The following is a 144,179-nucleotide window of genomic DNA, read 5'->3' as shown; positions in this document are numbered from 1 at the left end:
AAAGTTAGTGGTTGTCAGCCCCACTGGGTAGATCAGACCAGGATATTATCCATAGAAAGGCTATACCTTCTTTTATGAGATTGGCCTGGTAATAGTTATTGCATATTTCTATCAAGTCATCTTTCTTACTATCTATGGTACTTGACTCCAGCACATCAAGAAGAGTCCATTATAAAAAGCCTTTGAATGACAAAATCTTTGCTTGCTTCCTATGTTTTCACAAATAAAGGTAAGTCTGAAGGGATGGCTATGAAGTCTGGGGGGCGGGTATATGCTCCACTTTCCTCCATTACAAGTCCTACATCTCAAAAAGTAATTATTTCACTACTGAATTTCAGCAAAAAGAAATTAGGTTATTAGAAAAGGAAGGGCATTGAACATTGAAGTTGAAAAGATAATCCTAACTCTTAAAAACCTTAAACTTTCCAGGAAGAAAAAAATATTGGGAAAAAGAATCCTGCTTTTGTCATGGTGGGCATCCTGAAGGCACCTGAAAAGTTGGGGTTTGAGTTGCAGCTTATGATCTCTCAAAGATTGTTCATCCCTGGTTTATTGTTAAGCACCCTTCGTAAAACCTGGAAACTGTGACGTACTAAATAAACCATCATAAAGCCCAGTAAAGAAGACATGGTTTACTGTGTTGAATGAAATGTATATGATATGGAACAATTGAAACATAAAAGAAGAATAAAAGAAGATGCAATAGTACAAGCAGAAATCGATGTGTAGCGTAAACAGTGGAGGTGGTGATTTTTGTAAAAAATGTCCTTTTTTATGGGTATAACAGAGAGTCTTTTAATAGGACCATAGATCTACCACAGAGTCTTCTAATGTGGTGAAATCACTTTGTTGATGATAATACTATTTTTAACTTGAGCTGGCATGTGTTAACCATGTAGAGGAAGTGGCGGGGTCAGAAGAAAGGTCAAGGTTGGGATGGTAGAAGCAAGCCTCTTGGGACCTCCAATTTAGCAAGGATACATTTTACTTGGAAGCTGAAAGCAAAAGCCACTGCAATTATCTTGCTTTCAAAATCCACAGACAGGCTTCAAAGTTTATGATGCTTTTCAGAGCTACTGACATTCAAAGTTGAATTTTAACAGTGAATCCCAAAGTAATAGAATGGAAAATGAGTTGTTTATACTGATATTCCTAGTATTTTCTTTCCAAATTTTATTTCAGTTTCAAAATTAAATTTAGTACTTGCACCTTTTTACCAGTCACTAGTTCAGAAGTGTATATTATATATACATTTAAGTATATTTATGTGTCTGGTATGCAAAACCCATTTAAGCATGGAATCATAAATGAGTAAGTACAAATAAATAAAATTAAAATATATTTCTCTAGGAAGAAACTGATGTTGGATGCAAATAGATGTCATTCCATACATTCTGTCATTTGCCCTATACCTATGCACATCTATGGAGCTTTGTGCTGAAGAAGGGGCTCACCCTGGATCTTTCAGTTCTAGTCTAATATCTTAACAACTGCACAACAATGGTTCCACATTATAGTGGAATAAGGCAGTGAGCAAATGTATAGTTAAAATGGTTTGAATATTGCCATAGAGAGCACTTGATTCAGAAATTGATTGAGGACCCAGTTTGTGGAGGCAATAAGCTGACTTTGTATAAATATACAAAAGTATGAAGGCTATTGCTTAACGCATTGTAAGCTGCCCTGAGTCTCTGGAGAAGGGTGGCATATAAATCAAATTAAAAAAAAAATTATACACATACATAATTAGGTACAAGAATATAATCAATCACATTTTGTTATCTCCATCTGCTCAAGGTGAATACAATATATATTAAATATTTCTTGTTCCTAAACTTAAATCAAAATTCTTGTAAGATTTTATTTAACTAATATATCTTTCAAATGTCATAAAGATTTCCCTTGGAATCACATCTGGTTATGTTAGTTCTAAATTTCATGCTATAGCAAAAACCAACATCTAGAAGAAATTTGTTGAATTTGAAATTTGGTGGTAATGTACATCCTTCAGTATATTTCACTCATCTATAAAATGTTTCTTGTTTCAAGGGTCCTAGACATATTCCTTTGCTTTCTCAGTACCTGATAGTTTAAACCACATAAAATAGAATATACCCAACAGTTCTGAGTCTGAACTGTTCTAAGCATACTGCTACTATATTCATTTACTAAAAGAAAGGAACAAAAACCCCACAAAATTTGCTTCTGAGGCAATTTAAACCAGGGGTCAGCAACCTTTCGGGCCTCAGGGACCACTAAATTCATAACTTTCAATCTTGCGGATCACTAATATGAATTAGTGACAAGATGGGGTCCTTCAGGCACTTAGTCTGGCTGCCTGTTAGCAAAGAGAAGCACCCGGGGTCAACCCTAGCTTTGTTGTCCATTGCAGCTATGAATCTCAAATAAGACCAAGAATGAACGCTTGTCTTGTAGCCAGCCCGGGCGCTAGATGCCTGCCCCCTGAAAACTCTGTCTCTTGAGGAGCCCAGCTGAAGTTTTGTGCACCGCTCATTGAAGCACCTGGACTCCCAAGGAGGGAGGGAGGGACTGGAGCTACTAAACAGGCAGCCAAGCTAAATGCCTGAAGGACCCTATCCCATCAGCAAGTGGAATCACTTGCTTTGGCAGGCTGTATCCCGGCCCAAAGGCCATAGTTCGAGGATCCCTGACTTAGTGCAATATAAAAAATGCAAAAATGCAAAGATTTTTCTGCGGACCACCAAAATTTTCTTGTGGACCACCAGTGGTCCACGGACCACCAGTTGGTGACTGCTGATTTATACAGTCTGTAGCAAAATGCTCTTCCCACTTCTAACTTCATAAGTCAGATCTGGGACACATGTAGTGAGAGAGAGGCCCTGGTCATGAATAAATAATACTTTGATTCCGCTTGGAAAATAAGAATGATAGAACTAGCACAACATGGTGGTATTTTTCTCAACTGAAGTTACACAGTAAAGTAAACAAAAAGAGTCACTAAAATGAACAAATTAATATGGTTTGTTTAAATTTGGGTTAGCATATTAGCAGATTACAAATAAATAATTGTTTAATGCAATAAGCAAACCCAGTTACAACCTCCACCTGAAAATATTTAACAAAATCATTTTACTTGCATATCTATTTTTGTGATCCACACAAATCTTCTAGCTCACTATCATGCACATATCACCATTATGTACCTATACAGTCATAGTTGTGTATTTGAAGAGACTGTAATCCAGTGGTGAGTTGCCCCCAGTTCACAGCGGTTCTATAGAACCAGTAGTAAAACCGGTGGGAGGCCCCACCCACCAACCCCGACGTCACCAAAACACTTCTGCGCATGTGCAGAAGAATGTGCACGCAGCCCCGCTGCAAACCAGTAGTAAAGATAAGTAGAACCCACCCCTGCTGTAATCTCATCCCTTCTAATGATCTTGACTACAGTCCTGATCAGGTGAGATTATATTTGTGCTTCGCTCACCTAACAAATCAACCATTTCCTTTTAGCTGTTAGGAAAGAGTAAATAATTGTTGGGATTGCTTGCCACTATTCAGTTGATCAGCTGGGTGACTGGGAAAAGGGAATGAACAGTACCTCTCTATGCAATTCATGATGTACTTACACATGGTATAAATTAAGAAAAGTGATTTTCCAGAGAGTAGCTTATCTATTCCATGTTAATGCATAAAGGACCAATTATGATTTGAACAAGATGGTAAATAATTTGTTCTGATTTTTTACAAGAAGCACTATAAGGTATCATTAGAGATGGATTGATTGATTGATTTGTCCATTCTCCTAGCCATAAAACAAAATGCAATTCAGGAAAATGAGGAACTGCTGTGCCAGGCATATTGGAAATTCCTGATAGAAGCCTTGGTCCCAATACTATAGAGAGACTCGCCTACCAAACATCTCTGCTTTTGACATGTATATGACACAGGTGCAGACACAGTGCTAACATACGGGAACAATTTTCTGATTCATTATTTGATGCCCTGGAGGAGAGTTGGAAAAAGATGTCCATAATAATGTGACATTGGTAAGAATTAACATTTTTTCTTGAAGAACAAATATCACTCAAGAGTTTTTTCATAATATTCAATGATTAAGCTTGGGCAATGAGGAAATATAATTTTTATATTTTTTCTGTAATTTTTCTGTTCTTCTATTAGGTTTCACAGAATTTTAACTTTTATATCTCTAATGAAATTCCTAGGAATGCATTGGATTATTCTTATATTTAAGACTGCTCTTTAAAATGGGAAGCTAATTTGCAAAAGGAGCTAATTCTGACCAAGTTTAATTAGTTCCAAGCTATAAAGCTAGGGGGGAAATGTTTAAGAATATAGAGAATTGTAATCGATGGACAATGGGATTAGCAGATATGATAGTGGGACCACCAAGTTTCTATTTCAAGGATTGAATTTGCACATAACATTAAACCATTCTTGATCTGAGTTTGGGCTTAGTGTAAATATGAATCCAGTTGTTGTGGTTTACAACCATGCTTTGTAAATTAATACAATATATAATTAAGCTTACAAAGGTTTATTTGATATGAACTCAATCCATATAAGGCAGCTTTATGCCTGCTGACAAGTATTAATACCGTTATGCCTGATGGTGATGGAAGTCATTCAGCTATTCAGCTTTGAAAAAGATAAAATGCAGGTGCCAGCTCTCCCTTTTGCTTCTTCTTCAGCTCATATAATTCCAATGATGATGGCAAATAGTTATAATGGGTGGTTGGGATATCTGTGAAAGTGTATGTGTGTGTGTGTGTGTGTGTGTGTGTGTGTGTGTGTGTGTATAGCTCCTTTGGGTTTTCTCTCGCGTAAAATTGGAAGTGTCTTGGCGACGTTTCGACGAAGTCTCATTCGTCATCTTCAGGCTGTGTTTTCGGCTTCGTGCTTCTAGGAGCAATGTGTGATCGCAGCTGTTTCTTCCTTTTAACTATCAGTGGAGGTGTGAACTGATTGGGTGGGAGCTTGCCTGTGTTCTGATTGGGTGGAGGTGTGTTCTGATTGGGTGGGGGCTTGGCTGTGCTCTGATTGGATGGGGGGTTGGCTGTGCTCTGATTGGATGGGTGTGTGTTCTGTTTAGGTGGGGGTTTGGTTGTGCTCGGGTTAATCTGAGTTGTAGGGGGATTTGACCACTGACATATACATATACATATACATATACATATACATATACATATACATATACATATACATATACATATACATATACATATACATTACACAGATAGACAGACAGATATATAGATAGATAAATAAATAGATAGATATGGATAGATACAGATATAGATAAATTGGGTGAACAAATTTCTTTAGGGGAAAGCCAAACTATTCAATAATTTTTCAGGGATAGGACTTGTCTCAGAGGTGTCAGCAAGACTGCCACTAAAACGCCAAATAGAAAGAAACCCTAAATTTTGTATTCCTCTGGGATTTAAGAAGTGTGCGGGAGGTCAGGGAAGCTATAGACTACTAGACAGATTCTTGTTTAATGACAGACAAGACTATTGTATTTATTATTGTATTTATTAGACTATTGTTGTGAGGGGACAGTGGACTTTGGATCTTGGATTTTGGATGCTCCCATTTTATCTACTTCCTCTCCCCTGGACCTTTTTTTCCATCTGGACCTTTGGGCATGGCCACTCATCCTCTTGTAAGAAAATGTATTTGGCAGCTGAGCTTCTTGTTCTGTGAGATTCCCCCCTCTTGCAGGATTGGCCCTCTACTTTATCGAGGGCATACCTTGATGACGGGTTTTGGAACCCCGAGAGGTGGCACGCAGCGAGGAGGGGGTTGAGGGTTTTTTTTTTAAATTGTCATTATTTAATCTTTTAAGGGGTTTTAGGGGGAGAGGATTGTTGGGTGAGGGGGAGGGAGGGTGTTTTGGTAGGGGGGAGCCAGGCCCGGTACAGGATTGTGTCCGAGGAGGTGCGGAGCGGGGAGTGGAGGGTGTTAGTGTTGGTATGGAGGAGGGCGACTCCATCAGGACTATCGGTGGGAGGGGCAGATATGGTGGGAGCAGGGGGCCACATCATGTTGTGGAGACACGTGCCCACTGTCTTCAAGCGGTGATGTCCTCTGGCCCCTTATGCTCATCTCATTCCCTGGGTTGTCCAGAGTCTCAGAGCCCTGGTCTTAGGCTGATGTTGTGCAACGCCAGGTCCGTGGTCAACAAAGCCCCCCTCATTTGTGAGCTAATTCAGGAGGGGGGAGCAGACCTGACAGGTATTACAGAGACCTGGTTGGGCCAGGAGGGGGGAGTCCCCCTCATTGAGAGGTGCCCACTGGGTTTCCGCACATTTCATCAGCTGAGGGCTCAGGGTAGGGGTGGAAGAGTGGCGGTTATTGTAAAGGAAGGTCTCGATCCTATACCTCAGATAGCTGGATGTGAGTCTCTCCTTGTGAAGTGGGGCCATGGGATGCATGTGGGCTTGCTGATTGCGTACCTGGCTCCCTGCTGCGTGGCAGCAGCCCTGCCCGAACTCCTCAACATCATAGCCGGGGTGGCAGTTGAGACCCCCCAGGCTTATGGTCATGGGGGATTTCAACCTGCCGTCCATTGGTGAAACGTCTGAGGTGGCTCGGGAGTTCATGGCTTCCATGACATCCATGGACCTGACCCAGTTAATTCATGGCCCTACTCATATAGCAGGACACACTCTGGACCTGGTTTTTAACTCTGGTCAGTGGTTGAATGGTCTAGATACAGGGGATATAGTCAATGAACCCCTGTCATGGTCAGACCATTCTCTCCTTAGACTTGACTTTCTGACCACCACACCCTGCCGCAGGGAGGCGGAACCGACTAGGTGGTTCTGCCCCAGGCGCCTGATGGATCCTGATAGGTTCCAAATGGAGCTTGGGCCATTCCCTGAGACTCTAGTTCACGACTTGACGGAAGACCTGGTGGCCGCCTGGGATAGGGCAGCCGCTGGTTCTTTAGATCGGGTCATGCCTTTGCGGCCTCTGACCTGGCGCCAAATCGACCCAGGGAGATGAAGCACCAGAAAAGACGCCTAGAGAGTAGTTGGAGAGCTAGTCGTTCTGGATCTGACCGAGCACTAGTGAGGTCTTATATCAAGACCTACTTAGTGGCGATAAAAGCGGCGAAGTGTAACTACTTCTCCACTTTTATCGCATCGGCAGATAATCGCCCAGCGCCTTGTTTAGGGTGACCCACTCCCTTCTCCATCTGAGAGCGCGGGAAGACCCCTTGCAAAATCGCTCAGATTCGGGATGGCTTGGACTCCGACTGGGTGGGTTCAGGCGATGTGTCTGAGGCAGGTCTTGAGAATGTCATCTGGGAGGAGTTTGATCCTGTTACTCCTGAGGACATGGACAGGATGCTGGGGAGATTGAATGCAACCACATGTTTATTGGACCCGTGTCCCTCCTGGCTGGTGCTGGCTACCCGGGAGGTTACACGAGGCTGGCTCCAGAGGATTATTAATGCTTCTTTGAGTGAGGGCGTCTTACCTCCCGCCTTGAAAGAGGCGGTGGTGAGGCCCCTCCTCAAGAAGCCCTCTCTGGATCCGGCTGTTTTGGCAAACTACTGTTCTGTCTCCAATCTTCGCTTCGTGGTGAAGGTTGTTGAGAGTGTGGTTGCGCGACAACTCCCACACTACCTGGATGAAACTGTCTATCTGGATCCATTCAAGTCCGGCTTCAGGCCTGGGTACAGCATGGAAACAGCATTGGTCGCATTGGTCGATGATCTCTGGAGTGCTCGGGACAGGGGATGTTCCTCTGTTCTGGTCCTATTAGATCTCTCAGCGGCTTTTGATACCATTGACCATGGTATCATGCTGCGCCGGCTGGAGGGGTTGGGAGTGGGAGGCACCATTCTACGGTGGTTCTCCTCTTATCTATCTGACCGGTTGCAGTCCGTGTTGGCTGGGAGGCAGAGGTCGACCTCAAGGCGCCTTGTTTGTGGGGTGCCGCAAGGGTCGGTCCTCTCGCCTCTCCTGTTCAACATTTATGTGAAGCCGCTGGGTGAGATTTGGGGTGCGATGCCATCTGTACACTGATGATATTCAGCTGTACATTTCCACCCCAGACCACCCCAACTATGCCCTTGAAGTGATGTCCTGGTGCCTGGAGGCCGTGCGGGTCTGGATGGGGAGGAACAGGCTCCAACTCAACCCTTCCAAGACCGAGTGGCTGTGGCTGCCGGCGTCCTGATATAGCCAGCTGGTGCCATCACTGGCTATTGGGGATGAGTCATTGGCCCCCATGGAGAAGGCTTGTATTGGACGCCCAATCCATGGAGAGGGATTGGGCGTCCTCCTGGATGCACGACTGTCTTTAGAAGAGCATATGATGGCCGTGGCCAGGGGAGCTTTCTATCAGGTTCGCCTGATACGCCAGTTGCGTCCCTTTGTGGATCGGGACTCCCTATGCACGGTCACTCATGCCCTCGTCACCTCTTGCCTGGACTACTGCAATGCTCTCTACATGGGGCTCCCCTTGAGGAGCACTCGGAAGCTCCAGCTGGTCCAGAATGCGGCCGTGCGGGTAATTATGGGGGCGACATGGCACTCCCATGTGACACCTTGTCTGCGTGAGCTACACTGCTCCTGGTCGTCTTCCAGGTGCGCTTCAAGGTATTGGTTCTCACCTTTAAAGCGCTCCATGGCTTAGGGCTCGGTTATTTACGAGACCACCTCCTGCCACCGATAACCTCCCACCGGCCAATTCGCTCGCACAGAGAGGATGTTCCCTCCTCAGGGTGCTGTCGGTCAAGCAATGTCGACTGACGACCCCCAGGGGGAGAGCCTTCTCTGTGGGGGCACCCGCCCTCTGGAACGAGCTACCCCCAGGAATACGACTGATCCCGGACCTCTGGATCTTCCGTCGAGCTTTGAAGATCTTCCTATTTCAGCAAGCTGGGCTGGCTTAAAATTTTAATGGGTTATTTTAAGGGTAATGGGTTTTAATTTTTGGGAAGCCAATTCGATTTAATTCTGTTTTAAATTATTTTAAATTTTATATTGTATGTATTTTAATTTTGGCTGTTCACCGCCCTGAGTCCTTCGGGAGAAGGGCGGTATACAAATTTAAACAATAATAATAATAATAATAATAATAATAACAACAACAACAACAACAACAACAACAACAACAACAACAACTAAGCTTTGAATGTTGTTTGCCCATTACATTATAGCACTGTAACCTTTGCACTTCTAAAATATTTTTGAGCTACAGAATTGTGTATATTTTTAAGAGCAACATAGTTATAAGACAAAGATATTTGATGCCTTTGATTACTATCCTATGTTTTTGGCATATTTGTGTTTCAGAATAGATTTCATTTTGTTTGTTTATTTATTTTTTTGAATGAATGCAATATTCAGAGAAAATATAGAGCTAACATAAGTAAGCAGTGTACCTGTTTGGTTAAGAACAAGTCTTGACCTCCACCAACCAGCCTTTGTGCTTTTAATAGTCACGTGTTTCCTGATTCAGAGAATATTTCTAGAGAGGGCAAATTGGTCTGGGACTGAAGAAGTGTTGCAAGCGAGACAGAAATGGTCAGATGATAAATAGCTTTCCATAATACCCAAGGTTCATCCAGCTGCAGTTACCTACTTTTTTTTCTTTGATTGATGGTGTTGATGTTCTAAATAGGCTTAAGATATGCCAAGTACAAAACCTATAACAAAGTCCATCAAGCTGACATCACAGATAGGCAAACAAGCCTGTTCCCAACATATAGTTATTCTAAGAAGGGTATTGCTGTTTCATATAACCTTGCAAGTGTTCATCTGGTTTCTGTCCAAGTTAGACAAAAACTATTTTCTGTTCAAAAATAAATGAGGGTCACTTAGGGTCTGTCTAAAGCTTCCAATTACTATAGATTTGCACTGAAACGGGACACCCTTTGGAGTTACTCTACTTGATTTTTTAACAGAAATCAATACGATATTTTTCTTCTGTTGTGTCAATGAAGCAAAAACAAATATGCAGTCAGACATATGTTCCATTTTGCTTGAGAGAACTCTCATATTATCTAGCTTTTAAAACAACAATAATGAGTAGAAAAAACAATGAGACACAAAAACAAAATAGAAAATTGGTTCAGTCTTAAGTACTGTACCATCATATACATCTTCATTTACTGTTTCTCTAACAGATATTTAATGGAAAGCAGCAGAGAAATGTTTCAATTAATACTTGCATTTGTACAAGTTGTTCCTATTAGCAATAAATATTAGAAATAGTAACAGTAATGTCATGACAGATCTGAAGTCATAAATATTATATTAATAAAAAATGAGGAAAAACAAGACATGTACTTTCTACTACAGTTACATAGTTTTCCTTGACCCCGCCCTTTCTTTCTCCCCTTCTTCTACAAATTGTATCTTGTTTTCTTTGCTCCCTAAAGTTTCAGAACTGTTACCTATTTACCCGGTTGATTTAGGACAGAATTTCTGTTTAGAATCTTTGACTATGAGTGTTATATTTAGAACCTTTCCTTCATTCCCTGTGGCAAAATTATGCATTCCTCCCCCCCAAATTAATATTATATTTCATTCATTGAAGCCTCCTGTTAGCTGTTTACTCATTTCCTGATAAATAATTTCAGTTTATGTTGATGATCTTATTGAAATCAGTAGGACAAATTTAATTAAGAACAAGTTTTTATAATTTTACTTGAAAATGGAATTTGTTGAATTTAGGATTTATTTTCAAATAGAAATATTCAGTACTGTAACTTTGTTTTTAACAAGTAGACATAAGCTATGGTGTGATTTCATCCTTAAAATATTTTATCCTCTCATACAAATACTTTTTTTGCTGGTATGAAATTCTTTTCCAATGAAAGACAATGGAATATTTCTTGTTCTTAATTGAGAAGCTGATAATATTGTTTAACAATAATAAGTTCATGAATGTCACTGTCCATGGGAAAAACATTTATTTCTTAGAAACTATTGTTTCTGCTCAAATGGTGTTGCTGGGTTTTTTTGGCTGTACTAAAAAATCCTGAAAAACCTGTTTGAGCACAGATATAGTGAGACAAAGAAATGCATCTACCAAATGTGAACAATGATAATTTCTGTCATTTCAATTTCCAACACTGAAACAATTATTTTCTGTTTCCATCTGAGTTAATTGGGCTCTTCAAAAGGATTTTCTTGAAGAAAAGAGTGAATCAGAAATTTGGAGTACCAAATGTAGATAGGCTTACCCAGCTGTGTTTATGTCAGTGATTAAAGTCTTACTGTGTTCTGACCCCATGCATTGAGATGGCTAACCACCTGAGTATGCTTAGCAGCCATTTACATTTGAGAGGCTTAGTTTCCCCATTTGGGTTTACCAGATGTCCTTTACATGGAGATGCTCAGAGAATGTCAGTGATACAGAGCAAAATTCTTATTGTAAATCCACACGATCCTAAGCATTTCCTTAGGTTTCCAGTTTGGGTGTAAATTTGGAATTTAATCCCACCTATTAATTGATTTTCTTAAAGTAATGTAAAAAAGTTGGGTCCAAACCATGTCTGAAAGATTACAATAGGAGCAGTACAATCCTATACATTTCTCTGCAGGAATAAATATCACTAAATATAAGCACATTCATGCTTAACTGGGCAAGTGAATAGGATTTTAGGCTGTTATTTGCATTTTTCCTGAGAACACCTGTTCTCTTTCTCTTTCAGACAAAAAGGCATACAATATTTTCATCTAGTGTCAAAATTCAGAATGAAAGTTTCCAGCAGACTTAAAATTAGATTTAAATTTGCTTAGATTCAAGTACCTGCCTGAACTGCATGGGAACCAAGGGAAAATAATTTATTGTGTTTATGCATCATACTATTCACTCTGGTGAATAGTATAATTGAATCACACCCACCGGGTGTTGAAAGTCAAAAGACTTTGGCCATTGATTTCAATGAATATATTTCACTTTACATGTTTGTATATCTAGATCTATGAATCTTTACCTTCAACATCAGCTAGAGGATGTTAATTCTTGTAAAAACAAAAACAAGAGAATTATGAAGTACTATTCCAGATTAGCCTGAATAGATTTTTTCAATACGCTGTGCAATTAAATCATCACGATGGATATCATAGAATTCAAATTGCACTGCAAAGTTGTATTAATATGTAACAACTATACTATTGTAACTTAGCTCACTTGTACAATGACTTCTATGACTTCTGTCATAATACACACTGCTAGCCAAAAGTTAGGGATCACTAATTGCTCATGCTAATCCTTTGCCTTATTACAACTTGTTTAATAATAGGTAAAGTCCAGTAACATCCACCTCTAGGGCTCAGTGCTCATCTCTGTTTCTTGGCCGAGGGAGTCAGCATTGTCCAAAGGTACTTTCCATGATCACATAGCCAATATGGCTAGACACCAAAGGTATACGGAAGGCTGTTGCCTTCCACCAAAGTGGTATCTATTAATCTACTTTCATTTGCATTATTTCGAACTATTGGCGTGGAAGGAGCTGGGGAAGGAACGGGAGTTCAGCCCATTCGCAGTACTCAGGTCTTGAACCCTCTCTGTCAGCTTCCAATCCTTGTGACAGTTGGGAGATGCAGAGGTCGGGAGAGGGGGGGCTAGGAGGGCGCTGCCACTTCGTTCAAGCGGTGGCGCCCTCCTGCCCCCTCAGCTCATCCTGCTCCCCCGACGGCAACAGAGTGCGGAGCCCTGGACTCCGACTGGTGTACTTAAATGCCAGGTCCGTGGTGAACAAGACACTCCTTGTCCGAGATCTTACAGACGAGGAGGACGTGGACCTGGCTTGTATCACTGAGATCTGGCTGGGGCTGGAGGGCGGTGTCCCTCTCGTGGATTTGTGTCCCCCAGGTTTCCGGATACTACACCAGCCACGACTCCAGGGGAGGGGCGGAGGAGTGGCGGTAGTTATTAAGGAAAGTCTTAGGCCTAGGGAGGTCACTGTTCCTCAGGTTGGTGGGTGTGAATCCCTCCTTTTGAAATAGGACCCTGGAGTTCAGTCTGGGCTGTTGATCACGTACCTCTCCCCCAGCTGCGTGGCCTCAGCCCTGCCCGCACTACTAGATGTCTTAGCCGAATTGACGGTGGAACTCCCCAACCTTTTGGTTGTGGGAGATTTTAATCTGCCATCGGCCGGTGAGTCATCTGAGTTGGTGCGGGAGTTCATGACCTCCATGACGGCCATGGACCTGACTCAGATTGTACAGGGCCCAACTCATATTGGAGGACACATACTCGACCTTATTTTTCTCTCTGGACAGTGGATAAATGATCATGGGGAGGGGACTCTATCTATTGACCCTCTGTCATGGACCGATCATTCCCTCCTTAGACTCGACTTTTCCTCCACCATCTCCCGTCGCAGGGGTGCGGAACCAGTAAGATGGTTCCGCCCCAGGTGCCTGATGGAACCCGAAAGTTTCCTGATGGAGCTTGGGTCATTTCCTGCCTCCTTAGCCCACGATTCATCTGAGACCCTTGTCGCGGCCTGGGAACAGGCTGTGGTGGGGGGCCTGGATCGAATCGCACCTTTGCGGCCTCTGATCCGACGCAGATCCCGGGCGGCTCCTTGGTTTACCGCGGAGCTCAGGGAAATGAAGCATCGGAAAAGACGCCTGGAGGGTGGTTGGAGATCCTCCCAATCCGAGTCCGACTGAACACAACTAAGAACCCATATTAGGTCTTATCTTGTGGTGATGGAAGTGGCGAAACGTAACTATTTCGCCACTCTCATTGCATCTGCAGAATATCACCCAGCAGCCCTGTTTAGAGTGACCCGCTCCCTCCTTAATCAGGGAGCGAGGGAGGACCCCTTACAGGGCCGTGCTGAGGACTTTGCACAGTTTCTGCAAGATAAAATCACTCAGATTCGGACCAGTTTGGACTCCGACTGGACAGAGTCCGTTGAGGTGACAGGGCCTAGTCTCGGTGGAGACATCTGGGTTGAGTTTGAGCCTGTTTCATTGGATGACATGGACAGGATTATGGGTAGGCTGGGGTCTTCCACATGTTTACTGGACCCTTGTCCCTCCTGGCTTGTTTCGGCAGCCAGGGAGGTGACTGGAGACTGGATCCAGGCTATTGTCAATGCTTCACTAAAGGAAGGGGTCTTTCCCGCTGCGCTTAAAGAGGCGGGAAAGGTTCGACCCCTCCTTAAGAAGACTAACCTGGATCCTGATGTACTTAACAACTACCGTCCAGTCTCCAACCTTCGCTTTTTAGCGAAGGTTGTTGAGTCCGTGGTGGCACAGCAATTCCCTCAATTCCTGGAGGAAACTGACTACCTGGATCCTTACCAATCTGGTTTCAGGCGTGGCCACAGCACGGAAATGGCATTGGTTGCCCTAGTAAATGATCTCTGGCGGGCCAGGGATGGGGGTTGCTCCTCCATCCTGGTCCTTCTTGACCTCTCAGCGGTGTTTGATACAATCGACCATGGTACCCTGCTGCAGTGGCTCAGGGGGATAGGGTTAGGAGGCACTGTTTTACAGTGGTTCTCCTCCTATCTCTCAGGCCGTCTGCAGCCTGTTTGGGCGGGGGGTCAGGGATCCTCCCAGAGGCCTCTCACTTGTGGGATGCCTCAGGGCTTGGTTCTCTCTCCTCTGCTCTTTAATATCTATATGAAACCGCTGGGTGAGATCATCCGTGGTTTTGGGGTGAGGTATCATCAATATGCTGATGATACCCAGCTTTACATTTCCACCCCTGACCACCCTAGGGATGCCCTTTCCGTGATGTCCCACTGCCTGGAAGCGGTGCGGGTTTGGATGGGGAGGAACAGGCTTAGACTCAACCCTTCCAAGACTGAGTGGCTGTGGATGCCGGCATCCCGGGATCTGGAGGTTCCATCCTTAATGATCAGAGGTGAAACCCTTGCTCCCTCCGATAGGGTCCGCAACTTGGGTGTCCTCCTGGATTCTCGGCTGTCTTTAGATGACCATCTGATGGCCGTAACCAGGGGGGCCTTCGCACAGGTCCATCTTGTGCGCCAGTTGTGCCCGTTCCTAGACCGGGATGCCCTCGCCACGGTCATTCATGCCCTTGTGACCTCTAGGTTGGACTACTGTAACACCCTCTACATGGGGCTGCCCTTGGGATGTGTCCGGAGGCTTCAGCTAGTCCAAAATGCAGCCACGCGGATAGTTACGGGGGCATCTAGATACTCCCGTGTAACACCTCTCCTGCGTGAGCTGCACTGGCTACCGGTGGCACTCCGGATACGTTTCAAGGTGCTGGTGCTCACCTATAAAGCCCTTCATGGCTTAGGCCCAGGGTACTTGCAGGACCATCTCCAGCCGTTCTCCCATCGTCCTGTGCGCTCTCACAGAGTCGGCCTCCTCAGGGTGCCGTCAGCCAAACAATGTCGGCTGACGACCCCCAGGGGGAGGGCATTCTCTGTGGGAGCCCCGACCCTCTGGAATGGGTTGCCCACTGAGCTCAGGACAGCCCCCGACCTTCTTTCCTTCCGTCGCGAGCTGAAGACGTGGCTCTTCCACCAATTAAACTGATCAGTTTGGGGGTACACTGGTATAATTTTAAATCATTTTTTAATTGGGTTACTGATTTTAATTTGGTATTGTATTGTGATTTGTATTGAAATTGTCATTTTGTAAGCCGCCTTGAGTCCCTAGGGAGAAAGGCGGCATATAAATCTCAATAAATAAATAAATAAATAAATAAATAGCTGATAAACTCAGTGTCTTTAACAGCTGAGCCATTGTGCATGGGGTAGTTTCTACTTACCTTAACTACTGGTTTGCAATGGGAGGGCGCTTGCACACTCACTTCACTCTCACACTTCTGCGCATGCACAGATCGTCAATTATGACATCTGGGTGGGTGAGTGGAACCGCCTGCCACTTTTACTACTGGTTCTAAAGAACCGGACAGAACCGGGAGCAACCCACTACTGCATTGCACCCCAATAATAATAATAATAACATATTAAATTTATATGCTGCCTTACTTCCAGCAACTCCCAGCACAAATTATAAATTGTTAAAAGCATTTTAAAACAAAAAGTAACACAAAAATTGCAACAACCACGCAAAGCAAAGAAACATAGAGAAAACAAAAATGGATGAGAACAAAGAAAAGGAAGGAAAGGGACACACATTATCCTTGCCATAAGTGTAGACAAAGAGCAAGATCTTCAAGGCCCTTCAACACCGCATTAGTGTGGAGGCTGTTAGAATCTCAGGAGAAATCTGAATCTCAGATGTCAGAATAAAGCACAAATGGCTGTGCTCACAGACCTTCATAAATGAACCATATTTTGCAAGCCAAAAGAGGTACTGTAGTTCAGAGGATAGGCTAAGTGAAACCCAAACGCATTATGTGATGTTCTCTACTTAATAGGTGCAAAATATATCTTCCTCCTTATGTCCCAATTAGCATAGTTATAGCAACCCAGATTTGTGGGCATCAGTTTGGAGAAGATACATATTGCACAGGGTGGGCCAGGGTACTACAGCAGGTGAGGCTCTCCTCCCTGTACATTGATCCACCAGTATAACTGCAGAGGAGGAGGAAAAGGAATGCTTGGTTTATTGTGCCAAACCCTTTAACTGAGGTAAATGTGATGCCTTCCAATAGTTTACAGCCCTTGCTGCAGGCAAGGTAGCTAGAAGAATGGAAACTACATAGCTGTGACCTCAGACATGGAGGAATCCACCTTTTCACTCTCCACCATTCACCTACTACAAACAAAAGCTCCAAGTGTCAGGAGGAGAAGTCAGTTCAGAATTGCCCTTTACAAAAACATTGGCATAATAAGGGTTGGTTCCACTTTAATGGACACATCCAGAGCTTTTGTGCACGGAGCACAAAAGGTTCATCATTTATTCTAGGTCAGCCTTACCTTTACCAGATTTTCTCTTCGACTGGCATAAGAAAGCTGCCTAGAATTAAAAAAAAAATTAAAAAAGCTACAAGCGTCAGATTAAAATGACAATAAGAACAGCAAAAAGAAACAAAGAAGTATACATGTGTGAAGATGTGTTTGTGTGTGTGTGAGAGAGAGAGAGCGGGAGGGAGGGAGGGAAAGAGAAAGTGTGTGTGTGTATGTGTATGTGTGTGTGTATGTGTGATTTCATTTTGTTCAGGCAGCAAGAAAGTCTGTTGCCACTCAGAAGTGTCAGTGGCTCAGGTAGAAATAATTTAAATAAGGAAGATGGTAAAATATCAAGGAAGAAGGAGAGTGCGAATTTATCTGATTCACGAGAACCAGGTGTGAAATGAAAATGAAGTGGAACAACCAAAAATAAAAAAAGAAAAGAAAGAGAATTGTTCTGCATTCAAATACTCCCAGATTGTTATCAGCCTTGGTCAGCTGCTGCAGGGCTTCTGCCTCACCTTGCTAAACCTTTGATGCCAGACACCCACTGTGACCTGAGCATTTCTCCCTCTTGGTTTTCCCATTGAAAACATTGCACAGCAGGAAGAGAACTATGGATGTCAGGGGTGCCTTTGACGGATTCTTGTTTTTCAAAATGACCACTGTTGCATTGCCACAAAGTATCATTTTTTATCTTATTATAATTATTTTGTTATAATTCCGAAGGACTGCGGTTTGCCCATCATGCCTTTTTATCAATAGACCAATCTCTCCTTTCCCCACTGAATCCAAACGGAGGCACTCAAGACTGCGTATTACCTTGTTACTAAAAATATATTTACTGTATTTTGGTCTGATTGATGAAAAATGATCTCAGGAGTTTTCTTGATAAAAAGTAGCAATGAAGTACTGAGAATATTGCAGCATTTGCCCTGGACTTAATGATATTATAGGGACCATCTTTAAAATAAGCACACGTTGTGTTTGGGAATATTTGACATATTCTTGAGAAAATGAAACACATAATTAGAACAGTAAGTAGCATACTGCTTCACAGTGCTTTACAGTCCTCTCTAAGCAATTTACAGAATCAGCATATTGCCCCCAACAATCTGAGTCCCCATAATATAAATATATAATACATAATATATATATAATACATAATATAAATATAAATAAGCATTAGCAACAATGTATGTGCCTACCTACCTCACTCACAATTATAAAATAAGCTCAAAAATGAAGTGAGATTACTACTGTGGATAATTGTAGGATCTGATAAGCCATATTTGCCAAGTTACAGACTTTGCTCCATTCACTGCTACTGAACTCATGGTCATTTTGGAAATGTTTGCCCTGAAATACAGCCCGAGTTATACTTCTGAGCCTGACATCAACCATACAATTGACTAAATGCGTCATACTGCATTCATTAGAAAAGATCCTATCAAAGAATAGCTGGACAAATTAAAGACTGGCACCCAGGCAAAAATCTTCATTCCCAGATTCTGTAAAATAGCGCTGTAAAATAGTTTCACTTCATTCAATGTGAAAATATGACCACCATTTAATTATTACCTTGTTATGAATTGTCACACTATGCCACAGGTCCTGGAGTATCCAAAATCTCCTTACCCCTCCTTCACACAAAAGAAACTGAAAAGATATTGCTAGTAATGCCCCCATCCCATACATATTTCCTGTATAATCTGCTTTAATAATCTGAGTAGTTCCTATCAGAAGGGGATAATGTATTGACAAGCCACCTTTCTCCTTGAAAGAGCACTGTGGTAGCTTAAGCAAGGAGGCATGCCAAGAAAGAGTTTCTGAAAATAAGGAAATAGTCTATCTAACAGCTCTAACGAGTCAGAGAGTTTTAAGGAATGTAACATTTTGACTGGCATTTCAACTATATTGCAGCTAAATCAGAAATAAATGGACCCAACTATCAAGCACAGATAGTCCTGTTTAAAAGTTCCATAAACCAGTAAAGAGCATTAAGTGGTGGACATCCATGTGGTTGCTGCTGTGGTACTTACAGTTATTATGGGATATATTTTGCTGCAAAGAAAATTGCAGTTTTGAATTTAGCATTCTGTAGGATGCTAAACTCTGCTTTAGACGGCCTGAAAAAAGCTAAGTAGAAATTTAAAACTCAGTCCTTAATCAATCTGTCTTCTGCTTAGCAGTTTTCCAAATCTGCTCATATGATATAAAAAAGAGTTTTTCTAACTAAACTTAATTTTTTTTCCCTGAACAAACAAAATTAGTTGGATTCAGCAAATCATGTTTTAAAATATTTTACAGGGAAGTAAAACAGCAAAATGCTTTTATTTATAGAATATCTTAACACTGAAAATTAATGCATCCTCCTCCTTTATACTATTATCATACACACTTAACACTGACAATTACAAGACAGTACAAATCCCAACAATAGCTATCTAAAGGTACAAATATTAGAAGATAAATTAATTAGGTCATACCAATTCTCATACACATACACACACACAAAATATAAAATACAAATGGGAAAGTTGTAGGGGCAATATGTGTGTGTGTGTGTGTGTGTGTGTGTGTGTACTGCCCCTACATCTTTGACATTTTTATTTCAAACACAGTAGATAATTCTTTGCTGTTTGATTGCCAGATCACTCAAAGTCTTTGTTTTTCTCAACATGTGTGCAATTTTCACTATTTTTGTCCAGCAGTGACCTTTGGAATTCCAGAATAATTTTTCCTCCCCTTCCTGGTGCCCTCATGTGACCCAGGAAAACAAACATCTGAGAGACCTCTGGGCATCTTTCACATCTGCTGGGGGATATGATGAAGGCCATTGTGTGATGTGTTTTGAACAGCAGGTGTTGGAATCGGAAAAGAGTGGGTTGGTTTAGAGGGGATGGGCTGGATCTGTGCTTAATTCTTAGTTCCCAGGCTATTTAGGGAACAGCTTAAAACAAGCCTAATCTGCTTCTACAAATTTAACATAGTAAAACCCACAATGAAGAATTGCTAATCAGATGCTCATTCTTCTCCTTTTTTTTCCAGGCAGGTCAGTTTTAAATTGTTTTGGGGGGTGGGGCAGAGAATTCGGAAACTTTATTCTTAGGAATTCTATTCTTACTTGTTTTTGTTTTTGGTTTGTTTTGTTTTTAAGTAGAAGACAATAAAAATGTTTTGCCATTTGCCTAAAATCATCAACTACATGTAAGGCTTAGATGTGATTGTGACAAATATTTATTCAATGGCATGAGTTTCAAATAAATAGATTTGGAGTCACATCCTGATAGTCATTTGGTGAAAAGTGCAACCCCTTTCAGCAACACTGGAATAAGGAACTGGAAAAAGGATAAGGCTGAGGTCTTAGGTAGGATTGTACCTGTACATCATCTCTTGGCCCATCATTTCACTTGTGGTTTATAGAGGAGTTGAAGGAGTTGAAAAGGGTCAAAAGATGTCTAGAGCGCTAGTGGTGGAGGACAAGACATGAATCCAATCAGTTATAAGTTAGAGCTCCTATTAAGGCCTACTTTTTGACAGTAAGAGTGAGAAAATGTTAGTATTCCTCCACTCTTATTGCATCTGCAGAGTGCTGTGTTCCTGAATTGAGAAGCCCTTCTCTCAGTCACCCACACCCTGGTCATCTCTCCAGTGGATTACTGCAATGTGCTCTACTCTTTGAAGAGTTTCCAGAAGCTGCAACTTGTGCAAAATGTGGCAGTGAGAACAGTGCTGGCATTCCTAGATGTGCATGTAACACACCTGCTACAAGAGCTATGTTGGCTGTCAGTTTGCTTCCAGATCCAATTCAAGATATTGGTTGCCATCTTTAAAGCCATTCATGGCATGGGGCCAGGTTACCTGAGGATTAGTTTCATCCCGATCATATTGTCCCATTCTGTCCAGTCAGACAAGGAGAATATGTTGTGTATCCTGTTGGTTAAAGAATTTCAACTTGAGAAATCCAGGAAGAGACCCTTTTCTGCAATTGGAACACCTTATCCTCTAGAGGTGAGGTGCATCCCTCCTTCCATCTTATCACAGAAAGAATATTAAACCATTGGCTTAGATGTCCAAATGGGATATGCAGCTCTGGGGGTGGTTGGTGATATAAGGGTGCTCCCTCTATCTTTATAAATTTTGAGTAGCTCAATTGTTAATTTTGGTTTTCTTACAAATCAATAAATGAGACAAATAAACCATTATGATAAAGGTAACCACTTGGTCTCGTGGAAGGAGGCTTGTCCTCTCTGGGTTGGGATGGGATAGAAAAGAGAAATGATATAAATAGGGTGAAGAGGTTGTGACATTACACAACCAAAGAGATAAAGATCTGCCTTGAGTAATGTAAGCAAGGCAGCTTTTGTTTTTATTTTAATCTACCTATAATAGACATTCAGAGTATACGGATAAAAATGGACTCCTAAACTAGTTAGGTTCCCTTGTTGCATTACTGTTTTACTAGTTCTACTAACTAAAGCAATGAAGAAAACAACCATTTGTTGACATTAGTTGTGAAATCCAGAACTGAGTCTATGTTTGTTCATCCTACATTCCCGTTAGCTGAAAAGCTCTACAAGTTGCAAGTAACAAACAACAAATCCTTTGCTTCTCTTCCGAATAAAACTTGTCTGTAACAGAAATGAGTGTGAACTATGGTACTGCATAAACAATATTGCATAAATGTTATTTTCAGATTTCTTTATTGTTAACCATCTTTGTTGATGAGCTCAGTAAGAAACTCAGAAAAATCTCCTAACTATACCTCTTTATAATTAAAAGATTATATCAGACATTGTGAATATATGGAGAGAAATATTATATAATTTAACAATCCAGCAGCAACATTTGTTTCAGCATGCATTAATAGCAAATTAATAGCAAGTTAAGATGGAAGAAAGTATATGCCCACATTGTTTTCCCATAAACACCATACATATCTTATTTCTCTAGAATCTTTCTACTTCTTATCAAATTCTGTCAGGCAAGAAGAGCAAAGAATGCGGCTGTTCACACTTATCTGCCAGGCATAAATACTATAAATGGATGATTACTTTAAATGCATCTACTTTAAGAAGAGTGTTATGGGATTGCACAAAAGCATCATGCTGTTTCTACTTACAGTGAAGCACTTGGAAATAAATAAGTTGATATAATCATTGTTAGCAAACCCACAAAAATTCTTATTACCTTTTTAGCCAGATAAGTAACCACTCCTTGAATAGAACTGAAAATGGATTTTCATAGAGAAGGCAACATGAGCTGGTTCACTTGTATGATCATAAGAATAATACATGGATTATTCTTGATCTCGTAGCTTATGTGTCTTCTTTCATTCTTTTTTGACAACTTTGTTCATTTTTATACTCTTGTATTGATTCTCTACTTTGTAAGCATTCAATCTTTAAATCCAAAGATATCCCAATAAAATTTTGGTGCACAGCAAAGGAAAAGGCCTCCTTTCTGAAATGCTGTGGTTGGACATGTAGAAGGACAGAGTCTTCTTCTATGTCAGATCCAAGCTATGAACTGCAGTTTCCTGAGTTCTTCCTACTTTTAGGAAAGATATCAAGATTTTCCCTTCAGATAATCTCTTTCCATTTGATTTAGCTTTAACAGTGATTGTAACTTATAAGATTTTAAAATGTTTAATTATTTAATTGTTGCTAGAGACTTAAGTGGCCTATCGGGAGAAAAAATTATACAAATCTGACATGTAAGTAAAATCCAATAAATTAGCTTGGAGCATGAAAAGAAGCATGAAAGGAAGAGTTTCTTATGACTCTTCTTTCCTTTCTTGATATGTAGGAAGCTCTGGGCTCTGCCATAAAATGGTAAATGAACTGAAGTAACTTAGAAAATAGGAAAATTAATAAGGAAAGACAAAAATGCTGACATGTCATAATTCCTACATAGTTTAATACTTAATGAATAACTTTATAATTTTTATGAGGAAATCATTCAGTGCTTAAATTTAAAGTAAATGGAATGTAATCACTTTAAAATCTTGATTAGAAAAACATTCCTTTGTCAAATTAAAATTATAATGCAGGAAGAATTGTGGATTGCACATCACACATTGTCAGGGAACTGAGATTTAGTATACCAGATCCACACTGCAAAAATTCAGATGACCACCAGGGACAGCAGAGGGTTGGGGCTTTCTGGGTTTTCCATTGTTTTGTGGCCTAGCTATAGTTGCCCCAGTGCAAATTCAGAAGTGCCTATCTGTCATCAAGATTACCCTGACCAACCTTGGTCAGTGGAGGATAATGTTTTTGGGTGTTGTCAGTATATCATTATATTTTCAGCCTGCTGAATATCACAGAGGACTAATATAAGATTTTATCTATTAAACTTAGAACTTTAATTATAAGTATAAATAAAAGAGACTTCACATCTAGATCCCTTTCCTTCCTTTTCTCTTTTTTTTTTCACACTGATCAGTGAAAACACCACCTATTTTGCACACATACTGTATATTTTATGCACACATAATGTTATGCACACATAACATTATATATAGTGTCTCTATGTGTTTAATTCTGCTGTTTTCTGATACTGTGTACACTGGGAAGCCCAGAATGGCTCAATATGCTCTATTTGGATAGAATAGCAACAAAGGTTAAAAAAAAAAAAAGCATGTAAAACCTGTCCTAAAGATGCTTTTATTTTAAAGAAAACTGGACTGAACGAGAACATCTATAGACATGTAGAGCCTGGCTTTGGGGATTCATTCCAGTCCTTTAATTTTATTTTGGATGACATGATTGGGAAAAGAAGAAAGGGGGACTGAATGAAGAAGTCAACAACATTTGGATCCATTGCCAAACTGCTCTGTCACAGGGCCATCCTAAAGGTGCTTTTTCAAGAAGCAACTGGACTTCCTTTGTTTTTCTTTGAAGATATTTCGCTTCTCATCCAAGAAGCCGTAAAGCCGCTGGGCGAGATCATCCGTGGTTTCGGGGTGAAGTACCATCAATATGCTGATGACACTCAGCTGTACATCTCCACCCGGACCACCCCAATGATGCCCTTGAAGTGATGTCCCGGTGCCTGAAGGCCGTGCGGATCTGGATCGGGAGAAACAGGCTCAGGCTCAACCCATCCAAGACCGAGTGACTGTGGTTTCCGGCATCCCGATATAGTCAATTGGCGCCATCACTGACTATTGGGGGCGAGTCGTTGGCCCCCATGGAGAGGGCTCGCAACTTGGGTGTCCTCCTGGACTCACGGCTGTCTTTAGAAGAGCACCTGATGGCTGTGGCCAGGAGGACTTTTCGTCAGGTCCGCCTGATTCACCAGTTGTGTCCCTTTCTGGATCGGGACTCCTTACGCATGGTCACTCATGCCCTCGTCACTTCCCGCCTGGACTACTGCAATGCTCTCTACATGGGGCTCCCCTTGAGGAGCACCTGGAGGCTCCAACTGCAGAGTGCAGCTGCACGGGTGGTTATGGGAGCGACATGGCACTCCCATGTAACACCTCTCCTGCGCGAGCTGCACTGGCTTCCAGTGGTCTTCCGGGTGCGCTTCAAGGTTTTGGTTACCACCTTTAGAGCACTCCATGGCTTAGGACCTGGATACTTACAGGACCGCCTGCTGCCACCAATAGCCTCTCACTGGCCAGTACGCTCTCATAGAGAGGGGCTCCTCCGGGTGCCATCGGCCAAACAGTGTCAGCTGGCAGCCCCCAGGGGGAGAGCCTTCTCTGTGGGGACACCTGTTATTTGAATGAGCTCCCCCCAGAGATACGGAGGATCCCAGATTTACGCACCTTCCACCGCGCCCTCAAGATCTTTTTATTCCAGGAGAACAGAAAATGCAAGTACTAAACTTTAACTCTGTTTAAAAGAAAAAGAAAAAAGATGGTGCTTAAGGGCGTTAAAATGAAACTTACTAGTGAAAGTGATCGTTAAAGCTGCAACATTGTTAAAGCTACTGGATTACGAGGCAAGAAAAAGATTTAAAGTGCTGGTGGAATGGAAAAGACTATGGTATTGACCTCAACTACTATATACTTCTAAATTGTGTGGAAAATTATTGGACTTATTGACCTGATAGCTGAATAAATTTAAAGTGGAAATTGAAATATGGCTGACATCAAGGATGGAGGATCATTATTATATGAGCCAGCAAATTCACAAGTTGTAACTGTAAAGGTTTTACAAGAAGTTTTAAATTTTCATACTTCTGTTATATTAGAATCAATTGAAAGGACTGTTCAAAATCAAAATCTGGAGAACAACAATGATTTGCTGGCTGGAAAAAAGGAAAAAATTAATCAAGCTAATTTGACTTTGGAGCAGGGAAAAGAGGCTGTCAGGATCACGATGGAAGTTAGCACACTGAAAACAGAGGTTTTGGCAGAGGCTTCTATGCAGTTAACTGAAAAGCAGCAAATAGACTCTTTCCCGCAGACTGATAAACTTTATCATGACAATTTTTGGCTTTATAGACAGAATCAATTTTTAAGGAATGAAGTGACTGATTATATAAGCAAGAAGAGTCGAAATGGAGGTTTTAAATTAAAGGAGATAACTCTTAGAAGAGAACGATTTCCAAAGATGCATCAGCCTCAAATCTATATTCAAAAATTTTCGAAAATAAAAGCAGGGGGAGGATCAATGCTGAAGAAGAAAGTATTATTGAAGAAGAAGGATTGGAAAAAATATAGAAAGAAAGGAAGAATTTAAGATTAATTTCTTTTGGGGAGGATTTTAATAATAAATCTGAAAAGTTTACTGAAATTAGTATTTCTTTTTAAGTTTAAGTAAAAATGTTTAACTAAAAATGGATAGCTTTTTAAAAAATTACTGAGGTATTAAAATGGTTAACCTTAAAGTTAATGGATAGCTTTCTGAAAGTTTTGAAATTGATATTTTGAAGAATGAACTCAAGAGTTAGAAATAATTTAACTCAATGGATTAATAGTATCTTTAAGGTTATATTCTGAAGAATATTTTATTGAAGTGTTTTTTTAAAAACTTACTGAAGTATTAAAATGGTTAATTTAAAATTGAATGGACATAAAATAATATTTTTTTTTCTTCTAAAAAGATATGTTTTAAAGAAAGTTTTATAATGTTTAAATTAGAATTCTAAAAGGGGAGGCTGATGAACAATTTTTAAAAGAGGAGTTAAAGAGTGCGAGGGAGTTTTGAATCTTGTAGTAAGTTAATATATTTTAGCTTATGTTTGTTTAATCCTATACCCTGTTTTTGCTCTGGGAAGTCAGGGGTGGGGGTGGGGAAGGGGGTGGGTTGAAGCTTGCGTGGGGATAAAATGGTTGTCTAATTTTCAATAAAATTAAAAGATAGATAAATGTATTAATAGAGAAGTAAGAGAAGTGGGGGAAATGTTATAATAAAGGAAATGATAATATTAAGATATGATAAATATTGGCGGAGCAAAAAGAAGACACAAAAGATGTATTCAGAAGATATATTGACTGATTGATTATGTATTGTTTGTTTGTTTGTTTATAAAATAAAAAAACTTTTTGAATAAAAAAAAGGTCTTTTTATTCCAACAGGCTGGCCTGGCCTAACTTTCCCTTTTAAATGGCATATGAGAAATTTTAAATTTGTTTTAAATATGGGGATGTTTTTTTAATTCGTCTTGGGCCAAATTGTTTAATACGTTTTTATACTGTTTTAAATTTTATAAACTGTGTGTTTTATCTTTTTGGCTGTTCACCGCCCTGAGTCCTTTGGGAGTAGGGCGGTATATAAATCTAATAAAATAAATAAATAAAATAAATAAGCTTCTTCAGGATGGGACAATACACTATTGACAAGAAATTGAATTTTACTGTTGGAGAATAAAATTAATTCACCCACTCTAATACAAATTCTCAGAGAAAAATGTACAATCCATATAGTATCCTGTAGGTACAGTTTTGTGGACTGTTCTAATAATGGAATGTTTGGCTGGGAATATTGTAAGAGGAAGGGGAGACAAGAAACAGTAAGCTGAACTTTTTGCTATGTTTCTTTTATTTCAATTCTCCAGTTGATGTGTAGAGATATACAGAGCAAACAACAGTAAAATAATAACGCAGATTGTAACATCATATCACATCAGATACCTGTACAATTAGCACAGGGCCCCCCAAGGATGTGTGCTCTCTGCACTTCTCTCTATATACCAATGACTGAATCTCAAACGATCCATCTGTTAAAACTACTGAAGTTTGCAGATAATATAACAGTGATTGGTCTCATTAGAGACAATGATGATTCATTGTCTCTAATGAGCCTTCCATGCATACAGATGGAAGGTTGAACAACTAGCCTCGTGGTACGGCAGGAACAATCTGGAACTGAACACACTCAAAACCATAGAAATGGTGATAGACTTTAGGAGAAACCCTCCCATACTACCACATCTTACAATACTGTTGTAACACAGTATCAATAGTAAGACCTTAATTTTCTAGGTTCTATCATATCTCAAGACCTAAAATGGATACCTAACATCAAAAATGTCATCAAAAAAGCACAACAAAGAATGTTCTTTCTGTGCCAACTCAGGAAGCTCAAACTGTCCAAGGAACTGCTGATCCAGTTCTACAGAGAAATTATTGAGTCTGTCATCTGTACCTCTATAACTGTCTGGTTTGGTTCTGCAATCCAACAAGACAGACACAGACTTCAGAGGATAATTAGAACTGCAGAAAAAACAATTACTATCAATCTGCCTTCCATTGAGGACCTGTATACTGCACAAGTCAAAAAGAGGGCTGTGAAAATATTTGCAAACCCCTCACATCCTGGACATAAATTGTTTCAACTCCTACCCTCAAAACGACGCTATAGAGCACTGCACACCAGAACAACTAGACCCAAAAACAGGTTTTCCCCGAACACCATTACTCTGCTAAATAAATAATAGCACTTAGAATAGCACTTACACTTATATACCACTTCATAGTGCTTTTACAGCCCTCTCTAAGCAGTTTACAGAGTCAGCATATTTTCCCCAACAATCTGGGTCCTCATTTTACCCACCTCGGAAGGATGGAAGGTTGAGTCAACCTTGAGCCGGTGAGATTCAATCTGCTAAACTGCAGCTAGCAGTCAGCTGAAGTAGCCTGCAGTACTGCACTCTAATCACTGCGCCACCTCAGCTCTAATTCCCTCAACACTGTCAAACTATTCACTAAGTCTGCTTACTATTACTATTAGTCTTCTCATTGTTCCTACCACCCATCTCCTCCCACTTATGACTGCATGACTTTGTTGCTTGTATCCTTACAATTTATATTGATATTGTTTCCTAGTATGATTTGATTGCTTATTTGTACCCTATAACTATCATTAAGTGTTTTATCTATGATTCTTGATAAATGTATCTTGTCTTTTTAGGTACACTGAGAGCATATGCACCAAGGACAAATTCCTTGTGTGTTCAATCACACTTAGCCAATAAAGAATTCTGTTCTATATAACTTTCACAATTACATATTTGCATTCTGATGTATGACACAAATAACATGTTGTGACATTTTCATGATGATGCTCATGTTCTTCGTTTGCTCCCTGGCCAGCCCTCAGAAGCTCATTACTTTGAACCAGTGGTGAGTTGGTCCCAGTTCGCATATGCAGAAGAGTGCACGCATGCACGTGGCCCCATTGTGAACCGGTAGAAAAGGTAAGTAGAACCCATCTCTGCTTTGAACACAGTGAGAAAAAATAGGTCTTGATGGTATTATCATATTATCACACAACACAAAAAGGATTGACCTATTCCATATTAGAATGCGATCCAACCAACATACCAATAACCAAATAGGCAAACTCAAAGGTTAAGAGGTTTACTATTTTTAAATTCTACAAATGAACCACTACATGGTCTACTTTATTGTTATTAATTATTGTCTGAGTTGATTGTTAGTTTTTATAAATGTCACATTACAGAAGAGTGATTAAAACACTATTTGCTGACTTTTGCTATGCAACTGTTTCATATATAGGATATTGTTGTTAATGGGTCACTTTATGACTAGATTAAATAATCACTATTTATTATTTTGCAGCCTATGAATTTCCTTCGTGAAGTGGAGAGGTTAATAATTGTACATTTGCACATAAATATTGTTAATGCAGCCAGTGTGTTTTATATCCCAAATTTGTCAAGGAGCTCAAGATAGCATACATAACACTTTCACCTTCTGATATTTATTGACAACAACAATCTGTGAGCTAAACTGAGCTGAGGGAGAGTGACTAACCCAAAGTTACTCAATGACTTCTAAACCTGAAGAAAGTCGCTTTATTTGGATCTCTCCAGTAGAAGACCAACACTTTAACCACTACCACAATTGTTGATGATGGGTAACAATTGAACAAACTGATTATAAACAGCAGCATAGTAAAGTAACAACACTGGTGCATTAGAATATCTATAAGAAATACAACTTGCCTGCAAGCAAGAACTGGTGAGACCACAAAATAAACAATAGGAAAAAGGAAGCTTAAGTCATTTGGGACCCTACAATTCAAATAGATAAGGATCTGCCATACAACACCCAAGACTTAATTGTTGACAAGAAAGACAAAAAAGTCTGGATTGTGGTCATTGTGATACCTGGAGACAGCAGAATAAAAGAGAGGAAAATTGGAGAAAATCACAAACTATAAAGGCCTGCAAACAGGGGTAGAATAATTGTGTCAAAAGAACACAAAGATACTACAAACATTAATAGGTGCCTTAGGTATAATCTCAAAATAGCTAGAGCACCACTTGGGCACCATCAGCATTGACAAAATCATTATCGATCCATTTCAAAAGACAGCTTTACTTGGACCAGTGTACATCTGACAAAACCTTTTAACACCATCAAACATCAACATCTGCCTATCCCATGTCCTTGGGAAGTATTTGATAGATGGAGATAAATATCAAAACATCTGGTTTGTCAACTAACCAACAATTGTGTGACACCCACGGAAATGCACTCTGATGCCAGGATGTAACATAAAAGAAGGCCATCTCTTGTAGCTTATGGGAGAAGCAGTCTTTAGACAATCAGCCCCAAATGTTTAGACTTTAAAAGTCAATGCTAACATCTTAAACTATTTTCTTCCTTTGGTAAGCAGTGCAGATCTTTCAGTACATGCATCATATGATCCTGTGCACTTTGTACCAGATAGAAGCTTAATCATCACAGATCACAGCAATTGCATCTCCCAGACACTTTTCATGCAAAATGTACTATTCTCCCAGACTGAAAACCTGAATTTTCAGAAAAATTAAATGCATTATAGTGCCCTTAAATATAGATGAAGATCAAGTCCAAGCATGGTTTCTTTACACCATTGTCTTTTCTGGGTTCTTCTTCGTAAGACTAGTACAGTTCCAGATGTATTGAACTGTAATTCTAATTATTTTTCCCCTGTATGGGGAATGGCTGTGGTTGCTGAGATGGGTTAAGCTTCTTACGGTGCACTTGAAGTAAATCAAGCTGGAAAGATGGTTCAAGACTGGACAGTCTTCTGCCTTGATTCATAGTGGACTGTGCATGAAGCTCCTGGTTTAGACCAATGTTTGGAGTTACAGGAACAGGAATGTAAACACCTTAGAAAAGCAAAGAAGCATCAGATGATATGTTATAAGATCAAAATTTTTATTACGAATGTTAAATATAAATATAGCATGACTGAAAATTCTGCCTAATGCGATGAAGGAGAAGGGCTTTTTCCACTGTGGTCTCTGCCCTAGACAGTGGACATTGTGATACCCGGAGACAGCAGAATAAAAGAGAAAACTGGAGAAAATCACAAAATACAAAGGCCTGCAAACATTCTGCTACCAGTAAGCTGAGAACTGGGAGGCACTCTCTGCTAAATATGGTTGATGGGGTAAAAACAGGATTTTACCCACAAGCTGTGTATCTTTGTGGTTTTTTTTTTTATACAATTCCTCTTAATTTTAATTATTTTTATAGTTATCCTTTTATTGTTTGTAAACTGTCCAGAGTCACCTTCTTGGTGAGACAGACAGCATATAAATTTAATAACTCAATAAATAATACATCATGACAGAAAAATAGAATAGAATTAGTACTAAGAATAAATAATTTGGACAAATAAACAATCTACCCTTTTTATTATTTAAGATACAGGCTATGCCCCAGTGCCAATAGGAGGGAAAGATAGGAGAAGGATAACAGATTATTTAAGTCCCTGAGGTTTGTCAAATTTTATACTGTATTTTTAAAATCTCCAATTAATCCTAATTGATCATCTTGTCAACTCATTGGCTGCCTCTACAGGATCTAATTGGCTCTTGTGCATAGTAATTGTCATCTGTTGCAATTGCTGCAATAATTTCTTTAAAATGTTTCATTAATTCACTATTACAACAGAATTAGTTGACACCCTGAGAATCTAATTAATTTTCAATTCTGAATTACGTGCTTTTTTTTTTATCCATCTCAATCTATTTTTTCTTTGCACCTTATCCCTTCTAGAAAGAAGGACTTTTTTTCTTTTGCTGTCATGTCAATAATTAAATTTTCTGTCAACTTTTGAAAATGCTATCAGAGTTGTAACCAATTTTGGTCAATATATGTAGTCATGGGATCTCAAGATATGAGCCTCTGCCATAGAGGAATTGCTAAGAAGGAAAATAGGATAATCATCTAATATTAACATATTTGACCTTTAAGCAAGTTACTTTAGTCAACCATCTAGTCATAATTCTGCAGGGGTCATAATAAATCCATAGCAGAGATGTCTGGGGAAAAGGAGAATGAGTTTCTTCCCTTTTGTATGTTGTTGTAATGTTGTATGCACATTTGAAAACAGTGGACCTTGTGTTTCAGTGACACAAAATTGCTTTTATTGCTTTGATGAAAGCCTTCTGATCCATATGAAAGGAAAATGGATAGACATCTTACAAACCTGAATTGTGTGAGAGGTAATCAGCCCTGTTCTGTTTCTGGGCCTGTCTTATTTAAATCATATATGCTCCTGTTGCAAATAAGTTGGAGTAATTGTGTACCAGTGTATGATGCACTGGAAAAATGGAAGGAAGGAATGCAAGGCAGTATGTGCAAAGTTGACAGGAGAGGCGAAAGATAAGTTGGCTGAGAATTATAGGAAGTAAAATGCCAAGACTTCTTAAAGATATTGAGGAAAGCTACCGTTGATCCGAATCCTTTATTTTTGTTAAGAGAAGTAATTTATCCTGACTGAGGACACCGGTAGACAGGGGAAGCCACTATGATTTCATGCATGGCATATTGGCATCACACAAATGACATTAATTATGCTTTTGTACAATGACATTACACCACACATCATGTCATGACTTCCCTATCCATTGTAGATGCCTGTACTGAGAGATTGTTGTTCTCGTGACTTTCCTATTATTAAAGAACTATGGTAGATAGATATAATGGAATGTGTGAATCACTTTGAGGAGCAAGGGGAAAAGATGCTGCCTAAGAAACAAACAAGACAGGCAGAAGCAGCAGTGATTTAATGGTCAAAGAAAGAATCTTAGGAAGGACCTGTCTTTTGCAATTAGAAGTTTGTGCCTTCAGATTTCCAAGGTTCTATTAATATTTCCTTACAATAATATTATGATTAATAGAATTAATTCACCTAGTCCTGTTTCCTATCTGGTTTATCTTGCAATAAGGGCAGTGAAAGGAGCAGAGAGCAGGTTTTGCCACTTCCTTGCCTGCTCACAGAGGGTATCCCCCCTGCACACAGTTATGTCTACCTGTGTGGTCTGACAGGAAACATAAGAGCTGTGAGTGAAATCATAGTGTTACAGTCCAATGGAAGTATCCCACAAAATACTTCATTAAAAAAAAAAGTCTGTCTAGCAGCCAAAAAATAGTGTAGTTGTAAAATTCTATAAGCACCACTAGACATAAATGTGGTTACCCTAATACAGACACACGGAGTTTCCATTGCCCACAATATAAAGATTGGCAGAATAGCAAAAACCAAGCAGAGCAGAACACATTATCTAATTCTAATAAGTTTGCAAATGGGAGAAAATAAATTCAATTTTAAGTTTTCTGTTTCTTAGGCATCTTATCTCCCCCCACCTTAGTCAAGGCAACTCCGTTAATTTATGCCATTCAGAATCAAACGTGAAGATAGTCTTCCTACAAAAGTCTTGTTAGGAGGAATAGGAAAGGATAAAATAGCATTTTTAGGATTCATTCCTACTCTCTGAAGCAGAAAACCTCACCTTTTATTCAGTATATATAATCAACCCTTGTTTTAATGGATCAGTTGGGGAATAGGATTCCATTAAATGTAATATCTGCTATATATTAAAAGTGATATTTCTGGAATAAATTTTACAAATGGATAGAGACAAGAGGAAGAAATGAGAGGGAAGCTTATGAATGTTAGTACAACAAAGATGTATAAAACTATGGATATAATATGGAAAAATTTGTAAATAAGCTAATGTAAGTAGAAATTTAGGTGACATTTTATTTCCTTTTGAGGTTTTTTTTTTGTATTGTTGCAATTACTGTTAACATAGTACAGTTATAGTTATTAGCATGTATGTTATTTATCATTGATCTCTCTCTGGTTGTGCTTTATTTGCGTTGTTATCTTGACAAGGCACTGTCTTTTCAATAAAATAAAATAAAAAGAATAGGAAAAAAAGTGATATTTCAAGCTCCCAAATTCTCATACATGATAAAATTTGCTCTATTGATAAAAGGGAATGCCAGTTTAAAGGGAAAGACCAAACATTACATGAACTGATTTGTCGAAAAAAGAGACTTTGTCCTTCTTTTGGAGGAAATAAATTATTGCTTGAAATCTAAAGTCTGCTAAACCAAGGTTCATTAAATCTATGGTTTACTATGTTAATGAATGGGGGAAATGTAGTTTCTGACGCCTGGATTCAACTATTAAATTACTTAAGCCAGAAACAAGCAAGCTTTTAGAGTTCAGAGTAGGCAATGATATACTCTTTCTTTTCTTCTGAGATTCTATTTTTGCCTTTATTTCTACTCCAACCTCTCAAAATTAAACATTTGAAAATGAGTGTTTCATATTTATTTATTTGAATATTTATATAGCCACTATATATAGCATCCATCTTTAGCATTGATGATGTTACCTAGTTTGGGTAATGAAAGAAAACAACCAAGCTCAGAGAGCACCAAGGACCCTTTAGCATCCTTCTCCCTAGACAGTGGTGGGAAACTGCTGCCAATAGCTATTTGGGATGAACAATGATATCAGGATATCATTTAGAACCTGTCTATAAAGTGAACCTTTATTCTACTGATTGCCCTCTAGTCCCTCTGCTTTTTTCTCTAGGTCAGGGCTGGCCCATAGGCAGTAGCAATCTGTGAGTGAACAAAGATTTGTGCAGAATAGAATAAGTGAGGATAAAGAGACAATCCAGATTTCTCCACTGGGTAATCCTACCAACCAGAATTAAAGTACATCCAAGAGGACAACATAAGTACTCAAGGAATAAGCTAGAAATGAAAAGAGAGCCAAGAAATAGTGGATTTATCTTTGAAACAAAGAGTTAGCATCCTAGTGGCAATGCTTGTAGTCTTTAGAATGCTATTCATAAAGGTGGCTGCTGTATAATTACAATTAATCATCCCTAATAACTTCCAACTAATTGAAAATGGTCGTTAAAGTTCTCATTTAAAGCATATTTGAGTGTGCACATATTGGTTATTGATTAAAATGAAGCATCGGTTGACAGAACAGATACCCTTCTTGGTATCATTGCTAGAGATATTTTCTTTCCTTCCTGACTTGAATCGAGTTAAAGACATGCATTCATGAAAGTAGGTTTCTATTAACATAAACCTAGAAGAGAAATCATATATTTAAGTAGATCTCACCTCAATGAAGGAATGAAATGTTGGAAGTGGAAATGGAAATTAAAAGAATGAACTATTAACAAAAAGCTCCAGATATGGATACATTTTTTCACTTGACAGCAGAATAATTATGTCAATACCCTATAAGGAAATATTTCTGATATATGAAGATGGATCAGTGGTGGGTTGCTACAGGTTCACCCCAGAGCAGGTGAACCGGTAGTAGTGGCGGTGGGAGACTCCGCCCACCCACCTGGACGTCTTTGCGCATGCTCAGAAACTTCTGTGCATGCGCAAAAGCATTGCATGAGTGTGTGTGCGCCGATGAGCGAACTGGTAGCAACGGAATTTGAAACCCACTACTGAGATGGATGTGTGGCTTACATATTTATATGGCCATTTAAAATTTGAAGATGCCTTGCCTGAATATTGTACTTAAAATAATCATCCTGGGCCTCCTTAGGATGAAAAATGCTATATTAATTAAATAAATATTTATAATAGCAGCAGTACCAGCAGGAACAACAATCTCAAATCTTTTAAAGAATACTTATTCATGTAGAATATCACTTTTGCAGTGGGATATTCTCAGATATTTTACGGTAGACTTTGGAACCACCCCACCCACCTGCTGGAGTTGTGCATAAATTATTTTCAGCAGACAAAAAAACCCAGCAACAATCCATGAAGGAATTAGCCATGAGAGTGCTCTAGACATCTAGTGTTCAACTAATATATGAACAAGACCAAGAGACCAAACAGGATTGGCTTGGTAGGCTATTTTCTATGAAAGATAAAATCCTACAGCTTTTATTTTCTTGGTGAACTTAAGGATGAACTTTGATTTTTGACTCCATAGTCAGTCCTGTAATCTAGTCTCCCCCCAGGACATTAGAACCTGGGTCATGCCTGCTAAAATTGGCAGTGAAAGAGAAAATAATATCTCTAGGAAGTGTCAAAAAAAAAAGTAGTAAGCTTCTAGGGGAAACATATGTAATTAAGAGGAACAGAAAGTTTAATATCTCCCCCTCTTCTCAGTTAAATTCTCATTCTGACTATAAGTTTTCCTATTTAAATAATGTAATTAGTCTTGTTTTGACTGTTTTTTCCCTAGATTGAATTGGTAGTCATGGGGACACACATTTGCTGGAAAATAAATTCTGACATCATCATCATCACCCCCAAGGTTTAGCTTCACTAGAAAGCAGAAAATCTTACTTTCTAGTGGAGCTAAATCGCGTGGCACAGTTGTTCTCCCCCTCCCCCACTGTTCTACTTACCTAGTGAAGTCTTCTTTTTCTGCGCGAAGCATGGGTTTGGCAGCACCACACATGTACAGGCAGCGAACCGGTGGCGATCCAAGAAGGATTGGATCGCACAGCTCATCGTTGGAAATACCGGTTCGGATGAACCAGTAGCTTTTTTTTTACTACAGGTTCGCCTGAACCGGAAGTTTTTATCACTACTGGTTCATCCAAACTGGAGCGAACCGGTAGCATTTCACCCCTGAGATGGAGGTGGAAAACAGTTTAAGCAGTTTGCTTTCTAAAACAACTTGGCTCAGTACCTCTCTGAAGAATGGAAATCAATATTATTTTGCCCAACCAGCTGCAGTGAGTGAGGCCTGGAGTGAGGCCACTGGAAGGAGCAGGATCAATTTTTTGATACACTTAGGTAACTTTTTTTTTTCAAAAACTGGGAGAGAGTTATACTGGAAACGAAGGTAGAATGTCTTTGGCAGGCAAATTATTCTCATTTCCACTAGTAATAAGTCCCCAACCTCTCACAATGCCCCCAAATTGCACTAATAAGATTCAGTGACAAAGCGACCCATTGCAATGAACATGCAATTTGTTCAGATTTGAGGAGATTGAAAGGGAGTTAATAGGAAAATTAGAGCAGCTTGACTTTCAGAAGCTTTCTGCTCCATTTTCCTCATTTTGTAGGAAGGAAGGAAGCAAGCAACACTGCAGTTTTAACAATATTCCTTCTAAATTTTGGTGGCACAATCATGATCTGATAGAGGCTGAGAGCTTAAATGGGAGCATATTCTTGGGCTGTTGAGAGCAGAAATGGGGCACAGGTTTCTGCCCCCACTGTGGTGTAGAGTAAATGCATATTGTGTGATTGTTATCTCTTCTATGAAAGATATTTTATAAATAGATGTGTCCCACCCGAGCCATTTTGTAAGATAATTCAATACATTTTTTTAAAAAATTCAGATATGCCCACTAATTTCTGATATATGTATATGTAAACATAAGTGCACTCTTCATGTTTAAGATATAGTCGAAAATGCTGCAGATATCATAAAAGCAACAAAAGTCTCAAGCATCCTTCTGACTCAATTTCCCTCCCTCCTTCCTTCCTTCCTTCCTTCCTTCCTTCCTTCCTTCCTTCCTTCCTCCCTCCCTTCCTCCCTCCCTTCCTTCCTTCCTTCCTTCCTTCCTTCCTCTCTCCCTCCCTCCGTCCGTCCCTCCCTCCCTTCCTCTCTTCAACTGTTCCTTCCTTCCTTCCTTCCTTCCTTCCTCCCTTCCTTCCTCCCTCCCTCCCTCCCTCCCTCCCTCCCTCCCTCCCTCCCTCCGTCTCTTCAATTGTTCCTTCCTTCCTTCCTGCCTGCCTGCCTGCTATTAATAAGAACTTAGATGCACACTAAAGAGATCCACGCTTTCCTTGAAGCCTAAAATGACTTTGGACCTATCCAGGGGTGTGTTGTGCTTACCTTTACTACAGGTTTGCAATGGGAGCGTGCATGCACAGATCACCCATGATGACATTGTGGGGGGTGGGCAGAGCCTCCCTCCAGTTTTACTACCAGTTCTATAGAACTGGACCAAACCGGGAGCAAGCCACCATTGGACCTATCACTGTTTGGATACTGTTCACTAGGCTAGAAAGAGGGATCCAGTAGAGAGTTAACCTTGAATCATTGCCATAGCTGCAAGAGTCCTAGAACTGACCCACCCACTCCTCCGAAGAGAGGTTGAGCAATCTGAGGAGATTCTTGTATTAAGGTAGAATACAATAAAGCCTTTAATATTTAATATTTCATGTATGGATCCAGTTGCCTGTGCCTGACAATCACTCTCTTACCCTCAGAAGGTTGTTAAAGAGAAAAGCAAGAAAAGGGAATGCTCTGTATATTCTATTTGAAATGCAAAATATACATCTTAAAACATAAATCAAATACTGTATTATCCCTGAATCACAGCACTACTATAGGCATAGTAGTAGATGCTATAGTATTATATATGTTTAATCATGTGCTGTGATATAGTTCTTTTTTAATTAAAATAATTCATTAAATTAATTAATTAAAATAATGTATATGAAAACTGTTAAAAACAATGTAGCAGGCATTTATACATATGGATGTGTGTGTTTGCATGTTTTTTGTTACATACATATAAGCTACATTCTCATGGAGTATTTATAGGCACCTGAGGAAAAAAAACATTTTGAAATTTGTTTGTCTCTCATGGTGTTTCCTTGTCCTCTAAAACCTCTGTCTTCACAAAATCTAGGTCAACTTTTCCATCATGTGCTTTTCATATGTATTGGACTTGAACTGCCATAATTCCCAGCTAAAAGACTTATGCTGATAAGATGATAGATCTGGAAGTCCATTCCAGTTTCATTATTCCTGTGGGGTTTAACTGCTTCTCTCTACCACTGTTAAAAAACACATAGCAATTTTTTATTCATCAAGAAGGTATATGTCTTTTTCAAAGCTGTTGCCTCAATTTATCTAAGATTCTGGTTTGTAAAGAACGTACAAATCAGATCCTTTGGTCTCCATTGTACTGATCATATATTACAAATTAAGAGAAGAAATTCATATTCTTCAGTGGGATAATCCATTTCCAAACCATTTTGTTTTTCATATCCGTATTATAGTAAAAGTATGTACCTCATCAAGTGAAATTATGACATAATCATTTTGACGTGTTTAAATTTTTTTAGTTAACAACAACTAAAATTAAAACTGATGAACACCAAATTAAAATACAGCTGAAGAACAGTTTGCCTTCAGAAGTTGTAGGTGCTTCACCCCTGGATGTTTTTAAAGAAAATACTGGACAGCCACCTGCCTGAAATGGTGTAGGGTCTCTTGCTTGAGTAGGGGGTTGGACTAGAAGACCTCCAAGGTCTCTGCCAGCTCTATTCTAATTGATTGTTTAACCATCATTATACCTTATACCAATATGCTGCTTAAACCTGAAAGAAAAGAGACGGATACAACCATTAAGGGTTTGGAATGGCTATCATTTCTCTGGCTATAACGTTTGCAAATAAAGCTGATTAAAAACTGTAATCAGTCCACAATTTACTGACATATTACTTGTTCATTTGTTTATATAATTGATACAACTAAGTACAAAAATATAGAAATTATTATAACCAGTGCTAAAACTCTTAACAGTGACACGATTGTTGTGATTCAGTGTATAGCAAGATGATGAGTGTGATTAAATGAAGAACAATTACTTACAATTAATCAACGATCATGATAAAATTGATGATAATGATGATGTAAATAAAAAGGTCATTGCTCACATAACCTTCCCATTGGTGCTGTTTTAAGTAGGACCAAGTTCAAAGGTTTCAAAAGCTAGTGGAAGAAGTATTCCAATAAATACTTCTGCCTTAAGCTATATCTCCACTTGTTTTCAAAAGCAAATAGATTTTTTTTTGTCAACAGCCATATCCTTGCGTACATGTGTTTTAAACCCCTAGGTTTATAGGTCACAGAAGGTCGATTTAGTTGTGAATGAGGTTCTGCCAGCTATGAGTTGCTTTTTCTGTCCCCAATAAGTGCATTTGTGATTCTCTGCTGCTTCTGCAACAAAGACATTTATGTGACTATATGTTAGCTCCTTTTTATTACTTGGGTGGTGGGGGACACTTTGTCTACTGCAACATTTTATGTGCACTCCATGGGTTATTTCCAGGTGCTGCTAATCACAGCCATTTGCTTCTTTGAAGGATTTGAGATGTCTGGCTCTAAAATAAAATAGACCAAAGTTCTATCTATCCCCTTACAGCCTAAATTATCCATTACAAATATAGAAGTCATGAGTGGAATAGAGTGGGAGGGAGATAGTTCAGTACTTCTCACAACCCTCCCACTGTGCCGATAATCTGTCACTCAGACTGTTGCTGAATACACATCCATTGTTCTTCTGAAAGAGCACTAAACCCATATCCAAAAATGCCCTGCTGACAGGTCAAGGAAGCAGAGGAGGAAGTTACAAGGTGTGTAAGGGCATCTGAAAGCCTCCTCATCTCAGAATTTCTCTACCGTCTCCTAAGCTTGCCCTGCTTAGTAGCTTTAAGGACTGCTCCTGCTGTTCGTTTTGCATCATGCAATGAGTACATATAGTCTTTGATTTACAACCAATTCATTTAGCAACCATTCAAAGTTACAGTAGCACTTTCAAAGGAGTGGTTTATGACACAACCCTCACACTTATGACAATCACAGCATCCCCTTGGTCACATGGGCATGTAGCAATCAGCTTGTATTTATGAAATTTTACCAGCTGGCCTCTGACAAACAGTCAATGATAGAACAACTGCAATGATTGCTTAAGCACTGTGGCAAAAAAGATTGTTGGGCACAACTCATCTTAAGAACCATCTTACTTAGCAATAAAAATTCTGTTCTCAGTTTTGGTCATAAATCAAGGACTATTGGTATGTTATACGGACATGAATTTTAAGACTGGTTGTTAGGATTTCTTTAATGCTGTGGTTAGAGAGACATGAGATGAGCTACTAGAATGGCTTTTTAGAGTTTTTCTACAAGAAACTAGCTGGTTTTTATGATGTGTTACTACATATAGTGGTATACACATGGCAAAAATAAGTGCTATGTGTCATTAAAGCTTCTTGTGCTGTTGCACACACTGTCTCTCTCTCTGTCTCTCTCTCACATACACACGCATACACACACACACCACAGATGTAAGGAGTCTTTATTATTCCGAGCTTGAATTGGCATTCCCCAGCAATTCCCTGTACCAGCACCAGCTCAACTGCAATGAGTTTCACAGGCTACTCAAATGAAGCCAACACTAGTCAAAGGCAAAAGCAAGTTCCCAAGGCAAAGGCAAATCCACAGGCAAATCCACAGGCAAATCCAAAGACAAAGGCAAGGCAAGGCAACGCAAAAGAAACAGCTGAAGACACACAATCTGAAGTTCAAGGTAAGAACACACAGCAAGGAAGTGAACACATTGTTCCCAGCATCGTCTCCATCTGTCTGCTGTACTAAATAGCAGCCTGTCAAGAGGGATGAAGCTGCCTCCTCATGAATAATCTGCCTGACCTTCTTAGCTGCTCCTGTCTTTCCTCTGCCCTATGTGTTCTTGGATCAGATGCAGAAAGCATTTCCTCTTCCTCATCACTGACCAGTGATGAGGGAAAGCTGCATGCTTTCCCATCTGAAGTCTCAAGACTGTCCTACTGCAGCTATGCTTCAGCCAAATCAGATGGCTTCTTGGAATCATTGACCAACTCCCTTCCTGATATGCCCGGAAATGGTTCATCTACCTCTGAACTGACATCTGGAGATGTATCTGGGGAAGAATCCAGGGGAGTTATCACACGTTTGCATTGATCTCAACTGATGAGACTGTAATAGGGCCTTTCAATACATTAATCATAAAGAAGAAAAGGTATAAGAATTTTAATCTTACTTTTAAATCCAGATCCAAGATCATAAAATCCCATTACCACAGGAAAATTTGCTTTGCCCTGGAATTGGGCCTATTATTACTCCCCCATGCATCCTGTGCTTGAATTGTCTGTCAGCCCTGGATGCCATCTTTTTCTTTGGATCTTCAGGGCTGCCACACTTAGTGCTGTGGGAAATTGGGAGGGAGCTTGCACGGAGCTGCAGGCATATGTAGCCATAATAACATTCTTTCTCTGAGAATCAAGGACATCCAGCCTGCACCTGGAGTGGTGTGACTGGGAGGCATCTCCAGTTGGGACGGTGTATTGATTGGACCATGTGATGGACATGTGGGTGCAGGGGGAAAGGTCTTTGACTTTCTTTTGGGTGGGGAAAACCTGGAAATTTTAAGATTCGGGGTTTCCCAGATGTGCCAATATGACATCTCTAATAAGATGGAACTTTGAGGAACTTCTAGCCTTGGAGTCTTCTTTCTTTGGGGGTGTTACTTGGAACCCTGACATTGTCTTCCATAATTCTTATACTACTTCTAATAATAAAACCAATTCATGTCTGCTCTTTCAAATCTTGAAATCATGTATTACTGTTGTTTTTAAATCAAGAGGTGTCATACTGTTTCTCTGGGTGGAAAAATATGTTATAGGATATGATCATTTTCCTCAAATAATTTAGCATTATTGGATGGCATAGGAAGCTATGTTTCTCAATGAAGTTTTATTCTTTGAACCTGAAGGTCTAGAACAGAGATGGAAAACATGTGGTTATGAGAATGTCTGTGGCTCCCAACAACCAATTTTAGGAGCTTTCCAAGTATTCTGAGATCATACCACTGTAATTCGGAAATAAAATGGCCAAATTTGATTTGCACAATTTTTTAGGATTCCACTACACACAAATTGAGGATCAAAATGTTTTTACACATCAATTTTCATATTTAAAATGGTCTGAAATCTCCTAATAGGGAGATTTTCAAAGAGATCGTTGGAGTATGTCCACTGTGGCTCTTGGAAGTGAAATTCCTAAAATGAAAGGTTTATTTCCCCCTGAATTAGAAACTTATTCTGAAAAAGACAAAAGAGGAGAATGGAAAGTTAGTGTTATAACATTTCTAAATGTCAATGAGTCACTCAGAAGCAGTGAAGTAATAATTAATTCCTTTATTTTTGGATTCTAGACCCAAGGGTCTTTGAGGACCCCTCTTCTTTAAATGGGTTGGATCTTATAAGGAGTTTTCTTCAATATTCTGCTTCCATTTTCAGAGGAAGAAAATGGAAAATGACCCTATCAAATCTTATGCACTGGATGACTAGGAACAAAGTTAAATACTGGGCTAGAATTAATCCAATTTGCCAACAATTCTTGGATCTAGATTCACTAATACCCACTCACATGAGCATTATGGCTATCTGGTTGAATATTAGAAAGTAGAGACTGAATATAACTATCAGTAGCTAATAATAGATAGTTATAGTTTTTATTATTTATTAACATTTATTATTTATTCATCTTTGTTGGAAGCAAAGCCTTCCAAATATAAGCTTATGAAATTGATTACTTTTTGCTCACAGTCTGATAGACTTCACAGATACACTGATCCTTTGTTGTTGTTGACTGTGACCTTGTTTATAGTCTTGTCTTTGCTCTCTGGTACCTTGTTTAGTACACAAGGGTTTGACTTTTGACTTTTGATTCAACTTATCAAATATTTTCCTATTTTCCTATGGTATATGAGAAATCCCTTTTGGAATTAATTCACTGATTTTATAACTATTGTTCTGCTGCTTTCAGATCTTCTCTGATTTCCCATATAAAGCACTGGATATTTGCCCCAATGGCTTTGATACACAATCTATATCTGTACCTCACTTAGTGAGTTCAGGGAGTATTTTGTTTCTATAAAGGACAAAATGCAATTCCTCTGTAAGCCCTTAGTAGTCCTTATTTGTGTTACCATCAGTACTCAGATGTCGAAGGGTTTGCAAGACCATGCCAGAAAAAAGACTTGCAAGATTTAGCCTTCCTGTCCTTTTTCCAATGAAAATACATGAAGAGAAATCTAGAATTATATGTAAGTCCATTTGCTTTTTGATATTACCGCATCATTTCCACTTCTGGCAAGGAAATGTTGCTGAGGTTAATTCTGGGCACTCTTTCCCTGAGCACATTGGCACCTTCGTCTAATTTTGATAGAGGCCTCATTCACGGAAAGAGACATGGCAGCCTAGCGGCCTTCCAATTCTTCTCACAGTCTTATTTGTTGAGTCTCTCAAGCTGCTGTCTGAACATATAAACATGTTACACAGACAGCATACAAGATGAAGGTGAAGCACAGATGATTATATTTAAGGGCTTACAATAGTCATTAGGAGCTCTTTAACCACAGGTCCTGGCAAGGCAAAAGGTGGGCCTCTGACTGCCTGCTTTGGCTACTCTGTCAATTGACTTTCTCTTTCTTCCCCATTAAAAAGCAGCCAACTGTGTCAACCCAGTGGCAATGAAACCCCCCCCACATCCCCCCCCCCGGTATAAAAACATACATAATAGGATTATAAGATTTGGGCATATAATGTTGCTGGAGATGATTTATTTGGAAAGTTGATTTTGTTTTAGTGAAAAACAAGCATCAGTCAGCACACTTGGGAGTTCTGATTCCCTCCCCCACCCCCTTGCCAGATACAATCATTCTGGTTTGAAAGACATGATTGCCTTTTAATGTGGAAATTTAATGTGGAAAACAAGGTTACACTAGGAGGGGGAGGAGGAGGAAGTGAGATTAAACTCCTTTTCTATAACAAAGTCACTTTGAGATATGCAGAACAACACCCTGACAGTGTCCAGATCCCCTCCTATTCCTTTATATATCAGAACAGACAGAAAACAAGGAAATTGTACTACCTCTTACTTGTAACTTCTGTTACATCTCTAAAAAAAAAATAAGAAAGGAGATGGCGGTATTGGTGGTTGTACAGAGATTACGTCTCTGTGTGTGTGCACATGTGTGTGCATTTTAAGAAAAATAAATAGACTTCAATTGCCTGCCACCCAGAAAATACAGGAAAGGGGCAGCAAGAAGAGATATTGAGAGAGAGAGGAAAAAAAATGTAGTCAATGCCATCAAGCTATTGGGACAAAATAATCTCCCTTGTTCTTTTTGATAGCTCAGCAGCCCAATTGACAGCCCACAATTTGGCATATTCAAACAGGGTTTGGATTTGGAGGCTACTAGACATCCTTCTTCAAATGGATCAGGAAAATAAGCAATATTAATAATAACCATAATAAAGAGTCTTGTCATTTTAAAAGGCAATCTTCCTAAGGACATAAAGAGAATATGAGAAAGGGTGAGGAAACCCACTTTCAACCTCCTTTTAGCAAATGTCTATTTCAGAAGCTTTGAGCAAGAGAAAGATGCTTCTGAAAACATTGGCAGAAGGCAAAACTGAAATATTTGTCAGATTTCTTCTTCTCCCCCCACCCTGCGCCTTCCCCTCCCTTTCCTCCCCCCCTCCCCATATCTTTTCCCTCATTTTTGTGGATAAAATCAGTGGTGGGTTGCCCCGGTTCGCACTGGGTCTATAGAACGGGTAGTAAAACCAACAGGAGGCTCTGCCCACTGACCCTGATGTCATCAAAACGCTTCTGCGCATGCGCAGAAGAGTGTGCGTGTGCACGAGCGAAGACAGCACGCGCGCACGGTCCCATTGTGAACCGATAGTAAAGGTAAGTAGAACTCACCCCTGGATAAGATCTGGCACAGTTGCAAAAAGATTACCTTTCTAATTCTTTCCATAATGATAAAAAGGATCCATAATTTTCATTGATAAATTTCTTACATCCAATATTGTTTACCTACAGAGGGCACTCCACCTATGTGTTTCATATGTTTGCAATTTTATCTACCAATATATGGTCTTACTTTGGGCTATATCTCTTTGATTAACAGCTGCTTTTCGCTGTTAATGCCAGAAGGGCTGAACCAACTACAACCTAAATGTTCTCCAGATTTACCACAACGTAGTCTTGTTTTATGTCTTTGTATTCCTTCCCTTCTTTTTTCTCTTCCCTGGAAAATTTCTGAAGAAAAAGTTACTATACAGTCTTTCTTTGCAGCATACCTAGACTGCAGTTAAAAGAAGAAAAAATTAAAAAATAAAATAAACACTTCTTAAATAAAATATAAAGTGGAATAATGGAGATATAAGGATAAGATTGGAGAAGGAAGCAGAAACATGTAGGAATATGGCTCTCCAGAGAAAAGTTACTTCTGGCTTCTTTTAACTCGAAAGCACTACCGTACTACTTTCTCATTACATAGTTTTAAAAGGAGAAACTTTGCAGAACCAGTGATTCCCCATTCTAGTTTACAATGATACAAAAGATATTTCTATTATCTGTGAAGCTTGTTTACTTTTTCCACAATCAGCAATAGTAGAAGCTCATTCCCAAATAGAATGACAGCCAGTTGAAAGAAGGTTGCTCTGTGAGTGAGAGAGACAGTCTCTAAATTTGAATAGAAAATAAATAAATAAATAAGTAAATAGATAAATAATCGTGCCAAACCTTGCCAAATAAATAACATTGCTAATATTGACAATGATGGTGGGAACTGCTTGTGATCAGAAGGGTGGGGGTTATTATTTTTATTGTTTGTATATTGGGTTTTTATTTTTGTAAGCTGTCCTGAGTTACTGGCAGCAAGTGGGTGGCCAAATAAATGAATAAACGAATAAATAGTAACCAACTAGCACCAAAGATAGCAGGCAGGCGAGGATACAACATTAGAGAGAGGCCAGAAGATTCCAAACTAACTTGGTGATTGATATGAAGATAAAGAAGAATTTTATGAAATGCAAATAAGCACTCTTCTGGAACATGCAGTACAAAAAAGAAGAAGAAATCCAAGTCTCCATTTTAAGAAAGCAGGGTTTAGGGGTTGATCTAGTAAAAATACTGGATTACCTTTCCAATTCCCTTGAAATTGTCATTATGAAAACTTTTACAGCTCTACCTAATCAGACAAAACTGAGGAATCGAAAGTGGATTTGCCATGAAGTCTGAAAGAGATAATCACAGACTTGAAATTTTTACAAATCTCTCTTCTTGAGTGGTGCCTCAGAAATATTCCTGAATCCATCCATATCAGTTCACGGAAACAGAAAAGAGATTAATTTACAAATGAAGTTCTCTGTGTGATTAATCCAATTCACAATTTGAATTGCAAGCCGTAATGCAAGTTATGTATGTGTGTGTGTGTGTGTGTGTGTGTGTGTGTGTGTATTATGTATATAGGTAAAAAAAAGATAAAGTTTCCCTGTCCAATCATGCCTGACTCTAGGGTGCAGTACTCATCTCTGTTTTTTGGTTAAAGGAGTCAGCGTTATCTGAAGACATTTTATGTGGTCATGGGACCAGCATGGCTATACACCAAAGGTAACAGAACGCTGTTACCTTCCCAACCAAAGTGGTACCTATTAATCTACTTGCATTTGCATGCTTTCAAACTGCATGCAACAGGAGCTGGTGCAAGAACAGGAGCTCACTCCTTTGCACAGCACTCAAGCTCAGCGTCTTTAACCGCTGAGCCATAATGCCCCCTATCTATACTGTATATGTACCTAATATGTACATAACACATAATACAGACACACGTTTATCAGTGAAGCAGTGAAGTGTTTAGGAAGTGTGCAATAACTAATTAGTTTTTAAATCAGATAGATGAATTTTAAAGGATCCATCTATTAAGTATGTATTAAATGCTTTCTTTGACATTAGTTTAGTGAATTTCATGTGCTGTCCTACTACAAGATTTTCAGGATCTTCACTTTTTTAGGCATGTCAAAAGTAGTAGAATTATAAAAGAACATGAGACATATATTGGAAAGAAAATGTATAAGGCTGAACTGACATGGTCCTTTAAAATGCATTATATGTATTGTATATTTTAATAATTATTTTTGGGGCATTCTATACTGAAGGATGGGTATAGATTTAAAGGTGACCTGCAGATTTATTATTCTGTTGAATAAAGTATGTTAGTTGAAAGTAATAGTGTCTACTATTTAGCTGAGTAATTGATTTACTAATAAGAAGAGAACTACAAAAGGAAAGTGATATTTGTTAAAAGTGTATATTCGTACATTACATAGAGTGTTTTGGGTAGATTTGATAGAGATGGATATTTTATAGTTAAGGTATCTATTTTTGATTTTTTAATTGTTGCTGTTTTAAGATTAATCATGTTATAGGGGGTTATATTAATTTAGTTTATTGGTAAACATATAGATTTAAGGAATGCCGTTTCCGATGAAGTGTATATTTTATAAGAATGTAAAGTTTAATGTATAATTAAGATTAAGAATTTTTGGTTATGATGAATAGAATGGAAGAAATATGAGATTTTTAATTTTTTAATTTTAATTTTTATATTATCAAGATAATACAATGTACATAGAAGAAACAAAATGAATAACAAAAAAGTGGATTGAGAAAAATGAATTGATGGAGACATTAAAATTGAGTATTCTGCTGATTTTAAGATTTTGTTTAGATTTATTTTTAAACTAGAAATTAATTTTAAAAACTTGTTTGATAATGATAAGCATTTTTGAATTAATAGTTGTATAATTGGATTTGTTTTAAGATTGTAGAAATATTGTACACACTGTTAGATATTGGTTATATTATGTTTAAATTAAAGTAAGTTATTACCTGATTATATCTGTATCTGTATGGAGGTAAGTCGAAAGTCTCTACCTCTTTACCTCTTTATCTGTTTGCCCCCCCTCTCAGATTTTATATATATAAATAATAAAATAAAAAATATAGTAAAATAAAAAAGTATATATATGTGTGTGTGTATAAACACACACTCACATACAGAGAGAAACAGAGAGACCAACAAACAGACAAAGAGAACTCTTCTCACCTTTTGACTCCATTTCCCGTCTTTTTGTTGTTGTTATTATGTAATTTATCATCTCTTGAAATTTAATAAAAAAATTTTTAAAGAAATTAGTAGAAATTTAAATCATTTCATGTTTTATACAGAGATGTTAGGCTGTTGTTCTGAGCTCCGAGCTTGGCAATTTGGTTGCGAACGTTTTGTCACCATTTGAGGAGACATCGTCAATGCATTTTGATTTGTGCTCATAGAACATTGGCCCTTAAATATCTTTTTATGTGATGCAAATTAGTGTGAGTGTTGTTTGTCTGGCTACTTCTGAATCATGGTTTGATTTCAGACTATTTGATTGGCTGGCTGTTCTTACTGAGGCATGGTCTTTGGTTTTGAGTACCGTCTGTGTGATGTAAATTAGTGTTATTTGCTTGGATATGTTTGAGTCATGGTCTGGTTTTGGATTATTTGATTGGCTGGTTGTGTTACTGAGACATGGTCTGAATTCTTGTGAGGTGATTAGTTATGATTTTTTGTTGTTGCATAGTGGGATGCTTGTTTGTTAATTTTAAATGCTATCTTCGGGATCGCAGTTGATGCAGGTTTTTTGTTCTCAGCAATTGGTAGATTTGATCGATGTCAATATGTCTATTTATTGATTTATTGGTGGAAAACCAATGCCTATACACTTATTCTCATACTTCAGGAATCCATAAAAACATAAAGCCTATTCCTTAATGTTCCCAGAGTTAGCTAATATCTGCAGATATTTTTTGACTATTGCTATTACAAGTTTTTTTAAAAAAATAAGTATGTAATTTTAGGGAAAGCTATGAATGTCCTAGTTTTTTTAAAAAAATAAAGGAAATTTGCACCAATATATTATTACAAGGCAATATGCATATGTTTAAGGCAGGAAGAAAAGAAAAGAGAAACCAACCCAATAGAAGACATAGCAACCTAATCAGGAAAAAAAAAATGTTCATATTCTCAATTATTTTTTAAGCATCAAGAAAGAATATTAAATGATTTGGTGAGATATGCATATAAAGAATCATGAGTAATTGCATCTGGCATTTGCTCATCATTTCCTGTCATCAAATGTTCTCCCAATGACCTGCAGTGCCAAAATGATGATTTCAAAGGGAAGCTTAAGAGGAGGCAGCTCTAATGTTCCTTATGAGAGGGGATTGAAATGACATAGAGCCTTTTACTTCTCTGTGTAATTTGCTATCATCATGTTGGGATAGTATATTCAGAATGCATATCAGCCTATTCTCTTTCTTAAATCAGAAGAGAAAAGCACATTTATTGCAGGTTTCTTTCCAAAAGGCATGGTGGAGATTATTATAACTGCCAAGGACAGAAAGAACAAAATCATCAGTGTTTATTAAGCGGTTTTATTAACTAAAAGGCAGTATTAACAGAAGATGCTGAGATACTTCTATGGAAGCCTGGGGCCTTGCACATACTCTAAAATAAAGCAGAGATGGGGTGAGAATAGAGATGGCTCCAGTTCTTCTATCTAGATAATGTCACTAAAATTCTAGAAATAAAACTGCAAAACCCATTTCTTTGGGAAAAAAGGTAACACGAGAACTAGATTCTTGCTGATTCTGACATCAATATATCACTGTCAAAAGTGCTGAAGTCACTGGTTTAATGTACACCCTGTAAAAGAATATCTTTACTGATCTTTACTATGGTGGCTTTAGAATTACATGTGATATAATCCAGGAATAAGCAATTCTACTACAATTGTTCCTATCATCGTGATGAGTGATCTTGAGATAGGGGACATAGTCATTGAGCCCTTGTCATGGTCGGATCACTCTCTCCTTCGCCTTGACCTTCGAATCGCGGTACCCCGCTGCAGGGAGGCAGAACCGGTAAGATGGTACCGCCCCAGACGCCTGATGGAACCTGATAGGTTCCAGATGGAGCTTGGGCCAATCCCCGAGGATCTTGCACACGCCTCGACTGGAGACCTAGTGGCCGCCTGGGATAGAGCAGCCGCTGGAGCTCTGGATCCAGTCGTGCCTTTGCGGCCTCTGACCCCACGCCATTCTCACCTGGCTCCTTGGTTTACCGAGGAGCTGAGGGAGATGAAGCGCCGGAAAAGACGCTCAGGCTCAACCCATCCAAGACTGAGTGGCTGTGGTTTCCGACGTCCCGATATAGTCAGCTGGTGCCATCGCTGACTATTGGGGGCGAATCATTGGCCCCCATGGAAAGGGCTTGCAACTTGGGCGTCCTCCTGGATTCATGGCTGTCTTTAGAAGAGCACTTGACGGCCGTGACCGGGAGGATTTTTCATCAGGTCCGCCTGATCCGCCAGTTGCGTCCCTTTCTAGATCAGGACTCCCTACACACAGTCACTCATGCCCTCGTCACCTCTCGTCTGGACTATTGTAACACTCTCTACATGGGGCTCCTCTTGAGGTGCACTCGGATGCTCCAACTGGCGCAGAGTGCGGCTGCGCGGGTGGTTATGGGAGCAACGTGGAGCTCCCATGTAACACCTCTCCTGCGCGAGCTGCACTGGCTCCCGGTGGTCTTCCGAGTACGCTTCAAGGTTTTGGTTATCATCTTTAAAGCGCTCCATGGCTTAGGACCTGGTTATCTATGGGACCACCAGCTACCACCAATTGCCTCCCACCGGCCAGTACGCTCCCATAGAGAGGGGCTCCTCCGGGTGCCGTCGGCCAAACAATGTCGACTGGCGGCCCCTAGGGGGAGAGCCTTCTCTGTGGGGGCACCTACGATCTGGAACGAGCTCCCCCCGGAGATACGGAGGATCCCGGATCTGTGCACCTTCTGTCGCGTGCTTAAAACTTTTTTATTTCATCAACCTGGCCTGGCCTAAATCTTCTCCCCTTTTAAATATAAATTTTAAATACAAATTTTAATCTGTTTAAATTATGGGGTATTTTAAATTCAGCCAATCTATTTAAATTCAGCCAATCTAATCTATTTTAAATTTTTGTATTTCTGTGTTTTATCTTCTGGCTGTTCACCGCCCTGAGTCTTTTGGGAGAAGGGCTGTATAGAAATTTAATAAAATAAAATAAAAATAAATAAAAATCGTTCCTATCACCCATCTCCTCCCACTTATCACTGTATGACTGTAACCTTGTTACTGATATCCTTAAGATTTATATTGACTGTTTCCTAATATGATTTGATTGCTTATTTGTTCTCTATGACTATCATTAAGTGTTGTACCTTATGATTCTTGACGAATGTATCTTTTCTTTTATGTACACTGAGAGCGTATGCACCAAAGACAAACTCCTTGTGTGTCCAATCACACTTGGCCAATAAAGAATTCTATTCTGTTCTGTTCTGTTCTGTTCTATTCTATTCTATTCTATTCTATTCTATTCTATTCTATTCTATTCTATTCTATTCTATTCTATTCATCACTGCTCCTGCTTTTAATTGGCTACTTTGAATCACTGGCAGCATATCAGTGACACAGTTATATAAGGATTAAAATGTTTGGTTTGTGGAGAGGACTAGAATTGTTCAAAAGATTTGTTAAACAAATCAGAACTTACCTCTGAACTTATAGCAGCATTATTGGGATGGAGAGGGAGGCTGTATAGATCATAGGTTCCATGAATTGCATGTCCCTAATGGAACATGCAATTCATGGAACATGCAATAGAAGAAGAAAGAGGGTTTCTTACCTATTAAGACTGGAATTGCATGATATTTTATAAATTTAGGAACAGATTGAATCACTGCTTCCACAAGACTTCCGCAAGACTTTGAATTTATGATTATAATTTCTATAATCTAATCTATTATTAAAGAAATATGAACTGCAGAAATTAGAAATTTTATTGTAGATTATGGTCTTAAATTTGTTTGTTTGATTATATTCCATCTTTATTATTTTTACAATAATAGCAGTGAACATATCAACACACCTTCCTCCTCTTATTTTCCACACAACAATCTTTTGTTAGTTGGTTTGGGCTGAGAGAGATTGATGGGCAATTGATCACCCATCTGGCTTTCATGGCTAAGGCAGGACTAGAACTCACAGTCTCAGACTTTGTAGCCTGGTGCCATAAGCATTAGTACAAACTGGCTCTACATAAAGTAGAATATGATCAATATCTTTGAACTGCTTTGTGGCATTGAAAAAAATATTCAATCTTAAGAGCTTTATTCTTGACGAAACAGAAAAAGAAAACAAAATGTAAAATATCAATGTTCTGCTGTATCAAGAAGACTATCAGAACTGAGCTTCAGGGGTTGTATCTCTTTGCTGCCATCTAATTATCATGTTCCAGTTTTTGTTCTTCAAGACTTAAAGTAAAAATTTATTTAATTTACCTAAAACCAGGTTGTTTGGTGAGATTAAATCCACATTCAAATACACCATATTTGAGCTAAAAGTACATGAGCACAGTTTCCCAATGTCATGGGAACACAAAGTTAGAGCTGTTTTCAGCTGACACAGAATACTAATATGGAAGTTTTCTTACATCTTAAGACAAAGTACAATGTTATTTATATTAAGGTTTTAAAACAATCTTTTCAACTTAGATCTGCATGTTACTTTTGAAGAGTATTCAAGGACCACCACTCAAATTAATGGGCTAATTTATTGTGTATAGTTAGGAGAAAGTGCTTTCCGTCCCAAACCCATTGGAATATCAAAACTGATGTTAAAACATCATAATAGCACCAATCTCCCATAGTTTAATACTGGCATTTAGATACCAGAGATTCATTGCCTCTAAAAATAAACAAATGAGATGTAAATTCCTTTAGCCTTTTAACAACACATAAATTGAACTGTCCTTTTATCAACTCTCCAACAGCTGCTAAAGGTTTGCAGTGACTTGTGATTAGTTTAATCGGTGGGTTGCAACCAGACATAAATTACATCATTCCCATTGAAATGAATGGAATTTTAGTTATGATTAATTATCCATATGTATTGCAGTAAAAAACTGAAAGGAATGACACAAAATTCAATCCAGTCTTTACTATAGCATAGTTATTGAGCAAGAGCTACTTGTTTGTTCTAAATGTAGGATACAAATTGTGGGTTTAATTCAGAATAATATAAAATGCAAGCAGTATCAGTATCTTCTATCAGCATATCTGAGTATCCTGTAGGAGAAGATTGGGGAGGGGAGGGGAGGGAGGGAGGGAAGGAAGGAAGGAAGGAGGGAAAACAGGGCAGGGCAGAGCAGGGCAGACAAGACAAGACAAGACAAGACAAGACAAGACAAGACAAGACAAGACAGGAACGGGTGAGGAAGCATCAGAATTCAGGGGAAATGTACCCACTACTTTAAAAACAGTTACAATTTAGGAGGAGAAGATTCTGGAACTGGAAAATATCTCTGACTAATTCCCTGAAAAGATTATAGTTGTTGTCATCATCATCATCATCTTTTTTATCATTAAAATCATCACCATCATCATCACCATCATCTTTTTATAATTAAAAACAAGCCAAAGAAAAGACGAAATCTTGCCTCAACCCCTAGTAATCCCTACTGATTTAGTTAATGGTGGAGGTCGTGGAGATGATGTCAACAGTGCTAGGTTCCCTAGCTAGGTTCTCTAGCTTTGATGTGGGCAAATCTGAGCTAGATGGACCAATGATCTAATTCCAAGCAAGGCACTCTTTCCATGGCTATGACTTCTGCCATGGGCCAGCAAATGTGGGTTTGGAAAGAGAGAACAGAATTAGCTGTTCACATATTAGAACAGTCTATGTGGAATCTTTTCCTTTTACTCCCTATTCTTTCTCTCTCTCTCTCTCTTCACACAGAGAGAGGAGGGGAGAGAGGGGGGAGAGAGAGAAAGAGAGGTCTAATGAAAAATGCAGCCTGAAAGGGAGACCACAGCTCACAGGTTTCTCCTGGCATGACAGATGATCAGAGGCCTAATGTCAGCAAGGGGCTGGATGAGAAGCAGTCTTTCACTGGGTTTGTCTTACTGAGAGGAAAAACAGCTTTGTGTAATAACTTTATGGCAAATGTTGGCAGAGGATTTGCACTGCATATTGAAAGGGAGACATTTCTAACCACAACCCGAAGAACCACACTTGTTTACTCTGGCATCTGGCCACCAGTTGTTCATAGGCTTTCTGTCTCTACTCAACATGTTCCAGTCTTGGAGGCGAAGTTATTACCAGTAGTTTCCAGGACATTCCGCTAGGCTAAGCAAAATTGCCCTGAGCAGAGACCACGGGGTTAGTACTTTTGAAACATAGGCCATTTTCAATATAAAATGAAAAGATACCAAACACCCTCTCTTCCTGGGTTGTGGTCTTTTCAGGGACCATGCTTTTAAAATACGACGTGGAAGGGTTGATTAGCACCCTCCATCAGAAACCAGACACATGAGCTGTGAAAGGGCCAAGCATAGTATAATCCCTTGAGGGGCAAAGCATGAAGGGACAAAGGCAGTTTATCTCTAGTTGATGTTTAACTATAGCATACAAAATAAACGCCATACTGTATATCCAGCAAGTTCCGGTACATTGGCAAAGATATATTTACAATCTTCAAACTGGGTCAGTCTCTTCTTTTGTGTTGCCCCACTTGACTCTTCCATCACACTAAAACTGATGAAAGAATTTTGCCATAGATGTCCTACATAAATAAAGCTGCTCTGTTCAATTCCAATAATAACAATAACAATAATAGCAATAATAATTTCGGAATATGCTATTTTTGATACAGCAATTTCATAATTGACTACATAGGAATCCACGCATGCATGCACACTGTATTCATAATCTGAACACATAGAATCTGAAAGATTTACAGTATTTAGGCCATTGAGTTCAAACTCCCTGCTCACTGAAGGAACACATTTGCATCATCTTTGAAAGAATTTCCCATTATTTGTTTCCTCATGCCAGTGAGATACACATCTCTTCAAAGTAAGTACATTTAGTACTTTACAAGCAACAGAGTTTTTGTGTGAGTGAATCAATTAATGAGTAGAGTAAAATTGAGTGACAGACCACATGTTTTGCCTGCTTCTACTTTAACACCCAAAGTTCTACCTCAAAATATCTCATCGTATAATTGAGACTCTGGAAAAGTCCTTTCACTCAGAGTAAGGCAATATAAATGGTATATAGTAACTGCATATCTAATTCAGGCTTCCTTGGTTCCTTCCTTACGCATTGCCCTACAATTCCCTAAATCCCTAGGCAGTGTGGCCAGGAAACATGCTGGCTGGAGAATACAAGAGCTGTTGTCTTAACATGTCGGGATAATTTTTGAGCTAGAAATGAATTCATGAGCCCAAAGTTGTTGTTTTTTTCATTTTTAATGCTCTAAAAAATTTCTCTGGACTTTCTTATTTATTTTGCTTTTCCAACTTGACCTACATAATATTTTCTGGAGGCAAAAGAAATTTCCTGGGAAAAGAAGATATGGAAGGGAGGGGGGAAGATTAAATTAATCTTGATGAGCAGATGCCATTTTGTGGAGATTAGTTTATAAAAGAAGAAAGCAAGAACATTTTCCAATCCTATGGAAACCAAATTTATTCTCTCCTTGGAATGGACGAAAATTGATTGATACAAGGACACAGATAAAATATGGCTGCTTCACTCTCTCTATCTCGATTTGCACTGGAAAATTCAAGCTTTTAGAAGTAAAGAAGGAAAAATAGACAGGTAGAGAGTGGCCACATCAAACAAAATCCAAGGGAGGCCAGGGATACATTTGACAGCTTTTCACTTCTCTCTTTGTTTTGAATTTCACTAAATCACTCCCATCTGGGGATTGTATATTTTCAATGGCCTCTCCCAGCAATGCAGACCTGTAGTGCCAGTCTTTCAAATACCAGCTAAACCTATCTGCATTCCTATTCCCTTTGATGGAGCATCTCTATGTCAAGTAAGATGGGACTCAACTCAAGAGACTAAAACATATGATCTATCAAAATCAAGAATCATATTTTTTTAAAGAAAGCAACAAGATAGGTAAAAATGTGAACCAGAGTAACTTAAAAGATCTTATCTTTTTCAATGTTTATTAATTGCAGGTCCCCTCTTACAGCAAGAATTTCTTCTAAAAATGCATCTTATTTATTTCCTTGCCATAAAAAAAGATCTTATTGGCAAGATCATCTGTAGATTGAGCAACATTTTGGAAGAACAATAGGAGGATCTTTTAAGCCATGCCACCCATTTTTGGAAGACCGCTCATTACAGAATTTCACCAGATGCTCATATTTAGTATCAAGCTATTCCCCCACCTAGACCCAGATTCAAAGGAACAGAATTCTAATCCTAATTTATTAATTTCTTTTTACAGTAGCTTTAAATTAAAGTGTTGTAAGTCACTGGAAACAATTGGGAATTTTGGTTGTAGACTTAAATCTGTGCTTCATTTGCACAAAGGAGGGTCTGGACTGCATTTCTCTATACGTGGTGTGGAATTCCCTTTTCCTAAAAGAGATTATGAATGTGTATATAAGCATTTGTAGCTACATAAATAAAGCAGATGCTACTCATTACCATGTCTGTCATCCATTTGTTGTCACATTCTATGCAGCTGTCAATGGGTAGCAAGTTTACTTTCAAATAAGCAAATAAACAAAACAGTTCTATGACCTAGTTTGTAATATTTATTTATTATGAATTATGCATATTTTATTAGCATGGTGCTAATGATGAAATCCTGGTGGATTACCCAGCTCTTCAACAGAACAAGTTATATTTGCATATGAAACTGCAAATTTGCATAGCATATTATCAGAATCAAAATTTAGTGCTTCTGCACAGTTTATTGGTTAATATATGCATTTTGATACCTAATTTATCAATCACCATTTTTGCCTCTTTTTTCACAATTCCTTTTCAATATGAGAAAATTAAAAAAATATTAACCTAATTGTTCATGAAAAGCTACTTTACATTGGACCTTGGATTGTCTCTACAACTATTATGTTTTTGAAACACAATAGTGTTTGAACACATTTATTTTGGAAAAATAGTGAAATAGTGAAAAATAGTGAAAAATAGGAAAATAATATTAAAACTTTGGGTAATCTTTTCCAGCCTGCTACCATCCAAATGTGCCCAGTTTTTCCTGCTCACTGGTAAATGACAGAATAGTTCATTCTTTGCAGTCAGATCTTATAATTGTTGCTAACAAGACCAAAACTCAAAAGAATTAATAGGAACACCAAGTGCATACAATATAACCATTTCCCCCCAAAAGCGGATGAGGATGTATGTGATCTGGACCATCTACAAAAATTATCTTGGATCACTATACTTTTATTTTGCGATCTGATACTGTCTTACTAAAAACAGGGAGGGGGGAATACCCACTTTCATAATTCTCATGGCAAACATGATAGCTACTTTAACACATATGTTTCCCCAGATACGAATTTATGGTATACCAGAATTCCATGGCTCAGGTCATTTCACAAGTCATGCAGGGGTGCAATCCAGCAGGTTCTGACAGGTTCTGGAGAACCGATAGTGGAAATTTTGAGTAGTTTGGAGAACCAGCAAATACTACCTCTGGCTGGCCCCAGAGTGGGGTGGGAATGAGATTTTGCAATATCCTTCGCCCAGGAGTGAGGAGGGAATGGAGATTTTGCAGTATCCTTCTCCTGGTGTCAGGTGAGAATGGAGATTTTGCAGTATCCTTCTCCTGCCATGCCCACCAAGCCACACCATGCCCATCAAGTCGCACCCACAGAACCAGTAGTAAAAAAAATTGGATTTCACCACTGAGCTCATGCATTAATGCAATATTCCAGTGATAGCAGTATTCCAATGTCTAAGGGAGAGGAGAAAGTCAACCTATTCTCCAAGGCACTGAAGGTAGAACATGAAGCAATGGATGGAAATTAATCAAGGAGAGAAGCAATCTAGAACAGTTAATCAGTTGAATGACTTGCTTCCAGAAGTTGTGAGTACTTGTTTTTAGGAAGGGTTTGGACAATTATTTGTATGAAATGGTACAGGGCTTCCTGCCTGAGCAGAAGGTTAGACTAGAAGACCTCCAAAGTTCCTTCCAGTTATATTCTGATTATTATTATTATTAAGGTGACTGCTTTGCATCAGTTATACTATGCCTGAAAAAACACTTTTCCCTATATATTTGAACTTTCTGACAACAAATTCCACCTGGAAGTTGCTTTACTAAAAAGAATATACCAGTTTATATGTTATTCTGTTCTCTTAAAATGGATATAAACTGGTAGATATATGACAAGATTCCAATATGGGTGACATCAGCTGCAATTACAAGTGCACAGATTTAGAGCATTTTGCAGGGCTTCATAAATTTCAATATATTAATTTGCTTGGACCGAATAATCTGGGTCATTTGAAATGATGTGCCGTAGCCAGAAGGTGGAAATTTTAAACTTAGTACAGCTATACAGATCAGCTATTATATTTATTGTTATTTGTAAGATCCAAATAACAAACCAGATATAATTTTAAAGTTAGAAAACAGTTAACAAATAAAAGAAAGGGATAAATATTATATAAAATATTTAATATATAAATAACTTGTTTTTACAATCATTGATTAAATATTTAGCCATCGCCATTGTAATTTTCAGGTTTTTTTATCCAACAAATTTTAACTTATTCAGAAATACCTCTTCCTGGCCTTGCTTTTAAAATTGTTCAGATAATAATTTTGCTGAAAAGCCTTTTGAAACTCAGTATGTTCCACAATTTTAGACTCAATACCAATAAAAGGACAAAATCTTTGATAATCTTTTGAAATCTAGTGTATAATATATTTGACGATTGATTATATGCATCAAGTCATTTTTGATTCAAAGTGCTATTATAGTCCTTGACTTACAACCATTCCTTTAGTGACGCTTTGAAGTTACAATAACACTGGGGAAAAAGTTACTTTCAGCTAGTCCTCATACTTATAACATTTGCAGCATCCCCATGGCCAGAATTATCAGAATTTTGGTATTTGGCAACCAGCATATATTTACTACAGTTGCACCTTCGTGAGGCCATGTAATCACCATTTGTGACCTTCCCTGAGTTGTGCTTGATTTGATAGACTTTTTTTTTTGCCATGGATGTTATTCATGAAGTCAATAGGAAAGTTGGATTCGTTTAACAGGCATGTAATTCACTTCACAACTTCAAAAAATTTATGTGCTTCACAAAGAATGGGAGCAGGATTGATTTTCACAGTTGGATTATATATATATTTGACATTGGGGAAAAACAATTATAATTATCTGCTAGAGCTAGATCCTTCTCCCAGAAAGCTTCAGGAAAAGTTTAGTATAACTTAATGGAATTTCTGAATCTGGTAAGATTGCTTGAATATGCTCCACCATTCTGTCCAATATTTATTTTCTCACTTCTTTCTTCTTTTTTCCTTACCAAATGTGTAAGGTAAAGGTTCCCCTTGCACATATGTGCTAGCCGTTCCCAACTCTAGGAGGCAGTATTCATCTCCATATCAGAGTTGAAGAGCCAGCGCTGTCCGAAGATGTCTCCGTGGTCATGTGTCTGGCATGACTAAAGGCCAAAGGCACATGGAACATTGTTACCTTCCCATCAAAGGTGGTCCCTATTTTTCATAGAAGAACCATTAGAAACAGAAACTGTATTAATGCAGGAAATAGAGAATTAAAAATAAATAAAGAGAAAACAAAGATATTAGCTAAAAATCTTACCAATAAGCAAAACAAGAAATTGGAAGAGAAATTTGGAATTCAAATAGTAAAGAAAGTAACATATCTCAGACTTTGGTTGACACCAAAGTGTTCTTCAATAAAAGAGAAAACTACACAAAACTATTACAACAAATACAAAAAGATTTGGAAAACTGGGTGAAACTGCAGCTATCTTTAATTGGGAGAATTGCAACAATAAAGATGAATATTTTACCTAAGATCTTATTTTTATTCCAAACACTACCAATAAAACCTGGGAAAATTTATTTTGTAGAATTAAATAAAACAATTTTAAAATTTATTTGGTTAGGAAAGAAAGCCCGAATTAAACTTAAACTCTTACAAGATAATACAGGAAAGGAGAATTTTGACTCCCAGATTGGGAACTTTATCATCAAGCATCAGCTACAACATGGCTCAAGAAATGGATAATTTGAGGATATTAACAATAGAAGGCCAAGATTTACAGCTTGGCTGGCATGCGTTATCTGGGAGGGGGAAAATAAATTGCATAGGTAGTTTCAAAGACACCAGATAAGAGACACATTACTACACATCTGGGGGAAAATAAAAAGAAACTATTATATAAAAATTCCATGGTGGTTATCAACCATGGAAGCCATGATATATCCCAACATCTTAGAATGGAACAAGATAGTGACATATAATGTGTTATTGGATGGACAAGGAGTATTAAAATCCAATCAAGACTTAAAATCCCAATCTAGAAATAGATTAGTGGCCATATTTACAAATTCAAACAAGATATAAAAAAGATTTAGAAAATTATAGCTTTTAAAGAGAACAAAAGAATTGGATAAAATATTATTAGGCACAGAGGAAAAATGATTTCTAAAACTTACAATTTCTTTTCAGATTCAAAATGGAGGAGAAACTGTGAAAGAAATGATGATATCTTGGGCCAAAAATTTTGGATATAATAAAGATTTGGAACATTGGGAAAAATATGGGAGAAAAACTATAAATTAACGATGTCGGCATCATATAAAGAGAATATCTATAAAATGTTTTGTCATTGGCATTTACCACCGGCAAGGTTAGCCAAAATGTATCCCAATAGATCACCAAAGTGTTGGCGATGTAACCACCAACAAGAGACATTCTATCACATGTGGTGGACTTGCCCGAAAGCCCAGAAATATTGGATGAAAATTAAAAAATGGTTAGAAGAAATTACAGAACAAAAAATTAAGATGAAGCCTTCTTATTGGGTGTTATAAAAGGAAATGTAAGTAAAAGGACTCAATATATTATACTTCATATTACAACAGTAGCAAGAATTACATTTGCCCAGAATTGGAAACAGGAAAACATGCCATCAAACGCTATGATAATAAAAAAAAAGTCCTTGATTATGCAGAAATTGATAAGTTAATCATGGAGCTTAAAGAAAAAGAGGAATCAGAGTATTACAAAAGTTGGAATATATGGTATCAATGGCTTGAAGCGAGAAGTAAAATTGATGCATAAGGATGAGATAGAAAATACGTTAAATTGAAAATTATATATATTTATAAATATGATAAAACTTGTTAAGGGATAAAAGGAATATGTAAATGTGTGTGTGTGTGTGTGTGTGTGTGTGTGTGTGTGTGTGTGTATGTATGTAGGTATTTGGTTATTCGGGTTTCCTCCTGCGTAAAATTGGAGGTGTCTTGGCAACGTTTCGACGAAGTCTCATTCGTCATCTTCAGGCTGGTGTTTTCGGCTTCGTGCTTCTAGGAGCAATGTGAGCTCCTTTGCTCCATTGCTCCATTGTTCCTAGAAGCACGAAGCTCCATTGCTCCTAGAAGCATGAAGCTGAAAACACCAGCCTGAAGATGACGAATGAGACTTCGTCAAAACATTGCCAAGACACCTCCAATTTTACGCGGGAGAAAACCCGAATACCCGAATACCTACATACAAACACCCGCGAAAACCTCAGAAAACACACACACACACACATACATATACATATACATATACATATACATATACATATACATATACATATACACACACACACACACACACACACACACACACACACACACACACACACATATATATATATATATATATATATATATATATATATATATATATATATATTTCTTCTAGCCAGGTTTTCCCTACGTAACCAAGGTTTTTTGTAGCTCCAAAAACCTTGATTACGTAGGGAAAACCTGGCTAGAAGAAAAACACACATAAACCCTACGAAGAAGTAAGAAAATTGATATATATTGATATATATATATATATATATATATATATATATATATACACACACACATATGAAGAATATATTAAATCAATGTTACCGAAGAACAAAAATAGATTATAGTAAAGGATATTATATATTTAAAGGTGTACATAATGTATAAAATAATAGGCCATAAATTGGAATTATGAAACTTGAAGCGTTATCGATAGTTGAAGGCTGTAAAAAGGGAAATGTGCTTTTAAAATTAAAAAAGGTTGAATAAAGACTATTTAAAAAGAAAAAAAGATGATCCCTATTTTTCTACTTGGGTTTTTTACATGCTTTCGAACTGCTAGGTTGGCAGAAGCTGGGACAAGTAACAGAAGCTCACCCTGTTACGCGGCACTAGGGGTTCGAACCACTGAACTGCCAACCTTTTGATCAACAAGCTCAGTGTCTCAGCCACTGAGTCACCAAGTTCCTGTTTGTAGCTATCATCTATTTTGGAAAACTCTAATAGCTCTAATAGAAATATTGCTTCAAATAGAATTTGTATTTACTGTGTTTTGCATAGAAAGGGCAGTTACTACTTTTCTCATAACAAGTCTTCATGTATTGCTAAACAAAATTTCTTGCAATTCCCCAATTTTGCTGATTGGATCAATGTATAGCAACAATGAACACAACCAGGTCTTTTCATTTGTCAATAGATTGTTCAGGGAAAAAAAAGGGGACACCCTTTCTCTTCAACTGATCATTTAGATTTCTTCTGCCATCACCAGGTTGCTCTATTTCTCTGGCAATTGGCTGCCCAAAAACTTTCTAAGTTGCCATGGGTCAATATGGAATACTCATGTGTTCTTCTTGCTACATTTTATGCTATTATAGGTTTTTCCCTGTAATGTTTTCTATATTTAACTAAATGTTCAGCTATATGGGAATGTGTAGAGAATCTAAAAAGAATGAAATAACTCAGGATGATATTTTATCTGAACTATGCTATTGTCTTGGATCCAAAATATCTATCCATTAGATCATTTCAAATTCACAATTCACTCCCGCTACACAAAGATGGAAGCTACCCCTTACTCTACTCAAATAGTAAAGATGCAGTTTTTTTCTCCCAATCCAAAGGAGCTATCTATGAGGTTGCTACAACTTAAAGTCAACTGAACGGCACATAATCAATTAATCAAAACAGAGAAGCACAGAAAAATCTAAATATTATCTATGAGGCTGAAACTTTGGAAAAAGGAGAAGTCTCAGTTGGGCAATGATATTATAGGCCTAATCAACAGCTACCTCAAGAGGAAATAAGATCTGGTGATCCTTTAGCCACGAAATAGATGTTGTTCATCATCTACATTTAGCGGTAGCTGAAGATAATTCACAGCTGCAACTTCTTTGCTTTAGCATTGTAGAGAGCCCTGAATATTTTTAGATTTCTCTCTTTATTTATTTATTTTTTCTGTTTGGGAATCTTGTGCATTTAAGATCTTATTTTGTAGAATTTTCCATCCTTTCTGAGCACTTTTCACTTCAGGATTGCCATTTCCTCTGGGATTATCAATTTTTCTTCCTTTGAAATTCAATATGGAATTCTTATCCTTCTTGGTACTTCCCTCTTCTGAATATCACAAAAGCAAGGATAAAATAATTACTTTCTCCAAGGTGTCACTCACCTTCATTTCTTTATGCTCTGCTATTGTATCTTCCCTAGTTACCAGTTCATTTTCAGTAGGTACTAACTGTTCCAAAATATCTTAACTAATGAACTTCTTGCAATGGACAATTGACAATATGGAACAGAAAAGGTGAAATACTATATGATGTCAGGAAAAAAAGGATCAGATTTACTATACATTTTTGGCAGACTGAACTCATGAGAGTTGAAAGCAGTTGACAAATCTTTATCTGGAGACGTTTTCATTTCTTTACTGTGCTCTTCCTGAAGTGAAAAACAAAATTATTGTTATAATATTTAGGAAATATTTTATAAGAAATGTTATACATTTTAAAGGATAAGGATAAGGATAATTTTATTTCTATACCGCCCCTCTCCCAAAGGACTCAGGGCAGTGTTCAGCCAGTAAAAACACAATACAAATATCACAATTTAAATTTAAAAATTATTAAAAGTATTACATTTAAGGCCAATTAACTAAAAAAACCCAAAAATTTAAGAACTCCGAATTTAAAACTCAATAATGAAGCTAGCCCTGCCTGTCAGAAGAGCAGGGTCTTAAGAGCACAGCGGAAAACTCGGAGGTCAGAGATCTTGCGTATGTCCAGGGGCAGTTCATTCCAAAGGGCAGGGGCTCCCACAGAGAAGGCTCTCCCCCTGGGTGTCGCCAGCTGACATAATTTGGTCGACGGCACCTTGAGGAGTCCCTCTCTGTGGGAGCGAACTGGTCGGAGGGAGGCTATCAGTGGCAGAAGGCGGTCTCGTAGGTACCCAGGTCCTGAGCCATGAAGCGCTTTAAAGGTGGTAACCAACACCTTGAATCGCACCCGGAAGACCACTTGGAGCCAGTGCAGCTCGCGCATGAGAGGTGTTACATGGGCGCAACGAGTTGCACCCATAATTACCTGCACGGCCGCATTCTGGACCAGTTGGAGCCTCCGGGTGCTCTTCAAGGGGAGCCCCATGTAGAGAGCATTACAGTAGTCCAGTCGGGAGGTAACAAGGGTATGAGTGACTGTGCTCAAGGCGTCCCGGTCCAGAAAGGGACGCAACTGGTGAATCAGGCGAACCTGATAGAAAGCCCCCCTGGCCATGGACGTCATATGCTCTTCTAAAGACAGCCATGCATCCAGGAGCACGCCCAGATTGCGAGCCCTCTCTGTGGGGGGTAGAGAATATTAAACAACTTAAAAAGAGTTGTTTAATATTAGAAATGTTAAGTTATAAGATACTTTGTTCTATTAACAAGCTTATTACTTTTCAAAAATGAATTTCATGAGCTTTTTTAAACAATTGTTTACACTACAAAACTAGTTTCCTAGTATCAGCTTGCTAAAATCTAATATCTAGGGAGGCTTTTTTTTCTCTTCCGGTATATCCCAGTTCAGAAAAGGATCAGTAAAAATATCATTTTTTCAGAAATCAAGGGAAGGATTATTTCAACCTAAAGGTTTATTAGATTACTTTCCTCTTCTGCCTTTTTCTTCCTTTATCTATTATCAAGACAGTGGGTTTTATAACATTTATGCTATTTTTTTCTTTGCTACGGCATCTATTAATCTCTCCCTCCTATATCTCTTCTATCTTCTTGGTTTGACCAGAAGCCCCTTTCTCTGATCATCACAGTTGTTATGCTGAGATACTGCTTTGTACACCTTATATTGCCACATTGTACTGTGCATCTGCTAGTGTCACTGCTTTCTCTCCTACAACTGACTCTCTGAGCCAGGACATACTTAAGGCTGAACTTCGGAGGCAAAAGTTCAGACCTGTACATTTAGAGCAAACCAAAATTATGTCCACATAACAACATGCACATGGTAATCTCATGCTGCAAAATCCACATGTAAGTAATTACATTTCAACATCTGGAGTAAGTACATAGCTTTTCCCTCACTGTGTTGTGACAAACATTCTATTATTTCCCCTGGCCTTTAAAGGATATCAATATTAAGGCCCCATTCAGTAAAGTGGCTCAGAAGCTTCCCACTGCTTCATTAATGAAGATTGCTTGTCTTTTTTATTTTAGTTAAGAAATGTACTGTACCATTAAAAAAAGAGAGAAAGTAATCAGACAGTAAGTCAAGAGCCTAAGGCCATCTTTAAATGCAGGAAATGTGTACATGAGTTCAGCATTGCTCTTCAAAGTTGTGAAGCTTCTAGCCCTCTTGACAATACAAACCTATTGTAAGTTAATTCACTCAAACCTGTTCTAGGTAAATACTGCAATTGCACTGTTTCAGGAGCTGCAAGCACAACAGCTTCCCATGAATGGAAACTCCCACCTTATCCTGACACTAGGATTCTCACTCACTCCAGAAGCCAAAATACTATCTCTGTCAGATGTAAATGCCTTATTCTCCAATGTGTAAATAATGTATATATGGAACATCAGAGGTTAACTTATTCTTTGGACTTTAATGTATTCATAACTTACCACTCCCATTCCTAGCTCCACCCCTTGTATATATAAGGAGCCACCCTCACCATTCTAACTGCTTCTACCTTGAATATTCGGTGAATATAGAATGCCTATCATAATTAAAAAGAAATATATTTAAAGCTCTAACTCCTATTATCTTTATTGAGTCTGATCCTGAAAATATTGCAACAAGCTGGTAGCAGAGGATGGTTAATTGACTCAATAAGTAATTAAAAATGTCCAAGAAAGATAGGCCCAACACCAGGGCCTACAGCAAAGAAATAGAAACTGATCAAGAGATGATCAACGAATCCACCAATGCGATTTCGAGAGAATCCGAAGAATACACCACTGAAGAAGAAGAACTAATGAGTGAAAATAATGACCAGAAAGAAATCGAAATAGAAAATAACGAACTCAGGTCAGAGATATTAAAGATACTAAAAAGCCAAAAGAATGATGAAAGTCTCATCGCGGACCTCCAGGAGATGCTGAAGAACAGCGGAGCAGCGAGAGAGAAAAACGTCATTAAAGAAAAACCCAAAGATCAAAAAACCGTAAGTGAGATGACTACTGAGAAAATAGTTGTTAAAAAGAAAAGATGTGATCCCGCGCGAAATTTTGAATGGCAGCCATCTTGGTTTCAACGAACTTCAAAAGAGAATGGAGCAGAGCCAATCAAAACGCTCAGTTCAAAATTTCTGGCGCGAAAAACACTATCAGACGAAGAAAGTGAGAAAGAAGTCTCAAACTCTTCAGATGATCCAAAATCAGAAAGTGAAGACGATTTAACAAAATCTCAAGTAAAATCAGCAATGAAAACACTTTTTGCTGCTTTTGGGCCAAGACTGAAAATTACCAAGACATCTACGAAGAAGCAAGAAATCAAACCGGCGACTCAAGACCTGCACGCTCCCATCCTGACTTCGAAAGCGACGACGCCTGAGCCCAGAGAGCCATGCCGATTTCGCCCTACACCACAGACAAGATCGAATACCAACGCACACAAAAAGAAGAAAAGAACCGTCGCCACCACCAGAACCCCAAAAACCGAGCCAGAGACCGACTCATCTGAGGAGGAGCGGATCGAGAGAGCTGAAAGGGAGAGAACCTTCCACGACGCCACCAAAGAAGAAATGAGCAACGCGCATGTGCGAAACTACGTAGACGACCCAGAAGGACTTGAACTGGCCAGAGAACCGCGCAGACTCATTGCAAGCATCCCAATGCCGTTCTGTAATTTCCTGCACTTGAGAGATCACGGACTGCCCCAGGTTGTAAGTAATGGACAGAATAATGTAGGTAACTTACCCAGTGACTTCCCAAAACTTAGAATTGATGGCATTAATTTACAAGAGTGGTATCAACAGCTTCAGGTTATTTTCATGAAAGAAAATTTACTATTCTTTATAACTAGCCCTCCAAGAAGACCTTGGACTTTAAAAATAGATTGTTTACATCATAGAGCATTTTTCATAATAATATCTAGCGTGTCTCCTGCAATGTATCATAGCATCAAACCAAACCTAACTGTATCAGAAATAATTCAATGCATGTTTAATCTATTTCACAGCGATAGCGTAGCTACAACCACAAGAATGTCTAAGGATTTCTTTTCCTCTAGAGTAAAACCAGGGGTTTCTATAAGTGAGCATTTGATAAATCTAAACAAAATAAGAGCTGAGCTACAATTGAGGGGGGAAGTGATTTCAGATCAAACAATGAAAAGTGTTATTATCAATTCACTTGATCCATCATGGGATAGCTTTATGTCACACTTAGATACCATTAATTTGGGATATTTATCCATAGAAAGTCTATCTAACAAATTGATAGCAGAAGACAATTCAAGAAAAAATCGATCCAGTAACCAAACAGACCACAAACCTTTTAGGAAAGTAGTCTTTCAAGATAAACATAATGAGGCCTTTAGATGCTACAATTGTGGATCCAGGGAACATAGTAGAAGAGACTGTCCCAAAGTCTCAAGAGAGAGACATAGGCCAGAATATAGGAGCAAATATAATTACAGACAATCTTCCACAGATAGACACAAATATAGAAGTCCACCAAATTACAAAGAAGGTAGAGGGGGTAGAGAAAATTCAAAAGAGAGGAAATCTGGGTCACTGAATGGGCTAAATAAACAAGACAGCACCAGAACACAGCAGGATGAGAATAACAATTGGCTTATTGATTCTGGTGCAACAAATCACACCACCAACAACAAAAGTATATTATCTTCATTTATAGAAGATAAGTTTGTGATAAAGGTAGCTAATCAAGAAAAGGTTCAAGTACTAGGCAAAGGAAATGTGACCTTGCCTGGTCTAGGGAAAATAGAGGGGGTATTATTAATCCCAGAAATACCTCACAACATACTAAGTGCCATAAAATTAAGCAGAGAATCTGATATCAATATAGTTTTCTCAAAAGGGAAAGCAACTATAGAAAAGAACAAAACAAATGTAGGTACTGTAATGATAAAAGGAGGTCTACCCTATATGATAACTAAAGAAAGATGTTTACATAACATTGATTCAAATATGGAAGATTGTATTGAAGCAGATGATGAAAATGTCAGTAACAGTGACAATGATGAGTGTAGAATAACTCATGATCACAAAAATACATACAAGGAAAAGAAACCAAAAATAGGTAAACCAATTCATGATGAGTGTGCTCACATCTTACACAGGAAGTTAGGACATGCAAGCTTTCCTGTAGTACAAAAAATGACTGAACACGCAGAAGGTGTCAAAATAAAAAATTGTGAAAATTATTTGGAATGCTCAGTATGTAAATCCACCAAACTAAAAACCAGTCCCAGACCAAAAAAATCTAACAGATCAACTAACAATATTTTTGATTTGGTACATATGGACTTAGTTGGTCCATTAAGTCCCTCAATTACCTATAGAAAACGTTACTTCCTAACAATAGTGGATGACTACAGCCGATATGGTTTTGTTTACACATTAAAGCACAAGGATGAAACATTTCAGAAATTTAAGGAATTCTACAAACGTATAGAAACACAACATAATATCAGAATAAAGCAAATTATGACAGATAGGGGATGTGAGTTCATGTCTAAAGAATTCTCCCAATGGTTAAAGGATAGAGGAATGTTACATTTCACGTCCAATCCTTTTTCTGCATTTCAAAATGGAGTTGCAGAGAGGAAAAATTCCACACTACAAACCATGATTAGGTGCACATTAGAGGATGCTGGTTTAGGCAAACAATTTTGGTCAGAGGCATTACATTATTCAAATTACACTCAAAATAGAACCTGGTCCAGTATTGTGAATAAGACACCATATGAGGTGATGTACAATAGAAAACCCAAATTATCACACATGCACATATTTGGAGTCACTGCAGACGTACACATACCTAAACAATTGAGGAGAAAGGGAGAAAACGTATCCAGGAGATTAAGATTCATGGGATACGAAACTGGAACCAAAGGGTACAGATTTATTGATAGTAATAACAAATTTATAGTATCCAGAACAGCTGTGTTCCATGAACAGGCCAATTGGTCAAAATTGCACCTTAATGAAATATTTCCTAATAAATGTAAAGATACGATATCTTGCGAGGAAGGAACAACAGAAAATCAAAATATTAACAAAAGTAAGAACAAAATCAAAACTTGGACTAATAGTCAGCATAAAATAAAGACAGACACATTAACAAAGAAGGAAGCTAGATATTTGCATGATAACCATAGCAAGCCTGAAAGAACTATTAGAAACAATAGAAACCAAATACCAAATAAATACAAAGACTACATAATGCATATGAATGGAGAACAAATAACACCTAATACATATGAAGAAGTATTGAAACTTCCACATGAAGAAAGAGAAAAATGGGAACTAGCTATGGAAAAAGAGATGGAAAGTTTACAAGGATTAAATGTATTCACACCTGCGATCGCACCTAAGGATAAAACAATTATAGGTACCAGGTGGATTTATAAAATTAAGAACTTAGAAGGAGGCAATACCTTATACAAGGCTAGACTAGTTGCACAAGGCTATGCACAAAAATACCCAGAAGACTATACTGATACATATTCACCCACAGTGAGAACAGAGAGTGTCAAAACAGCCCTTGTAGTAGCATCTGCACTCAATCTGGACGTATTCCAATATGACATACAGACCGCATACTTACATGCAAAATTAGATAAGGAAATATATGTAAGAGCACCACACAGTCAATACACTAATAAGAACGAAATTTGGTTATTAAATAAGAGTCTGTACGGATTAAAGCAATCCGGCAAAAGATGGTACGATTGCTTGGTAAAAGTACTTAAGACCATGGATTTCAACGCCACCACTGCTGATAACTGTTTCTTTGTAAAAAAGAGTAATGATCATATTGAATTTGTATTAATTTACGTGGACGATATTTTATACATTGGAAAGCATAAAGAGAGCAGGGAAATCTTTGTAAATAAGTTAAATGAACACTTCTCACTGAAATCTCTGGGTAAAGTGAATAAATACCTTGGTGTGCAAATTAACAAAACTAAAAGGGGATTCAAACTTACACAGAAAGATAAAATCATCGAACTCCTAAACAAATGTAACTTAAATAATGCCAAAACCTGTGACACCCCTATGCAAACTGATTTTCTTAGAAACACTGATGAATCTTCCCCTGAGTTTAAAGACAACACATTTTACAGATCAGTTATAGGTTCACTCCTTTATATATCTAATTGGACTAGGCCAGATATTGCATTACCTCTCAATCTACTGTCAAGATATGTTAGTAAACCAACCTTGTATCATTGGGAAGCTGTCAAGAGAATTCTAAGATATCTGAAGGGTACATTAGATTTTTGTTTAATGTTGGAACCCAATAATGACAGAGAACCAAAAATTACTTGTTATGCTGATGCAGATTGGGCTGGTGATACATCATGCAGAAAGAGTACTTCTGGTTATGTTTTTCTATTGAATGATTGTCCAGTTTACTGGTATACTGGTAAACAAGAACTAGTAGCCACTTCTACTACAGAAGCGGAATATGTTTGTTTGTCCAAGGCTGCAAATAACCTTGTATGGTTCAATGATCTGATCACTGATGTTTGGAAGAAACCCACTTTACCATTTATTATGCATGAAGACAATAAAGCGGCCATTGAAATATCCAGATCCGATGCAATTGGACAAAGGTCCAGGCATATTGATATAAAGTTTAAGCATGTGAGACAACTGTCTCAAGACGGATTCATTAAAGCAATACATTGCGATACTTCTGAACAATTAGCTGACATATTAACAAAACCCTTACCTTCTAAACAACACAAATATTTAACTTCTAAATTATATGTATTATATTGTCCTGAATCAGAATGTAATTGGTGTTGTGTAACGAACCGGCATTTAGAGGGGGATTTGTCAGATGTAAATGCCTTATTCTCCAATGTGTAAATAATGTATATATGGAACATCAGAGGTTAACTTATTCTTTGGACTTTAATGTATTCATAACTTACCACTCCCATTCCTAGCTCCACCCCTTGTATATATAAGGAGCCACCCTCACCATTCTAACTGCTTCTACCTTGAATATTCGGTGAATATAGAATGCCTATCATAATTAAAAAGAAATATATTTAAAGCTCTAACTCCTATTATCTTTATTGAGTCTGATCCTGAAAATATTGCAACAATCTCGTTCTGGGATTTCTTCGTTGGCTGACTGAAGAAAATGTCACTTGTTATGCAGGGAAGAAATTATACAGCTACTTATAGACAAGTGCTTCACTCATGCATATATCAGGAGACAACATAATTCCTGGTCAGCACTTTCTGCTGTTTCATAAGACAAAATAGTCATGGAGGGCAATACCCAATGACTAGAGAGAAAGAAGTGTACTCCCAGCAATCTAAAGTAGCCAAAGGGTCTGGGCAATTGCAAATGCTTGACTATGTTGGGATAATAAAACTTCATATATTGAATCTACATGAAGCCTTCTGTCAGGATAAAAAAAAAATAAGTGGGGAAGAGGCTACTTAAGCAAGACAATAGCTAAATACAAATTCAGCTCACTTATACTGTGGGAATAAGTCCAAGAGAAAATCATATCAGTGAGTCCTTGAAAAAATGGTTAGCAAGATATTTGTATTGTTGGCCAGATATCAAGATATACTCTCTATTTCCAGCAGATAACTAGAGATAGGGACTGGTGCTCAGTTTATGTAGGGCTATGTGGCTTTCAACATTACTTACATCCTATAATACCTTTTTGCAACTAGGGACCATATAGTCGGTCTAGATAATCTAGATTAATATATTCCATCATGGGTAATGTATGTCATCATAGGTTGTAACAAGACCAAGTGTCCTGCTGACAAAGATGCGTTTGAGAAATAATTTATTTCAAGGTACTTTGAAGTTACATCCTGTATTTATAATCATCTAAATATTTTGTCAATAGCATGTAAAATGTTGATGTGTTGTCACATTGACAGCATTCTTGTAGGCATTTCTATATGGGTGATTTTTTTTCCTAAACCCCTAGATTTGTGGAATTTTTGGCTAGATGTTTCCAGTTCTGTGAAATAGATTATACATTATATTATCTAGACAGTCATGTCACTGATGAAGATCAAGGAGCATTTGATTTTACTATGTAAACTAGACCTTGGAAGAGCTACCCACTGATTCAGAAAATCATAGCTCTGCGGGATCTAAGAATTTAGTACGTTTAATTCTACTCCATTTCACAGTTATAATCTTGTAACTTAGGAGTCTAATGATAATAAGGGATGTTAATAGAAAAGAGAGAGAGGAGGTGAAACTAAGCTTAGATATAGTAACATGGCAATCATGCTACTTAAATCCATATCTAGTGTAACATTCAGCTGTGTGCAAATACATTTCAAGTTCTTCACCCAATTTTTTATTTGGGGGACACCAAATTTCTTCTAGGGATTGGTTATTTTATGAATGGGGTTCATCATTTGCAGTAGGATGGCATAGTCTCTATTTTTCTCCCTGCAGATTATATTGTTGCTGCTATCCTTGTAATGATGGCCTAGTCAACATTTTGTATCTTTCACAAAAGATAATTTTTTCAAAAGATTTGTAATTAGTGTTAAATACCTGGTAAGGCCCATAAATTCAAATGAATTAACAGTCTTCAACGGAGTAAGAATTGCAGAGGATGAAAAGGTTCACTGTTTTGATATCAAACCCAGCTTTCATTCTTGTCTTCAGACATTCTAATAGTTGATCATCTCAGTGAACAAATATTGATATATTTATGGTGTCATCTGTACTTAACCATTTTTTATAATAGCTACAAACAAAACCCCAAAAAAACATAATGGAAACTGAGTCTTTCTAACAATAAAATTACCATTCCAGAATATACAATTGCCATAAGCTTTGTTTGTTTCTTTGTTTAAGAAATGTATATGATCATCCAACTCACATGCAGGAGACTCTGGGCAGCATACTTTATTAATAATATTATTACAGGTAGAACTTGTTATTAAATATTTTTCTTGAATAAAATATGGCAAACAATTTCTGTTATTAAAGGTAAATGTAAAGGTTCCTGTTGCACATATGTACTAGTCGTTCCCAACTCTAGGGGGCGGTGCTCATCTCCATTTCAAAGCCGAAGAGCCAATGTTGTCCAAAGACATCTCCGTGGTCATGTGGCCGGCATGACTAAATGCCAAAGGTACACAGAATGCTGTTACCTTCCCACCAAAGATGGTCCTTATTTTTCTATTTGCATTTTTAACATGCTTTCAAACTGCTAGGTTGGCAGAAGCTGGGACAAGTAACGGGAGATCACTCCATTACGCGGCACTAGGGATTTGAACTGCTGAACTGCTGACCTTTCGATCGACAAGCTCAGCATCTTAGCCACTGAGCCACTGTGTCCCTCCCATTTCTGTTATTACTGATACTATAATTTCTCTTTTTGCTCCTTACTAACTCAAAAAGGATGACCTAGCTGAAAGAGACAGATGAATAGATTGAATTGGTAGGTGTTCCAGCTGCAGGTAACATAGATATTATGACAGATAACTTTAAAAACTAAGATTAACAATAGTTACCCAGAAATGCTAATCCCCTATTCTACTGAAAGAACTATATCAATAATATAGATCAGAGTTTGATATTGTCAAATCCGCGATGACACGTCATCTTTTTTCCCCTTTGCTAAATTGGGGGTGATGCATCTGGCCCATGGGTTGTGAGTTTGACATCCCTGCTATAGATAATTCAGCCTAGATAATGTATAAATACCATGAAGCCTTCTGCTTCTGGGAGGAGTTTTCATGGTATCTGAAGCAGAACATCCAGATTCAGTCACAGTTTTTTTCCATACAGTATCAACCTTGTCAACTGCCAAGCTTCCTCTTTCCGCTATGTATTCAAAATGGACAGTGATTGATATTTATATGTAAGGATGTAGGAGGTATATACATATGTATATAGCATGTCTATATGTATGTTATTTATGCATACACTTTTGATAGCAGGCAACAGAATTCCATTTTTAATATGTACCAATGTTCCCACAGTAAAAAATGACAATACAGATTATCTATCATCTATCTATCTATCTACGGTATCTATCTATCTATCTATCTATCTATCTATCTATCTATCTATCTATCTATCTATCTATCATCTATCTATCTATCTATCTATCTATCTATCTATCTATCTATTCTTTTTTATTCCTACAATCATGAAGATGTAATGGCAAAATTCATTTGATTAACTTTTTCTACTTCATTCTCAAGATACGTTCAGCTTTTTTTATATTGGGGAAGAGGATATTTGTCAGCTTACTTTATGCTTGCAAAATGGCTGTTTTTGTGGTTTTTGTTTTCTGTTATTGAACTGTGCGCTTTTCTCTGTAGTTTTTTTTAATCTATAAAAATAAAATATTGTTGGAAAAATCCTCCTTGGCTTTAATTGAAGGATAAAAGTTTCATTATAGACTGTAATGATTTCAGGATGGATTGTAATGAAAAATCAAGTGCACAGAGATACACTTGACTACCTGTATCTAAACAGTAAGGTTTGCAGGGAGGATGGGGTAGTGGGGATAATCAGATTGACATCATGGCATCATGAAACAAGCCTACAGTTTTTTCATCCATGCATTACAACTTTATGATATGTATACAGACCTTGTGGCATGATTCTGCAGTAGTGTTTTGTCATTCAGAAGACTTTACAGATACTACTGTAACTAAATACCTGCCAATTTTTGTGTCCTACACTCTCCATAAAAATATTCTGCAATAGAATATGTGATTTACAAAAGATTTAGATACTATTCTAGATTGAATTTTCTATTAATATTCTGTTTTTAAATTAAATGTTTTAAAAAATGCAGAACAAATTTTGGCTCAACATAAGTAAAATTTGCTCCTGTTCTCCCAGCAACAAAAATTAAGAACAATGAATATACGCTATTGTAGGTAGAGTAAAAGCAGTTACAATCCAGAATTGTTTTTCTTTAAATTCAAATTATTTTAGCGTAACATATAACAATATATTTTGAAATAATGGGTTAAAATATTAATTGTTGGTTTCTTCCTGAGCTATCATGATTTTAATCCTTGTCGTGCTCTTGTATATTATCTGTCCAAGTTATAGCTCCCGAACTGTATAATCACTTAATTCTTTGAAAATTCAACAAGTGCAAATTTCATGCATCACATTTCAAACATCTCCACACTTTTGGCAGATCATGTCAGTTTGCTGATCTTCCTGAATGTCCCATGCAGCAAGAGATTTTTGTTCTGTCCCCCCACCTCACATAGGCAGACACACGAGCAAAAGACTTCTACAGTAATCTATTTCTACAAGCTGACCTGAATCCCTTTGGCAGCTGCAAATTCTGGCAGCTACTTTCCGAATGCTGCCAAGTTTCTTATCACCTCTAGAAACAGGAGTCAGCGTATCTGTAGTCCGTTGCTGGGGCACCCAAGAGTTCAAAGAGTAGTCAGAAGTCATTCACAAAGTTCAAGCCTTAATTGCGAACAATATCCCATCCGAAGCTCACGATATGCAGTTTTTGTCCGTCACAGAGCCTGCAGAGCAACCCCACCCACTTTTATCCCCTGTGGGGCATGGCTCAGTGACTCAGCAATCTCTGGCCCTTCCCCACCTCTTCCTTTGCTGCGCACGCCTCTCCCTCCGACGCTGCCTGGTATCAATCCAAGATTGATCTTCATCACTCCCTATTAATGGGTGCCCCGACATGCTTTCCTCCTGGCCTTCAGCTGGAACCTGAGGCATTGCAAGAAACGAGGGTCCTGGAGAGGGAGGCCTTGTCAGTTCCTCCCCATCACTTTCAGAGTCATCTTCCTCCGTGAGGACAGGCTCGGGAGCCGGAGTCACAACAGGTTTTTCCTGATGCATAAACAATTATTATGATTTTGATAATGAAATGTTAAAAGAAATATTTTTGTGTAAATGTTCCCATTTTGCAGAAAGAGAAATCAAGCATGTTTATTTATTTCTTTAATTTGTTTGCCACCCATCTCATTGCATATCTTCTTAGACTATAGGACTTTTATCACTTCATCACAGAAAGTTAGACCAGCATAACGTTTTTCTCAGTGGTGAAATGTAAAATTTGTTACTACTGGTTCTGTGGGCGTGGCTTGGTAGTGGTGGGGTAATGTGACTGGGTGGGCATGGCCAACTTTTTTTTTTTTACTTTTAAAAGCATTTTTTCTACAACCTTAAGAGGTTGCAGAAAAAAAATGCTTTTAAAAGCCTCTGATGATCCCAGCTGAGCTGCGTGATCATCAGAAGCTTTTTATTAACTTTTAAAAGAATTTTATCGGTAAAAGAGGTTGTAGAAAAAATGTTTTTAAAAGTAAAAAAAAAACTTCTGATGATCGCGTGACTCAGCTGGGCGGGGGGGGGCAGGGATTTTTGCTACTGGTTCTCTGAACCACCCACTGTCATTGCTATCAGATCGGGTGATCCGGTCCGAACCGGGAGCATTTCACCCCTGATTGTTTTTTGGGCAATTCCTATCCTCCCTCTATTTCTTCTTTTAGTTACCACTCACTGGCAGTCATCTGATTTCTCTCCAATATCATGGGTGACAAATCTAACAGATCCTCCCTGCCCTCTGCCACCCAGATTACTGTGAAATGGTGTTACAGTAAGGAGTGAAAGGGAAGTACTATTTTGATAACACTATAGCCATGGTTGTCAAGTCAGTCTCACCTGTGGCCTTAAAAAGAGATGGAAAGTGAAAAAAGATGCACTGGAACATGTTTGTCTTGCAGTTAGGAACAACTGGGTAAGTATTTCTTAAACACTTTTCTCTCAGTACTCCTTCCACCTTTAAAAATTATGGGGGAATCAAAAAGAGCCTTTGTATTGTTTATACTTATCAAGAGCCATGGTGGCGCAGTGGTTAGAATGCAGTATTGCAGACTAATTCTGTTGATGGCTGACTGCCAGCAATTCAGCAGTTCAATTCTCACTTGCTCAAGGTTAGCTCAGTCTTCCATCCTTCCGTAGGGTTGCTAGGTCTGCTTCCAAAAAATAGTGGACGGGGGGGGGGGGGTTAAGTAGTAAAAAAAAAAATTACAATTAAATTATATATTTTCTTACAAACATTTTAACATGTATTAAAATAATCACTTCAAAACTTTACTTAAAATTCAAAACATCAAATATATTATAATAATATGTAAAATATTAAATTACATTTTACTTTGCTGTCATGTGTATTTTTTATTTGACTGCGCAGTTTTGATCAATTCTTTGTGTTTAAGGAATAATTCTTTAATTTCAGTACAACGTTGAGAAATATTTAAAAATATACAAAGTTCACTTCGAACTGATGGTACAAGCAGTCGGTTACATTTGTCAGTCCACAAATTTCCCATGACGCTGAAAATTTGTTCAACATTTGCATTTGATACCGGAATTGATGCACAATACTGGAACAATTTCAGTAAACTCGGAGCTGGCTCTTTCTTGAAAAAGTACATCCACTTATCAAGTGGGTGAATCGCCCTGCAGATGAACATAAACTTCTTCTAAGGCAGAAATTTCATCGAAGAGAGTGTTGAGTGGAAGTTCTTCTCGCCATAACCAGATGTTCGTCATTTCTTCTAAAGTTGGAGGATTATTGCAATCAATTAGATTGAAACAACTTAGTGTTTCAATCGAAACGCTATACTGAATCGATGAAATTATTCCACTTTTCTAGGTATGCAATGGCTCTTTGATACACGTTGATGGCTTCTTTCTTGAACTTTTGCATGGCATACTCAGGCAAATGTTTTTTACGTAAGGCAAATAAAACTTTCATTCCAAAAAACTGCTCATCGTATTTTTTTTGCAGAGAATCACGCAGCTTACATATGATAATGTGAAGATCACATGCAAGAATTTTCTTGCTTTCCAGCTTCAGTAGGGTGTCTTGCATTATTGACATGAAGAAGTGCGTGAAATATAAATACAATTCTGAAATTGTTGGTTCATCGTCCTTTGCGAGTTCATTTTCCTGATCCGAAATAAGGTTCCAGATAACCTTATGGCACTCATCAGATCCAAGAGAAATAAAATACGATTTTAGAGGTATCCAGTTTAAAAGAAGTATTTCAACCGCTTTAAACAAACTTAACCAACGTGTTGGAACATGGCGCAAACTTCATGGAATTCTGACTCGCAAAACTCAAAAAATGATTTCAACTCTTCTCGTTTCTTCACAGAATTCGAAAATTCGGCAAAAACCTTCAGCACTACATTTTCAATATCAAAAGATAACTGCTTTAATGCATTTTTTGCGCTGTTGTGTAAAATGTGATTATTGCAATGAGCATTCGATCTTTGTCTCATTCTAACTTATGAAAAAAAAGACAAAATGCGATTCTCCTATCCTTATTTTCTTAGAATGTACAGCTTTAGATTACGTACCATTTCATCATAAAGCTTTTGAATAAAAAAATGTCCACTATTTTGTGAAAAAAATAGTGAACATAATGTGAAAAAAGTGGACTGTCCGTTCAAATAGTGGACACCTGGCAACCCTTCTGAGGTTGGTAAAATGAGAACCCAGATGGTTGGAGACAATATGCTGACTCGGTAAACTGCTTAGAGCAGGGGTATCAAACTCACGATGACATGTTGCTATCATGAGATGTATCATAACTTTTTTCCCCTTCACTAAACCAGGGCCCAGCGCGTGACTCATCTGGCCCATGGGCAGCAACACTTCTGGCTTAGAGAGTGCAGTATAGATGAAGCAGTATATAAATCTAGGTGCTATTGCTATTGCTATCAATATTTACTATATTAAAAATAAAAGGTCACATTTACTACTGCTACCATGTTTCATGCTTGTTTTATGGCATTTTAATATTGTATTATTTTTCAATTATTTTTGACAAATAATTTTGCTTTTGAGCACTCTGAGAGGACCTTCTAGAACCACCCTTTAAGAAACATTGAACCAGGGAAAGATCAACATTGTCTGGAGATTTCACATTTTTAATCTTTTTCTTTGAAAAAGCTATAAAATCTACAGCCAATATATTTCAAACACCTGGGTGTTCTTTTATGGACCTGGATTTAAAGATCAGATGTAGTGAGTACATCTAAATACTGATAATTCTTAATAGATATACTCTGTGTCATGCACTTCTAGGGCATGTCAAATTTTTCAAATTTCAGGGATTCCTTCTGTTCCCCACCAACCAGTCAGAGCTGAAGAAGCTTCTTGGATGAGAAACGAAAGGTCTTCAAAGAAAAACCAGAAAATCTTGTTGCCTCTTGAAAAGTACCTTTGGGACAATATTTTGTTTGTTTTATTTCACAGGTTCAGCTGTCTTTTTCTTTTTGTTAAACGTTATTTTGTCTGAGAGTGTTAATATTGCTAGCCTCATTTCCTGCGAGTGTGATAACTGATCTGTAATGGCTTCTAAAATGGAACAAGACTGGGAACATTCACTCGTATGAGCAACCTAATTGGGACTGGCAGAGGCTTGTTGCCATCTGAACTTCCAACACTGTGAGGCATTCTCAGATATGGCCTACTGTTAAGAAAACAAAGTAGTGGTGATTATAGAAACTATCCAGCAGTCTTGCAAGATACATATATCCAAAAGTCTTGAAAAATGGGAATGAACAAACAGTTCTTTTGTGATCCCTGTTGTAAATTCACGAGTGACCATCTTGAATAAGATCCAAAAAGTTGGGATCAAGCCAAAAACATATCTCTTGATAGAGGAAAGCTAGATATCAAAGAGACTTTCACTGGGAAACTTGACAAACTGTTTGGCATCCTCAATTGCAAGTGTCAAATTGTTCTGTGTGTCAAATTTGCTTGCCCTGCTGGCTGAAAAAAAAAGCTCATATTAACCTACCTGCCCTAAGGAGATGAAGATACCATTGAAGGAACTTGCTTTTGTTAAAGGTCAGAGAGATGAGACTGGTTCTTTTGGGTCACACCAGATTGGTTTGCCAGATGTGCCCGAGTAGAAACAACTAGTAAAAAGGCAAAAGCGGCAAGGCGATGACAGACAAAGGCTTGCTAAATATAAGCAGAGAAATATTTCAGACATTTTTGATTAATTATCTTTTATAAGGAAAATGAAGGACAAATGACTGATGATGAAGATGAAGAGGAATGTGATGGGATTTTGAAGAGGCCTTAGACCAAACACGCATGCAGAGTATAAGATACGGTGTTGGTCTGTGTGCCACTGCTGCCATTATCACACCCACCTTCATAAATGCTGGCTTGATCACTGAAGAAGACAAGAGATTTGTAGTTGACCGCAATAAAGTCAAGAGAGCCCAAGAAAAAATTATGACGTTCCTAGATCAAGAATTTGATGAGGTCTGTAAGAAGGGAGAAATATAATGCATCTTCTTCGATGGCCGTATAAGTGCAACTAAAGTTACGCTGAAAGTAAACAATTCAGATCAGCAATTCCCCAATACCATAAAAGAAGAACATTATTCTGTGTGCAGTGAGCTGGCTGGAAGATATCTTTATCATTTCACTCCAGAGAAAGGCTCAAAAACGGGAAAACCTGCTCAAGTGATTGCAGATAATCTGGTGTAGTTCATAAAGAAGAAAGGAATTGACAAAACTTGGAGGTCATTGGAGGACATTCTGCAAATGTTAATACTGGCAGTGAAAGTGGTGCCATGCACTGGGTAGAGGTCAAGCTTGACTGAAAGTTAATCTAATTGGTGTGTGCACCAGATGTGGGTTTCAGCAGGTTCTGACTAAGTCTGGAGAACCGGTAGCGGAAATTTTGAGTAGTTCGGAGAACCGGTAGTAAAAATTCTGACTGGCCTGCCCCCATCTATTCTCTGTCTCCTGAGTCCCAGCTGATCGGGAGGAAATGGGGATTTTGCAGCAACCTTCCCCTGGAGTGGGGTGGAAATGGATATTTTACAGTATCCTTCCCATGCCATGCCCACCAAGCCATGCCATGCCCACCAAGCCAAACCCACAGAACCAGTAGTAAAAAAAATTGAAACCCACCACTGGTGTGCACTCTACATGAATGAGTACTCCTATGACAGTTAATACAAAATTGGATGGGAAGATCTTGTCTAACAACAAATGGGCAGGTAAAATTGGCAATATGCTAAACACTGCAACAGAATTTGACATTGATCCTTCATTCACCAGAGTTTCATTTGGTGAGCCTCTCATTTACTGAGTGACAGTGTTGTAAAGGATCTCTTTACTGATCAAGCATATAGATATAGGATCACACAGGTAGTAAGGACAGGAGAATTTCCAATAGTTCTGGCTCTTCTGGAAATTGGCCCTGTAAGCCATTCACGCTGGTTGACAACTGCAGATAGGGTTTGTCAAATATGGGTTTCGAAACAAGGCTTTAAAGGCAAAAGTATCCAAAACTTAAGAATGATAGTGGAATACATCATTAGTGTGTATTACCCTTGCTGATTCAACATCAAAGTAAAATATTCCTGGATTGAAGTCCTATGTCATATGTTGTTCTAGCTACAGTAAGTCAGACTGCAAAAGAAGGCTGTAGTAGGTGCTGTTTTGCCAACCATTCAATGCTCAGCATGGTATACTTTCAGTGAAATGATAATCAAGACATTCTTGTGTTCATATGGCATTCAAAAGAGGAGAGCTAGTGTGCAAAAGAACATTGAATTGAAGGGTACATATGATGATGCTCTGGTAGATTTTTCTGTACATGTAAGAAAAACACAATTAATCCATGGCAGAGCATCCACTCTGCTGAAGCTGACTGACTGGTCTGAAGAGCCACGTGCAAGATTCTGAAGTTGACGTGCAAACTTACTACAGCAGAAATAAATGATGAACCAGTGCAAGTACCACAGTGGCCCTACATGCCCAATCAATAGAGAGATGTGTGTAACAGGTCATAGAGGCACCAAGCAGAGTGTATATACATGGGAAATGTGAGGGTTATATCAGAGGCCAAGTAGCAAGTCGGCAGCTTATGTCGAAGAACAAATCAAAATAAAACTTGATGAAACTCGCTTAAACATTTTTGTAACTCAGATAATTGCTTTCTGATGTTAGTTTATGATTGCATAGTTTATTTTTGCTCAACTAGTTAAGATTCATGCAGAAAAAAAAATTTTTGTAGCACAAGGTGGAATTTTGAGAAGATAAAGTTAACAGTATTTGGGTTACAAGAGACTGTTGTGGGTTATATGATCAGATGTGGATTTACCATACCAAGCTAAATCTTGTACAGTTGCAAAAATAACAGCAGATTTGAATTCTTGGGGTAAAAACACATATTTTTAGAACCTATCACTGAAAAAAATGCAAAAATTAATTTTCACCCCATTAAATGACTGTCTCATGGTTTTAGACAGTAGCCAAAAGGAACTTTGGGTTGCTTTTCACCCCAATGAACCCATAGTAACTGTTTCATCTCAAATAATTAATTGAACCATGAATAATGTGTAAGTTTGGACAGCTATTGAAAAGTGATATTTTTCTGAAATTTCATTTACTGGGGAGTGAAATCACTAGATGAAGAACCCTTCTGACTTAGGTGTTTCTGGTCCAATATCCTGTTTCCTACAGTCTTTCTATGGAAGTTCACACACACACACAAAGATTTGAAGATATTAACTCTATCTCATTACCGAATTGAAGGTTAGAATACATTAAGAACTATTGCTAACCCTAGAGATAGTTTATTTGTTAGACATCAGTTTACAAAACTAAAAATTCTTTGTTTTTCCCTGCAGGCATTTTACAATCAGTGTGTTTCCTTTTCTTTCTGGAATGCTGGCACTAAGCAGTGCATAGCTTTATTGCACTACCAATCTGGTGCTTTGAAAAGAGGGAAGGGATTAGCGAAAGAAATATAAAAATGAAATAGTGGAGCAATGGGATCTAAATGGGAAGGGAAATTGCTTTCTACAAGCTGTGTAAACTTCTATTATGAGACAAAGAGCTCTGTTCTCTTCCAACACAATATATGCTTAGTTTGCTCTCTCCAATAAGTAAAGCAGACTGAGGTAAAAGAGCAGTTTTAGCTACTTAAATCAAAGTTGAAAAAGGGTGAGTACAGAACATCATTTTCAAAACTATGGTCTATGTAGCCGTTTGGTCAGCAGTTTTGGAACCGCTACATATTTAGGCTGGCCATATGATGACAGAATCCTACTGATTTTGGAAGAAGATCCAAGTAAACTGTTTATTCATGCACTGCTGAATTAGTTGTCATTGTCAATAATACAGCAGGAAAAAGAGCTGCAGTATTCTTTCAACTGACCAAAACGTTAAAGATTAAGGAAAATGATTAGACATTCTCACCATTTGGAAGGACTGCAGTGGAACAAATGACCAGCTGAAACCTGTTACGTGCACGTTATATGTTAAATTACTATTTAGCTATTATCACCTATAAAATGCATCCTAAATCAATGGTTTGGATCAGATGCAGTTGGAAATACTTTCGTTTGATTCACTCAGTAATTGTGGTAGAGAATGTTTGTCATTAAGAGATAACATTCTAACAATGTACGGATCCTGCTCATGTGCTATACTAAAGGAAAATAACCTGATTTAAATGAAGATAAATATTTATGGTTTGTTATTCATGTCCTGCCAAATATATTGCATAACCTTGCAGGAGGTCGGTGTAAACCACAGTTTACCATATTGACAAGGATAGATATATGTGAAGCAATTATGGAATGAGTCATCTTCTAGGTCAACTGTGAGACAGATCAGAAATGTATTGGATACTTGTTTCTCCATACTTGTTACTCAACCATTAATCTTACTGCACATTAATTTCACGTTAGAAGTAGTTTTACCAATGTTTGTTAGGATCCACTTAAAGAAATGGAAAATTTGTGGTGCATCAGTAGCTACTGCTACACAAATCAATCAGAAATATATATATATATATAACTCTGGATGAGATCCCATCATAAAAGTTCCAAATCTTCAAATGGGTATTTTTAATTAAAGAATCCAAATACTGGTTGAAATGGCAGAAATTATAAGTAGTATATCTCCTAAACTAGATGTACAAATAGTTGCTTTACTAATGTGCCAATTTAGGGATGGTCCTATTCTGAGTCTTCTTGAATCTTTTCTCAATATTTACACATATAACTTTCTGCTTTCTCTTTTTCATTTAGGTGCAAGGTAAGCTTGAAGGGAGAATCTTCTTTTCATCAAAATACAAAAAAAATGGATGGACGGGGAATATCTATCCTGTCCAAACCAGATTCAAAGCTTTGATTTATATTTCACAGAAAGTCTCTAAGGAGAATTAGTTTGAGTGAAAGACAACTGATGAATTCCAGAGAACTTCCAACAGCCAAATACATAACACTATGAGAAAGCATGATAAATCAAAGTACAAGTAGTCCTCTACTTACAACAGTTTATTTAGTGACCGTTCAAATTTACAACAGCACTGAAAAATGGGACATGACCATTTTTCACAGTAACAACCTTTGCAGCATCCCCATGATCATGTGATCAAAATTCAGATGCTTGGAAGCTGATTCATATCTATGACTGTTGCTTTGTCCTATAGTCATGTGATCGCCTTTTGCAATCTTCTGACAAGCAAAATCAATGGGGAAGTCAGATTCACTTAACAGCTGGGTTACTAATTTATCAACTGCAGTGATTTACTTAACAACTATGGCAAGAAAGGTCCTAAAAATAGGTCAAAACTCACTTAACAAATGTCTCACTTAACAACAGAAATTTTGGGCTCAACTGTGATCATAAATAGAGGACTGCCTATAATCTTAAGGACAGCCTTCCTCATCCTGGCAACCTCCAGATATGTCGGATTACAAGTCCCGCCATTCTAAATGAATGTTGCTATTCCAGTTCATTTAGGGACATAGTGGCTCAGTGGCTAAGATGCTGAGCTTATCAATCAAAAGGTTGACAGTTCAGTGGTTCGAATCTCTAGTGCTGTGTAACAGGGTAAGCTCCCGTTACTTGTCCCAGCTTCTACCAACCTAGCAGTTTGAAAGGACATAAAAAATGCAAGTAGAAAAATAGAGAAAAACAGGGAATAACAGTGCTCCATGCGCCCTTGGCATTTAGTCATGCCAGTCACATGACCACGGAGATGTTTTGGGACAACACTGGCTCTTCAGCTTTGAAACAGAGATGAGCACCGCCCCCTAGAGTCAGGAACAACTAGCACATATGTGCGAGGGAAACTGTTACCTTTACCTATTCCAGTTCAGGATGACAAGAGTTGCAGTCCATCAATCTCAGTAGGGCATAGTTGAGAAAAGTTGCCTTAAATTACAACATTATCTTGAAAAATATAATCCATAACTGAAATGTCTTTGGATCATTCCAGATAAAATATAATTATTCAGCCTTGCTTCAAATCTATTATTAGATTTATTAATATTAAATTAATGTACCCCATCAAAAAAATATCATTTTTAATTCTGGCTAAACATACCTAAAATATACTCCCATGCCCAATAAAATTATTAATAGAGCTATTGTTATAACTTATTGAAAATAAAATGGTGTGTCATCTAAAACAGTGGTCACCAACTGGTGGTCCGTGGACCACTGGTGGTCTGTGAGAAAATTTTGGTGGTCCAAAGAAAAAATATTTGCATTTTTTATATTGCACTAAATACTATTTATCTTTTTTAAAAAATTCATGTTACTAGTCCTTGGAATTTAGAATTATGAATTTAGTGGTCCCTGAGGTCCAAAAGGTTGGTGACCCCTGATCTAGAAAGCATCTATAGAAAATATGCATATGCTTTAGGGGATTATATAAAAAGCTAACACCCTGGATAGACTGGCCTAGTATAAAACTACACTGCACTTTGCAAATATTGTTACTTTTTCCCTTTCTTCTCTTTTGGATTAGAGTTTTTGCCAAGTACTTTTCTAGCCACACTTAATAAACTAATCCACCTGGGATTAGTTTTTTCATCTAATCCTTTGCATAGAGGAACAACAACAGGTTCTTCCGATTATCAGACACAGAAGGAGTCTTCACACAAATATTAAGCCATTCAGACATTCCACAAGCAAATCATACTTATGTCTTTACATTTCTCCAGTTACCCCATCTACACCTGCAGCCTTACCCCTTTTCAATATTCTTATGATATTTTCTAGACTTTCCTTCCACCATTTTTCTTGGATCTTAGCATTTATAGCATTTATTTCAATTCAGTTCCTCAGTATGTTACTTTATCATTTTCACAGTAATATGCATTTTTCTCAGTCTCTTTCACTTCATTCTTCCATCAATTATTTTGATGGAATCCATTATTCCCATTAGTTCATGCAGACATCATTCTCTTATTTGTATCTGTATTATTCTGACACAATTCTTTTTATTTGCTTCCATGCAGCTTCCACCTTAACTTTCCTTTTGTCCTACACCTGTTCACTCCAGTGAGAAATTAAACTATCTTAAAGCATGACTTTTAGTATTTAGTTCTTTCTTCCTACAATCATTATACTTTCAATATAATTTCTTTCTGTCTCCTTTTCTTCTATGTCTATTTTCTCCAAAATCCATGATTGAACTTAAAAAAGTGATGGCTAGTCTCTTATAAATCTTGCTATTTTTACTCTTAATATTTCACTACAAGCAATCAAATTGTTTTATTCATTCTTTACCCTGGCTCTGTCTCCTTCTTTTCCACCAGATCTTCCAGTAGAAATTCCACCTGGCATCTGTATTTGAGAAACATAGGACTTTCATGCCCTGTGCTGCTTTTCTGGCAATGAAATGGTAACAATGGGAGAAAAAAATAATAGTTTCTATAATGCACTTACTGGTCATGAAGTTTGGAGGTGTATTTTACAGGTTTCAAGCTTAACTTGAAAGTAAGAAACACAATCTCATTAAAAAAAAGAAAACAAATTTTTATCTAAAAAGGAGCAAATGAAATATGTGTCCCCTTGTAATTTTAATCCTTAGATATATTCAACATTGTGATAAATGAGTGATCACAATCAGCAGCTAAACAACTAAAATTGCAAAAGAAAATGTAAGAGAAATATTACATGCACACAGCAAAATTTCTTTTATAAATGAAAATGATATTATTATGAGAGGGAAGAAGATGTAAATTAATATTCAGAATACAAGAAGAAATCTTACTGTTCGGGCTACAGAATTTATTATTTTCATTTTATTTATATCCTGCCTCTATTATTTTTATAAATAATTCAATGTGGCGAATATATCCAGCACACCTTCCTCCTCCTATTTTCCCCACAACAACAACACGGGTTGGGCTGAGAGAGAATGATTGGTCCAAAGTCACCCAGCTGGCTTTCATGACTAGGGTGGGACTGAAACACAAGGCTGAAAATGCACATTTTAGGTTTATATAATCCAAACAGAGAAATCTAAAACAAAGAATTACACTTGACTCAGCAGAAGGAAAGACTGGGCAAATCTGATCGTTTCAGGGAGGATGAACCTTGCATCATAGATTTGGTATGAGTGTGATAACAGTCTCTAGTCCAATTTGAATTAATAAATTGGGCCATTGATCTGAAATGATTTATTTTTTTTAACCCTAATTAAGAATAAACCATTTTGGGGCTTCCAGTTTGCTCTTCGTAGCCACCAGACGGTCTCTCGGGACCGCCAGCCCCTTCGCCTGTAAAGAGCCGCCTGTACAGCGCAAAGGCGGCTCGAAAAACCCCATTTCCAGGAGGAAATGTGGGATAGAGCAGGTGAGTGTAGGTAGAGCTCTCCGTAGCCCCCAGGGTTTGTTTTTTTTTACTCTTGGGGGCGGGCGGAGGAAGCTCCCTATAGCACTCGCCGCCCGCTCCGGGCGTTGGGAGACTTCTGCCTTTTTGCAGAACAAGGCTACAAAGACAAGCTTTTTAAGATATTTAACAGATTAACTAAAGATGATGAGATTTGGATCTGGACCTGTGACCCTAAATTGCAAGTATTAATACTTATTTCGCAAAGGATATTCAACAAAGTAAAAAAGACCTTTTAAAATGGCGATTGCCGAAACTGGAGCAGGGAAGCTGAAAAGAGAAAGTCCTTCCGTTTCTTATTAAGTTACAAAGTAGCAGAATAAATGCTCCTGGCTACATTTGAAGGGATATGAGCTGGACTTGTGACCCTGAATTGCAAGTATCTCATTTATTTTATAACAATTATTGAAGAAGGAAAAGGAAAAGGAAAAAAGAATCTTTAAAAAGGGCGATTGCCGAGACTTGAGAAGGGGCTGAAAGGGAGAGTCCTTCCGTTTCCTATTGAGATACAAAGTAGCTGAATAAATATTTTTGGCTACACTTGAAAATAAAGCTCTACTTTTGTGTTTTTTCTCTTCCTGGAGATTAGATATTGATCTTGGTTGGAAAGAAGTTTTTTTTTCTCTGCTGCCTCTCTTTTCTTTTTTTAAAAAAAAAATAGTTTGTCTGTGTTGAAATATGGCATTAAAGCCGGACAAACAAGCAATGGGGGGGGGATTCCCCCATTAACAAATTACGTGACCAAGTTTTAAAGCTCCAGTCTCAGAAAACTGATTTTAATATAATTGAATTTCTTTTGGAGGAGATTGTAAGAAGGGATGAGATTGTGAATCAGAACTTTGAAAAATTTAAGCAGGAAATTAAAGAATTAGTGCAATTAAAGTTTGATATTCTGGATCGAAAGATTATAAAAATGGCTAATGGCTTTGTAGAATTTTATGATTAAGTTGGATGAAAATACTAACTTATTAGAGTCTAAAGTGGAAGAAATTGAGGACAATTTGGATAATAAAATACAAAAAATTGAAAATGATTTGACAAACATTCAAGACAATAGCTCAGAAGAAAAACCTAAAATGGAGGTTGAACAAAAGTCTTGTAATGCAGAAAATTTACAACAACGGATTGAAAGAGAGGTCCTAATGGTGCATTACAATTTTACAGAATATGCGATCAGACTCAGAGGTTTGCAGGAAAATAACAGAGATGATTTAAGGAAAATATCTTCTGAAATTCTGGCTGGGATTTTAAAGGTTCAACCTGAGGAAGTGTTTTGTAGGATTGACAGAGTGTTCAGAATAAACTCCTGGATTGCAAAGCAAAGGCAATTGCCTAGAGATGTGGTGATTTATTTTACAGATAAAGAAATTAGGAATAATGTTGTGCAAAATTCCTTCAATTCTACTTTGCAATTGTATGGAAGAAAGATATGGATCTACAAAGAGCTCCCCCCCAAGATGTTAACGGAAAGGAAGAAATTTGGTTTTCTGGTGACTGAGTTAAAATACAGAAATATTCCATTTAGGTGGGATGCCCCAGTTGGCATAATATTGAGATATCAAGGAGAAAGATACCAATTAGATACTGTTGAAAAAGCGGAAGAATTTTATCAAAAAATTTTGAAAATGAACTTAACATCTATAGGCACAATACAGGATAAGCAGAAGGAGTTGGAAATAAAGGGAAAACATCGAATTACAGAGGTTGCGGTAGACAAATTGCCTTTGGATTCTCTCGATACCCCAGCTGGATTATCTACAAATATGAGAGAAGCGGCATCTGATTTCAACGTGATGATTCACCAAGTTAAAGACAAGTATGGAAATCAATTAGCTGATATACAATTGGCAAAAAAGAAATATGAGATACAAAAACAAAACCAACAAGATCAACTTATAAAGCAGAATGAAAACCGATCAGTTGATATACAACTTGTAGAAAGGAAAACAGGATGGAAATTAAACCCACAAAAAGAAAAGAAAAAAAGAAATAGGTCTCATAAAAACAGAAATTTCTAAATTAAGCAACGGTGAAGCCAGTGATTTTAAAAAAATGAATGAATATGTGAAAAGATAGTGGAGGCGAAGTATTGGTTAATATCATCCTGAGGACAGTGACAGACCTCTGCAATGCCGTAATTTTGGGATGTGAAAAGAGCCTTAAACTGTTGGATTTGAATTATCTATTTTGGAATTCTTTCTTGTATTGATAAATATATTATAACTATTCTGAGCTACAAGGCAAGAGAGCTACGTTGGGGCATGCAGAAGATCTGGTTGTTACCCATTAGGATGATGGGAATTAATAATCCTGATGAAAGCCACAATTACAACTATATGGAATATAATCATAATGTCACTCGGGTGGTTGTTTTTACTTTTATATATATATGAGGATATTCATTACTGATGGGGGCAGATGATGACTGAAGACTTTGAACAAACTGTTGCACCAGGATGCTACGTTACCCAATTATGGATGAGGGACTCAACAATCCAGTGGAAAGACATCAAAGAAGATATTATATGGATTATAAATTTAAAGTTATTGTCTTTTCTTTTTTTAAATAACGGAATATATACATATATATATATATTTTAGCAGAGTGGGCAGTGGATTAAAGATATTAAGAATTGTTGTGTATGGTAATTTTGTAGGAAAGTGGGTGGAAATATGTTAGTCTACTGATGGATTAGCTTAAGAAAAGGGATGTTTAAGTGATATATTTAGGGCAGTGGAGGAAATGGATAGAGTTGAATAAATGTTAAATTAGGATTTATGGGGAAGGCTGCTTTGAAATGTTATATTAATATACACAAAGAATAAATGTTAAAGTAGGATCTATTATACAGTCTTAAAGTGGAAGGTTGCTTTGAAATGTTGTAATAATATATAGATATAAGTTTTGGGGAGGACAAAAAGGGCAGATTATTGCTAAATTGGGAGTTATAATAATATTATGCTAAACTAGAAGTTATCATACAATGTTATAGCAGACTGCTTTTTTTTTGAAATGTATGGTAAAAGGGGAAAGTAACAATATTAATAATATTTTTAGTAAGTAAGGGTCAGTATATAGAGGAGGGAGTAAGGCGATGTTAAAATATTATGTAATCTGTTATGAATTAGGTTTTTGGTGTGAAGAAGTCACGGGGGGATGGGTGGCGAGGGGGGGTTAGGGAGGAGGGGGGAAGGAAAAAAGGGGGAAAAATTTGTATTTGAAAACTTTTTCAATTAAAAAAAAAAAGAATAAACCATTTTGAATCTAATCTCCAGATCAAACTTTTGCACCATTTTAATTCATTCTCTCAATTATCTTTAGATAAAGAGTGAAGTGCATAAAATGTAAATTAAAAAAAAAACTTCACTGAAGGTCTATACATTTGATTTTACAATTAGCTAAAAGAGCATGATAACAGAATATTCTGACAGTACATTCAAATGTTTAAAAGCCTTCTTAAAGCAAATTTATTCCTCTCTTTAATGTAAGTGAAAAATTTAAAATTTCCCTAGCTTTCTTCAGGTTTTCTGGTATGACACGTATGTAATGAAATGGCCATAACAGCATTGTGATGCAAACTCTACCTCTTCTGTTTCTGCATCAAAACATTAAACACAAGTATATAAGAGAGAAACTTAATTGTGATATCACAATGTGCATTTTTGTCATTCTGATGGCAAGGTACATCTGTCAAATTGCCCTTACCTCAAGCATCTCGGCTAAAATAAAACTATACATTGTAGACGCGATTATTGTAATCTTCAAATAAACAAAAACTTTAGAAAATGAACTCCAAGAAGCTATACCTTTGACCAAAGAGCTAAAAGGCCATAGTTTCTGTAAATGAATCAGTCTGGAATTCTGGGAGTTGCAATTCAACATATCTGTTGAGAACAAGAGGCTGATGAAGGCTGATTAAGTCATTGTTACATTTAAGGCCTCTATAGTTTAAATTCTAGAGGCTGACTATAATGTCTGTAATTATATGCAGCCCACTGTTTATAAACCTTGGTCTTTCTAAGAGGTGTGGACTTACTTCCCAGAATTCACGAATTGAAGAGATGTGGACTTACCTCAAAGAATTCAAGAATTGAAGGCTACACCTCTTAAAGGTTGAAAAACACTTGGTGACAAGGCCCTTGCTGAAAATTCTTATGTTCTCAGAGGAACATAAATTGGAAGTTTCAACTTCCATTTTAGATTCCAATAACTTGCTATGTTATCCCAACCTATTCACAGTGCAATCACAAGAAAGATGTTATTTTCAAATTATACTTTATGGAACTGGCATGTTTTCACTCCTAGTAGTATGGATTAATTTCAACAAAGTTATAACTGAAGCAAAGTGATTTAGTTTCCAATTCTAATCACTTTCTGACAGATAAATCAAGGAAAAGACAGGAATGTGTAATGGCAAAATGAGGCTCATGATACCAAATTATGATGGGCAAGTGAATTCATTTGATTTTAAATCACTCTGAAGCTGGAGACTTAGAAGAAACCTAAAGTCACTGAGGTCCATTTAAGTCATCCTCTGTCTCAGTTCAGGAATTGAAATCAAAGTCTTTATGCAATTGACTGTCCAGCCTCCAACTCAAGACAATTTGTGACAAAAGATCCACCATCTTTTTGGGTGGTACTATGGTTGAACTGCTCTTGGGAGTTAGGATCTGAAATCTGCCTTTCTATAATTTACTGGTACATCCGTTACTATAAATGGACACCATAGATCTTGATTATTTTCTGTTTGACATATTTTCAGGTAAATGAAGAGTATTACCTTACTAGCAGTCAACTGTCTTTCCTTCAGGTTAAACATGCTTACTTTCTTCAATCTCACTTCATGGACCTCTGACCATTCTCACTGTTCTTATCTGAAATTCTTCCAGTTGTCTGTATCCTACTTAAAGTGTGCTGCCCAGAACTGGACAGGGAGCCTAAGATGGGGTCTGATTAATGCAGGAAAATAAAAAGATACATCATATAACCTAGCATGACTAACCTGCAGGAAGAAGTAAAAACAGATGGACTGATGTTTATGAGAGGTTTACTATTATTTCTCCCTTGAAGAGCAATGAGATAGCATCAGGTTGGGAAAAAATTCAAGGACTGATGACATTTGGTTCTAGAAGACTAGAGGTACTTGTGACCCAGCAACATAGTAACTGTTCAAAGTTACAATAGACTCCAAAAAAGACTCAGATTCAACATTCCCCTTCACACATGCATACAGTTACATGACCACATTTTGGATGCTTGGCCCTTAACAATCATCATGACTTATGACAAAAATTGTGGGCTCAATTATGGTTGTACGCCAAGGACTATCGGTTCACACTTTTTCCTCCAAAATCAGAATCTGTGATATTATTACAACTGAACATAGCTGATGTATATCCCAATTAGTAGCATATGCTATAATGGAAAGTACCAGAGAGAGCCAGTGTGGTGGAGTGCTTAAGGCATCACGATAGAAAATAGGAGACTGGTTCTAGGTCTGCTTTAAGAACAAAGCCAGATGGGTGATCTTGGGCCAATGACATTCTCTCAATTCTAGCAAGGAGACTATGGCAAACCAGTTCTGAAAAATCTTGCAAAAAATGGCAGAAATTTGTCCAGATTTGTCCAAATTTGTTCTCTTCTGAGAATCAACACAATTGAATGGAGGGGGGGGATACCCATATAAATACATACTACACATCCAGTTAGTTTATGGAACTGAAACATTTATATCTATATAATGTGGTCTATGTATGTGCATAGAGGAATGGGATTAAACAGCAGACGTAGCAGCTCAGCCATGGCTGATCTAAACAAAGCTAAGTGGGGTGGACCTGATTAGTGGTTGGATGGGAAACCACCAGGAAAACTTACAGCTGAAAGGCTAAACTGGAATTTTTTAAAAAATCCATAGAAAAAGGAAATGGCAAACCACTTCTGTAGGGTTGCTAAGAACAAAAGTCAAGCTTGACTTGAGAGAATCGTTACCTTATCTTTAAAAACACACACAGATATTTAGGGTAAGTTAATATATCATTTAACGTGTGTGTTAACTTATCTTGGCTATATAAACACATATGCAGCACGAGGAAAAGAATGAACAAGAACATCTGTTTCATGTTGGGTGAGTGCAGGGTGCCGTCACAGCATTCTACTCTTATAATTGAATTCTCAGTGCTTTGACTTGCAATCCCCTTAATCTCTCATCTTAAATGTCCAATTATTTCCTGATACTGATAACTCTCTAGCACAACCAATGGAAGTCCTATGAAATGGAATAGCGGTATTTTGCCAGACCGCTTTTTCCCTGTTGTGTGATCACCTGATTACTGCTTTGATCACCCTTTATAAATAAAAGGATTAAGATATTTTTTTTTCATTATTATTTTTAGTGTTTGCCTGAAGCATTTTTAGCCTCTAGGGATGTATTGAAAATGATCAGCATTTTTGTACTACAAAGAAAAAGCCATCTGAAGACTGCAAATAGATGAATGCTTGCAGTGAGGTATTTTTTGATGTTTCATATGCAGGTAGTCCTTGACTTATAACAGTTCATTTAGTGGACCGTTCGAAGTTACAACAACACTGAAAAAAAGTGAATTATGACCATTGCAGCATTCCCATGGTCACATGATCAGAATTTAGCTGCTTGGCAACTTACTCATATATATGATGGTTGCAGTATCCCATGGTCATGTGATCTTTTGTGACCGTCTCATAAGCAAAGTCGAAGGGGAAGCCACATTCACCTAACAACTAGGTTACTAACTTTTCAACTGCAGTGATTCACTTAACAACTGTGGCAAGGATGGACAAAATTCACTTAACAAATGTCTCACATAGCAACAGAAATGGGCTCAATTGTGGTCATAAATCAAAGAACACCTGTATTTTATTTGCATATATTTATTGTTATGTATGTGTTTCTATGCAACTGATGAGACAAATTACTACCAGCGTAAATAAATATCTGTCAATGTATTTGCTTTATTAATCTACAATGTCCTTGCATCCCAGCCATTACCCATGGTGCCATTAACCACAATAGCAAGATTGCTAGCATTGCTATAGTAAAAACCAATGCTATTATAAAAGCAATGTGGTGATGATGATGATGATGATGATGATGATGGTGATGAGGATGAGGATGAGGATGAGGATGAGGATGATGGTGATGAGGATGATGAGGATGAGGATGAGGATGATGATAATGATGATGATGAGGATGATGATGATGATGATGATGATGATATACACAATATGAAATCACAGTTTTGGTGTTGGCCTTCATTTGCATCGAATTCTACTCAGGAATCTAGGATATCATAATGTATTGGCATAATATATGTGCAGATCCAAGAAGCATTGACTTCTATAACTGACAGATGGAAATTTTGTCAATGCACAGATTTTCTAAATGCCATCCAAGGCTCTTTGATATGTCACATAGTGTGCCAACAATCACTGGGACCATTATTGCCATGATCTTTCAGCTTCAATTTTCAGACCTTGATACTTTGTGATCTTCTCCAATTCTTTGTTTTCTATTCTACTGTCCCCTGATATTGCCACATTAATTATCCAGTGGTGGGTTGCTCCCGGTTCACACTGGTTCTATAGAACTGGTAGTAAAACCGGTGGGAGGCTCCACCCACCAACCCCAATGTCATCAAAATGCTTCTGCGCATGCGTAAAAGCTTCTGTGCTTCCGCGCAGCCCATTGCGAACCGGTAGTAAAGGCAAGTAGAACCCATCCCTGAATTATCCACACTTTCCAAACCTAGTTAAATCTAGTATACCAAGGTTTCATCAGACTGTATTTAGAAATCCTACAATATTTTTACCTGATATGATGGTGCTTACAAAGGGGGAGGTGATGTGATCAACTACATGAAGAACAGCGGAGGGTTTCACATTATGTTACTACTGGTTGCCCCCCCCCCATGCACATGCTCACTTTGTGCGTGTGCGCGCCCCAGTTCGCATGCATACCTGCCTTCCGCACATGCATCAAAAACATGTCTAAATAGGATGGCATAGAGCGGGGCGGGGCAGGGCCACCCCCACCCACGATTTCTGCTACCGGTTCATGCGAACCAGTCTGAACCGGCTGAATACCACCTCTGATGAAGAAGCAGTTTGTCAGGAAGGAGGGAACACATTCCAAGGAGGAGGGAAGAGACAAGAGAAAACAAACCCCCGAGCTGGATTGGAGTTAGAGGAAAAGGGGCCATCTCCCAGGGCATCTTCATTAGGGTGAAAATAATATAGGCTTAGTCTGACAAGATTCTCTCTATTTGGTGTGAGCAAATGAAGACCTGAACTTGGTCTGGAATGTTCTGTTGGTTTTACAACTTGTTCAGCTATACGTTCTCACCAATTTTCATTATTGCCAATGATATTTTTTACAAATGATTCAGTGAATCACGTTGATTACTATATGGCATCATTATTTATAGTTTGTTTGTGCAATTTTCTATATGTTCTATTGTTTATCCTGTTTGTACAATCTGTACTTTGAATCATTTGAATTTATTTTTTCAGTACTTGCCTTGATTGCATTAGTTTGAATATGTGGCTCTTGAACAATTAAAGTGAAGCCTGCAATTTCTTTTTTTAAGAATATTAAAATTATTATATGATATTGTTACTATTGTTATCTCTCCTAATTAAGGTTACAATAGTATCTGAGAGCAAGTTATATTTAACACAGTTAAATCCAGCCTCAATAGACATATGGGTAGACATCCTACACACATTTGTCAAAGAAGAAGCTTCACTGAGTGCAGTAGAATTCATTTCTGAATAAATACACTGCTACACCAGTGGTGGGTTTCAAAATTTTTTACTACCGGTTCTGTGGGTGTGGCTTGGTGGGTGGGGCAGAGGAAGAATACTGTAAAATCTCCATTTCCTCCCGATCAGCTGGGACTTGGGAGGCAGAGAATAGATGGGGGCGGGGCCAGTCAGAATTTTTACTACCGGCTCTCCAAACTACTCAAAATTTCTGCTACCGGTTCTCCAGAACTGGTCAGAACCTGCTGAAACTCACTTCTGTGCTACACTGCTTGGTTACAATTACACACTTAGCAAGTAAATTTTTCAATCCTACATATTCATCTAGAATCAAGCCCCATGAAATATAGAGAGACTAATTTACAAGTAGATATATACTGGAACATGCAGCAAATCTGCAGAACCCTTCATTTTTGCTGTCTTAAAACTATCACATATTCATAGCAATCTGCTCTTACCCATTTCCCTTTCTTGTTCTTGCTGATCATCAAAAGCAAATCCCACCGAGTCTGGCAAGGCTTACATAAAATGTATGTAAGCATTTGCAACTTTAGAACTTTTCAGATCTGGTGAGTCTACAAATCCTGGGAATATAATTCTACCACACTAGAGGTCTCCAGATTGACAAAGGCTGCTGTGACCACCATATCATACTTTTCAAACTTTTATGGTTGTTTGAGCCATCCCAACAACAGCTCCACGAATATGAAATGGCTATTAAGACTACTGATCATAAAACTGAAACAATAAATGAAAGGAAAAAAGAATATTCAACTTGTCCTTGGAATATAATTCCTACTGCTAAACCATTGCAATCCAAACAGGGTGGGAGTGAGGGGAGATGACAACACCTGAACATTAGGTTGCTAGACCAACTTTTTTTTTTTACTTATACATGGACTTTTTCCAGTTGCATTTCCATGCTGTGAAGAACTGCATTGACTATATTTCTGTTTCTTTTATTACTGCTACAAAAACTTAGGTGCATAGTGAGGATTTTTTAAAGAAAAAAATTAAAATTACTTTTTTTTCATATCGTTCTGCTCCTTCTAATCTCCCCATCAATTACAATTTATTCCTTTAAGAAGTTATAACATTTTATGAAATTCAATGTATTTCATTCGGGTGTATTGTTATTTACTGCATTTTGTTGCAAGCTTCCATGGACTGGCGTTGCTAAGAATATGTGCTTTACAAACATGTAAAACAAAAACCCCTTTCTTACTCCTCTCCTCCAATATTTTTCCCTCTTTACCTCAATGGAGGAATAAATGGCGTTATTCAGCACAGGAGCTAATAGAACAGCCCTGCAACTGAATTCAAAGGGTCTCTGTACACAAGTAAGCACTGGGACCCTTCTAGATCATTTAACCCCATTACTGGGAGAGTGATCCAATCAAGATGCCTCATTTTAAACTTCAGGCAGCCTTTCTTGTTACAAAGAATTCAAACGTTGAAGAATCTCCAGTTCTAAAAATGTTTGTAATTTTTTTACTACTGGAAGACTATTCTTTGAGATTCTCCCAAAAGGAATAAGGGCCAAAGGGATAAGGTACTCAGGATAAGGCCCCATATCTGAGCTACAGGAGCCCAATGAATATTAGATGACAACATACCTATTTGCTGAGGTATACCTCAACTTACAATCAGTCACTTAGTGACCATTTGAAGTAACAACAGATCCTCCCGAAAAGGTAATTAGTTTTGAACTTCCAAAAGCCCCCCCCTCACACACTCATAATTGCATGATAATCAGGTTTCACAGACCTTTGCATCCTGCAGTCATGAGATCATATTTTACATGTTTGCAAAAAAAAGAAAAAAAATTGGATTTATTTCCAATTTTGGGGGGAAATGCCCCATAGAAACAATGAGTTTGCATTATGACCACCACAAAAGAGGTTGTAAATTCAGGTCAGTCATGTCAGTGACCCCTTTATGAACATAGGCTTACAACTGTAGTGGGCAAACTCCAATATGGTCATAAGTCAGAGACTAACTGTAATACTCATCCAGATTTTTGCATCCAGATCATCCTGATTATGGGACAAATTAAATTACCTTCAAATCGCAATAGCAATTCCACTTAGATTTATATATTGCTTCACAGTGCTTTATAGTCCTCTGTAAGCAGTTTACAGAGTCAGCATATTGCCCCCAGCAATCTGGGTCCTCATTTTACCCACCTCAGAAAGATGGAAGGCTGAATCACCTTCGGTAAAACTTGAGCTATTGGGGTGAGCAGTAAGTAAGTCTCTAGTACTGCATTCTAACCACTGTACCACCATGGCTCAATGCTCAGAATCAGGCTGTAAATGTGGCCTTAACCATTCCTTATGTTAAACAAAAGCAAACCCAGTTTGCTTACACTGAGAGCATATTCAAACACAGAGCCATACTAGTCTTGATGTGGATGGTAGCTTGCTGCTATCAAACCTTAATCATAAGGCTCTAATGATAAAATATCCAAACACCAAAGACATCTGCCATTTAGATTTATGAACTGGCCCTCAGTTCAGGTAAAGTGATATTAGTCTCTCCAGGACACAGTTGACCAAGTTCCTATGATCATCCAGGAACCTTCACGTTCTAGGCATTATTATTATTATGGTTCATTGCACAGTCAGCCAGATGTTCAGACTGGATTTGGCATTTTTGTCTTCCTATTGAGTTCTTTCCAAGAACCTGGAACAGGCAGCTATGAATGTTTGATGGTGTTGCAGATAGATCACAAGAATGTAAGCTGTTCCAAGCAAAATCGCATTTTGAAATTCACTGCTGATGAATTTATTTAATGCCAATGACTTTCAATTGATGCTCCAGTTGTTTTGGGATTGCATCCAAAGCGCCTATTACTATTGGTACTGTTATTTAAAAATAACAACAATTTTATGGAGGAATTTTATAGAAAGGTGGTGGATATTTCGTCATGTATGTGATGCTAGGAATTATAGGAAGGGGCCTATTTGTCTATTTTGATTTATGTTTTAAAAAATGCAGAGTTTAAGCCACAGGAGTAACTCCAGTGCAGCATAATGCCAGATAAATAAGTACAGGATTGTAGGCTGCTCAGTCATAATTTACTTAACCATAATTTATCAAACAAACTACAGCTGGCTGGATTCCTACACTATGCTGACCACAAATGAGAAAACCACATTATAGTTTAAGATATTGTGTGAACCCACTCACAAGTAACCTGATATCCCAAGGCTCTAAATATTTGTTGCTTTGGTCCACAACTCACTTCAGATTTCCATAAGATTTACTAGCTGGTAAATGTGCCTAGAATTGTTATCTGAACCCAACCAGGTTCTTAGGATCCTGATGGAATTAGGGTGCTAAATAATTCAAGCCATATTATTAGATGTAATTGGACTGGGGGTTCAGATAGTTAGACAGGAAGAGCTTGAACTATTGTGTAATTTGGGTTGTTTTTGAGTAACATGTGTTTTGAGTAACATGTGTCAATCTCTATGGTTGTTATTCAGTGAAGCAAATCATGGTTTAACACCATGTGAGAGCCAGAACACCCTATAAAGATATTTTGAGCATCAGCTAAAAAATAAAATTCTCTCTTTTAAAACATCCTCCTGGTTTGTCTAGGAAGGAAATTTAACATGAAAACCTCTTTCCGATATGAAGACCATAGCCTGAATATGGCAAATAACTGTACAGTATAGAGAAAGAAAGAAAGAAAGGGAATTTGATTGGGTGCCTAGACAAATAGACTTTAATTGAGTTCATGTGTCTGTTATGTGTGCAGATGTATTTAAAGCACAACAGTTTGTAACTCTCATCCCGTTAAAGAATTCCATCATCTCTCCTAACAGCCATAGCTGCCTGCATTCTCAACCCAACCCACCCAACATACAGATGTAAAATAATGCAACTTCCATTCCTTGATGCACACTCGCACAACTGCGGGGGTGCGTAAAAGGGGGAAGGGTGAATAAAATTGCAGTGAATGCTTGTGCCTGTGTATGCAAAGAAAAGAGGTAGGTAGGAAAACAGAAAAGAAGACAAGGGGAACAAGATTTTTCTCCCCCGCTCATTTGTTTATCTCCAGATTTTCAGCCCAGCTAGACACCCCCTCTCCCCACACATACACATCCCATTCCTGACAAATTCATTTGAATAGCTTTCAAGGCATAAAATGGAAACGTAGCTTCTGCCCTCTATTTCAGCAGCAGCAGTAGCAGCGTCCTGGCAACAGAGCAATTTTCTATCATCAAGGATAAATGGCATCGAACAGAACATTCTGATAAAAAAAGTGTGTGTGTGTGTGAGAGAGAGAGAGAGAGAGAAAGAGAGAGAGAGAGAGAGAGAGAGAGAGATGGTGCGGAGGGGGGGGGGCTTTAGCTGGAGAAGATCATGATTGCCGCCCTTCCCGTCTGTCATCCCATTACAAAACCCTCTCTTCCAAACCTGAGCTGCATGCTGTCAGAGCTAATAACGTCTCTGTAATAAAGAAGCGAAAGGGGAGGGGGGGAGGAGGAGGAGGAGGAGAGACATAGCATCCAGGCACAATGTTCCCATTTATGACACAGGACTCCTCCCCACCCACCCACCCACCCCTCATCTCATCCACCTCCTTTCAAAAAGGAAAAGACCCAAATTGCAAAGATGTATCTTTGTTTGGCTGGCTTGCAAATGAAATAAACAGGAGATGTTCCCTATTCTTGCCACTCCATCCAAAGAAGGGGCCGTGGCTTCACTGTGCAGGTGACAAAAATCGATCCTGGAAGGCAAGATGGGAAGAATAATATAAAGAGGAGAAGGCGGTTTTAAATATACCATTCCTGTCATTCATGGAAGGGGATGGCGGGTGAGGGAAACAAGTGCCCCTCCCCCACTGCCAGAATTGAGGTTGCAAGGAGGTCCTTTAAAACAAGGGCAGCATCAGTAACATTCCTGCTTCCAGATCTCCCAAATGATGTGGGGACATCCCAGAGAATGGTATCACTAAATATTAAGTCAATAAATGGCCTGGGACGATGCCCCCAAAGCAGGATGTCAGCAAGCTGCGGCTTAGAAAAACTCCCATGTGTGGCTCTTGGAGGAAGAAACAGGTCCTTCCAATCTTCCATGCAAGTAGCCTGGCTGGAGGTGCTGGTCTTGAAATGCAGCTTTCCACAATCTGGCTCCTTTCAATCCAAGGATGGATCAAGGTTTCCATCATGCCTGATCCGGAGAGGAAAGGCGCTCCATCTGCAGAGGGTGGGCTGGAGTTGAGCACAACAGGAGGACTGAGGAAGGCCTACAGCAAACAAAAACACAGACACCACCAACCGGGTATTACTCCCCAAGAAAGGAGCATGGCAAGGCAACTCTGCTAAAGGTGCTGCGGCTCACTGTTGGATTTGGACCCCTACCTAGGCAGGGGCCACTGTGGTTACCCCAGGGGTGAAATCCAGCAGGTACTGACAGGTTCTGGAGAACCGGTAGCGGAAATTTTGAGCAGTTCAGAGAACCAGCAAATACCACCTCTGGCTGGCCCAGAGTGAGATGGGAATGGAGATTTTGCAATATACTTCCCCCTGGAGTGGGGAGGGAATGGGGATTTTGTAGCATCCTTCCCCTGCCATACCCACAAAGCCACACCTACCAAACCACACCACATCATGCCCACCAAGCCACGCCCACAGAACTGGTAGTAAAAAAATTTGGATTTCACCACTGGGATACCCCACTCATCTTTAAAATGGTAGGCTTCTCTTAGACTTGCTAAGACCTGATAATGGAAGCAGATGAGGGATTTTTCTTTTCTCTGATCTCTCTTTGGGAGAGAGAAACTCTGAAATTCAGAGCCATCTTTCTTTCTGGTAAATATTGTGCATGTTTATTCTGGAAGTGATTTTCTTTTTATGGTCATTTCATTCCATCCAAATTAGGGCCTGCTGTCTGCCCAGAACAAACTGTGAATCCCACCCTCATTGATGGCTGCAGATCCCTGTAAAATGATATATATATAAATCATTTCTGTAAAACATAATAGAAAAAGAGTGAACTAGTTTCAATCTAGTATGCTGGACGAAATCTAGCATGGGGGGTTAAATCAGTCTGTTGTGGAAATCCAAAAAATTGAAATTAAAAAAAAAACCACACACACACAATAGTAAATTAACCAGAGGTAATTGTATCATAAGAGTGTTGTCATTTTTTCTTCTACTATGCTTACTGAAGTGATCATTGCACTGAAATCTGTGTAATTTGAGCTATTTTATAGAGGAGAGCAGCTTTCCTTAATCCCCGTGTATTTTGCACTAGAAATAGATTGAATGGAAGCTGTTGACAAGTTCATGTGATAGTGCTTGGTTAATTAGAAGAAGATTAGAAGATTCAGCAGTCTTTACATCCTCTATCGATGTGATGACTACAAACTAGTGGCTCTGAACAAAGCTTTATTGCACAATTATCTTTTGTTCTTTACTACATTTTAAGAGGGCTTCATAGGAACATAGATTTCATACCTTTTCCTACCACTTCAACTCTCATTTTATTTACATAAAAAAAATAATTAAGATAGAACAGCTATACAGGGGATCTTTGCCTAACTTTCTGGGAAGAGGCACATGTCATAGCATGATTTAAACTCCACTGACTTCAACTAGGAGGAATACCCTCTCCTTCCTTCCCTTGTTCAACTATGACTCTCCCCATTGTGGCTAAAGAAATTGGAAAGTAACATAGAGAAGAAGAGCAGAATTCCTCTAAAAATATTATTTATCTCGATCTTCTTTAGAAACTCACCTCTCTACCAGCATCTAATCCTTTAAATTATCTTTTGTGGTTGATCAATGTGGTTGATTGAGGAAGATGAGTTTAGCTCAAAACAAGTTTAGGACTATTGGGGCCAAAATTAACTTTTTCCACTCCCACTTCTGATTGATTTCTGATATTTATTATTATTTATTTGTTACATTTATTTGCTGCCTATCTCAGGGGCTACTCCAGGAAGCTTACAATAATAAAAAGTAAGAAAAAGGAAAGGCGTATAAACAGAAGTAAAATAACAGAACAATAACATAAACAATGACAAAGGACCATAATGAGAATAATGTGTCAATGAAATAACCAAAAAGATGGATAAATAGAGAGCAGAGATGGGCGCGGAAGGAGCAGGTGGCTTTTGCCATCGATCTAGCAGTCACTTCCAGGGTACAAGTACACTAACCTCTTCTGTAGCCCTGCCCTTGATTCAGGTAGGACTATTATGTGAATACACATGTAGGTTATCATTTTGACTCTCAAACTGAAGGACAATTTAAGGCTACTTTCTTAATTGGAGTCCACAAAACATACATGTCGGTAAAAATAGTGGCCACACTATGCAACTGAAATCCTACTCTTTTTCCATATGTTGCATGCACAGAAATAATACTTCAGTCTTGCAGTTGCCACCTTGACTTTTTTGACCTTCTTGCAGTCACCACTGTTCATAGAAATAAATTGGGTGGAATGGAAAAGAAATTCCTGGTACTTCATACATGCTCAGCATCTTATGTAGAATTAAACTCAGTTGGAGTCACTCAAATACAATGATTTCCATTAACAACAATTGTATAGCAGTAGGTTTCGGGGCTTTATTTGTTGCTTTTCAGTTGTATGGGCCATATCTACAAAAGCAGCATATGTACCCAGAGAAATAAAGAGAGGAAAATATAAACAACAGGGCTTAATGGCCATGAGAAACAAGAAGTGCCTATGGCACTGGTTAGGAACCACATAATACAGGAAGAGTGACCATTCATAAGTAATCATTAATAATAACACAGTGGCTGAGTTCACACCACATGCTAAAACATAATTTGGTGAATAAGCAACAATAGCATTCATGCAACACACTGAGCCAAAATCAAACAAAGGATCAGTGCTTAGCACATGATATGAATGCTGCCAATCTTTTCAAGTTTATTATGTTCACTTAAGGTGGCAAGTTTAAATCTTATTGAAAAGGGCAGAGGTTTTGCCCAAAGTTGACGGTCCTGGCACTCTGCACTATATTTTATGAAACTATAATAACTAATGAGATTGTAATCCATTGGAAGGCGTTGGTTTCTTAATTCTAGTAAGTAATACAAATAACATTCCTAAATTAAAAGGATCTCATCAGCATTTATTTATTTAAATGACTGTCTCTTAACTCACATGGTACAAATGAAGTTCATCAAAATAACTCAGTATTAGCTGAAGTAATCCATTAGGTTTTATTTTGATTCTCATATTTTTTTATGATAGGACTGAAAGTTTGGTTGCAATTAAAATTTTTAATCTAAAAATGAAAACAGTAATGAATGGAAATTTCACAGTAATGAGTGGAATTGCAAAATATGGTTACTATACTTTTAAAAATTACTCAACTTTCCAAATTGAGTTCTCTTCATACGATTTTTTTAATAACAGTATTTTCAGCAGTTGAATCCATAACTAATTAGGATCTACAGTCATAAGCAAACCATGGATTACATGCAATGCACCCATATGCTCATATTATTTATTGTATCTTTACAATAACTAAGTAATATTTTATATAAACATAGAATTAAAGTATAACAAAGCATCAATTGAACCCAATAACAGTTCCATACACTTAATAAACTCCAGTTGTCTATTTTGGATGAATCCTCAAATACAAGGAAATCTTCCAATTCTATCGTACTTAGCTGGAAATAATTCTGCTGAAATCAGAGGAACTTATTTCTAAATTTACATATGAGATCATGTGCCCATCTCTTTGATAATAGATCTTATTTTTTATTAATCTAATTTGAAGAAATCAGAATACCTGATCAATCAAATGTGACCCTATGAAGTCTAAAAGAATACTATTTTGTCATCAGATTTGAATGAGATGGATTAGGTGAAATGGGTGCTAGGAATTTCTCAAGGATAAAGATAGATGTAGGTTAAGTTAAGATTAATAGTTTATAGTTCTAGGACTTAGTAACAGAATGTGAATTTAAATCTACAGTACTAAAGAGAGAACAGTCTAAGTATCATCTGTTCAATTCAGAGAAAAGCCATTCTTGTCCATTAGCTCCCTACACTTAACTGAAGTTGCATCTGTACTTCTGAATGTGTTTACTCCCTGACAACACACATATATATAGACGTCTGCTATAAATATTCCAAGTGATGCTTTTGCTAAGTTCAAATCACTGGGAGTTTTGCAACTTTGACTTAGTATTGGAAAGTATTCATGGGGCTTTTCTAGACACTCTTTCCAATATAAATTAAACCCATCCTTCCCTCCAGCTGTGCTTAGCTTCAAACCAAATCAAATCAAATCTTTATTACTGTAAAAGATCAACATAAGGAGGGTGGGGTACAGTCAATTAAAAAGCATAGAAAATACATTAGAGTTTAAAAATAACAATTATAAAAAGCTAAAAAAAATAAAATAAAACAGAAGTATATATAAAAGGAATGAAAAAAAGGGGGGGAGAACATTAGATGGATATAGGGGACCATAAAGAATAGCATGTGGCAAGCTAAACTTATTACAGTACAGAATATTGCAGAATGACAAACTAGAAGTTCACTAAGTGTAGTTTATGACAGAGGTCATCTGATGGATTTTAAGCACTGCTGCATATAAACTGGCAGTATTATATATTGTAGCAGAGTTAGTATTTAAAGGAAGCAACAAGGAGGTATAGAATTATCTTTATACCACAATGGTGAGATGATGCTATTAGTAATGTCTCTGTAATATAGACATCGGAGAAGCATTGCTCTGTGGTTTCTGTCTGTCAGAATCACAGAGACATTTGCCTCTTCCATATTCAAACTTCAAGGACAGCTGAGGGGAGGGCATGACGTTTTGCTAGAGTAAAATAGTTAGGTACTTCAAGATGAGTGAGTTACACAATAGGGGAAACAGAACATATGTTGGATTCTCTGGCAACAAAGATTGGGGTCCTGGCTTGATCCAGTTGGTACTTTGTGTCTGCTACACACTGTTTAATGAGGTTTTTTGTCCTAATCATATTTATTTTATTTTTATTTATTTATTTATTTATTTATTTCATCAAGCATATATAAGATAACAGATAAGAGTATAAACATTATTTTGAATACATGAAAAGGATATGAGTAAAAAGGGACATTAGGACAGGGACAGTCGACACGTTGGTGTGCTTATGCACACCCCTTACCCTTGCCATATCCTTGCCCTTATGCATGCCCCTTACCCTGCCATATCCCATGTTGAGTAGAAGACTCTTGTTGTTAGTAGGGCAAGATAAAGTAAAGGTTCCCAACACATGCGTGCTAGTCGTTTCCGGCTCTAGGGGGCGGTGCTCATCTCCATTTCTAAGCTGAAGAGCCAGCGCTGTCCAAAGATGTCTCCGTGGTCATGTAGCCAGCATGACTCAATGCCAAAGGTGCACAGAGGCTGTTACCTTCCCACCAAAGTGGTCCCTATTTTCTACTTGCATTTTTTTAACATGTTTTTCAACTGCTAGGTTGGCAGAAGCTGGGACAAGTAACGGGAGCTCAGCTCACCTCATTAAGTGATGCTAGGGATTTGAACTGCTGAACTGCCAACCTTCTGATCGACAAGCTCAGCATCTTAGCCACTGAGCCACCACATCCTCAGGAGTAGGGCAAGACCAAGGGAGAAAAATAATCAGAGCCAACAGTTTAATATAGTTACCCATGAATATAGTGATGAGGTCTTTGTCTAGTCATGGCATTAGAAACACACATTTTGGAATTTGGAGGGCAAAACCTTAAAAATTTGGATTGAACAAGTTCTAGTCATGAAAAATTGGAGAAAGGGCCCAGATGGCAACTCTCATAATCCAGAAGCAGCATGCCTAAAGCCCAGGACTGAGTTGTGAAAGATTAAGGTGAATCATTTGGGACTACATTTGGAATAATTGTGGAGACTTTCTTCTTTATTTTAAAAACATCTTTAAAAATAGTATAAGGAATGGCTTGACATTGAATAGTGCAACTTCCATTGCAATGATAGTTCTTCAGCACTTACTCTGACATGTAATTCTTTAAGCATGCATCATCCTACTTACCAGTTTAGATCCAGCTGCTCCCAAATAAATGGGGCTGAAGAATGCTGACTCTGGATGGGTACCAATGTAGGATGGTCTTTGTATCAGGATTTGGATTATAGGAAGGAGAGAGATCAAACATATTAAAGCCCTAAATATTTTGTGCTGGGCCTCTTGGGGACTTACCTTCTTTAGAAATAAGACATAAAGTCTCCAGTTCAACTTCTAACTAGGTTATATGGAATTTTCTTGGCAACCTCTTTGGTTTGTCATTGCTTTCTCCTGGATGTTTTGTATTCCTTGAGAGAGATTGTCTCCACCTGTCTACTTTATTCCTCTGTGGTGCAATCATGATCAGAAGGAAATCTTCTGTCTTCAATCTTTCTACTTGAGCAGGATCCTCACTAGTGACTTACAGCATTACTGTCATTCAACATTATGTCAGAATAACAAGGCTAAGCCACATCAACATGGATGGATGATGTTATAACACGCTGTTTGTCATTAGTGGTTACCTTGATCCTCTAAAGTTTTTATTTCTGAACTCAGTAGTAAAGCTGCCTTATGTTGATATTAGAGATACCTGTTCTTAAGTGGAGGTTTTATTTTGAACCACAGCACCGGAGTTTTGAGATGTATAAAATCTGGAATGGTGTGTCAAGCATTATCAGTTGGACCTGTTGTAGTTGTAATCAGAAATGTGTTTGGGAAATGCTATATTCTGGTCACTAACTAGCTTCTCCTGTCACTATTTCTCTTCCAGTGTTTGCTTTTGCTATTAACTATATACTTCCAAAATTCTTTCAATACCAACTTTTCCCCCACATTTCCAGTAAGGAAGAGACAGGTAGACGATATTTATTTTATCTGGGGGCATGGGGCATGAAAGTGTTCTTGTAGCATTCTATTTTAACAGTGTTCTGTAAGATGTAGCAGCCCCAGTTTTTCCTAATGCAATCTCATGAAAATAACAAGCACTGCAGATTTAGACTTTTATTGTTTATTTGTCCATTTCAACTATTGCCAGCTTCAATGGTTGCTTCTCACCTGAACTTAGAAAGATGGCTGTCCAATGGAAAGTCAATTTCAGTTCTCCCACTGCCAAATCTAGCCAGTTGCACAATCATGGCAAAGTTTGCCTTTCTCCTTTCTGATCCCTTTTGATTGTGAGGCTTTGCCACATGTTTCCTGATTTCACATTATTTTGAGAGATGTTCAGATGGAGGGGGGTGCAAAGAAAATCCTCTACAAAAACCAGGCCTTCCGGATTTCTGCTGCAACATAGCAGTTGGGGGAGGATCCCCTGCTTGGTGACTGTTGAAAGTGGACTACAGCAAAGGCAGAAAAACTGGTCACTTTGTCTCTTAGTGAATGGCACAATCACAAATGAAGATAAAAACAATTGATATGATATAGACACAACACAGGACCAGAGTTGCAAATGTAGGCAATAAGCTTTAAATTGCCAGTGTTTTGAGATAGTTCAAGGATGGGTGGGTGGCACTTTAACTCAATATGTCAACATTTAGCATTCCTTTAGCATCACCAAAATATTACTGTAACAATATAAAACCTGTCCTCATGTCTTTCTCTAAAAGATGCTATAAATTGTTAGTCTCCCATCCAAGTACCAATTGGGCCTAACCCCATTTAGCTTCCAAACTCAAGGCTTCCTTAACCTTCTCAAACTCAAATATACCCCTTTCCCGTTAATAATCAGGGAGATTGCATCTTTCTTTATTATGGTTATTGGACATCGATAAAGTGGCCTACTTTGCTGTGGTTAGTTTATGATTCAGGGTGCGGCAGAAGCTCAGAAATGTTGCTAATGGAGTAATCCTTAGTTCAGTTCCTCATTGTTCCTCATTCTTCATATCACCAGGTCTAAGTCACCTGATATGAAGGAAGAGGCAAGTTCATGAAATTAAGAGTCAAAATGAATTAGCTGCCTCTTCCAAGAAGAAAAATGGATACTGCTTTTCTTTTGCACTGGAACAAGCCAAAACCCTCTGGAAACTGAATTTGAAAGAGAAGCAGAATAATGGCTGTAGAAGGAAGAGAAGGCTGGCAGAGTTTCATCCATGACCTGATGCTGGAGGTCCCTTTGCTAAAGAAGGCTTGAATTACTTACCTCCTGGCTTAGAACAATTTGCAGAAGGGAGCCTGCCTACAAGGAACAAGAACTACAAGAAACCACAAGGAACAATGTGAGTTCCTTGAAAATGGGGCTCCTTATTTACATTTGCAGAAGGGAGTGCCCAGGGTCAACTTTAACTACAAGCACAGAGCAACTATTGTCTCTGGCACCCTAGTTCTATGACTCCAGGGCTGAGTCCTATATAGGTGGGAGCAGAAGAGGCATTTTCCTAACAGTGGCGATATAATGCAGGTCTGAGGACTTGGGGGCTCTCCAGATGTTGCTGAAGGACAACTTCTCTCAGCTCCAGGTACCCAGCTGAGGATGAGGATGACAGGACTTGTTCCCCAGTAAATACATGGAGAAACACAGCACTACCAACCTAGATATAAGGAGATAAAATACTGTACAGGTCTATGGTTATATTGCATGCAAATGATTGCCTCATCTATAACTCTTGGCTGACCAAGTGGGTGGGGAAATGTCCCATATAAACTTTCACATATTAGAGGCAAATTTACAAAAAATTACTCTAAAATCACTGAAATTCACTTGGGAGAAAACAATGGTTTATAAGCAAATATATCTATGTATTTGCTCTCTAAAGGGATGGGTCAATAAGGGAGTGATATTTATGTAATTAGCTGCAGATGTGTAATTTTCCCACATGATACATAGAATAGATTCATATAATATTTGATAGTATTTTAATGTTAATAGAATTTGCAGCAAGGTAATTTTTAAATCTGGGTCCCAAGCTCAATCAATGGCTCTAACAGGCATTAGACATGTTAATACATTTTCAGCCTCCATTTTCCACTACCTGCCAGCAAAAAAGGAAGGGAATGAAATGAGAGACGTATTGGGGGGATACAGTCAAATATTCTAATAAAAAAGTCTTTATCAAACCAGTACACAGTTGGCCTGATTCACACCTAATTTTAACTTATCATATGGATTGGTGGGCTTTGACAAGGGTTATGAAAAAACTACTCATTTGATTTAGCATTGCGTGTGAATCAGTTTGTTCAACAAACCAGGGCTAAATGAATGCTGTTTGTAAAAGAGGTGAGAGGTCCGATTTAGTCTAACGAAAACCTTTGGTTTGAATAGGCCTGACTGCAAGTGAGACTTTTGTCAAACTGGGATGTGGATTGATTATTATGGGTAACATTTTAATTAGGCTGGTTAAAAACGATGTGAGTATATTTAGATTTTTCTCACACCTGCATTCACATTCTGACACAGAAATTCCACTTCCCTTCCCTGGGTGGTTTGATAATGCCTCTCCATGGATCACTTGCAGTATAATTAATTCTCACGTTTGTTTTCTGGTCTGCTGAGATCTACAATAGAAGGGAGGGGTGTGGAAAGCAACTGCTGTAGCTGGGGAAAGAAAAAGTTGCCTTAGAGTCAGGGAGTTTTGCCTGGTGTGGTCAGATAATGAGAATTTTCTTCTGGGAAAGAAAAAAGGAGGTGGGGAGGGGATGAAGGAAACAAAACACTGGAGAACATCCTACTACCACCACCAGTTTGACCTGGCTAATCAAATAAACTTTCAATTGATTGGTGAAAACTTTTCTAACAAAAGTGAAAACGTTGTCTTTTTCCCCCCTCACCCTGTTTATTACTATTCCATTTGGAAGCTTAATAAAATGCTGCTTTTTTTTTTTTTTTTTTTGAAGGCAAGAGTAAATAATTATCTTTTGCTCAGCTGAGAAAATAATGAGTTCGCAGCTCCGTCGAAAGAAGCGAAAAAGGAAAGGAGGCAGCGGAGCAACTAGGCCAGGCGAAACAAGGAAGGAAAGCGTCCCTGGGCTGCTTTCTCGGGCGATCCGCTCCTCACCTTCCCACTCCCTCGCCGTCCAGAAATGCACATCAACGGGGCTCGGTTCCTTGCCGCCGGTAGAAGTTGGCTGAGCCTAAAAGATTGATGGAAGGCGTCAACTTGGTCGGACCAGAGACTGGAAGGCGCGGGCAGAGGAGCTCGAGAGAGGCTGAAAGAATTGGTACCCGCAGGCTATCACTCGCCTCAGCCAGGACTGGGAATGATGGGAGAGGTAGTGCTGTTTATCTCTGGGAGGCCGGGTGGTTGCTGAGACCGCTGAAGAACCCGGCGGACCGAAAGCTTTGCGTTCCAGCGCTACTCAGATCCTTCCTTGAACTGGGTGGCTGGCAAGCAGAACTCCTGCAACTATTTCGTCGTGAGTAAAGTTCAGAGCTACCTTGAAAGGAGCCGATTCCCCCCCCCTCCGCCTCTTGTCCTTTCTACATTCCCCAGTCTGCAAAACTAAAGCGAATTGCGGACACACAGTTATCCACTGGAGCACCTGCTTCCGGGGCCACATTGGGCCGCAGAAGTCGGAAGTCAAACAAGCGGGGATGGGGTGGCGATGCGACGCCTGGCATTAAAACAGAGGAAGGGGGAGGAATGCCCGAAATCGGCATATCTCAAATTTCAATTTGCACCAAGTTTTCTACTTCACGAGGTTGTCAATGAACTCGGAACGGAAGGAAATTCCTCTAGGTATTGCAAGCTGATTTTAGTTGATTGGTGAGTTCCTTTCGTATCTCTATTTTTAATTAAATAAATAGATCAGGCCGGGTGGCAACGCAATCGGCGTTGGGATGCGTAGCATCAAGACCGATGCCAAGGCCTTTAGAACAATGCTCAACCTGATTCGGCAAAATCAGAATTACGGCAAACCCAAAGGATAAGTAAAGCACGAGCGAGGAGCAAGCTTCGTTTTGTGCCCAGAGGCACTGCGTGAATTAAGAGGATTTGCGCTCGATCTCCTGAAGTCCACGCCGTTGTTTCAAGCACGACTTCTCCCTTGCACCCCAGCAGGAGCCACTTCAAGGTCGGGCGATTCACCTGAGTCCCGCGAGATTCCAGCGATCACTCATCAAATATGCAATCAGTTTGCTCTGACTGGATCCGACGAAAACCTCGAGACCTCCAAAACGTCGCTGTTCCTCGGTGTTTCCAACAGAACCAGTGGAAACCGAGTATGGATGAAAGAGCAACCTCCTGGAAGGAACGCGCCCTCTCAGAAACGGAGAGAGCCATAAACGCCCCCTCTGGCCCTTGGCAGAGGCTTTTCAGCCATGCTTCTGGGCCTGCAGGGTCAAAACTTCGCGAACTGCGTTCTTGATCCGGTTTCGGGGAACTGCCTCGGCCAGAACCCAAAAAGAAAGAACTGAAACGGTTCGCCTTGACCAACATACACCAAAAGGGTTGTGTTGTGTCAGCCTCATTCTCCGTGCCTTGTTATTGTTAACGATGGGGTCTTCATCTCCACACTTGGCCGGAATAGACACATCAAAATCAATGGGGTTAGGAGTAAGCAGAACTAAATTGAATCCCGTTTCCTTCAATGGGGGCCGTATATCTTGCTTTTGCTACTTTCTACCAAGGAAAGACTCTGAACTAGCCAAGCCTAATAGCCATTCTGGCTGAATAGCAGGAAAGTTACAGTTCAAAAGATCTAGTGGCCAGGGGTTGGGAGCAGCTGGACTGATGTCAGGTTTAAGCCACCCCATTCACTCTAACCCACGCATGACTAGGCCCAGTCAAACAGTCTGTATATTCTCATTCTCTCTCTCTGTCTCTGTCTCCCTCTCCCTCCTCCGTCCCTCCCTCCCTCTCCCTCTCCCTCTCTCCCTCCCTCTCCCTCTCCCTCTCTCCCTCCCACCTTCCCTCGCCCTCCCCCCCCTCCGTCCCTCTCTCCCCCCCTCTCTTTCTCTCTCTCTCTCTCTCTCTTCCGATATAGGGTTGCTGGTTTAAAACCAGAAACCCTGCGCAGCAGCACACATTGAATTCATCTGAACCGAGGATCCGGTTTAAATTACGCGACAAATCTGAACATGAGACAGTGGCAGGATTTCTGCGGATTCTTCCCTCCTGCCTTCGATTATTCGGCCCAAAGGGCCGCACGGGGAAGCTGGAGGCGAGGGGGGGCTCTATCTGCAGCTCCTTTCTCTCCCCACTCACCACTTCCTTCACACTAGTAGTCGGGAAAGTGCTTGACGCCTCCCAGTCTGTTCCCGTTTCTATCCAGAAAGCGGGGGAGGGGGAGGGGCAGGATCCAGGGGAAAGGGAGGGGGTGTGTGCCTGCTTTCTTCCCTTCTTTCAAGGAATAGCAGCGTTGAACTTTCCTTTGGGAGAGCTTCCTTTCCTACAGAGGAGCTAATCTCTGTGGCTTCCCCCTCATCTGGTGTTCAAAAGATGGCAATTTGATTTCCTGGCAGCACAGTGAGAGTAAAGGGCTACCTTTGGGTGGGTGGATGGGTGAGTGGGAGAAAGGAAGGAAGGAAGGAAGGAAGGAATTTCCTAGCAGATTCTTTTTCTTCTAGATCCAACTGTTGAAAAGGTCAGCATATAAATATAGTGGCTAACAATGAAAGCAGACACTCACCTTCGCTTGCTCCCATTTATTCTGAAAAAGCTTCTTGAACTGCTTTGAACTTAGAAAGACTATTCCAATCTATATGGGATCATTAGACATTGTCCCTGCTTGACAGAAATAGCAGTGCCACAAGAAAAAAAAAATTCCAAAGAAGTGTTCTACATATCCTATCCATTCCATATACTGTAAATAAATCATACCTCCATGTACCTGCCGCTAAATGGGGAGACTATAATCTCTAGATTTACCTTAAGCATGGAAGCCAGTTGAGTGACTTTGGGCCAGTCACTCTTTCTCAGCCCAAGGGTTGTTGTGTGGAAAATAGAAGGAGGAAGAAATGTTATGTATATTTATTGCCTCGAGTTATTTATAAAGGTAATAAAGATAGGATTTTTTAAAAATGTAATAAATAACTAATGCATTATATTTAGGCAGAGAGTGTTAAATCAAAGGACTCCTGATGTAATCCCAATATAAAATTGGGCATTAATATGAATGTGAGGACAAATGGCAATTTTACACCCACACTATCCAACCAATATTTCTGCCCTACCCCTTTTCTTCCCCATCTCTCTCCCCCTCCCCAAACTTTCCTTCAAAATAAGAAATAGTGTCCAAGTGTTATCTACTTTGGATCAGAGTGGCAAGAAAAGAAAATGCAAGGAAGCTATATCTTAGATATATTATAAATCCAATTTTTTATGCATGGTTAGGATTGATATCAAGCAAATGGGCTCAGACTAAGCTGAGGGAAGAAAAGCACTTTGATATAAATGAATACTTGTAGCTTTTTGAGCTCCTTTTAGCCCCCCCCCCTTTGAACTCTCTCTCTGTGTATTGTTTCTTCTTTATCCAATCACTATGGTTATTGTCGACACAGTTAAGAAAGGGAGCTGTAGCCTGATCATATCTGGATAGCACCGGATTGGGGATAGTTTATTGCAATGAATTATTTGCCTTCTGAGAAAAAACAACTTTGTTTTGCAGACACACGGAACTTCAAAAATTACTTTCTCTTCTCATTCATTGTGGCAGCTGGAGGAAGCCAGGGAGGCAGTCACAGAACTGAGATGAAGCTCAGAAAGGCTCCCTTGAAACAAAGGGTACACTAGAAATGAAATTCGAGGTGCAAATTTATACCTGCTTACACCACAGAGCCTCCATAGAGTTTCCTCTAAAATATGGCTGGCTTATTAAAGCAGCTCCATCAACCTCTCCTAAAGTTTCTGGTAACAGATTGATCATAATAACTGGCAACCAACTGTTCAAATGAACAAGTTTATGATGGTATAAAGTACCGTGGATATTTTTAGATTCCCAATCCCTCCGGAAATTAGTCGAAAAAAGAGAAAATAAAATGCAAACCGAATTTTGGAATAGCTGTTCGCCACTGGAGTATTAGCTGTAAAGTTAATATTTAAATAATAACACAAAGGTGATGATAAAAATGCATATCTATTAAAATTTCAATCTGGCTTGCACCATGTTGGTATCTTCCAATTAATTTCGAGAATAACTTTCCAGCATCGCCCAATCCCTACGAATTCTTCACCTAAAGCCTCCAGAGATGATGGACAGGGATGGCAAGAGCTAGAGCCAGCCCTTCCTCAGGAGGGCGCCAAGGTGGCGAAAGGAAGAGTAAAGCTGGTCGAACTGGTTTTTTCTGCCAAATTCGCACTTACAGCTTTACTGGTAGAAATTAAAACACGTTTGTAATGAGACATGTTTCTGAACAACCGCGGAGAAACATTTAAGTACTTTGGGAGCTAGCCTGATTGAGTTGTACCAACTCCGCATGAATATCACTAGAATGGTGCTCTTATCTGAATGTAAGGAGTCAGCAAAATCCTTGGGGTGGAGCGGAGAAGCATCCCGTTTTTGGACTCGACATGCTGGACTCTGTCGAAGAGGGTTGCGCTTGAGGGAGAGAGACGATCCCCCTTTGTTCTAGCAAAGAGGGTTGGAGATGGACTCCTAAAGAAACGGCGCCTTCATTGGCATCCATGGAATCATTAAATGGTGTGTTGGCGGCCGGCAGTTGCCAAGCCGATTTCCTTCAAAAGCAGAAATGTTTGGGAATCACCACCTCATTACAGACTAGGAAGTTCTTATGCATCTGAAGTCCACCTCTCTGCAAGTGCTGGGGGCTGTCAGGATTTCCTCCCTTCAATCTATTATCTCCCTCAGATTAGGATCGGAGTAGGTGAGAAGAAGAGGAAACAGAGGTGTCAGTATAAGGTCTGCGCGCATCTAGCAAGGGCATCAGAACCAATAAAACACCCAGCTGGAACCCCACCCTCCTCGGTCGGAGCTGAGGGCCCGTTTGCAAAGGATAAAGGACTAAGGAGATGATGGGGTAGAGGTGTGAAAGAAAAAAAATGTGCACCTTGGACAGAGCACACAACAATCTCTTTTGTGAAAAGGATTCAAATCTGCTGGAGAGTACTTGTGCCTCATGTTTTATGCTTCATATGGAGCAAATAAAATTTTGTTCCTTCCTCGCTAGTAATTGGGCAACTTTTGTTTGAAGTTCCCCGTGTTGGTGGTGGCTCTCTGGATGGGAAATACTCTGCAATCCCAGTAATCAAATTCTGCCAGATTCCTACTAAAACCTTAGACTACTAGATTAATGATTTCGACTTGCTTTATTCTGCCCATGAATATTTGAAACACAAGGAAGTCAACGGGTGGTGATCTATCCACAATAGAAGTTTCACACTGAACAGTTTTGGCCATGGTAAGAGATTTGGCTGCAGCAAAAACGTCACATTAAGAAGAAAAATTGAGAAAGCAACACAAGGCCCTGGTTTGCAACTGTAGGTAGAAAGCCACCTCTTCTGCTTTAATTATCTTAATTCTACCGGTAAATGAATTTTTATTTGAGGCAGGATAGAGTAAATTAAGGCCATTATTATGAAATGAAAAAGATAACCATGTTCATGGGGAAGAATATAGACTAGCAGCAAAGATAAGAAGCAAAATTTAAACTGAAAATTAAACTGGATTTTCTCTCTAGGTATGGGGGTAATTTTGCCACATCATTAAAATAGAAATTGTATCTACACATGCATAGATGCACTAATTTGATACTCACCTCATCCAAATAGGGAGGCATTAATTTTGTGTTGCAATAGTGCTTTGCAAGCAAAATATTCAATCCTAGTCTTTCCAGGCAGTTCAGAGAAAGTCTCCCCCCCATCCCTCCCCAAGCACCTCGCAATTCTTTAGTCAAAAGGTTTTGGACTCTGGGCTTAAGATCCTCTTGTCAGGCATTCCTGTTATATAGGAGAGTACATAAGCATGCAAGCATTTTCCTTCCCCTCCCCCCCCCCCAATTGTAAAGTATTTTGTGGAGGGGTTATGAATTGATTAACCTTGTGTTCCAAGCTGATAAAAGTAACTAAGTCCTTCTTGCTTGTGTCAAGGTCGCTTTTCATACTCCTAATCGTAAAAGAACTTATTTCCAACTTTTAAAGTCTTGGACTCTACAAAAGGCTAAGAGGACTTCTATAAATAAAATTTATAATAGTGCACTCTAGATTCTTGATAGTTACAGTTGTTATTGAGGCAACAATACAACTGGTTTATTGTGTTCAGCTCTTTCCAGCCTCCTCAAAAATCACTACAAATTCTCAAACTTGAGAGGCCATTAGGTTATTATTTTGACCATCTGATCAAATCTGAAATCATTACATTTTCTAAAAATGGGCATATGTTATTCGTTCAAATTAAAATACTTTGTACAGTAAATTTCCATCATAACCAGCCTTTCAAATGAGTTCATTTTATCAAATATGAACTTCCTACTCGGACTTTTTTCTTGCATTATTGAAGTGGCTGAACTGAGTACTCAAAGTACTGAGAGGCCAAAGTCAATGTGTAAGACAGGAAAGAAAGGAATATTGGCTTTCAGTAATTCTTTGTAGTTTAAGTCTTACTATTTCACCTTGTTAAATTAAGTTCTTAAATAACAACAATACTTTAAAAACAACAACCTTCACAGCCTAGTCTCACTAACTGAAATGAAGGCTCATATAGTTCCATGAGACACCTCCTCATAAACTCAGAACTTCTTGGTCCAAATAAATTAATAGCCTTTGAAAGGAGTTAACAAAATCCTGAATGGGACTTTTATCTTCATAAGGAGTGTATGGTTGTATTTGGAAATCACTAAAATTAATTTCCATGGGTTTAATTTTCAATAGAGTCCCATACTTCAAAGGAAACTGCTATGCTGAGGATATGGTGAGACAGGAACGACTTTCTTCACCTGAAAAGATTCTTTGCATAACTCACTTGTGGTTTATAGTAACTTTCAGCTCTCACTGTAATGATTTAGTAATAATGAAGAAAGGCTTTATATCACCACAAGGATAGCTGTAAAGACACTACAAATCACTGGTTTAGAAATAGCTGCAAGACCACCACTAGCTTTACTCCCTTTACATTTATTAGATCTGAAAGGAAAAAAATGAAGGAAGGGTGGAACAAAGGGATGAGAAGCAGCATTTCTTCTAAAGGCAGAGAAATGGAAGGAGATGACCTTAGAGAAAATGGGGCTTTTCCACTCTTTCCATCTCACCTATTCATATCAAAGTCTGGAGTCTTGCATTTTAAGAGGAATGAAAAGAGCTTCACCTCCATAGAAATAACAAGTGAGTTGAACTTTCTTCCTAGATAGGCCTCTCTGAAGGAAAGGCCCCTTGAAGGAAGAGGATTGAATGGACAGAAAGTCCAGAACTGGAGATACCACCACGGTTGGTAAGGAAACTGAAGAGGTTAAATCAGTGGAAGAGAGGGAAAGAGAGGGAAGAGAAGGACTCTTGTGCCACAATAAATGAACTCGATAAACATTTACTGCCAACAATGACATTTTTCCAACTTAAGAGTCATTAACCCCAGCCTACGAAGAGCCCCAATCAGATGTATTTGGCTAATTAAATTGGTGGAAATTGGCAGTATAATACTTCTGCTGTTCAACTGGTTTTGATGTTTAAAATGAGGGAGACTTAAAAATAACTTAGCAAGAGATAGAAAGGGGGTCTCTATTTTATAATTTAGAAAATAGATTTAGATTTAGAAAATAAAGGTTTGATCTATAACAGACAAATTTTGGTATGAAAAATTCCACATTGATCATGTTGGACCAGGTCTGTAGTCTGTCATCCTATAAAGCTGTTAAGGGAAAAAAGTGAAGCATTAAGAGCTTCACACTAATCTCACCACAAAACCTGTTCTCTGATATGCATTAGTGAGTTTTTCTTTGTGCTATCTTTGCTATCCTTTCCCAAGTACAGGGATTGAGATATATAAATTAAATGGGAGGCTTTTTATTACATGAGCATATTTTACAAGCCTTCTAGATACACAGAACTGTTCACTTCAATTAATCTTATGGAATTGGCAGACTGGCATATGTTTATACCAAAAATGTTTTGGACCTTTGTGGATAATATGTGGGGACATGCACAAAGATATCAGAGAGAGTTATACTTTAAAACAAAGACTGTTTTTAAATGTATGTTTGTGGAAGTAAGCATAAATAAGTAACAGAAATTATATATGTCATATAAATACCAAATCCAAATAGCAAATAGTTCCCATAGGAATTTCATGGAGAAGAAGAACAAGGAGTAGAGGGAGGAAGCAGAAGGATTTAATGGCAAACTAATTTCACCAGCTTTTGGCTTTGGCAGTTCTCCTGTGCGACCGTCTCCAACCACCTTCACCCATATACATTATTTTTCCTATTTATTTCCGCGGAAGAGCACTTATCAATACATTCTCAGATACCCAATTCCTGATTTTACAACGAGGTCTAATTTCTCAGAATGGAATGCCACCGAATTCAGTAATATTTATTCCCGGGTAAGAGGACCGTAGGAATCAAAGCTCCCCACCCCCAAATGTCAGAAGCGGCATTAGAAACCGGGAAAAGGAGTGAGGTCGACCTGTTCCTTAAACGGGCGCCGGTTCCCCTCCCGGGAGTTTTTATAGGCAAAGCGTGGAAAATGCAGCGAGTTCCCGACACCTGCACAGCCCCGTTGTCCTGATCTTTGTTAACAAGCAGCTTCAGGGTATAAAGCAATAAATCTGCCAAATCTACCTGTACGCTAGTTACACCCTACAAATAAAAAATCTTAGGAAACTCTTGGAGACACCGTACTTAAGGTCTCTTCCCGAATACGCTGCAACCCGGCCCCCCCTTATACTTTCACGCTTTTCCCTCCTATATAAGTAGGCGCGTTTTTAAAAGTTGTAGATTTGTAAAGGTACGGCTCGAGTTACCGCCTTCTCCGAGTTAGAGTGGATCCCTTGTTAAAGAAGGCGAGGACAAGGCAAGGCACTCAGAGCTGCATTCAGAGTTACTGAACCGACCCCAGAAGCTCGAGGAGTTAAACGGCGAGGAAGAAAAGCAGTGGGATGAGAGAGAGGGGGGGGGGGAAGAAAAAAAAGAGGGGGGGAATCCATATACTCTGAAAAAGACACACTGCGTTGCTTGTCCCGTGGACAAAATGCCCTGCAACCGAGTCAGGACCTTGCTTTGCCAGCCACAGTTCACACCACATCCCTGTTTACACAACCAGAGTGTAAAAGTATAGCTCTTTTAGAGCTTGCTTTTGGTGGTCAGCGAGATGTAAGACCAGAAAAGAGAACGAGAGGGAAGAAAAGGGAGAGCTGCACTTTATAACGCCGGGGGAAAAAAATAATCTCTCTACAAAGTGGTAGCATGCATTTTCTGGATCTGAATAGTTCTCCTCCTCCTCTCCGTTTTTCAGAAATATTCTATATTGAGAGCCCCCGCTTTCCTTCAGTCTTCGGTTTTCTCTGACTTTTTCCAATGGTCCATTTTTCCTACCTGGCTCGTCTGTAAATCGCCAAAGATCCTAATTCTTTTAGCCTTGGTGGACGCCAGATTAAAACACAGCCAAAGAGGAGAACAAAATAACTCCGGGGAACGGCTGACTTGTCCCGAAAGAGATCGCCAGAGATCCAGTGCAGACTCGGTTCCCAGCTCATGTCTTTCCCCAGTCCATCTTTGCGAGAGATGTGGCAATACCACCTGGCTGTTCAGCTATAAATCTCCTTGCAAATAATAAATGGATTAATAATAACAAGGTATGAAGTTCTTTTTATAGAAAAAATGGGAGAGAATTGAAACTAAATGCGGCAGTTAGACAACCATTTTGATAAGAGGATAATTGAGGCGACACTGGTGTATAATTAGAGGATAATTTATGCTATATCCACTTTTATTTCACCTCCCAAAATAAACCCAGTCCATAATCATTACAGGCAAATTGTTCTGAATTTTATAGCTGCAATTTGAACAAAGTAGTGCAGTTAATCATGGGAGATTTTCCCCCTCTTTTTTGTGTGTGTATTCCTGATTAGAAGTCTAATTGCCTCCTTTCGGAAAGTAAAAATAACTACGAAGTGACTCTATTTTTATCATTAACAATGTTGACAATAAAATAAAATCAACTGGAATTGTAATCGAAAGGCAAACTTAGGGCGAAGGCACTTTTCCTCGGGTAGTTTATATTGCAATCAAGATTTGCCAAACCACTAACCGCATGTCTCATTTGCATATATTTGAAAGTATTACAGGAGCTTCTGTTTTCAATAGGGGGAAAATGTATTACTGGCAGATCTCTAAGGATTCGCCTTCGGATCAAGATGCTTAAATATAAACGCTATTGTGCAGATGAAGGAGATTCCTCCAACATTTGAGGTCCTTTTTATTGAACGCTTCCCGTGACGACTTGTTATGGAAATACCCCATTTCACGTTATCAATTTTGTGTAAAATTAGGGCTACCACGGTGCAATGGCTACATTAATTGTATTAAGGGTCACTGTGCTTTGCTTCTGGGAGGGACATATTATGTTGTTGCGGGTTGTAATCCACACGCATAAGGTGAGGTATCATGGAATGGCAGAGTGATACCTCAGGAAGGAAGTGTACCTGTACACAGACATACTCAGGCAGACGCATGGAAGGGCAAATCATGGTATATTTACTGAATAGGCACCTGATTTTCTAGGCGAGAGTGCTGTTTGAGAACGTAGCTTTGTTGCGGTGGCGGTGCGGTGAAACAGCCACATACAGGCACGCACACACGCGCGCGCGCGGGCGTACTCACACACACACACAGAGAGAGAGAGAGAGAGAGACTATTGGTTGGTTAGCTGGCTGGTTGGCTGGCTGCTTCTAGCTGGCTCAAAGCTTTGAAGTTGTACAGAAGGTGGGCTGGCGCAGACACCAGTAGAAGTGCCCGGGCTTGGTGACGTCAGGGGTTGAGTGACCAATGAGGAGGCGCTGCCCTTTGGAGACAAACCATTCGACTTGGGCGTTTATTTATTTATTTATTTGGAGGGTGTGTGCGCTCGAGCGCGCGCGCATGTTGTATTCCGTTTTCCTTCCCTCGTTTTCTTGTCTGAAGCCTCTAAACTCAACTAGAATAAATCCACCTTAAAAAAACAGAAGAAAGAAAAGAAAAGAAATCTCTGCCTTAAACTCCACCAGCTTTAAGCACAGAGGCACCCGGGTTCAAGGGCGTAGAAATAGACCCCCAAATCAGAAAAGAACAAGGGCGACGGAGGGAGAGAGAAGGGGAAAAACCCCAAGTCGCTGGCTGGAGGGCAAGAGAGGAGAGGGGGGAAGCCCCAGGAAAGAGGACTTGGCAGCGCGTCCCTCTCTTCCTGCCCCCTCCTTCCTCGCTTCCCTTCCTCTCCCTCTCCTTCTTTCTCTCCCTCCCCAGCGCCTCGCGCACGCCTCCCCTCCGCCCCTCCCTCAGTTAACAAGGCCCCTCTCCCCCTATTGCTCTCGCACGCTCTCTCCTTTCTCCCACCTCAACCCCCCCCCCCCAAGATACACACACACTCACCAAAAGGGGGGGAGAGAGAGAAAGGAAAAAAGGAGGGAAAGGGGGGGAAATATAGAGAGCGAGCCCCGGCGCTAATTCCCGCCCGGCGCAGGCTAATAGGCTCCCTCGAAGGTGGCGGGAGCGCAAGGGGGCGCCGAGCCGGGCACAGGCGCTCGTCGCTGGCTGCCCAACTTGGATGATGACCATGACTACGATGGCTGACGGGCTGGAAGCGCAAGACTCGTCCAAATCTGCCTTCATGGAGTTCGGGCAGCAGCCGCCGCCGCCGCCGCCGGCGCCTCAGCAGCCTCCCCAACCGCCGCCGCCGCCGCCGCCGCCGCCTCCAGTGGCACAGGCGCCCGGCGGCTCCTCACACTCAGCGCAGCAGCAGCAGCAGCAGCAGCAGCAACAGCAGACCTCGCCGGCGGCGGCCATGGCGGGCGCCCACTACCCGCTCCATTGCCTGCACTCGGCGGCGCCGGCCTCGCATTCGCACCCGCACCACCAACATCCGCACCCGCACCACCACCACCACCACCACCACCACGCCGCGCCTTACGCGGCCGGCCCGGCCGGCGCCAACTCCTACAGTCACCGCTCGCTCGCCGCCGCGGCCGCCGCAGCCGCGGCCGCCTATCCCTACGTGAGCCACTCGCAGCACAGCCCTTACCTCCAGTCTTACCACGGCGGCGGCGGCGGCGGCGGGAGCGGCGGCGGGAGCGGGAGCGGGAGCGGCACGGGCACCCAGACGCGGCCGGACGACGCAGGTGGGTGACACTGAAGCGCGCGCGGATCTCAGCCAAGGCCTCCCGCGCCTCGGCCGCCTGCCCGGTGTGGCTGGCCTGCCTGCCTTCCTTCCTTCCTTCCTTCCTTCCTTCCTTCCTTCCTTCCTTCCTTCCTTCCTTCCTTTCCTTCTTTCTTCCTTTCCTTCTTCCTTCCTTCCTTCCTTCTCTTCTTCCTTCCTTCCTTCCGTTCTTCCTTCTTTCTTCCTTTCCTTCTTCCTTCCTTCCTTCCTTCTCTTCTTCCTTCCTTCCTTCCCTTCTTCCTTTCTTCCCTTCCTTCCTTTTGTCCCTTTTCCCGTCCTTTCCTCTCTCTTCCTGTTCTTCCCACTTTCCGGCTGCCCTATTCCTTCTTTCAGCTTTCTTCTGGCCTGCAACGCGTTTCCTTCTGTCTTCTCTCTTTTGCACCTTGTCTCGCCTCTTTCTTTTCACTCGTCTTCCCTTGCCCTTCGTTCCGATGCACGTTTCCTGACAAGTGAGTATCCAGGCAATGGTCAGGACCTGGCTTCTAATTCCACCGTTTGTGGATGAAGACTGCCCGGCTCCCCGCACCCCCTTTCGCGCTGCAGGTCTCTTTGAAATGATATTTTCTCTGCCCGATCCGGAGCCTATTTCTCCGGGAAGGGAGTCGCAAGCAGTTCGGTGAAACTTACTCTATTCTTAAGTAACTGTGCGTGCCATTAGCAGCTCCCCCTCCCACTATCCTGACTTCTTTTCTTACACCAGCACGAATCGCATCGGCAGCTCCCTGACGTTCTTCAGATCCACGCGAGTGCTATAAGAGAACTAGAATTCCGGTTCAGGGGAATGCGGGTTTTGTTTTCTGTGGGTTCTGCAAGCATTGTCTTGCACTTGAAGGCTCCCGATAGACTGTGGAGTGCAAGTTGTATTGCTTACAAACCATTCACTAGGAAACAGACTGACCTTCCGCAGTTCAAAATTATAAGTTGTTTGTTTGGGTTTTTATTATTATTTTTTAATGAATGTCTGTTTAGCCCACGGGTATCCTTTCCGGGCGGCGGCCTATACCCACAGAATTATTTTAGAAAGAGCAGTGGGCCCTTTGCCTTCTGCTACAACAATGGGCACAAAAGTGACAGGCTCTCTATGAAAACGAATTCCTCCTCAGCCAAAGGCAGAAGCTACAGAAGTTCCAGGAAGGAAGGAAGGAAGGAAGGAAGGAAGGAAGGAAGGAAGGAAGGAAGGAAGGAAGGAAGGAAGGAAGGAAGGAAGGAAAAGGAAGGAAGGAAGGAAGGAAGGAAGGAAGGAAGGAAGGAAGGAAAAGGAAGGAAGGAAAAGGAAGGAAGGAAGGAAAAGGAAGGGAGGAAGGAAGGAAAACAAAGGAAGGAAGGAAGGAAAAGGAAGGAAGGAAAGAGAAGGAAGGAAAGAAAAGGAAGGAAAAGGAAGGAAGGAAGGAAGATTAGAGAGTGTCAGACACAAATGACTTCAGTGTCCTCTTAAGTGCCTTGTAGCAGACGGAGGATGTGTCCTGAGCCTTGTAAAACCTTGTAAAATTTCAAATTATATATGTATTTTAATCCATCTTTCTACTCAGCTGATCTCTAATAAATATTTTAACAAACCAATAAAAGTGGCTAAATCAGCAATAGTGTCAATATGAAAGGGTTCCTTCATATATTTGACTGTGGTTATCTGTCCAAACAATTCTGGAAATTTCTCTGAATTTATTCACTGAGAGAGAAATAAATTAACCTGCGTTGGTATAAAATGAGGATAACCATGTAAAAGGAAATGTTCGGATAATATGTGTTTATTTCTGCTAATTCAAAATAAAAGATGTGATTTAGAGGGGTATTTGGATAACCACAGTAATTATAAACTAATTTAAAATGGGTGTTTCGTTAAAATTATTTTCCTATTGCAATTCTTGAATTTGTCCTGGAATGGAGACATCTGGATTATTCCCACAAGTAGCAGTATTTATTTACTTGAGGGAAAAAAATCTCTACGCACTTTATTAAATATCATTAAGTAATAAGTTTTGCCTGCAGAAATGTCAGGAAAGTCAGTAGGGTCATTTTGCAGGTAAAAGTGAATCCACCACTAAAAAGGGTGTTCGATGGTCTGCTTGCCTTATTTACCTGCCCTCACCCTAATGCTTATACAGTTTTAGCAATGATCTTGGGGCAGTTTTATCACTAGATACTATTAATCTCCCCTCCAAGCATGAACAGCACCCTAAACTAGGCATGAGGTGTCTTTAGCTGCCCCTCTTCCTTTCCAATGCACTTTCCGTTTTGATTGCAGATCAACAAAAAACCACAGTGATTGAAAATGGGGAGATTCGATTTAATGGGAAAGGGAAAAAGATCCGGAAACCTCGAACCATTTACTCAAGTCTGCAGCTGCAGGCATTAAACCACCGCTTCCAGCAGACCCAATACCTGGCACTTCCAGAGAGAGCAGAGCTGGCGGCTTCATTAGGACTTACTCAGACACAGGTAATTCCCAGGAAAGACCAGGTCTAGGCAACCTTTAGGAGATGAGGTCAGGACTGACACGATGGTGGTAGTAGAAATGAGATATATATATATATATATTTTTAAATGTATAATTTCCTTGGACTAAGAATAGAAACTGGAGAAGAGCGGACCACCTAAACATGATCTAAAGTGTATTGGTGAGCTATCAGTTACCTGTATAGAAGATATTTGGCAATCCAGGTCTAGTTCAGTTATCTCTCTACTTTTCATTTGCCTCTGATCAAGGCAAACAGTGTATTTAGAAAAAGGCATATCCACCAGCTCAGAATGTGGGTGTTTATCTACTTTATTATAATCAAAATACTCACTAAGATGGAAAACTTAAGAGTGTGATTTAGAGATATATATATATCTATATATGAAATATTAGATGTAGGAAGAGCAGAGCAGCCCCTCCGTTGTAGTTTGAGATAGTAGAAAGGTAGTGGATATGCTGGAGAGCCTCTGGGCCCATATAAAACACACCTACTTTAGTGATATTCAATAGTAAATTATCCTGGATGAGTAACTAGAATCCAGTGGGTGCCCTTAGGCTAAATGTACAAAAGGTGCTGATAGAGGCTGAGGATCAAAGGGAAGCGTGTACAAAATTAGAACAAGTTAAGCTACAGTTAAATGTGGTTGATGTGTTCTTGGTTTCTCTGCGAATTTAAGCCTGAATGACACATGGAGTATTATTGACTTGGAAGAGAAATACAGCAATTAATTGTATTCCCGGATGGCAAGAAAAGTTTCGATTAAAAAAAAAAAGTTTTGGTGGCATTTGCATTTTGGGCAGGAAGGTGGGAGAATCAATCATATACCTGCTCAGGGCTTCCAGTTGAGAATGTAAGTCAAACAGAGAATTAAATTCAGAGAATTTAATGTCTTAAGGTAATAAGCATGAACTTTGCGACCAGGTAGAACAGGATCTTGTATTCTGTCATACAGATTAAAATATACTAAGAAAATTAATATTATCAGAGAAAAGAGGGATATTGTTAGTTTTACTCCTGGGAGTTCCAACAACTACCCCATTTGAAATAACACACACTTTGCAGTTGTCCATGTATTATATTCTTCTTTTAAAGTCTCTCTAACGTTTTTTAGTTCCTCCCTTATCCCATATCTTAGATTTTTTTTTTAACAGCGCTCAAATCAAGCCAGCGATCTCCACTTAAACTTCAAATCGGCTCATTTTTCTAGCTCTTTCCTGCTGACCACCAAAGGACCTGCTGCACAGGGGCTGTTTTTGATTCTCCTGTAACTTTTTTATAAGCCAAGCTGGACTTCCAACTATACTGACATATTTGTGATTTAAGCCAATTTAGGCCCCCTGAAGCCAGTCAGCTGCCAGAGTCATTTTAGAGCCTGATCTTAAAAGCTCTTTCAAGTCCAAGTGGCACCCCCTTCGTAAGCAGATTTATTCAGGAGTAGATCCAGCTGACCAGTGAAACCGCTGAGTATGTGTTTCTAGGACTGCACACTCATCCCACTGTAAGTGAAGAACCAGCTGCACCAGTCCAGGTGAAAAAGTCTGCTAAGGGCAGTTCTAGGTGCTGGAGGATGGGGATTTGAGATGGGAAGCCACTAAAATGCGAATCAAGATTGTAGATTATCACTTTTGTTGAATACAAAAACAAAAAACCAAAAAAAAAAAAAAACCAAAAAAACCCCCCAACCCTGAGCATTCTCTCCCTTCTTCTCTTATTCAAAACGAGTGTTGCATGTTTTTAATTATGCAGCATAGAATACCGATGACTATCACAGCTGTGCACGTCTATAGCTTATGTACCTGCGTAGATGCTTTCAATGGCTGCCTACAAAATAAGCAAGCAGAATGAATGAGTGCACTGCAATGGTCTCATAGAAGAAAAAGGCCCTTTAAAATAAATACAGTAAAATAAAATGTAATACTCGGTTACCTAAGGCTCTTTGTTGCAGGTAACTACAGCAATGAGAATGAAGGATGGGGAGGGGAGGGGGAGGGGAGGATATTGGACTTTATGATTCAGGGTAGTTGGGCTGATATATATTGCTCCAGATATAAAGAAGGGAGGGAAGAAAGGAAATTTCAAAGAGACTTTCCTTTGTCCTCTTCCCTCCCCTGGCTGCTCTTAAGCTGCTGTTCTATAGGCATTTCGATGACTTCTGCCTTTTGATTGCAGGTGAAAATCTGGTTCCAGAACAAGCGTTCCAAGTTTAAGAAACTGCTGAAGCAAGGCGGCAACCCTCACGAGACTGACCCCCTGCCCGGCTCGGCTACCCTCTCGCCGCGTTCTCCAGGTCTGCCTCCGGTCTGGGACGTTTCAGCCTCTGCCAAAGGAGTCAACATGCCTCCCAACAGCTACATGCCTGGCTATTCTCACTGGTACTCCTCTCCACATCAAGACACTATGCAGAGACCACAAATGATGTGATCGGTCCAAGAACAACCGCTGGGCTTGGCCGACGGGGCCAGCTCGTGGGTCTTGGGGTGAATTGGGAGCGCGTGGCAAGGAAGACGGACTGGGGCGGTTCTGCCTTCCCCTCGCCTTTAACCTCAGCAATTGATCTTGAGCTGAGAGAAACCATTTGCGTCGCGACCCACGTCAGATGCTCTCTTTGGGATATTTTGTTGGGGATTCAAAGGCACCAAGCCTTATTGGGAGTACAAGTCAGAGCAAAACAAAAAACAAAAAAACAAAAACCCCAATTACAGCCTTTTCCCACTAGTCCACCGCGCAGCAACTTAAAAAAAGATCCTGTGGAATGAAAAAAGCTAACAAAGCTACCCTATTTTTATTCACCAAACCCAAATTAACAAAACAAAATGGATAGCGGGGAGGTATTTTTTTTTTCTTTACGAAGAACGAAATGCCATCCAGGGAGGAGGGTGCGGGTGGGGGAGTGAGGAGAGGGGAAAAAAATCTGGCTTAATATTTTGTACCTCCCCCTCCCACCCCCAGGCCAGCACAATCGTGAATCTTGGTCGGTCGGAACTGGTAATCTTTTCTTTCCCAATCTCTCCCCCGCCTTCTTTTCCTCCTATAGTCAATAAGCCAGTCTAAACGAATTTAAAGCACCTGGAAATGACCAGAAGTTCTTTTGCGCATGCCCCATTGCAACCAACTAGAGCTCTGCATTTGCGTCACCTTTATTTATTCTAAAGGGGCTTCCAGGAGGGATCCTTTCCAATGGATTCCGTCCGGGGGAGAGAGGGAGGAAGAATCAAGGAAAATAACAAAAAATTGCCCTGCCTCAAAGGCTAAAAATTCCGACCACAATCACTTCCCATACACTTCTGCGTTGTTTTTCAGCTGCCGACAGTCGCGTTGTACATATTGTTGAATTTTAGTTGTATATATATATATCTTTGTATGTTTTGTCTCCTCCTTTCATATATAGAGTAAAAAGCCACAAAATGTGCGAGAGTCCTGCTTTTAGTTCTGTGCGTTGACAAGTTTCTTTCTCTTTCGGCTTCCCATCCTCCCGGTTATTCAGAGAGCCAAATATTACAACCCGTCCTACCAACCCAGCCACCCCCACCGCCCCACTCCCATTTCCGTAGTATAGATGGACTGTTTATGACTCCTACTGGAGCTTTACACCTCCGAGGTTGCCTGTTTAAAACCGCTGCTTCCCAATCCACATCCTGGGCTTAACTGGACTTCTCCAGAGTAGCTTTTTGCACAATTCCCCCACACCAGGAGCGGAGCAGCACCAGAAGTCTAAGGGACGAGAAGGTCTCTTTGGAAGTTTCTCCCTCAGCAGGTGCCGATCAGTGGGAAGGCAGATACACACAAGCATTCCCACGCTTACCAACCAGTCATAAAATCGTGTCTCCTTAGAGACCGCCCGACCTTCCTATCTTCCCACTCTAACCGGTGAAGATTGTTCCCTATAGAGAAGCCTGTCTGAATCGACCGAGGGTGGATTTAAGGCGATGCGACCCTCCCAATCCAGATTATCTTTCAGGAAAGCCTTGGGTTGGACTTAATTCTCTCCCTGTAAACTACCTGGAGCCGCGCACCTTTGTCGATATGAGGGGTCACCCGTCTCAGGACTTTCGGCAGTTCTTACTGGTTCTCCCCTTTCGCCCCCCCCGCCCCAAACTCGCACTCCAAAATCGGCTGTCTTGGTGAGCGGAGCGGGGTGGCCCTGTGGCCGGTCGTTCCTCGGACAGACAGATATAGGCTGCCTCCGGTTCTTCGGGTCTGGCAGAGCGCTCTCGGCTTCTCCAGGCAAAGGGCTGCCGCGAATGATATCCTTGCGAGGTGGTGCCAAAGCGAGAAATCATCCATCATGAAAAGCCCCTTTCGTCACACAAGCAGGATGCCCCATACTGAGAGAATTAATGGCTAGAGCCCTGGGCATCCTTCAAATTATGAACCTTGAAACCACTGAGCCATTTATCAGAAGTCAATGGAGATTCTCGGAGTGCTGAATATAATGACAGCTACATACAGTTGTGCAAAAGGACAGTCACTATAATTAGACACAAAAGCCAAGACTACTTACCAATATACCAGCGCCGGTTTTTTGTTGAGTAACTTCCACGCTCAGTCAGTCTTCAGAATGGCTTAAAACCGATCAAGTCTTGTCATTTTCTACCATTCGCATTGTTACATTTGGAGGGGGAAAAATGTTTTTCTTTTCTTTTTTTTCTCCCCCTCCCCGTGCCTACTGTGAAACTTTGGGTTCAGCTCTCCCCAGGATCAATTGTGAACAAAGCCCCCAGCTGCAGTGCCATCCAATTTGAAGCAGACATTGGGGACAATTTAAGGTTTTTATCCATAAGAAGGTTTTTTTCCCCATTCTCTTAAATGCAGCCATAATTAGAGTAATTTTTCATGTAGCCCGCTGATTACAGCGTTTTTACCGTCAAAGATAATTACCTGTAATTTTCTTCCACTTTTAATACTAAAAAGCCATCTTTATTTAGATTCAGGAACAGGAAAGGCGAAACAAAAGAGGGAAATTATTCTGTTATTCATACACAAATTGCAGAGACATAGGACCTAAAATTGAAAATTAACCAAAATTATAATGCTAGGAAGAATGGAAGAGAATTCTGAGGTACAGCTGGTTGTGGGGTTCACTGACTGGTTCTGATTTGTGTTAGGGGGCAAAAGCTATTGAGCATTTAAATCCAGGGTATCCACGCCTGTCATAGATGAGCCAGCTATCCCGTCCCCCAAGTTTTCCTGATGAAGAATAATCTTGAAAACCAGATGAGCCACAGAGAAAATGGGGAAGCAAAGCCACGAACCGGGGAAGAGAGGTTTCACAGCACGCTACCCCTGTCATGGATAGGCCTCAGTGTTAGATAAATATAACTATGGGATCAAGATGATGCAAGACGCAAATCTCATGCTAATGAAATTAGGAAATCACTCCCTGCTTATAAGACTTATAACGCTCTGCACCCCGGCCTTTCACTGGTTTCATGCAACATTGTTGGTTTATTTCACCTCAACTGGTTTCTGATTGACCCATGCACGAGTAACACCCCACCCCCAGCCCTAACGCGCCACACTCCACTGTCAGAAGCAACCTATTTCGTCCAAAATATAAGGATATTCTAGGTAATATATCAGGTTAGTTCATTTAAACCAGTGGAGCCAGACATAAGCTCCCATGCCCCACCCCCCAGTGGGGTGGAAATGAAAGAAAAAGATGTGCACCTTTCCCCTGCCTTTGCTCCCCACCCGACTAAATCTCTTTAGAAATGTGTGTGTGTGTGTGTGTGTGTGTGTGTGTATGTGATGGGTGGGTGAACAATAGAATTGGCTTCTTTTATAAAAGGGCTGTTTTTTTAGGTCAGCAAGACCGGATACAGGACCTTCTGCACTGGGCCTTTGGCATCAAGAATTCGGTGAGGTTCAGATTCTACCCATCCATTGGATTCCCAGACTGCCACTCTGGGAGAGCCAGAGGGGGAGCGAGGGACCCATTAAAGGGATGGTAGAGTAGGGCAAACCTGCCAGTCGACTAGAACATAGAAGGCTTCTCAAGAGCAGAATTTTTCCTGCTGTCCATCAGCAGCTTCTTTATATCCCACTCTAGCCTTCTCCCCATCCGGCGAAGCCTCTCTTGATTGAATCAAAGTTCCTTTCTAAATCCAGAATTCTTCTGAATACGAAGGGAGGGTCGTGAAGTAAGTTCAGTGGCGCTTGAGAACTGGGGTGGGGGGTGGGGAAAAATGGGTCTTCCATTGAAATCGAAGGCAAAATTGCCCTGGAGAATCCGGGTCGCTCTTGCGTACCAATTGTTTCCTTAGTAGCATTCAATATATCTCCTCTGAAATCGGGGATGCGGGAGCTGAGAGGGGAAGATGACCTAGGCCTACTGATTTTGCCCAAGCCAGATTCACTGAATTTTCCAATAACAACAGCAGCAGCAGCAACAACAACAACAACAATAAAGACTTCTGCAATCTGTTGAACGTGTTTTACCAACCCGATTCTCTGCCACCTGGCCTGATGACCTCATCCATAAGAAGAGGCCTTTAACTTTCGTCTAACAGAGGAGAAAAGGTTTTCGGGCCAAGAGAAGAATACAACAAGCAAAAAGGCTGCTGGAGTAAGGGGCAACGGCTTCCCACTCAGAAGTCTCAAACGAGGAGTAGAAAGGAAATGCAGTTCAAGAAGAGGAATTGGGATTTCAGCATCTTCAAAAGCATCTGAGTGGGTGGGGTGGGATGGGGATTGGGGGAAAGCAGGAGATAATTGAGAATTTAAGAAGTAAAAAAGAGGGTCCGGTATGATAGCTCTCTCCTCTTTCAACACCCTGTCTCTAAATACATTTGGCTGGGAGTAAAATCCTAGTGGAATTTACAGCCAGATATTAAGGATGCCTAAAAAAAACCCAAACCCAGTAGGATTTACCTTAAATACATTCGCAGAGCATTGAAACGATGAGAAAGCTGTAAACATACTCCATACACAGTCGCGCGCGCGTGCACCTACGCACACACACACACACACACACACACGCAGGCTCTCGGAGGATTCGATCTTTTTCAGTGGGGCTACTCGGGATTGGGGCTGGCAATGCGGATCAGGAATATAAACCTTCATAGAACTGTTAGAGAACTGGCAGCTCCTGAGGAAACGGCTCTCCCTTGCTACCGAAATCATAGTGGCCTCCTCTTGTCCGTTTTGAGGCGTCTCATTCCTCTCCCCAAAACTCGCCTTCCCTCCCCCCACAAATCCATATTGACTGCGCTGGCAGGAATGAACCGGGGTTTACTCAATTAACCCAATCGCCTGCATTCGCACGACTCGCTGAACCATCAACTCACCACGCAGGCTGGATTCTCATGGCCCTAGTCTCAAGTGTGGTTGGCTGGTTCGGGCTTCAGTGGGTCGTGGGAACACAGCCACTCGTTCTGAACACCACGTGAATCGTGGAGCTCGCATTGTCGAGTCAGCGGAGCGGCCGGCAGAAGGCTGCCTTCCGGAGGCACCCAGCTTGATCTCCTAAAGTCCCAATCAGGGAGGAAGGCAGGCGGGCAAACAAACCACAGAGAAATGCTCCTTGTCCTCACTTGACTCGGTAAGGTCTACTTCGGAGAAAGGAGCAGCCATAGGGCTGCTAAATAACTACTCTTTTCTTTCTTTTTCTTTTTAAAAAAGAACAATAACCATCGTTTCTGTATAATGGGGAAAAAGCTGAAGGAATCATGCGAAGTCCAAAGAAGGCTTTAAAATCCCAAGAAACCTCACCCAATCGAGACAAACAACTTACCCCCGTGCAAACCTGTTAGGCAGAGATGAGAGTCTAAGGAAATCTAGAGTGAAAAGAAGCAGTGGAAGATATATATTTTTTCCCTGTGTTTCAGGGCAGAAGCTCTTTCTCTAGATTCTTGGTTGACTGAGCAGATCCAGGTGTGAAATTGTTTGCACACCCCAGCACCTCTTATATTGCCAGCAAAATTAGCTGTTATTACTGTCACTGTTTAGTGATGGTTAGCTTGATAAAAAAAAAAAACCCGCTGTAATCAAGACCTGGCGCATCTTTGCAAATTACGGATAATTGTAAACGTCCAGATTATGATAATAGCATCCTAATCCAGCCTGCAATATAATTATTACAGAGTGTTACATCTGAAACTGTCCAGTAGGGCTAATTCGGCCATTATTTAGACCTCTTCCCCCTCTCCTCTCTCCCCCCCCCCTCTGCTACCAATGGGTTGCTGAGCAGAAAATGTACAATTGTAATTTCACGGGGCACTCAATGTGTAATGATAGAGGAAGAGGGGGAAAATACAAAAGTGAAATGCGAACGGGAGCGATTAAATCAAAACGTGGAGGGCTGAGAGAAGGGGGGAATATGGGCTGATACAGAGCAGCAGAAGAAGAGCGAGAGTTAAAAACCGAGCAAATCAGGGGTCCGAGGCTGGGCTGGCGGGCGATTGGAGCTTTGTTGTGGAATCATCAGAGACAGGCAGCCGTGGCTTTCCGGAGGCGCGCCCGCGCCGAGCGCCTGAAATCCTCCACCGGAGCTCCGTTCCGGATATATCATGAAAGGGAGAACGTTTCTGCAGGTTTCGGATCCTTTTCCTCGCCGGCCCTGAGCCGAAATCACCTGTTTCCACTGAGTCAAACTTGAACTCAGGACTATGGATTCCAAATGGAGCCTTCCTGGATCCCAACGTTAAGAAGCCTGGTCAGCCCGGCCCTGCTCTAGGTGCCTCTCCTCCCCCGTCATTCCTCCGATAGGACCCTTGACTTTTGCCCCAAAGCCCTTACTCTGACTGCCCCACTGCATAAAAACCCCGTTGGGTTAGCTCAGGCTCCAGCACGCTGCCTCTCAAGGCGGACAGGCAGATACCTCAGGAAACGTTCAAGGAAGACAGGAGAGCAAAAATACCCCTTCCTCACGCTTCTTGGCCCCAGCGGAAAACTTTACAATGCAAATATGATTACCGTGGACTGTCATAGATCCTTGCATTCGCCAGATACACTGTAATTTCAAGAAGGGGCTCTATTTCCATACCTAAGCGGATCGCAGCCTGACCTTCTAGTACTGTTTAGGATTAGACCGTGATAATCCAGGGATTCGGTTTTATTTAAGGCAAATACGGGCATTGGAACAGTGGTATCTATTGTTCGCCTGGGCGGTGTATTATCCTTAGAAAGAATGTCCTTGAGATTCAATCTCCACGTTCCAAAGACCCGTTTTCCTTCTGCAAATTATCTCATTGGACGAACCCTCAGGAGCCCAATGGGCAATTATCCGGGCAAGGTCTTAATTGCAATTAATTAAACAAAGCAGCTTGCTGGAGATTACAGTTCTCTTCTATTGTCTGGGGCACTGAGTAAATGCGGAATGCAGAGATTATTTCGAACCATCAAAAGAAGGTACTTGATCTAACCACCACCTTTTACATACTTACACATTTTCACATGCAACAACGCGAACCTGAGCCAGTTAGATTTGCAAAAAGCTCCCATGAAATCAAGGGCTTAACGATGAGGATATTTAAGAAAGAACATGAATGAAAAAAACATTGGCTTTCTTTTTTCCTAAACAGGTTGCTAGGAAGGCGATGTTACTGGACCAGATCCTTACGATTGGTGTCTAAAACCGAGAGGGTCACTCTTACGGGGAGCCGGAGAGAATGAGACCTAGAGAATTTACCATTTATAGTCTAGTAAAAGTGTCAGATTCATTCTCGCTTGAATTAGGTGCAGGAATGAATCGTTTTATAAGTGAAAATGATGTGCGGGTGCCGAGCCAAGGCCTGGTGTTCTTGCAGTCGGCATTGGGATCAAAACATTTGATGTTATGTCGCCACCTTTCCAACTTCTTATGGGGCTCTGGCGGCCGCCATTGAAAAAGAAGTGGTAGGGTGGCATTTGTCCAAGCTCCTCTGATCTTTTTGTTGCTGGTGGGCTCCAAAATTCGGCTCCTAATGAGATTCCCTGCTTCTTGCATTCCTTAAGGAAGCCCCAAGCCTTGGAGCTGCCCTTCTACCTTAGACGGAGAAGGAAAAAGGAAGAGTCTTTCAGGATGCGTCCCAAGGAGAGCCTGCACGGTTTCTGACTGCAACGCCGGTGCACAGACGGGATACCTGAACTTCGGGGGGGGGGAGCTCCCAGAAAGAGCGCGGTGGCCCTGAGTGGAATGCTGGCAAAACACAGCTGGAAAGGGAGACGGACCGTGGTGGTGACTTCGGATCCTTTCACTGTCGCTTCTGCTACTTCCCACCTTCTGTTGCTTTTGGGTCAGGTTTAACCCAATGAAGAGCCCCGCCCCCACCAGCTAAATAACAGCGCGGACCGTCTGGCAGAACACGAAAATTGACTTCTGCCGAATGGATCGCCCTCCGGCCCGGAGAAAGTGAAGGTGTGTTTTGCTTTGATTAAAAGTCACAACTGGTGTTTTGTTTGCTAAAAAAAAAAAATCGGTCTGGGGCGAGGATTAGATCTCAGGAGGGTAGTTCTGGCAGATGATTATATTAATATTAAACTCGGCCGGGTTATGAGAAGGAAGATGAGGAGGAGGAAGATCACTCCTGCGTTTGCTACTGCGCAAATCAGCTTCCCAGCGTGCGCACACCCGTGTGCGCATATGCCCACGCCTTTGTCCTCGGGGCTGACCCACGAAGCACACAACCGAATTAAAGCTGGCTTAGTGGCCTGGAGGAAGGAGGTCTGCACCTTTGCTACCGCTCGCCAGGCCTTTTCCAAAGTGATAAAGCCTAGGCACTTTTTCGAAAGTCGCCCTGCCTCCTTTCGCTTTACCAGCCCATAAGGAAAAGTGTAGGCCTAAGATTCTTTGATGGTTGTTTTAAATAAATAAACCCGAAACTGGAGGCCTCCAACTGGTTGGAATCTCGACACTTGCAGCCTATTTGGTCGCGGTGGCTGGGAACAATGGGAGTTGTCATTCAGCACTCCTATTAGATGGCTGATCCATCCTAACTTTGCAGAAGGCCACAATCTGGTGGAAACCTCCTTCGGTATCTTTTTTAGGCATATAGGATGAACGTATCTGCCTAGAAAACCTTCCATCGTTGTAAAGGCCAGTGTTTTTCTAGCGGGTATAGAGTGGGATTAACGCTTCAGCCCTTTCCCATAATTGAAAGGCATTCGAAGTGGGGCTTCAGCGGAACGGGAAGGTTGCAGGGAGCACCTTAGCGCGAGGGAGAGAAGGCAAATGCCGAGGCCTAGAAACTCCAAGCCATTCGAGTCAAATACGCCAAAGAAGCCAGGGAGCATCCCGCTAAGGGCGAGACGAGCGCGGAGAAAGAGAAGCCCGTTCTATCCCCGCGCCGGCATAGTCCCGACGTTGCCGGGCGGTGAAGCGAGCGGATCCAGCGGAGAACTTTCCTAGCTGCAGACGAGTCGTGCGGCTTCGGGAGAGCGCGTGACCTTGCGTACCTCGTCCCGGGAGCGCGCGACGAGCTGCTGGGTGGATGCGCCTGTGGGTGTCCGGGGGGAGGGAGAGAAATGGGGGAGGGGGAATTTCCTGGGTTGAGATCAAGGCCGGCGGAGGTTGCGGGCTCTCGCTCTCTCCGGTCTGGGCTTCTTTCGGCAGCCCTTGTGGCGCAGCCCTGGAGCCATTCGGCACCCACAGGAATGCTCTTCTCCCGGTTCTCCTCCCGCCTGCCCGCCCGCCCCCTGCCGCTGCCCCAGCAGCGCTTGGAAGAGGAGGAAAGGGAGGGGGGAGGGAAACTGTCTGTTAAGAATAGAGTTTTAAAGCACCGTTGATTATATATGTATCTTTGTTAGGGAAGGAGCTTTGTGCAGTCATTCCGAGCCCTTCTGCACGCCCCACGCCCCCCCTCCAAAGTCGCAGATCTCTGGAGGCGCGCTCTTCTCTAGCCATAGTTGTTCTCGCGCCCACACTGTTACTTGGAATAAAGCCTGGCAAATATATCCTCGCTACCACCCCAAAGAACGAAGAAAGATACTAAGGGCTAGCGCCTTTGTCCAAGGGGGCAGAAGAGGAGGAGGCGAAAATAAAATCCTCGGGAAAGAGATGGTGAAACGGGGACCAACTGACGATAAAGGGCAAGAGGTCCCTGTGCAGATGCTGCTCCTTGTTTTCGGACATTAAGGCAACGCCGGACAAAAACCTAGCCAGAGGAAGAAGGACTCAGACTGGCTCAAATGCACGAGGTGGGGTTCGGGGTGGAGCCCCTGGTAGGCTATCAAAAGAGTACACCTCTATGCCCATGCTTATACAGACCCCTGCCACCCAAGACTCTATAGCCAACGAAACAGAGCTATTGAGCGAAGGCAGCTGGAGGAGAATCTAATAGGATTTTCTACCACAAGGAAGGAAGAGGTACAAGCTCTTCGAAAGATCGCCTTAATGGCAAGTGAGCAAGGTCATATTATCGTTATAGGTCAAAACTGAGCGGTTTTATTAGCATGCACAAGCCCGAGTCCTTAACCAATCGAAAGCTGCAAAATGTAGGTTGAATCCTTTTTTATATGTCAATGGAGCACAATTCCCATGATTCCTAACATCTGCTTTCTGTCTCTCAGCATTGCTCGCTGAGTCCGCCCTCAGCTGAGTCAATAGTGTAACGCCGTCTTAAAGGGCAAAGAATAGGTGAGGTGAGATGTACTAATGCCCGGAGCAAAACGCTCCTAAAATGACTGCAGGGATGGCCACGTAAACAACATTTTGTAGAAAGGGATCAGGTTAAAACAGCAGGATATTCTTATGTTTGGTTCTGCATCACATCCCCAGGCACAGGGGTATCAGGAAAGCAATCTCATTTTAGTTTTATATGAACTAGGGAAAGTCAAATACTATATTACAAACAAACTTAGTTCCAATAATACTATTTCTCCTGCTGATTGGAGCCAAAATTGAAAGAAGAGGGGAGGGAGGGAGGGAGGGAGGGAGGAAGTAAGGAGGGAAGGAAGGAAGGAAGGAAGGAAGGAAGGAAGGAAGGAAGGAAGGAAGGAAGGTAGGAGAGAAGGAGCCTAAAGGCAGGAAAATTTGCTCTGGCCACAAAAGGAGCCTTTTCTGAGGTTTTGTGTCCAAGTTCTGAAACATATCTTGCTGAACTTCTCAGATGACAGGATGTAATTTTTAATGAGTTTTCTTTATGTTCCAACCTTCTTTCCAACATGAAAAGGACTTCCAAACCCAAGCTGCTATTAAAGGCCTACTCTTTGTCACATGGATGCAGGAGATTTCGAAGGAACGCCTTATTATCCGCCTTATTGTCGACATAAGTGCTGAAGACGGATAAGAAAGGTGTGTGTGTGTGTGTGTGTTGATCCATAAGGGGAAAAAAAACCACGCTAGTTGCCTACTACGACCCCCCCCAGCACTGTTCACTTTGTCCAGTTTGGTTGGTGTGTGTGCGCGCGCGCAAGAGCCCTGAAACAAACCCGCTCCTTCTTCCTCAGACACCCTGCCCAGGTCCCTATTACGATTCACTTTCGGAACTGGTGGCGCGGAGAAGAGGACGCAAAGGGAGAGACGCGACAAAGGTGCGTTCGACCAAATCCGGTCCTGTTCGCAGGTCGCCTTTGTTTCCAGCCCGGAGGCGCAGAGTCTCCGTGCCATCTTCTCGATTTGCTACTGCCCAGGTTCGGAGCTCCTTTGGTAGGAAAGGCAGGATCTTGCACTCACCAGCTATTATCGCTTGCTTTTCCCCGAAAATTTAAGAGAATAAAAGGAAGCAGAAATCCAGGGGAACATTTTTTGTTGTTGTTATTCTTATTCTGACCCAGATCCCCCTCCCCCTTTCAGGTCATTTTTCTTGGGAAAAAGATTCCCTTTTGCTCCCTCATTCAGCAGAACAGGCTACGGTCATTACTTTAGTCTCCCATCTCCAAACCTACCAGACTTACTGGCAGATTTGAAGACCTCGGTAAAGATTGCGGGAGTCCGTCGGAGCCTCGGAACCGCCCTACGGTGGGGAGAATCGGGACCCGACCCATGGGGAACCTGGACGAGATAGAACACTGTTCTGAATTTCAGCCTAGGAAGATGTAAGGGCTGCTTCTAAATAACCGGCAATAGGACTGCAATCCAAACAAAGGAAGAATGGCAAAGGAAGAAAAGGAGGCTGGATGGAAGGAGCGAACAGTTATTAAGTGTCCGCTACTTCATTTCCATTAGCGGAAGGGGGGCGGGGGAAATAGCAACCTGCCGTTTCGTATCTCTCTATTTTTGTCCTCACCGTGGAAATAATTTTATTTATTCAGAATATACAGTTTAATTCCTCTATCTACAAGTATGTACATGATTAAAATGACATTGAAAAAAAGTCTCTTGAAAAAAGTTGAGGTCATAAGATTTCAAGGCACCTTTGAAAGTGTCCAGGCTTCTGAGAACAAAACGCAAATCCAAAATTTGTCTTCAAAAATAAAAGAAAACGTAACAAAAGCAATGGGGGAGGGGGGTTTCCTTTGAAATGCAATAAATTACATGCACAAGCTTTACACATTTTATCCTGTTATAGTTTCCTTAAAGAGAAGGTCCCCCCTTTTATTAATTATTATTATTATTATTAATTATTATTCTTTCCCTTCATGAACAAAAGCAATTGAGTCCAAAACAAGGGAGGAAGGAATGGTGGTTTTAAAAAAAAAAAGGATCGCCCGTTCTAATAGATTGTCCCGGAAGCCAACACTAAGGAATGCTGGAGGGAGCCGTGGGATTGCAGGTGGCCATTCAGAGCGTTTGCGCCGGAATACCAGGAAGAGGAATTCTCCAGGTAAGTGGATGCGGGCGACGGGTTGGAGGTTGCCCCGTGGGTGTGAGCATGGTGGCTGAGAGATCTGGCTGTGCCCTGCGATTCCCACACGGCAGGAGACTGTGGAGAATTACAAGCCATCGGGTCGCTGGCGCTGGGACTGTGTTCCGGAGGCATCTCCCCATTTTTCATAATCTTCTTTATCTTGGACCTTTTGTTCTGGAACCAGATTTTCACCTTGAGGAGGAAAAAGAGGCAGCAAAAGTCAGAGAGGAACGGCAGAGTCGAATCCGAACGGACAAGCACAAATGCAAAGAAAAGGCTGACCGGACCCTCCCTCCGGAAATCATTTCTCAGCCCGGACTTAACCGGCGGAAGGCAGATCAAGACGCCCTCTTGAATCAGTCGGTTTACAATCTCAGCTTCCCGAGCTTTGCCTCCATGTCCGGCCCCGAGCAATGCGCTTACTTCAGAGAAAGTAGAAATGATTAGATAAGCGGGGACTAGACGGGCAACAATCCCTCACAGATTTGCACCTATGCCGGCAGAGAGACTGTGAGAACGTGAAGAGTGTCCTGAGCGAGCTCAAGGTAGTAGCTTTTAAATATCCTAAAATACCTCTTGGCCTTCCGCAGGGTCTAAGACTTAAATCTCTTCTATTGCTCGAACTTGCCTCTATCGGGAGAAACAGTCTCCAGAGTGGGCCAGAGCATCAGATACAAGAAGGAAAACAAACACTTTTTGTTCCTAATACATGCACGGAAAATACGAAATGCAAAAAAAAAAAAAAAAAATCCTTAAAGGAATGGCGTTTATAATATTAAAAATGGGATATAATATAGTGTGTCAGTGCTTTTACCCAGCCTCTGGACATGAGGCAGATATTTAAACCATACAGCAGTTGTCCCAAATAGTTTTGAAAACATGGAGGGTGAGGAGAGGAAAACAGAAAAGGGAATAAAACAAACGAAAAGAGGACGCCGGTTGAACACCTACTCCTAACAAAACGGAACTAAACCTGATGCACGTAAAACCCTTTCTGCGTGATCCAAGCCTCCCCAGCAGTCCCCACCACGGTCCTCCGTAGCCCTCTGACAAGCAGACTCCCTCCCCCTTGAGCTGATCAGTAGAAGATCCTCCCCCCTTACCCCTCCCCCCCTTTTGATCCCGAGAAGGTCGAAACACTCGGGGACTGTCGAAAAGCCCACCGCTAGAATGCTGGGAATCCAGACTGTAAACAAAGCGCTTGGGAACCAAGTCGGAATTTTGCCGAAGTTAAGGCCGGTTAATTTCCACTCAGTAAGGCGCAGCTTTCTGAATTTGCCTTAAGATCCACTTCCCCGCCCCAAAGGGATCTGGCTGATGCCGCTGACGGTGGAATCAGGCGCCCGTTTGGCGGATTCACCAGAAACCTCGCACGGAGAAATGCTCGGGCGGAAGATTAAACGAATGAACATCCAACACACGCCCGCACGCATGCACTCCCTTCCCTGCCCTCCCCTCCCCCGTGCCTTCCGGCCTACAGAAGCTCCCCACAAGCTCCTCGCGGAAAGAGTCCGGATTGCTCAGCGCCATCACAGGTGAAACTGTCCCTTGGAGAGCAGCCCAATGCGGAATGTCTGGGGGCGTTTCGCCCACCGTGAGAGACGCGGGGGAGCCCCGAGCCCCGGCCGCCGGTCCTTACCTGAGTCTGCGTCAGGCCTAAAGAGGCGGCCAGCTCGGCTCTCTCGGGCAGAGCCAAATACTGAGTTTTCTGGAACCTCCGTTGTAAAGCCGCCAGTTGAAAACTCGAGTAAATAGTCCTTGGCTTTCGCACTTTCTTTGGTTTGCCGTTCACCATCCGCACCTCGGGTTCAGCCACCTCTTTTTCTATAGGGATGCAGGGAAGGGGAGAAGAAAAACAGACTTAAGAGGAAGGGGAGGAGGAGGAGGAAGAGGAGGAAGAGAAGATGATCATGAAAACTAGGCACCACGCCCACTTCCCTTCCCCTGCCCCGAATCTGGCAGATGGGCCCGCAATTATCCTGCTGACCCAGACTTGGCTCAAATTTGTAAACAAATGCAACGAGTTTGGTCTGGAGAGACACTGGAAGATCAGGAAGGTGCGGAAACGGACTGGCAGGCCCAAACCCTTGGCCAATTTTAAATTAGTTGGAGGACAGGCATGGCCATCTCCTATGCCGAAATGTATTCTCTCCCCGAGATGTTATTTATCTGGATAAGCGTTTAAGTGAAAGAAGAAGGCAGGAACTGAGTGGCAGAGGTGCGCGTGCCCGCATGAAGCTGGAGAGAAGAGGTGGGCTTTAAAAATGTCCCCTTAAAACAGCCCTTTGATTACACAAAACTTTGCACTTTCTTCAGCCCTGATCCTGCTTTCTCCCCACCTCGCCCTCTTTCTCCCTCTCCCCGTTTGACTGGGGGCTTCATGCATTCAACCCTGACCAGAGACCATCTGAGATATGTAGAGTTCAAAGCCCCCACCACAGGGAGAAA

General features: G+C 39.9%; 2 protein-coding genes and 1 long non-coding RNA gene across 6 annotated transcripts in view; 1 reads left to right on the top strand and 2 right to left on the bottom strand.

Moving 5' to 3' along the window:
- Nucleotides 1–63,985: 63,985 nt before the first annotated feature.
- Nucleotides 63,986–131,674, bottom strand: LOC117655246 (uncharacterized). 3 transcript variants are annotated; one of them, XR_009620859.2, is made up of 6 exons: nucleotides 121,756–121,986; nucleotides 102,133–102,595; nucleotides 81,032–81,148; nucleotides 80,671–80,837; nucleotides 76,144–77,826; nucleotides 63,986–64,101 (listed from the first exon to the last, which is right to left on the bottom strand). It is a non-coding gene; the product is annotated as an uncharacterized LOC117655246 (long non-coding RNA). The 3 variants fall into 3 exon arrangements; XR_009620861.1 differs by lacking the exons at nucleotides 63,986–64,101; nucleotides 121,756–121,986 and adding an exon at nucleotides 131,528–131,674 and having other exon boundaries at nucleotides 75,603–77,826; XR_004588605.3 differs by lacking the exon at nucleotides 63,986–64,101 and having other exon boundaries at nucleotides 75,603–77,826; nucleotides 121,756–121,982.
- DLX6 (distal-less homeobox 6) lies at nucleotides 123,264–130,435 on the top strand. The gene is made up of 3 exons (XM_034402512.3): nucleotides 123,264–124,532; nucleotides 126,813–127,006; nucleotides 129,196–130,435. Exons 1-3 carry the CDS (start codon nucleotides 123,962–123,964, stop codon nucleotides 129,445–129,447), a joined length of 1,017 nt encoding a protein of 338 aa, XP_034258403.1. The 5' UTR covers nucleotides 123,264–123,961; the 3' UTR covers nucleotides 129,448–130,435.
- A 9,481-nt stretch (nucleotides 131,675–141,155) lies between the features above and the next one.
- DLX5 (distal-less homeobox 5) overlaps nucleotides 141,156–144,179 on the bottom strand; it is a 4,939-nt gene continuing 1,915 nt past the window's right edge. Inside the window, exons 2-3 of one of the 2 annotated variants that reach the window (XM_034401982.3) lie at nucleotides 143,371–143,555; nucleotides 141,156–141,923 (exon numbers count right to left, since the gene is read on the bottom strand). In XM_034401982.3, the coding sequence (XP_034257873.1) occupies nucleotides 141,597–141,923; nucleotides 143,371–143,555 (512 nt within the window). In that variant the 3' untranslated portion in view covers nucleotides 141,156–141,596. Of the gene's footprint in view, nucleotides 141,924–143,370; nucleotides 143,592–144,179 lie in introns of both variants that reach the window. The other variant, XM_034401981.3, reaches the window with a different exon arrangement.

This window comes from Pantherophis guttatus, chromosome 4 (genome assembly GCF_059756535.1).
Source record: "Pantherophis guttatus breed Tessera chromosome 4, ASM5975653v1, whole genome shotgun sequence".
Classification (NCBI taxonomy): Eukaryota; Metazoa; Chordata; class Lepidosauria; order Squamata; family Colubridae; genus Pantherophis; species Pantherophis guttatus.
Note: the sequence above shows the minus strand (reverse complement) of the source record. Positions and strands in the feature narration are given on the sequence as shown.

Bases quoted from the DNA above. Each gene is read 5' to 3' on its own strand.
- DLX6 (XM_034402512.3), top strand. From the start codon at position 123,962: ATGATGACCATGACTACGATGGCTGACGGGCTGGAAGCGCAAGACTCG. The intron at 124,533-126,812 runs GTGGGTGACACT...TTTTGATTGCAG, and splicing joins GACGCGGCCGGACGACGCAG to ATCAACAAAAAACCACAGTG. The intron at 127,007-129,195 runs GTAATTCCCAGG...TTTTGATTGCAG, and splicing joins TAGGACTTACTCAGACACAG to GTGAAAATCTGGTTCCAGAA.